Raw genomic sequence first — 144,179 nt, 5'->3', positions numbered from 1 at the left:
TCCTTACCCATAAAAGTAAAATAAAAATAGGTATAAAGAACGAACACGACATTTTAGCATATAAAAATTTGAAGAATTTCCAAAAGTATGAACTAACAAAAAACAAAGATCACAGAAAAACCCTGCGCTTTTTTTTTAATTAAAAAAAATAGTAGACACACACGCACACACACACACACACACAAAAAAAAAAAAAAAAAAGGAGCCATCTACTATGTTTCCCTAAGTGTGCAAAAAGTAGAGTTTCCGAATATTTAAATGACTTTAAATTCATGTTTGCTTCTGAGAAGCCTTGATTCAAAATTCACAATATGATTACTATTAACATCGCTGTTGTAAGGCAACGATTTTTACTTTCTTCTATATCTAATACATAGAAGAAAGTATTGGATTCGTGCAAATTTTCGAATTTCGAATTTTGACGGATTCGAACGTTTTGAGGTGTGCTGAGTCCATTTCGACTATTTTTGGAAAATGTCTGTCTGTCTGTGTGTGTGTATGTATGTGTGTGTGTATGTATGTGTGTGTGTATGTGTGTGTGTGTGTCACGTCTGTGTGTGACCAGTTTTTTGTGGCCGCTCTACAGCAAAAACTACCGCATGAAATCGAACGAAATTTGGTACACATATGTGCCCCTATGTGAACTTGTGCCTATTGGTTTTTGGCGCGAATTCCTCCAAGGGGGGGGGGGGGGGTGGAGCAATGGGACGTTTTTTGAGTTGCGCGTGCTTGCTATTCCTCAGGAAGTAACTGGCGGAATCAGACAAAATTTGGTCCATATGTTGCCATTAACAGGAACAGGTGCTGATTCAATTTTGGTGTCAATAACTCAAACGGGGGTTGAGCTATAGAACGTTTTTTGTCGTCAATTGTGACTGCTGTATCTCAAGAAATAATGAACAGAATGAAAGAAAAATTTATCGGCAAGTAGTCCTTAGTGGGTATAAGAGCTGATTTTATTTTGGTGTCAACAGCTAAAAAGGGGGTAGCGCAATCGCCCGTTCTTTTTTTCCATTGTGAGTGCCCTATCTCAAGAAGTAATGCTACGTTCTGGTTGAAATTTGGAATATATGTGAATCCATATGTAAACAGGCTTTGGTTCAATTTTGACGCCAATCGCTCCAAGAGGTGTTGATTTTTTTTTTTTTTTTTTTGAATAAAAATAGCTTTATTAATGCAACAATAAGAAAGATAAATCGTAATAGATTGTCGTCTGCGTATTTCTCGTGATTTTAATTGAATGGAAATGATCGGAATTATTATCTCAATGATTTAAAATTTTTAACTGTTGCCATCTTATGTTTGTTAACAAATAAAATATTTGTAATTAATTCAAGCAAGGCTTTTAAAATAACTTTCAATTTTCGCTCTTTGCTTTGCTTTTGCAATAATTCAGACATTGGGATGGTAGTCAAGTTTTTGCATGTGTAATTTTGTTTTTGTTGGGAATATTGCTTCCTCGTCAAGCATGGGGAGGGATCAGAAAAAAAAAAGAAAAATATAGAAGAAAGTTTCGTGATGGCCACAACATACTAGTTTGTATTACAATGGGTTTTATATTTGTTCATTTAATGGGGAAGTTATATGAAATTTACTGTTTTCCATTATAACTTCTTTGAACTGAGTTTTTTAGAAATAAATTATAGCCTATGTTGCTTCCTGCTAACGTAGCTATCTATGGTGAAAACATTGTTAATATCGGTCCAGTAATTTTGAAGCTTACCCTGGGACACACATACAGAAGTAGCCACCCTCATATAAATAATAGCCGATGATAAAGTAACCCGCGTGTTTCAACAATGAAACTCGCGCCACGGCATGATAATTTGATAATATGTTTTGGTAATGTTTAACATACAGGGAAATGCTTTAGTGTGACAAGACAACTCAATCCGGGTGACTAAACTGTTTTACTGGTAAGACTGTCATTTTAGGGGAATAAAGAAACGCAAACATGGTCAACAATGGTTAAACTGCCAAATTTAACTTAAACTACCAAAATATCACCAAAAGGCAATCGCTGCTTTCAAATGTACATAGAAGCAAATTTTCACCCGTCATACGATGACGGGCGACTTTCTAGTTTATGTATAACGATGAGGATACAATTTCTAAGAAAGCAATAAACGTCATGCTTGTCCAGAGAAGCTTTGATTAAAAATTTTTATTATGATTACTATTAACATTGCTGTTGTAAGGCAACGAATTTTCGTATAACAATGGGTTTTATATTTATTCATTTAATGGGGGAAATTAATGATATTTACTGTTTTCCATCATAACTTTTTTGAACTGAGTTTTTTAGAAATAAATTATATCCTATGTTGCTTCCTGATAATGTAGCTATCTATGGTGAAAAAATTGTTAATATTGATCCAGTAGTTTTGAAGCTTACCCCGGACATACATACATACATACAGAAGTAGCCATCTTAATATATAAAAATCTTCTGTGCGGACGTTTGTCACCATAAGGCTTTTAAACGGCTGGACCGATTTTGATGAAATTTTTTTGTGTGTAATTAAGTTGTGGCAAGCATGGTTTCGAAGCGCGATGGATCCAATCCGAAACGTTTTTGTTAATTAATTAATTAGTTAAAACATTGGATGGTTATCTCTCCAAATGATTAATATTTATTTTAACCTATTGCTGAGCGAGAACTGAAATAAATATTTAACCCGTTGCCGAAAGACAATAAGAAAGCCAGCTCTGCTTTTTGTAATGCAATTTCCTACTGTGACATGTCAATAGAGAATATATTAAAGGTAGAGAGGGAGAGTAAAGCCTTCATTTCTTGAAAGAAGCGGTTTTAGGTCCCGTGATATACTATTTTAAAGTTAAGTAGTGGAAGAAATCGGGTTTCTTTCGCTAACCAAATGATCAGAAAGTACCGTACCTAGCAACATTTGTTTCTCGGCTGAAATCCATCTGAGTTTTGGCACCAATGTCAAGAATACTTTAAGGATTATCAAACTAGGAACTACTTTGATATACCCCCCCAAATCGGAAATTTGGCGACTTTTTTCAATTTTCCAAAAATTGTTGCCACAAAACTTTTTTTAAAAAAACTCAAAAGTGGTACAAAATACAAGAAAATACTAAATTTGGCAACAGCAAAAACCTAAAAGCTGAAAAAACCTAAATTGGCAACACCAAAATAAGAAACAGCAACCCTAAAAAGTCCGTAGGGAGTGCTAGATTTGGCGCGTAATTTTTGGGGGGTATCAAAGTTATACCTCAAACTAATCAGTAGATTAGTCAGACCAAACAACGTAAGTAGAAGCACAAATTTGTAATTTACAAATTTGTGCTTCTACTTACGTTGTTTGGTCTGACTTTACTATTCAGCACAAAGGTATTTATTTATCTTATTAATCAGTAGATTATTAAAGGAAAAGATGATGGAATTTAAAGACGAAACAAATTTTATTTTCGTCCAGATAAATTACAACTGGGTAGTTCTGCACACAAAAGATCAGTGCAGTGGAAGATCTTTCTCTTGGGGATATTTCGATAATTGGGCGCGGTCGTCTTATTTTTGGCGTAAATAATTTTATTTTGGTAACCCTGCTGATTTATAGTAACCCTATGTGAATAGATGTTTCCGTTCTCTTTGTTTTGATTTGCAAAGAAAAATACCTCTCGCGCAGGGGCTGGAGCCAAAAATTGACGCCAATGAAGAAAGATCGCCAGATTCCCAATTATCGAAATATCCCCTCTATCTTTGGAGGAAAGAACAAATTAGGCAATATATGAGGTTTTAAAACTTTTCGTTCAAAAGATTGGACCGCTAATCGGTCGGAGTTAGTTTCGCTCACTGATCGGCTGGATTACTGTAACATAGTGGTTTGGCGACTTTGGCTATAAACAATAGAGTTGCGGGATCATTTGTTTACATTTTAAAGCTACTGTTAATGTAATTTATTGTTTTTTGAGCAATCACGATTGCTTATTGTTCTCATTTGACCGTTTTTGGTGTCCGTGCCTTTTTCAACTTGGACCAGAAGCCTTTGCAGCACCACCGCCCACCGTCCTCTGCTGGCGGCGCGGCTGCTCCGGTTTTGAGCTATCCGCTTCTCCTGGTCGGAGGCGTCCATGTCCTACACACACGCACGTTCACACACGCACGTTCACACACACACACACACACACACACACACACGACTTCACACACATACACACACACTTCACACACATACACTCACACACACCTACGTGCATACACATAGGTCTACCCACACACACAACTATGCACAAGTAACCGCCCAGGAGGAGAGGCAGACTTGGGGGGGGGGGGGGGACAGGAGCCGTTTCTAGAAACAATAACTCCAATGAGTAGGGTCCTGTCTCAGTTCGTGATTGCGAAAAACATAATTTGAATTCAAAATTTCAGAATTCAAATTATTATTATTATTATTATTATTATTATTATTATTTGTTTGTTCATTTGGCGAAACATTTGCAAAGAGTTATTTTTCTTTTTTAAAGAGTGTTTAGTCATTTTAGTTGAAGAATGTGTTTATTTTACATCGGAAGGGGGGGGGGGTGTATGAGTGATTTTCGCTTATTCAGAGAACTGTTTTTACGTTTATCATTTTTTAAAACAATATCCTTTTGATTGTTTTATTCTTTTTCATATAGGGGATGTTGCAGCGGGATTTCCCGTTTGTTCTAGATGAGTAGTTAGTTTTTTACATTTAATATCTGAGGACGCTTTTTATCCTTTGAGTATGGCTGAAGGAACAAACCATCAAGTACGAGAGAAAAAATAGTTAATAATACAACTGCTCAGTTGGCATTAGATAAATCAAGTTGTAATAAATAAACGCATTCTGACACCAAGCAGCTTAAAACGTTTTCTTTTTACTTTTTTTTTCAACAAAACGGTTCAAACACTTGAAAAGTTGGAAAAATTCAATAAACTATCAATTTACAAAGTTTAAACAAAACAACGTCTGTCGGGTCCTCTAGTTTATGTATAAAGATGAGGATACAATTCTTAAGAAAGTAATAAATGTTATGCTTGCTCCAGAGAAGCCTTGATTCAAAATTTTCATTATGATTACTATTAGCATTGCCGTTGTAAGGCAACGAATTTTTGTGACAATGGGTTTTATATTTATTTGTTTAATGGGGAAATTACATGAAATTAACTGTTTTCCAGCATAAAGTTTTTAAACTTAAGTTTTTTAGGGTATAACTTTGATATACCCCCCCCCCCCCAAATTACGCGCCAAATCTGGCACTCCCTACGGACTTTTTAGGGTTGCCGTTTCTTATTTTGGTGTTGCCAATTTAGATTTTTTTCAGCTTTTAGGTTTTTGCTGTTGCCAAATTTAGTATTTTCTTGTATTTTGTACCATTTTTTGAGTTTTTTTTTTTTGAAAGTTTTGTGGCAACAATTTTTGGATTTCATATATGTTTTGGATCATATTTACATTTAATTCATTCGCCATTTCTTTGTGAAGTGTGATCAAGCAGATTTCTGACTTCCTTTAGTAGTTCCTTTAGTTCCTGTCCTCCTCCTTTAGTTCCCCTTCCTAGTAGTTCCTTTTTTAGATGTGTTATGGCCTATGTTGCTTCCTGACAATGTAGCTATATATGGTGAAAAAATTGTTATTATCGGGCCAGTAGTTTTGGAGCTTACCCCGGTCATACATACAGAAGTAGCCATTTGTGTATAAAGGTGAGTAGCAATTTTGGAACTACTTTGATATACCACCCAAATAGGAAATTTGGCGACTCTTTTTCCTCGCCAAGCAAAATACCTGTTTTTGGCGTTGACGCAAAATACCTGGTTTTTAACAACACTATATACAGTAGGCATATTAAAAGCTAAAAGATAAAAATAATTAATAGAAAAAAAAAATATAATTGGAAAATACAACCAGATTTGCGGCAAAATACAGCAAGTCAGAAATCTGCTTAATCACTCCAAAGAAATGGCGAATGAATGAAATGACGCTAAAACAAATATGAAATCCAAAAATTGTTGCCACAAAACTTTAAAAAAAAAAAAAAAACTCAAAAAATGGTACGAAATTCAAGAAAATACTAAATTTGGCAACAGCAAAAACCTAAAAGCTGAAAAACCTAAATTGGCAACACCAAAATAAGAAACAGCAACCCTAAAAAGTCGGTAATGGGTGCCAGATTTGGCGCGTAATTTTTGGGGGGGTATATCAAAGTTATACCGCAATTTTTTGAAATTGCGTATATTACCAATTGCTTTAATCTTCGGCGGTGCTTTTTTCCTGAGTGGAATAGACTACATATGGTACTATATAGTCAAAATGATACCAGATACGGGGAGCTAAAAGCAGAGTAATTATTTCACCATTTCACTTTACCCCGCTATTCACTCTGCCACGTGTCCCCATGTCCCTCTACTTATATTTCTGGGGATGTACCGCCACATTGCTCATTACTTCTTGATATAGCATGAAGAATGTTAGCAGTGTATCCCAAGAAGTATAAATAAACATAAACGCTATATTGTGAGTATACTTAAGTTCATTTTTAATCTTAATTATATCTGTGAATGTAAGTCACATAATACAAGAAGGTTCTTTACTAAAGATCGGCTATGCAACCCTAACTAAGCAACGTGCGATTCCTCCAATATTTTTATAAAATGTTCTTTACAATGTGAAGTTTTTTTGGACATGGGATTTAAGAGTGAATTCGATACTCTGGTTTTACACCGGAAATAAGAAAAGAAAAAAAAAACTAGTTTCAATGATTGTTTCGAATATTTTTGGAGGCCAAATCCATGTTTCTCTCAACTTGCTCCAAATGCTCATTATTTTGAACTTTGCACCCCCTCTAGCCCCTCAGGAGAATAGGAGATTGTTAATGGTTAATATAAATGCAAATGGTTAATATAAAATAAAATAACTGCTATGAAACTGCCAAAAACTTAAATAAATTGGGGGGTTGTATTTGTAAAATAGTGAAAACAGTGGTTATATTTATAATCGGAGGGGCATTTTTCATAAGAATCAGTAAGAATGATATGAGAAGCATCTTGCAGAGTTTCTTTTTTTGGAAAGCAGTGTCGGAGTTGGGTAGATTTTGTGGCAAACGAGTCGGAGTTGGGAGTAGCGGGCCTTAAAATTCCAACAGCCGTAATCGGAGTCGGCTATTTTCCCTCAGAGTCCCAATATCACTCAGTGCTGCAGAGTCAGAGTCGGTGTCGGACTGGTTGTTGGGTAAAGAAGTCGGCGTCGATGAATCTAAAATGGTCGTAGTCGGAGCCCACGTGGATCATATTCCCACCTACTCCAACAGTCTTGCTAATGACAAGTAGCTCTTGGACATGGAGAAGAAGTCACAAGAATTAAAAATGTTTTCTAACCAGAGAAAAGCGAGTCACCCTAACGAGGTTCATTTGATATTCGTGTGTAATAACAACTTACTGTTTGACCACGGATTGTATGTAATTTGGCAATCGGCCAAGTTAAGTCGATTCCATCTAAATGAATCTTGCAGGGGAGAAAGAAAAATAGCAATGGGATTTTGATGCACGCGTTTCATAATTTCACTAGGACCTTATTTATTTATCCTCTTCATTGAGGCGAAAATAAGTGGAAACAAAATGAGTTTCTATGGAAACAACAAAAAGAAAATAAAATGTTTTCATTTCGTTTGGAAACTTAAAAAAAAAAATAGTGAACTCAAAATAATGTTGTAAACAAAATAAATCAATTAAGTTCTGAGTGAGACTATTGATCGCATATAGTTTTGATTTAAAATTATTGCAGTGAATTGATTGTCATTTTTAAAAAACTGAGTCGAAGTATTTAAGAGGCAAACGCGCACATCTGTATCACAAAAAACGGCTATTCCTCAAAGGCAATAAATATACTGTTGCGACGGTATCGAATAGACGCGTCCATTTCCGCTCGTAAACCGGATATTAACCTTTCCATACAATCGATGGTTAGACATTACCCGTATAACAATTAACCCTGGTCAACTCTAGGTATTCCAAATGACAAAACGACGTAAGGATTAATCAAAAGAAATAAAAAACAAAGCCTTGACTCATTCAATCTTTAAGTATTGACATACGAGGTTTTATTACTCTAGCTTTATTTTGTGAATTGTTATGATGATGTATTTGCTGCGTTGCATTCAAGCCATGTGGAACAGTGTGATTTTCACGATTTGGAGCTTGCATCATTGCCAAAATGGTGACACTCAAATAAATTCGATGCGCAATGATGAGAAAATGTGTGAGGGTAGTGAAAAGTATCCCCCATGCCTGGTGGTTACCTAAAATTACCAGTCTGGCCAGCGCATTATTTCATTCTGCTCATTTGTTTTTAAATTAAAAACTCCATCTATACCAGTTTTTCTTTCTAAAATTTTCAGGCAGTGGAACCAATTCGTAAACGTTTCTTCCTCAGATCACCTAAATTTCTTGAGCCATTGCGTTTGGTCAATCTTCACTTTCTGGCGTTCTCAAACTTTGTTTCAAATTCGAAGGAATTACAGCTTTGGAGATGTTAGCGTCTTAGTCCAGTCAAATTAGGTCGAAAAAAGGCCGAACCCGGACATTAAAAAAAAAAAAAGAATGTGCACCTATTCCAAGTTGTTTAGTATCATGAGGAGATAACGTACCAAAAGGTCCCAAGAGTTTGAGCGTCAGGTTTGTAGTCAGTGGAGTTTGTGCAAAAACATTTCACTTCCGGATACCAGTATGAAATTTTGTATAGAGCATATGTTCATAAAACAGAGCAAAAAAACGCCGGGAGGCAATTGGTTGGAGGTCAAGAACCCCTTGTGGTGACGTCATCAAAATGACCGCCATGTATCGGTTAGTACGTTGGTTTAACTGCTTAGAACTACATAATAGGTCATAATATTGTAAAATTCAAATACATTATCTGAAAGCCGTTTAAAAAACGCTCTTTAACAGTGCTTAGTTTTATTTTCTAAGCCAAATAGTTTAATAATTATTACAATATCAACGTGAAAATTGATAGGAAAACAATGACTTCACTGTATTCTCCGATATTAGAGTAAAAATTTCACTGTTTTCCTGCATTATACCGGGGTGCCCGCCCATCCCCTAAGTGCAAGGGCGCACCCCCTCAATATCGCAGAGACTTCCCCCCACAGCAAGAGCCCCCCCAAATGAAAAAATACCCCTAAAGACAACCCCCTAAAAATTTTAATGGCGCGCAGCCTGCGCCATGACCCCCCCCCCCCCCAGGTGGAAACCCCTGATTATAAAAGAACCTTTCCAGCTTCATTAAATTTAAATTTGTGCTTCATCTTTTAATACCTTTTGTCAGTATTTTACCTATATATTGAATGAAAGAGAGGTTAAAATGCAGAAATAATCAAAGTCACCGCCCCAAATGGATCGAGGACTTAACTATTAATACTATAATAAAATAATTTTGTGAGAAATGCTGACATTTTGAACATATAAGAGAAGTAAACGAAAATTACAAGTTTTAATACAAAGAAAAACTACCTGTTATAACGAAAACTGCGATAAGTTTTTTTAAGGAACGTTTTATGCATTACACTGACCCTCACAACTACGAAGAAGTGTACAATTCAGACCTGATCTGGCGCATCAACAGCGGATACACATCTCTTTGCACTTGCATGATATAAGTTCCTGTAATTTCTACATAGGTATTTCGGGAGTGCATACCAAAGAGGTTCATACTCTTCACCGATTTTTTTCCATTTCCACTGATAGCCCGGGAGCCAGGTACAAATTTGGTCAATCATTTCCTCTCGAACGATAATTGGCTTAAGGGAATGGTTTCAAAACGTCTCTGGTTCTGTCGGTGTGTGTTGCAATCCCATCTCCTCCGGACTGAAAAGGTCTACCAAGTCAATACTGGTAGTGTTGGATACAGAACATCCAGGGGAAGACGCTTTTTCCCTGTCTCAACCCTCTAAATCTTAAGAGGCTGGAAATCTAGTCCTGAGGATGTCCTAACACACCCATAAGTTAAAATATCGAATGTCACCCGCCGCAAGTGTCATCGAACCACCGCACTGTCAAAAATGAAACGCTCAATTTTGACGATTTGTAATTTTGGGTCACACGGCTGCGTGGGTGGATGAAAGGTCAAAAAAAAAAAAAAGAAAAAAAAAAGAAAAATATTAAGTGATGTGTTAAATGGCTAAAAATTATATAATAACATTAAATTAATAAGAAAAAACACGAAGCGAATTTCTCCCCCAGCTATGTTGGGGCGAACGTGGTGCCCCCCAGGGGTAAAGTATCGATATTTAAACTTTAAAAAAAATGATCACTTTCGTGGGGGAGAATTTTACAGGGTATTAGTTACATTATTTTGATTGCCAAAAAAAAATCCCCCCCCCCCACAATAACTATGAGTCAATTTGTAAAAAAAAAAAATTTCTTTTTGTTCCTCTTTATTTGGTCCAAGTCGAGTATTATTCAAACTTACGCATGACTGTTTAAGTTGCAAAAAAAAAACAAAAACCCAAAGTTTGAACGTTTATTCGTTAAAAAAAACTCGTAGCAATTCCCTCCCCCACCTATGGAGGGGGTTGCTACGCGGTGCGCGGTTTTACAACGTGGTGCTCCCCCCCAGGGGTAAATTATCGATTGATTAAATAAAAAATGATCACTTTCGTGGAGGAAATTTTACAGAGTATACATTTAATTGTTTTAATTGCAAAACAAAATCTCCCCTCCCCAGCAATTATGAGCCTACTAGCTGCATTGCCCGGCGTTGCACGGTCTACCTCAAAAATGTACGTGTATTCAGTGTTCCAAGCATTTTATACAGTTAAATAAATTTTCCCGTTTTCATTACATTTCTTATTGCTGCTCCACTCCTATTAGTCAAAGCGCAATGTTATATAGCCTATAGCCTTCTCAATAAATGGACTATTCAACACAAAATGAATTTTTCAGTTCGAACCCGTCGTCCCTGTAGACCAAGAGCTGAGTCCCCAAAACACAGTTTATCTGTTTTATGGCGGGTGGCCGGTTAAAATAATAAAAAAATGTAATTAAAAATTTTGGCTCTAATCCCCCCCTCTCCGCCCGCTATTTTTGGGTCACACGCTGCATGGGTGTATGGAAGGTCAAAATAAAAGAAAAATATTAACATAAGTGAAATGGCTAAAAATTATATAATAACATTAAATTAATAAAAAAACCACGTAGCAAATCCCCCCCTTTAGCTATGTTGGGGCGAATGTGGGAGCCCCCCCCCCCCAGAAGTGAACATCGATTGTTAAAATAAAAAAAATAATCACTTTCGTGGGGTTGGGGAACTTTACAGGGTATTTGTTTCATTATTTTGATTGCCAAAAAATCTCCCCCCCCCAGTAACTATGGCTCAATTTGTCAAAAAAATGTTTTTGTTTCTCTTTATTTGGTCCGAGTCGAGTACTATTCGAATTTTCCCATGACCTCCTGAATTGTAAAAAAAATTGCAATTATTTATTCGGTAACAAAAACACGTAGAATTCCTCCCCCCCCCCAGCTATGTTAGGACGAACTTGTTGCCCCCCAGGAGTGAATTATCGATTGATTAAATAAAAAAAAAAATACTTTCGTAGAGAAGGGGGACTTTCTCAGAGTTTACATTTCATTGTAGCAGGAAAAAAAATCCCCCTCAAAAAAAAAAAATGTTTTTAATTTAAATTAGAAATTTTGAAATATTTTTCAAAATGAAAGGAAGCAATTCAGCGTCCGAACATCTACTTCTACCATTGTGTGCTCAGTATGGAAAGAAGGAAGGGGAAACTACATGCCTGTGATGATTTCTTCTTGCTATTTCGAGGGCAGTTTCGTCAGTGATCAACTGTAGCCAACACAGTGAAGTCGTTATAGCTGTTGGTTTTTCTTTTCGGAGCACGCTGTACCGCATCCTTAAACTGAAAACGTAAAAAAATCCTTTTTTCAAAAATATATTTTGATGTTTTTATATTATGAGTGTTTTAAAGGGTAATTTTAAGTGTAGCCAGCCACCAGATAAAAGATTGAATGTTTTGACAGAAACTTTATTTGAAGGAATAAAAGTTTCAAAAATTCGAAAACACTGAAAACTGAAATTCCGTGATTTAGATTTTTCCGAGTTCTTAACAGAAGCAGATTTATATCATCGAGATTGCAGGAACATTTTTATCAAACTAGATAGACACTATCACAACCAATATGCTGAAGGTAAATAAATCTAGATGAATTACCAAATTATTATTTTAAAAATTCATTTAACACATCGGATTAAGGCATTAAAATTTACAAGTAAAAAAATCGTTATTGCAATTTTAACATAAAATCACTTTTGTTTGTGAAATAAATTCATAATTACTGGGGTAGGGGGAGATTTTTTTTTTTTTTTTTTGCAATTAAAACAATTAAATGTATACTCTGTAAAATTCCCTCACGGCAGTTATTTGTTTTTTATTTAATCAATCGATAGTTCACCCCTGGGGGGCACCACATTGTAAAACCGCGCACCGCGTAGCAACCCCCCCCCCCACACACACAAATAGATGGAGGGAATTTGCTACGAATTTTTTTAACGAATAAACATTCAAACTTTGTTTTTTGCAATTTAAGCGGTCAGGCTAAAGTTCGAATAGTACTCGACTCGGACCAAACAAAGAGGAACAAAAAAAAAAAATTTTTTTTGACAAATTGATCCATAGATACTGGAGGGGGAGGGGGGGGGGGAGATTTTTTTTTTTTGCAATTAAAACAATTAAATGTATGCTCTGTAAAATTTCCTCCACGAAAGTGATCATTCATTTTTAATTTAATCAATCGATAATTCACCCCTGGGGGGGGGGGACACCACAATGTAAAACCGCGCACCGCGTAGCAACCCCCTCCATAGGTGTGGGGACGGGGGAATTGCACGAGTTTTTTTTAACGAATAAACGTTCAAACTTTGGGGGGGGGGGGGGGTTTGCAAATTAAACAGTCATGCGTAAGTTCGAGTAATACTCGACTTGGACGAAATAAAGAGAAACAAAAAAAATTTTTTTTTTGACAAATTGACCCATAGTTACTGAGGGGGGGGGGGTTGGCAATCAAAATAATGAAACTAATACCCTGTAAAAATTCCCCCCCCCACGAAAGTGATCATTTTTTTTAGTTTAACAATCGATACTTTACCCCTGGGGGGCACCACGTTCGCCCCAACATAGCTGGGGGAGAAATTCGCTACGTGTTTTTTCTTATTAATCTTTATATATTAATAGGCAATCCGTTTTCTTTCGGTACCGATTTCTCCTCTGTTTGTGAACCGATTTACTTCATTCTTTTTTTGTTCGGTAGCTATTGCCGCGCTTTAGTGTCATCAATAAAAATTTTTGAAATCGAACGCTAATTAACGAAGATATTAATAAAAAACGCATTTTCGTCCTAAATGGCTCTTTCTACGCGAACGGATGATCCAATTTTTTGGAATTTGATGTGGTTGGAAAGGTCTTTAAAGAACACTTCTAACGAAAAAATTGTCAGGGCGCCCAAGGTCCAATAACCTAAATCCACTAGAAAAAAAGTTATAAACGTTTTTTAGTTAGCAAAACTCAAAAAATTTAATTTTATCTCTTTTCCATTGTTGAAATTCATTGTTGGAAGCGTAAAACATTAAGTTTTAATTCATTTTTTAAACCGCTTTTTCTACACGTAAAATGCATTTTAATGCTTCGAGCTTGATATCGTTGGAAAGCTCGCGAAAAATGCTTTAAAACACGTTTTACCCGCTTTACCGCGCGAAAATCGAAACCTGCTATTTTGGCAAGAAACAGCGCTAGAAGCAATTAAAAGTTAGTAAAAATTCATTTTTATTTGCTTTTTCACGCGACATAGCGTGAAGAAATTGCTGGATAATATTGTGGTGTTGCCAATTCTCGCTTGAGCATAAAGAAATGAAATACTTGCATTTGTTTTTATGATTGAGGCTTTTTGGGTAACTACGGGCATTTAAAATATTTTCATTTTGATTATGTTTTTGCGATTTAATATTTAAATAAATTATTTAACGGAGTGAGGGACGACTTTCAGTTCCGGCTCCCAATAATACCTGCATTTGCTATCACCACAAACAGTTCTCTAGGTGAAACGTTTGATAAAATTGGCGTATTATTACGACGTCCAGTGCTTTCGCATGGACAATTACATGTTGCCGTGAGTAGAGTTCGTTCATTTGACTGTTGGAAATTTTATATTTAATGACAAGATCATGCCTACTTATACAAAAAATATTGTTTGTACAGAAGTTTTACGTATTAAGGGAGTTTTGGGGCATCATTTCATTCAGAACAACTTCCATAATTGTGAAATTGGCGAACTTGATCCATTTTGGTAACGATGCCAAGACGAGAAATATTTTTCTTTTGCATTCGTAACAAGAAGTTCTGTCTAGAACTATACGAGCCTACTTTCCCGTATACCCATACTACTTTCTAGTACCTGATCAATATTCTCAAAAATAGCTAAAATCACAAATTTTTTCAAACATATTTTTTTAATATTTTAAGCTGATTTCTAGGAATAAAATATTCCTTACTTTTCTTTAAAAAAAACGAACAAATAAACTAGCAGCACCTTTTAAACAAAGCAGCTAATACCATAGACTAATAATAAGAGTAGACCGAGCTTTCCCAGACTTGCTGATAAAAAAATTGGTTCTTGGATACATCATGTGACTAGTGGGAGGCTTGGCGAAACCTTTGGCAGCATGGTTACTAGATGGCAGGATTATCTATAGTTTGTCACTCGACATGTATTTTAAGACGTAATGTGTTTTTATTGTAATTTTTTTTCCAGGTGCAGAGATTGAACTGTTTTTCTTTTAGTTATGCATTATTTTGACATAGTAATTAGTTTTTCATCACAGTTTTCAATAACTTTTATTTCATTCGGAACTGCTACGTCAACGTTGGCGTGAACGTAATGGCGCAAACGTTTTGTGTTAACGCAAAAATGTACTAATCGGTATCTTAAATTGAAATTATAGGTAAAAATCTTACCGTTTGCCGATTCTTTTTGGGCGCTTGCATCTTTAATTGCTGAGAGAGTTATTGAAATTGAATAAAGAAAATGCACAATACTATCTAAACGAAAAACTCACTATATTAACGAAATATTATTTACAACTTAGAATAACAAATTTACAAATCGGACTCCATTAAATATCATTCTTCCGTTTTTCATCAATTCTATTTATTTTATTTCTCGCTGGCGTTGATCGTCTGCTACGACCAACGCCCGCTGTTGCTAGGATATCCACCAGTCACATGGTTTGGTTTATGAGCAGCAAAAGGGTTGCCATAGCTCGGTCTATACTTATTATTAGTCTATGACTAATACACTTCTTTCCATTAAAAAAATTCTTTAACAGCTTTCAAAACGAAAAAATAATAATAATAAGTTCATTAAAATAAATACATCATATAAAAAAAATCGTTTCTTTTTCCCCTGTTGCCAAAAATAATTTTTTAAACGAATTAATGCACTTACCGAAATAAACAAAAAAATAAATAAATAAATAAATAAATAAATAAATAAATAAATAAAAACAATAAAATGTCAACTTAAAGAAATAATTTTTATTGTCAAAAAAAAAAAAAAACCGTCTGCGCATATCTTTAACATAAATGACTTCGAGTTTATTTGCCGAAAACTGAATACCTAAATTAAAACTTTAGCGTGAAAATAAAAACAAGTCATATCAACAATAATTATTTCACAGTTAAAACCACAGCAGCGGAGTCGGAGTCGGAGTCAGTCTCATTTTGGGATAAAAGAGTCGGAGTTGAATATCCAAGAATCGGAGTCAGTCATTTGTCCTCCATGTATAAATGTTTGCCAAAGCTACGAAGTCAGAGTCGAAGTCGGGGTCTGATTAATTGTCGGGAACAGGACTCAGAGTCGGAGTCAGGTGCCCCTAAATTCTCGGAGTTGGAGTCGGGAGTAGGTCGTCAAGAGCTATTTCCAACAAAGTTTGTTTGAAGTAAATCCGTCTATAAGTTCAGAATCTATATTGACTTTCAGTTTCCCCTTAGGCGCTAATGTTAAGAGATTTGAACTGTTCAAAATTGAACGAAAACTTGTTTAAATCAAAAAGATATTTTCGATACATGTTTTTCATCAAAAGCTTTTCCCTACAACGTTTGTTTGGAGCCACTTCGCTTCTAAGTTCAAGATTTATTTTTGATTTAAATTTCCACGTAGGCGCTAATGTTAAGTTTTTTTTGAACAGTTCAAAATTGAACGAAAAATTGTTCAAATCAAAAAATGAGTTATAGGAATGAGATGTCCTCGCCGAGATCTTTCTAACAAAAAAAAATTTGTTCGAATCGGACTATTCATTCAAACGTTATTAGGGGGGACAGACAGACAGACCGACAGACAGACCGACAGACCGACAGACAGACAGACCGATTTTTCCCCATCTCAATACCCTACTTTCCAATTTTTTATTTTTCAATATTTATCTAACTATTTTATTTATTTTTGACATTTTTTTGTTTTTCGCGATATTTTTAAGATGTATTAAGCCTTCTTTCATGCTTTTTTCTTCTTTCTCTGATTTTTACTGGGAAAGTAGGCTAAAAAACGAGTGCAGAAATGTCTATTTGCAAGGAACTGACTACGAATGAAGTCCCTCTTTAAGGTGGGGTTCATTAAATTGTAACCGTTCGTGACAAGGCGGAGGAAATAAATGACAAGAGGAACATACAATGGGGAGAGTGGGACATCAAGTTTTTTTTGATAAGAATGTTTGAAAAACAGTGATATGTAGCAAAGGGAAGAGGAGTTATAGTGAAGTGTGAAACTTTGCGACAAAAGGGAGACAGATAAAAAATTTTGAAAAGTGCATTTGTCAGTTTTCCCCTAAACCGTAAACAAATCACAAACACCATTTTTTAAAAAAATTACACTATTATTGCGACGTCCAGTGTTTTTGAATGGACAATATTTAATGTAGCAAGTAGGATTCGTTCATTTGACTGTTTGGAATTTAATAGTTCTAACAGCAGAGGTCAAGGCAACTTACACAATAATATTAAACATTAAAAGAATCATTGTTCATGCAGAAGTTTTACGTATAATCTGAGTTTTTCAGGATCATTTAATTCGGGAAGATTTTGATAATTGTTAAATTGGCGGGTGCTTTTCATCTATTGGCGTCAAATTTTTGGCTCCAATTGCAGCTCGAGAAATGTTTTTACTTTGCAACAAAGAGTAGAGAAATGTATATTTGCATACGGTTGCCACAAAATAGGGGCTGTCCACGAATGAAGTCCCGCTTTAAGGTGGGGTTCACGAAATAGTAACAGTTTGTGACAAGGGAGATGGAAGACATGACAAGAGGAGCATACAATAGGGAGAACGTGACAGCAAGCCTTTTTTTTTAATAGGAACGTTTATGAAAAACAGCGGGGCATGTTACAAAGGGAAGAGGGGGTATAGTGAAGTGCAAAATATTGTGACAAAGGGGGGGGGGGAGAGGGTCGAAAATGTTGGAAAGTTTGACATCAGTTATCCACCGCCCTTAACCGTAAACAAATCACAAAGTCGACCTTTTTAAAAAATTGTACTATTATTACGACGCCCAATGTTTTTGAATGAACAGTTATATGTTGCCACGAGTCGAGTTCTTTTCTTTGATACTTGGAAATTTATATTTCTAATGATGAAGAAGCAACTTACTCAATAATAGTAGACGTTTTATAAGTAACATTGCTCACACAGATGTGTTACGTATAAATTGAGTTTTGATGCTTTATTTCATACGGGAAGATTTTGAAAATTGGATAATTGGTGATTTTTATCCATTGGCGTCAATTTTTTTGTTTCCAATGCCAGCGTGAAAAGTGTTTTTCCTTTGCATATGTAAACAAAGAGTAGGGAAATATTTATTTGCATAGGGTTAGCACAAAGCAATATGATATCCAAAATAAAATTATTCAAGCCATCAATTCGTTGACCACGCCAATTTCTCAATGGGGTTGTTTCCTTCAATCAAAAGTACTACTTTTAGTCACTGAAATAGATAGAATAAGAAAAACAAATGTTGAGTCAGAAAAAACTTTTATTTTCTCAACAGTTGTTTATTTAAAAATTTTTAATGTCCGATTTTAGAAATAAGGCGTGGTCTTTATGACGTTATAAGAGATGTACTTTGGTGCGCGACTCTATTGCTGCGCTAAATATTTACGGTGTGCTCTCAACCGCGTTTTCGGGTTATGATCATTTGCGCTGTGCGCTAATGGCATCAATGAGTGGCATTTCATCGCTTTTAATGCCAAAAAATTAATTTCAATCTGCGCACCGATTAAAGTAGTTGTTAAAAATATTAAATTTTAAAAAATGGTTAAAACTTTTGTTTTTAAGCATCCTTTTTCAGTAAAAAATACTTTGAAAATTTCGTAAACGACCCCATTGCCGAAATGTCCCCTTTCATTCATTTATTTTGAGATTAACAGATAAAAAGCAAAATTGGAATAAATTATTACTGTGGTATTTTGTGTCCGTATAAAAGTTGCATGTTTTCAGATACGCAGTAAACATGCGTAAGAGTAGAAATAAAAATGTTGGAAATAATTAAATTCATACACGTTTTCTCAAATATTCATTTATGAATATGGTCGAATTTCGACCACTGGGCGAACACTAGTTTAATGTTATTATATAATTTTTAGCCATTTAACTCATCACTTTAATATATATATATATATATATATATATATATATATATTTATTTTTTTTTTTTATTTTTTTTTTTTGACCTTTCATCCTCCCACGCAGCCGTGTGACCCAAAATTAGTGGGGGGGGATTAGAGCCAAAGTTTTTTAATTGCATTTTTTTAATTATTTTAACCGGCCACAAGCCATAAAAGAGATAAATCGTGTTTTGGGTGCTCAGCTCTTGGTCTATTTGGTATCAAAACATTGAATTCAATGCTTATTCTTGGCCCAGATCCTCTCGATTGTCTCGTGTCGATTTTCAAACTTCCATTTAAATACCGGTAAAAACCAAATCTACCCTAGCAACGCTTTTTAGTCTCATTAAAATGTAAGGCTTCACAATCTGATTGCAATATGGACAGTTCGAGTAGACTGAGAAACAAGCATATGAATCAGGGCAGCCCCATCAATGATAAGAGAAGAAGCATTTGGTTCCGGAATATCCGTCAAATCCAGTTCAGTAGATTGGACGATACAAGAAACTACGTCGGAACTTAGTACTTGGTTTCCTAAGTTCGCCAAGGTATTAAAGGTAGGATATAGAAGGTGGACACGAGCTTTTTTCGAACTGTCAAAATTCTTTTACGTCTATTTGTCTTGCTTGGCAGGCAACATATAGCTGAGCAAAAGGAGTGCTGTCCCTCCTCAAATCAACAATTTTTTACATGTCTTTGGACTTAACAGATTTTTTTTTTTGCTCATCAAGAGGAGATTGTTTTTTTTAATAACATCATATATGGATAATTTTCTCAACACTAAGCGATCTTCTACAAATGTATTAAATTGGTTTGTTCCGATTGCTTGCGCTGACATCACAGAAAAGGCACTTTTTTTCGAGTGAATAATTGTGTTGCGGTTTACTGTAGTTAACTCGACATCTTCGAAAGGATTCCCTTGTTCAACTGCTTCAGCTAGGCTGGAAACATGAGTTTGATACCGAAAACAAAAGCTTCTAGTATCTTCATGGTGCTCTTCAGTAGTGACGTCAGACTTCAGGCTCTGATTTTCTTCACACTCCCCAAGCATGCGCACAACTTCGGGTCCAGCAAATATCCATTGTATTAATGACGCCTCATGACTTAAACGTGATAGATTTGTTGATGTTTTTTTAAATTAATTTCTTCTTTTGCTCATGCAAATGGTCGTGTACCATCCTGGAAAATTTCCTCTCAGTTTTGGAGTCAGTATATTTCCCTTTTGAAACTCCTGGAAAATAGCTGGATGCATCTCTAGTAACTGCTTCAAATTGGACAGAAATATTGAAAGCCATCGGGCATAATTTGTATGATCAAGAGCAAACATCCATGGACATATGAGATAGTGAGAAGCAAAGGGATGTAAGTGGAAAACTTAAAAATTTGGATATTACCAGTACAAATGGTAGGTGAACCTCTCCTCTGTCTTGGGGCAAGAGATAGTTCTAGTACCCCTGGTAGGTGCTACTGTACAGCATTATTTAGAAAAAAATTCAATGGACGTCTACCTAGGAAGTTTCTTTTTACGCGTTTTACTCAAAACTTGAAAATGTCCACTTACATCCCTTTGCTTCTCACTGCCTCATATGTTCTCAAGAGTGACGATAAAACCAGAGAAATTTCCTAGACGAATAGTGCGCACCAGATTTAAAAGTATACATTCTAGCTCCATGGTGATCTTCCAGTACTTAAATTGAGGCGATTATTCAGATCTTCGCTTAACCTAGTCTGTAAATGTTTCGTCTATATCTTTTCGATTTTGATACGCTTTCTCTAACAGAACGTGGAGAGTGGTTACTGAAATCTCGTGAGCGTATCGACTTCTCTTCACATGCGAAGCTTTTAATATTTCTTCTGCTCTTCCCGATGTTGTTACTGTTACATGAGCTTCTACTAGGAGCTGTAGTTTTTAATACGTTTTGCTTATTAAAAAGGACGTTAAGTAATGAATACAAGCTATATGATAATTTCAATGCTAGATGGAACAAACAATCAAAGTTATCGATTTCAAATCGTAATAAAATTATGTGACTCACCTTTATTTGATATTACTACAGCACTAACCAGTCAAATATTCAGTTATTGAAAATTATACCTGAACAATAAACATATCACCATAGAATTAATTATTGCTGAGAACAGCAGAACTGGAAAGAAACGAGCTAGGTTGATTGCAATCCAAAGTTACAGCTTGTTGATTCGAGTTGTCGTTCTGATTCTTGCCGCTAGACGGCAGACGTTCGCACTTGCGGGAGAAGTGAATTATTATGTAACAATACATATTAGTATTTAATTCGGTAAGAAATTTTTATTTAAAAGTTTCAGCGCGGGTTAAATGCGGCGGAACAGTGGGAACAGTTCAATGAGAATGCCCCCCCCCCGCCCCCTGTAGTTACGCTATTACAGTGAAATTTTTAAAACTATTTACGGGTGGGGGGGGACAAATTTTTATAGCTTATTTTAGAGCTTTTATATAGTGTACCTATATTTTACGGAAGTATGATTTCTAATGGCGTTTATGGTGTTTTGAGCAGTTAAACGAAACTTTTCTCCTCTTCACGACGGCCATTTTGATGCTGGACATTTTAATAACTCTAAAACTACTTGTCTTAGGAAGAAAAATCAATCTCTGTTAAATAGATCTTTTAAAGTTCTTTCAGATGATGCACATTAAAATTACAATATTAAGATCTTTAATGTAGTTCTAAGCAATTAAACGAGCGTACTTACCTTTCCAGGCGGCCATTTTGACGACGTTAATTGTAATAACTCTAAAACTATTTGTGATAGGGGAAAAAATCAATCACTATTAAATAGCTCTTTTAAAGCGCTTTTAAATGATATACTTTAATTTCACTATATTAAAATCTATAATGGAGTTCTAAGCAGTTAAACAAACGTACTTACCTTAATCAGGCGGCCGTTTTGATGACGTCATCACAGGGGGTTTATGACCTCTGATCAAATGCCTCCCGGTGGATTTTTGTTCTTAGATATGCACATAAGCACTGTGAAAAATTTCAGATTGGTATCCGGAAGTAAAATGTTTTGGGTATTTTTGTCACAAACTCCACGGACTATTGGGAGTTAAGGGGGGAAGGGCAAAAAGGGGGCTCAAAATGCAGATTATTGCTTTATTTCAGCTGTATTTCCAACACTATTCCTTTTCATGAAAGGTTAATTGAATAAAAGTTGAATATGGATCAAATTACAAACATTGCAAGTACTATTTTTACACACATCCGTCACTGGGGGGAGAGGGGAATTGCCCCCTCCCCCAATTGCACGAATTTCTGCACCCAAGTTGCACGAATGCAGATTTTTCATTCATGTGTAAAATATTTTTAACTTCCAGTTTAAAGATTAACGGAGCGTATTTATAAAGTATATCGTCTTCAGCTCCATTCCGGCTCGTCCATGCTAATTAAGCTCCCAAAGGGAGCGAATAAGTATGGACCACGTAGCTTTGCAATCATTGCAGACGCGTAAAATTCTCGTTACTTACTTGCAGTTCTGACTTAGCTTTGACCATGTTTGTAATTGTGTTCTTGGAACTTCCTTGATAAATCAGGAAGATCCCAAGCTACTATGTTATAACTTCCTAAGTTTAATCTAATTTTCCAGAGACACGACTGGCTTTTGTCGGGAAGATTTCTGAATTTTTCAGGAGGCTTCCAGGATAACTTCAGAAGGTTACTGAATTTTAGCGAAAACGGCCTTTGGTTTTGCAAGATATGTTACTGGCAGAAATTGGGCACATCAGCTGCCCATTATTTTCCAGGAACGTTTCTGAATCGTTTTAACAGTGTTCTATGTACAGAAGTAATCATTAGGAATCCTCAAAGTTTTAAAATATACAACCGAAAGCACACACACACACACACATCGGTTCTAAAAGTTTGAAGGACAAAAACAGAAAGAAAATTTGGTGTTCTAACGATTGCAGTTTTGCTTTGTACTGCTCTGTACGTCTGTTTTTGGGTCTTGGTGTGAATCGGATGTCGGGATGAATGCTGAATGTATAGACAAAGTGTAGTTTCCGAAATCCGAAAGATAAGACGTTGCGCCTTAAGCGCAGGGCTTGATTACCCAAAATGCTCGGGAAGCTAGAGCTCCCCCTCAAAATTATCAGGAAGCCCAAAAGTAACTGAAAAACCTGCTAAAAATTCCAGATTTAGCTTTTAAAGGTACTGCAAACATTAGAACTGGTTCGATCGAATTTGGCCGAACTATTACAATGCACTTTTATAACAATTTTGTGACAGGACAAGTCTGTTTCAGCAACTAACCACCCTTTATTGTTTAGAATTTCAGTGAAAACGTATGTAATGTGCAAAAATTCTATCTGTCGGGTAGGAGGAGAGGATAAACAGTGATCTGAATTTTGCTGTGTCACTTTTAAAAATAACACCTGTAGCAACAGTGAATTTTATTTAAATGTGCGTTGAATTTTTAGAAAAATTTCCAACACAGAATTTTTGAGGTCCTGAAATGAGAAGGAGCTTTTCCACTTCAGAGGTTAATCGGGGCCTGCTTAAAGTTTTCTATAAAAATAATTTGTGTTTTCGCTTCACTTTGAAAATTTGCTGCTTCTATTTCTATAACCTCTGTTGAGTGCAGAAAAAAAGTAAATGCACACTGTAAAAAATCTCGGAAAACTCTCTGAATATACAAAAAAGCTTTCCGTAATACACAGATTCGTACGCCCTCAGCAGTTTTCTGCTCTTATCAAATACATTTCCCGTTTAACAAGAAAGTAAGAGTCTACGCATGCGCAGCTCACACTTCAATTTTATAGTCCAGCACCAAATCCAAACTGAAACTCGTGAAAGCACGCAATGACTCATGTGCGAAGTAACACTCATCAAGGCCATTAGTAGAAGTTTTGTTCCTCGCATGAATTCACTGAAGATAATTTTAAAGTCTTATATTTTCTTGCTAATGTATCGTCATGAGATTGAATTTGAAGCTATGTCACTTATTTTTAAGTACGAAGTGCAACTTCTCGACGCATGCTCGCGGAAGGAATACAAACTGAAATTAAACCTGCCGAGAGGACGTCATGTAAATTCGTTGCGTCGCATAACTTGTGTAGGTAATTTACTTTTTTCTTGGATACTTTTCTTCTTTCTACCAAATGGGTAATTTTTGTAGGCAGAATTTTATTCTGTCATAAAAATCACCTTTTTGGTGACCAAAGCCTGCAAAAGACCACCACCGACGAATAGGTACGTCGCTTTGCAACTCTATTACTTTAAAGTGATTTAGTTCATATAAATATCGTTAAAAAAAACTATTTTCCTCAGTATCATTTTTTCGTTGTGAACTATTGCAATTTGAAAATATTTTACATTACATAGAACACATATTTAAAGTGCAAGTGTGTCTAGTTTTATTCTGTAAAATTTATGAATTGAAGATTATAAAAAACTTTAAATAAGTGTTATTGTGTACTTTGTTTTTATGTGTCAATCTCAGTTAATATTTGGCTGAACATTTATGTATCAAGCATTATGAATTAAATGTTATAATATGCATATTGTCAGGTTTGATAGTTCGTCTTTAAGGTTGCATGTTTTCATTCTCTTGTAAACAGTGTAGCTAGATTGTATGAAGTAAAAAAAAAACTATCTCTTGTAATTAGGAACATAGTGCTTCAGTATTATCTAAATGACGATATCTCTTTAAATATTTGCATTAGCGAAACGCTTTAAATTAGTTAAATGTGTATTAATTTCTTTAACAAATAGATTCATATATGTATTTAAAAGTGTCTGCATTTTTTTTCGTTTTACGAGCCTCAATTTTACCAAAAGCAAAAAAAAAGGACTTAATAAATAAATAATTTTGTATTTTTACACCATATTAAAGTATTTGACTTATAATTTATATGATACTTTGATTTATAATGTATATGATACTTTGATTTATAATTTATATTATACATGAAATATTATTTATCTCAGCAGAGCTTCATTAGTACGATTTATTTTAGTTGCAATGTACCTGCCCTTAAGGGAAAGAAGCTGCAAATATAACAAACAAGAATTATTTCTCAATAATATATTTTTGTATATATATGAAATACACAAGCAATGAATAGCAATGAGAAAAAGAAAATTAAAAGTAGCAATTATTAGAATAAAGTTGAAAGGTTGAATTCGGAGCTCATCAGCCGTGGAAGATCCGATAAATATGGTCAAAAGACCAAAAGATATTAAACTACTTACTAAATAGAGAGTGTTTAAGCTCTAATATATGCATTACATTGGGCCAAACGCACCATATGCTAAACTATATGCATTAAACAAGAGCTTAAACCTAAAATTAAAAGTAGGGTTTTTTTACCTCGGCTAAATTAAGAAACAAGTCCCTATAATTTGTCTTCCTCAGGACAGTACCTACTGCATGCATACTAGTTTAATAGTTAATGTAGGACAGTCAGGAGGAATGAGTCAGTGGCAAAAATAGAACAGCTGCATTTACATGCCAAAATAAAAAGTAATATTATTTCATGTCATTGTTTTAAAAGTGATCATTTTTAAAAAACTATGTTATTAATATACAATGTACATATGGGGAGAAGACAAGGGGCGTTCACCACGCAGACTGTGCCATTGACATTTTCAGGGGTTGCTTTTTTAAGGGGGGGGGGGCGCTTTATAGCATTTTATGGGTGCACCATCACTCTTATGGTGTGGGGGGGGGGATTATCGTATATATGAAATGGAATAATCATGTAATAGAGTTCAATGTTTTTTTATAAATAAAATATATATTGCATTTTGCACACACTGTAAACATAAAATCAGTAACCTATTTTGAATAAGTATTTATATTTGTGATGAGCTGGAAAACAGCAAGAACAGAAGAATCAACCCGAATGGTTCCAGCAGGGGGACTTGGTGTCATATTTAAATTCATCAAAATTTTTCTGTTGGTACTTTTCGGTACACTTTGTTCGTCAGAGAAATTGACTTGAGGTGAACGAATTCCGGAACGCGAAGGGTAGGTAAGTCCTGTCAAAATTTATCCGAAGATAAAAGCTATCAAGTTTGATTCAAGATATGTTTTTAAGTTCTGCATTAAAAATACAATATGTTGATAGTTTTGTCTTGAAAATATTGAGAGAAAAACTGAAGTTTAAGATTGTTTAACAAACAATCCCCACTTTTCAGAAGGTACCCCCCTCCAATTCCCCGACGATTTTGTGATTAGGAATGAAACTACTAGATTATTTCATAATTTTTCAAAAATTTATAACTGTGCATATGTTATGCTGTTAACCATGCTATTTGTCATTAGAAATTCAAAAAAAAAAAAAAAATCCACGAATGATTCTAAAATTGCTTGTATTATTGCTCTTATAGATATGAAAGAATTGAAACTGATATGGTATGTAATATTATAATAAAGAATTATATTTTAGAAAAAATCACGGAAAAAGGATTCCGAAATTCTCGGAAACGTTTTTGAAAATTGTTTGGAGAATTCCGAAATACTCGGAAACGTTTTCGAAACTTTCATGAACCACAGCTGCACAGAATACTCAGAAACATTTCTGGAAATTACGGAAAGAGGATTCCGAAATACTCAGAAACGTTTCTGAAAACTACAGAAAGAGGATTCCGAAATACTCAGAAACGTTTCTGAAAATTACAGAAAGAGGATCCCGAAATACTCAGACACGTTTCTGGACATAACAGAAAGAAGATTCCGAAATACTCAGAAACGTTTTTGAAACTTTCATGAACCACAGCTGCACGATATACTCAGAAACGTTTCCGGATTTTTTTTACAGTGCACCATCAGGAAGAACTCATTTAAGCGATGTTTGTTTTGATTTTCAAGCGTAATCTTTGGCATTTTTCAAGTTTAAATTGCTTTTTTCCTTGGAACATTTTCAAAAGTAAAAATTAAGACCTTTGCTTTCAAATGTATAATATGTTATGTTTCTGAAAAGGTTTAAGAAAAAATTGCAAACATTTTACTTTCATTTAAAAAAGGAAATGACAAAGAATTTCGTATTTTTTTAAACCTTTTTTTGGCAAGAGCAAAGGTTATACTTGCAAATCCCCCCCCCCTTCCTGTGGTTGAAATACTTACAAGTATGTCACTAGCGGTGCTGCTTCGGTTCTAAAGGAAGCCATCAATTTTTGACACTTAGATTCGATCATTTACGGAAATTCAGTGTACTATTTTCGCTCAACGGTTTTTAATTGAGATCGTTCATAACCTTTCAGTATTTCAGTGTAACAATCAATCGAATGCTGATGAATAATCAATTCTTGATCGCTTGTGTGTGTTTTTCACAGTCAAAATTCGACACAAAGTGTGTTTAACGTCTGTTCCTACCTTTTTACGTTTCAATCCGACCCGCTTCTGTTTTTCTTGAGGGCATAACATAAATATATTTTCTGTTTACTTCAAGAAAAATGTAGGTTTTCACTTTTGAACTTGCGTTTCCCTTAACGTATTATTTTAAAGAATGTAAAAACTTTTTGTCTCCAAATTAAGGTATTTCTGTGAAAGTTTTGATTACAAATGAAATTGAAGAACAAAATTAAATTGTTGAAAAAGTCGCATTGCGGTACATACCTCCGTGGTCCTAAAAAATTTGTCCCAAATGTATGACTATAATGCTATCAAAAGAAAAATGAGCTAAAGTGGCAGAAAATATAGAACGTGAAAGAAAATCGGGAAAAACGTGACACACTAAATGTGTTTTTGTCACAAGCATATAATTCCCATTATAGAAATCATGCAATTCTAACTAGGAAGTTAAACGTCATTCATACAAAATCCAGCGTCTTATAAACTCGGCCAATGAAGAGTTAAAGATGTGGTTTAATCAATTAATAACAAGGAAATTAAAACCTTTTCTGAAATTTTGAAGATTGAATAATAAGGAAGTAAAGTATTTAAATTATCAAAAATAAACATTTTTGAACAAATCGTTCAAATTACGGAAACACATGGTGAGGAACAAGACAAAGTTAAAAACCACATGACACCTAAATCAGGATCATGTTTTTAAAGAACTTTCCTGTATTCAGTTTAATCTGGTGTATTCAATTTAATTTGGCAGATATAGACATTGAAATGTCGCAGAAACACGTCAAAAGTTTGTATTTTGACTCGGTTAAGCCCGTAATTTCATTAACATGGGCGAGGGGTGAGGAGGAGGGGAAGCAAAGGGAATGTACTCAAAAAATGTTATTTTAAAAAGAATAAAATACGAGCAAGGAAACTTTTTCATTTGTACATTGTATGTCTCAAAGGTGGGGGGAGGGGATCCCCCCTCAAAAAAACAGATCTTTGCTAAAATATTACTTGCAATATTAGTTATATGTACCATATTCAACTTTTATTCAATTACCCTTTCATGAAAAGGAATAGTGTTGGAGATACAGTTGAAATAAATCAATAATCTACATTTTAGCCCCCTCTTTGCCCCCCTATAACTCCCAAACCCGACGCTCATACTCTTGGGACTTTTTGGTACGTTATCTCCTCATGATACTGAACAACTTGGTATAGGTGCACATTCTTTTTTTTTTTGAATGTCCAAGTCCTGACCTAATTTGATTATACTATCTAGCTTACATGAGTTATCCCCCCTATCTTCATCAGAATCTGTTACTTTTCTCGAATTATCATCACAAGTGAAATCAAAATATTTTGGGTCATATTCAACGGCTTCGCGATTGAACGTATTCGGAATTAAGAACCATCGCGTCAATAGAATAATACACATCCCTGCATTCTCTAGTTGCCTTGGTATTTCTTTAACCCTTTTAATTTCACTACATGGTATTTTATGATTTTCAGGATATTCTTCGATTTTTTTCTTTACTTCAGATTTACTCACTTGGTGAAATAAAACTGTATCCCTCTGTTTCCCGTTCCTGGGCTATTTTTTTTCTTTCGCCCAGAACTTATTTCATCGAATTTAACATTCAGCGTTTCTGTCACTTCGCGATTTTCAGACGGATTTACCTTTCGTATGAAACGCATATCCTACCATGACTCCCTGTTTAGCTCTCATATCCAATTTGTTTATTTTCTGTTTTGGAAGTCTAATGTACGAAATACAGCCAAAAACACGGAAGTGTTTAATAGAGGGCTTTCTTCCCCCAAATATCTCAAAAGAGGTTGTGGTTTTTCCTCTTAAAACCGCTTTATTCCGTAAGTAGTGGAAGCACATAGTAGCTGCGTCGGTTCAAAACTGCTGAGACAAACCAGATTCATTTAAAAGTATCCTAATTCCATTCTTAAATGTCGATTAATAGTGTTCTTTGATGCTACTTTGTTAAATGGAGGATTTGTTTTTTTTTTTTTTATTCTTATGAATTGGTCGTTTAGGTAAATTTCAAACCGGGAGTTCAGAAATTCCTTTCCGTTATCGGATCGGATTGCTTTTATTTTCTTTCCCGCAAATCTCTCTGTTCTAGAAGAAATAAACCGAAGACTTTCTTGAAAAATCGTCTATTATTATGAAAATAATCTCCCCCCGCCCCCCTAAGGACTCAAGAAACCGCCATAGGTACTTGCATTTTCTGTAAATATGACGATAGTTTTTCAAAACAATATTTTTGACAAAGTTGCAAAAGTCCAATTTAGGAATATATGTGCGTACACTGCAAATGATCGGTACACATTTGGAACACTATAAGTGTTCCAGCTGCCTGAATATGTGCTAAAATGTATTTCGAATGTATTCTGTAACGAAGAAAGTGTGCTGAAATGTTTTACCAATCAGTTCCGTTATGAAGAAAACGTTCCAAAAGTGCACCGAATTTGTTTTGCTCAGAATCTCGATTCAACCGAAGTTTGGGAATACACTTGATAACACATTGTGTGTATATTTGAGATTGCTTGTGAAATCACAGCTTTCTTTGCTACAACGATAATGGCTAGATATGAAGTTGTTAGGTTGTATGATACACTGTATGAATACCCTAGAAAAAATGCTTCACTTTTCACAGCAATTTTTGCTGTATTTTTGCAATCACTCCAGCTTTTAACTTATCTCAAAGTTTTTTGTGTAATTAAATCAGATTAATCGCAAAAACAGACCATTGGCTTGCTTGTAAACATTGTGGATCATTCTTTATTAGTTTCGTTTTGCTTTTGAATATTTAAAAGGTAAGTTTTTTACTTTTTTAATGTTCTTCACCTAATGAGAAATTTTGTATTTATACATTTACTGAGCTTCATATGTTTAATTTAAATAAACGGCTAAGTGTTAAAACTGTGGTACGTTAAGATTTGTTTGTAATGATTCTAATCCTGATGTTTTACGATTGATTTAGGACTCCTGTCCTAATCTTTGGATTTTAGAGTTTTTTAAGAACTTCGGATTTAGAGTTTTAATTAAGGGCTCCAGATTACTACTCAAAGACATTTCCTGTGAGGGTCGTAGAGCATTTCTTATGCTATTCAGAATCCATCTTAAAAAAAAAAAAATCAGTTTCATCTATATGCTTTTTATAAAGTCTGTCATATACTTTTTGTTTTTACAAATATTTTAGGTAATATTTTTCTGGTTAGCAATTTTTGATATTTTAGTACTTTTGCTTGTTAACGATCCAAGTTAACAACCATGTGGTGCATCAATGTTTGGCTAAACACACCGAAAAAGACTGAATTGCTGGAGGGCATATGGCTTAGATTTGGTTAAACTAGAATATGATCTATATTTAACACAATATCATGGAGGAGATTCGAATCTAGGTCCAGAGATCAAGATTCTTCTGAGAAATGATGTTTGTAAAAAAATATATTGTCTAAAGTTTTATATCAATTAATTTTAGCTCATTTTTGAAGAAAAAAATATTGCCTGCCTTTTAGTATCTTATTTATGGGCAATTTATTTTATTATCTGTTGCATTTCATACATTTAGGAAATTTAAGTTTCATGATATATATTTTACAGAAATGCACAGCAAAGTATTGTTCGAAAAAATAATCTGAGTTCAAAATATTAGCTAAAATTTTTATTATCTTAGTATAATTTCTGAAATCATTAAAGCAGTTGGTGCAAACGTGGTGTCTCATTTAAATGTGTGTTTTACTTACGTAAGTACATGTTTAGGTCTCGGGTTCTTAAAAAATGGGTCATGACACAAAATAATTAAAACCGCTAGTTCAAAAAATAATTCTGAATAGTTTTTTTTTTCTTTTTTTTTGTTTCATTTTAATTCCATTTTGTAATTTGCTGTACAACATGTGAATAAAATAATTTAGATTTTTTAAAAACCTTGATTTTTTCATGAAACATGTACAACACGGTAACGTAAAAACAAAAACAAAAATATTTATAAAAAAAAATTACGATGAAAGGTTTTGTAAAAATGGTTGAAGAAACTAAACGTTCTGTCTGTTGCAGTGTTAAAACTATTTCAATTGTATTTTGTATTTATATATTCCATCGCATTGAAAGATAGATAAGAGGGACCACAGGCTGAGGAAACGGGAATTATCAGGATGTTTTCTAAGAAAAATGCCAAATTTAATATTAGTAGTTTAGTTTAAGCCATTTTTAAAGTTCGGGAAAAAGCGTAGGGAGATCCCCCCCCCCCCGAGATTTATTGACTCTAGTCTTAAAAAGTAAGTTTAGGCTATCTTTGATGATGTAAAGGTGGGGAAAACGCTGGAGGGGGGGGGATACCTCTGACAAAAAAATTGAAACTGCAGTTTTAAAACTGTACATTTAGGGCATTTTTAAGGAACTTGGGGTTTCGGGTTAGGGAATCATTTCAGCTGAGAATATTTTGAAGCTAATGTGTTAAAAAATTTTTGTAAGAAAATTTTAAAAACTGATACGTTTTAAACGCTTCAGCTATCTTTGATGATAGAAAAGGAATAGGGGAGGGGTAGGGGCTCTTCCTGGAAAAGTTATTATTATAGAAAAAATTGTATTTATTGTTGCCTCAAAGCAACAGTAAGATAAATAAAAAGGTGTTATTTCTGGGATTAGATATCTTACTGTTGCTCTGAGGCGACGATATAAATGTATAAAGTACTGCTTGTGTTCCCGTAATAAAGCTTATATTTTTAAAACAAAAAACCCTTTCTTATTATTTTTTAAGTAATCTTTTATCTTGTTGCAGAAATTAAGATAGTTTCAAGCATTGTTATGTAATATATTTAATGTGTATGCATAAAGTTAAATAAAATAATTTAAAAATATTGTGTTTAATGACTAGATATGTTTGATAAACTCAGTTCAGTGTTATTATGTATGTAAGTTTAAAATATAAATACCATGCGTATTCTAAATTTAGCTGCATTAGTCAATGATCGTAGAACTTGATATTTTCTTGAGTTGGAATATGTTGGAAGCTAAAAAAAATACTCGACCGGTCACGTCTTAAAAACCAAACCGGCCACACAATGTTTGCACCAATGATTTTTCATACACAAATCATTTCTATTTTTAAGCAATTAGTTTGCAATGTGAAAACAATACTAAGTTCTCACCCCCCATAGTGTTGCCTGTCAATCAATAACAAAAGCCATTATTAATTTCACTATCCTAATCGTACCCCTCAAGAACTTCCAAGCACAAAGCTTATAAAAAAGGTTTGTACACACCTTTCGGGGGGGGGGGGGTAGAAAAAAGGCAAATGAATGGAACTGCAGTTAGATCTCATACATCAATACTAGTCCAGTTAATGAGTGCTCAAAACAGGGGTGTAGCGTGCATGGAATATGCGATAATTTTTGACTTCAGAATATTGTTAAGGATAGTTAGTAAGTAAACATACTAAAAGTCCCCGACCCTGGAGAGGGGGAGTGAGCTAAAGGTGGGAGGGAGGGGGGAAGAAAATTTTGGGTTTTTCGAGAAATGTCGGAAACAGTGGAAAAAAATGCGTTTAAAATAAAAATTCAAGCTAAATAAATTTACTATGAAACTGTTTTTACTCATATTTGTCAAATTTCCAATAATTTTCCGGGTATAGGCTATAAAAAATCGATGATTTTCGGAAAAATTCTCTCTTTTTGTCAAACATTTGCTCCTAGTGCCTCCCAGGATCCGTACTCACGAAAATTATCAACGACAAAGTTGTTGAGCTTTAAATTTCCTTCAATTTGATGTGCTACCTTGTTATATTTTATTCAACCAATCAAAAGTTACAGAATTTCAAACACGCACATTCATGGCAAAAAATGGAACACTTTCCATTCACAAATTTCAAACTGACTCGAAAGGATCGCGCACTTCCTCTTTCTTCAATGAATTCGACAATCCTGATAGACAATAAAGAAGTATTTGTGGATTACTACAGCACAAATGATGTTTAATGGTTGGGGGGGGGGTCAAAAAATTGTGACTTTGTGATAAGGGGGAGGGAAAGAGTAAGAAGTGTGATATCATTTTTTATATGAATATGTTTATATAAATTAGTTTCATTCATTTTTAACCTTCTACCCCCCCCCTCCCTTCCTTCTGTCACAAAATTCGTTTTACAAGCTACTTTTCATAAACATATTCGTATTAAAAAATGCTTGATGTCACACTTCTTACTTTTTCCTTCCCCCTTGTCACAAAGTCGCACCCCCCCCACCTTAAACATCATTTGTGTTGTAGTAATCCACAAATACTTCTTTATTGTTCATCAGGATTGTCGCATTCATTGAAGAAAGAGGAAGTGCGCGATCCTTTTGAGTCAGTTTGAAATTTGTGAATGGAAAGTGTTCCATTTTTTGCCATGAATGTGCGTGTTTGAAATTCTGTAACTTTTGATTGGTTGAATAAAATATAACAAAGTAGCATATCAAATTGAATGAAATTTAAAGCTCAACAACTTTGTCGTTGATAATTTTCGTGAGTACGGATCCTGGGAGGCACTAGGAGCAAATGTTTGACAAAAAGAGAGAATTTTTCCGAAAATCATCGATTTTTTATAGCCTATACCCGGAAAATTATTGGAAATTTGACAAATATGAGTAAAAACAGTTTCATAGTAAGTTTATTTAGCTTGAATTTTTATTTTAAACGCTTTTTTTTCCACTGTTTCCGACATTTCTCGAAAAACCCAAAATTTTCTTCCCCCCTCCCTCCACCTTTAGCTCACTCCCCCTCCCCAGGGTCGGGGACTTTTAGTATGTTTACTTACTAACTATCCCTAACAATATTCTGAAGTCAAAAATTATCGCATATTCCATGCACGCTACACCCCTGTTTTGAGCACTCATTAACTGGACTAGTGTTGATGTATGAGATTTAACTGCAGTTCCATTCATAAACGAAACATCAAAATCCTCACTGGTGGCTCCAAAATGGTTGAGCATGGCGGGCTACGTGACTTTTTTGAATTGTAGAGCCGCTTACTCTTCGTTGTGAATTCGCAATAAAATATACTTGCAATAACTATACTGAAACATTTATTACAACACACGAACGTAACATTTAACATAAATTTAGAAATAAATATGACTTAGAATGATCGAGATATTTCAGAATGAAAAGAATGTGATGCAGCAACGCTGCTTGACTCATCGCTCGTGTGAGTGGCAACGTTTAAATTTAATTTTCTTGATGGAACAAAAAGATTACTGAGTAGCGATAAGTCAAGCAGCGTTGCTGCATCACATTCTTTTCATTCTGAAATATCTCGATCATTCTAAGTCATATTTATTTCTAAATTTATGTTAAATGTTACGTTCGTGTGTTGTAATAAATGTTTCAGTATAGTTATTGCAAGTATATTTTATTGCGAATTCACAACGAAGAGTAAGCGGCTCTACAATTCAAAAAAGTCACGTAGCCCGCCATGCTCAACCATTTTGGAGCCACCAGTGAGGATCGAACTCACGACCCCTGGTTTACAACCGAAGATACACATTCTATTCTATTAGACTTTATTGCATGATATAGAGACATTCTATTCTATTTATTCTCATTCTATCTATCATTTTGTGATAAACCATGACTTCTAAAGCTGCATCTGCGTATGAAAAAGCAAAAAAGAAACGAGCTACTATTCGCGCGGTAACAACTAAGCTACTGAATAAAATTTCTGAGCAGTTAAATAATGAAGACGTTACTGTGGAAGATTTAAGCACATTCAAGCTGCAATTAAATAGTAAGCTAAATCAAATTCAAGTCGCTGATGCAGAAGTTGAAAACTTAATCGAAGATATGGATGAATTCGAAAATGAAATAGAAGCTAGCCAAGAATATTCAGATAAAATTCTAAATCTTCAGTTCGATATTGAAAGCAGAATTGAAAAAATTAAGCTTGACTTTGAGAAAGATAATCGGTCTACATTACCATCGCGAAGTGGACCTTTTCAAACAAGTACGAGCATAAATTTGCCTAAATTCGATCTTCCAGCATTTAACGGAAATATAAGTAATTGGATTAGCTTTAAACAAATTTTCATTTCGACTATTCATGATAATTCTAATTTAAGTCAACTACAAAAATTGCAATACTTGCATGCATCAGTTACAGAAGAAGCTGCTCGACTAATAAAGGGCTTTCCTATCACAGAAAATAATTATTCTCAAGCTTGGGAAACGTTAATTAGTCGTTATGACAACAAAAGAGAGTTATCATATGCTTTAGTTTCAAAAATATTTAGCATTAAACCAGTCAAATTGATGACTTCTAAATCTCTTCGGGATATTTTGGATTCTTGCAATGAAGCAATTCGTAATCTAAAAACGTTGGGATTTGAGTTAGACAAACTTTCAGAATTAATCATTATTCAATTTCTCGAAAAACGCTTAGATGATAATATCCGAAAACAGTGGGAGCTCACATTAGAAGATGAAGAAATTCCATCGTATAAGAAATTTATTGAATTTTTAGAAAAGCATGCCAGAAGCATGAAAACCTGCAAAGAAAACTATCCCAAAGAGGAACTTTTGAAATCCAAGAAGTCAGTTAGCTATAATTCCGTAACAAACGTAAATCGTAGAAGTTGTGTATTGTGCAATTTAGATCATGCATTGTTCAAATGTTCAGAATTCAAAAATTTGAGCCCTCAAGAACGGTGGAATCTAGCGAAGAAGAATAAACTTTGCTTTAACTGCTTGAGAGCTAATCACGATACTTCGAAGTGTAAAGTTACTTTTCACTGCAAAGATTGTTCTAAAAGACAACACACTCTCTTACATGATTCTTCATACAAATCGAACCTTTCAGTCGATAATTCTGCACAGAGGTCAAGTGAGTCTGTTCAAGTTAATAATTCTCAGTCCAGCAGTCTAGCTTTAACTGGTCTGAATAATTCGTGCAATATTCTGCTATCTACAGCTTTAGTCAAAGTCAAGGATTCTCAAGGACATTGGCAGTTGTGTAGAACTTTACTCGATTGTGGTTCTCAAACCTCATTGATGACTGAAGAATGCTGTAATAGACTTAATCTAAAAACATTTTCAACTAATCACTTAGTCATAGGAACTGGTAATCAAGTTGCTGGAAAGTCCAATTACTTAGTAAATTTAAACTTTACTCCACGGTTTAATTCAGAAACCTTTTCTACTAAAGCACTAATAGTTAAAGAACTTACTACGAAATTACCAAATTTCCTTATTTCTAGTCATAAATGGTCACACATTGAAAGTTTGCAGTTAGCAGATCCTGATTTCTACATCTCCAGAAACATAGACATAATATTAGGTGCAGATGTATTTTTTGACATAATTCAAGGTCGCAAGATAAGTGGTGGAAAAGACACACCTACAGCTATTCAATCAAAGTTAGGTTGGATTCTCTCAGGAAGGGTATCGTCCAAATTATATGAAGGTAAAGAAAATACCAAATTGAGTCACCATTCCAGTGTAAAAATTGATGAAGTTCTTCAGAAATTCTGGGAATTGGAATCTATTCCTCAGAAAGAAAAGTTAAGCATTCAAGACGCAAACTGTGAAAAGTTTTACTCAGAAACTACAACTAGAGATGACACTGGAAGATATGAAGTCAAACTGCCATTCAAGGAAGAACCAAGTCTTGGAAATTCGAGAGATCAAGCGGTTGCACGATTTCTGTCGTTGGAAAGGAAACTAATCCAAAATCCTAGCATGTATGATCAATACAAGAATTTCATGAGGGAATATTTATCCTTAAACCACATGGAATTAGTGCAAGCAGAAGAGATCATAGTAGAAGATCGCAAGTGTTTTTATATGCCACATCACGGAGTAATTAGAGAACATAGCAGCACCACAAAATTAAGAGTTGTGTTCGACGCATCAGCTAAATCATCAACAAACATCTCGCTAAATGATGTTTTGCATGCTGGACCCAAACTCCAGACTGATCTATTTTATATTCTATCAAATTTCAGAATACACTCCATAGCTCTTGCGGCTGATATCGAAAAAATGTTCCGACAAATTCTTGTCTCACATTCAGATTCTGATTTTCAGAGAATTATGTGGCGAGAAAATCCCGATCAAAAGATTGAAGACTATAGATTGAAGACAGTGACTTACGGAACTGCTTGCGCACCGTATTTAGCCATAAGAACTATTAAAAAACTTGCTGAAGATGAAGAGATGAATTTTCCTAAAGCCTCAAAAGTTATCGAGAAGGACTTTTACGTAGATGATCTATTAACAGGAGCCGATTCAATTCAGGAAGCTGAAAATCTCATGAGTGATTTAATTAATCTAATGAGAAGAGGTGGATTCACTCTTCGAAAATGGATATCAAATGAACAAAGTATTCTTTCAAAATTACCTCCTGAACTAAAAGGAACAGAACAGTCTATAAATATTGCTGAAGATCAGTCAGTGAAACTTCTTGGCATTCAGTGGGATCCAAATCAAGACACATTTGCGATTCATTTAAATCCAGCTCAAAAAGTCACCACAAAACGGCAATTATTGTCAAGCATTGCTAGAATTTATGATCCCCTCGGTTTCATTTCACCCTCTACAGTTTTAGCTAAAATTATGATGCAGAAATTATGGTTATGCAAGTCAAAATGTGATGATCCACTCCCAGACAGTATCCTTAAAGAATGGACAAGTTTTGCTTCACAGCTTCCGATACTTGAAAATATTCAAATGACACGACATTTCTTCATCCAAAATTCTGCAGTAAAATGTATTCAAATTCATGGCTTTTGCGATGCTTCCCAAAAGGCTTTTGCTGCTGTCCTTTACATGAGATCAGAGTTTGAAGACGAGAAAGTCAAGATTAGTTTAATCGCCGCGAAAACCAGAGTCGCACCACTAAAAACAATAACGCTTCCTCGTTTGGAGCTGTGTGCAGCTGTATTGTTAAGCCAACTCTACAAGAATGTAGTTGAAAATCTTGCCATTCAAGTAGATGAGTCATTCTTTTGGACGGATTCCCAAATAGTGCTTGATTGGATAAATTCCGAACCTCATAAATGGAAATCCTTCATTTCTAATAGGATATCGCAAATTCATACTAATACTCAAGTCGATGCCTGGCATCACGTTGTAAGCAAAGAGAACCCTTGTGATTGTGCCTCAAGAGGACTCATGCCTTCAAAACTTCTTAATCATTCACTATGGTGGAAAGGTCCTTCTTGGCTTTCAGATTCGCCAATAGTTATCCCTCCACAAAATCATTCAGCTTCGGAAAAAGAAAAAATCTCAGAAGTGTCAGTGAAAACGGCAAGTTATTCTAATCAAGTAGAAGGCGAGTTAAACTTCATTCATAACTATTCTTCGCTGAGTAAGCTTTCTAGAGTAGTTGCTTATAGCGTACGATTTATTCAAAATGCAAAATGTGACAAAAATAATCGGAAAGTAGGTTCTCTTAAGACATCAGAATTACTTCACGCCACAACTCGCATTGTAAAGTTGGTCCAAGATTCAGAATTCAAATCGGAAATTCATGCTATTCAAACTAAAGGGAGTTTGCCAGCTAAAAGTTCCTTAATATCATTGAATCCTTTTCTTGACAAAAACGGTATTTTAAGAGTTGGCGGCAGACTTAAACACTCTAATATGTCAAATGATCAAAAACATCCAATGCTACTTCCTAAAAATCATCATCTTTCGGATTTAATTATAGATTATTATCACAAACTCTCTCTTCATGGAGGAACACAAGTTGTACTCTCACTCATTAGACAGCGGTTTTGGCTGATATCAGGAAGAGATAAAGTCAGAAGAAATATTCAGCGTTGTCTGACATGCTTCAAGATGAAGAAGAAAATCATGTGCTAAATTATGGGAGATTTACCTAAAGATCGCGTTCTTCCTTCCAGACCATTTCTCAAAACGGGAATAGATTTTGCAGGGCCGATAATAACGAAGCCAAATCTCAAGAGAACAAGGGTTACCACAAAGTCATACATTGCTTTATTCATTTGCTTCACGACAAAAGCAGTTCATCTTGAAGTTGTGTCCGAACTAAGTACAGATTCCTTCTTAGCGTGCCTCAGAAGATTTATATCGAGAAGAGGGAAACCTTCAGACATATATACTGATAACGGCTCTAACTTTAAAGGTGCAAGAAACTATTTATACAGTCAAATGGAAATTCTTAAATCAGCATCAGTTCAGGACTTTGCTTCAGAATTGTTTATTAACTGGCATTTCATCCCACCCAGTGCACCTCATTTTGGAGGTATCTGGGAGTCTAACATCAAATCAATGAAGCAACGTTCTAGGCTCAGCTGCAGACGATAAGAACTACCAATTCATTTGCCTTTTTCCTACCCCCCCCCCCCGAAAGGTGTGTACAAACCTTTTGTATAAGCTTATAAGTTTGTGCTTGGAAGTTCTTGAGGGGTACGATTAGGATAGTGAAATTAATAATGGCTTTTGTTATTGATAGACAGGCAACATGTAATACTATGTGAGAACTTGGTATTGTTTTTACATTGCAAACTAATTGCTTCAAAATAGAAATGATTTGTGTATGAAAAATCATTGGTGCAAACATTGTGTGGCCGGTTTGGTTTTTAAGACGTGACCGGTCGAGTTTTTTTTTTAGCTTCCAACATATTCCAACTCTACGATCATTGACTAATGCAGCTAAATTCTGTAACTTTTGATTGGTTGAATAAAATATAACAAAGTAGCATATCAAATTGAAGGAAATTTAAAGCTCAAGGCACTAGGAGCAAATATTTGACAAAAAGAGAGAATTTTTCTGAAAATTATCGATTTTTTATAACATATACCCAGAAAATTATTGGAAATTTGACAAATATGTGTAGAAACAGTTTCATAGTAAGTTTATTTAGCTTGAATTTTTATTTTAAACGCCTTTTTCCCACCGTTTCTGACATTTTCTCGAAAAACCCACAATTTTCTTCCCCCCTCCCTCCCACCTTTAGCTCACCCCCACGGTCGGGGACTTTTAGTATGTTTACTTACTAACTACCCCTAACAATATTCTGAAGTCAAAAATTTATCGCATATCCATGCACGCTACAATGTGTTCATTGACTGGACTATACTTTCTTCCACAGCTCATGTTTCAATGTATTATCTTTTGTTTTCGTTTAAAAAATAAATAAATAAAATGTTTTGGATAAAGTCCCTACTAATGGTAAAAAGAGGGTTACTAAACTAAAAGTGTATGCCAGCCACTGACGACTAAGTAAAGTGTTTATTTATTTATTTTTTTCACGAACACGTTTGTTGCACAAGGACCTAAAAATAATTATTTATTGATAATTATCAGTGCTGGATCTATAATTTTTCTGAACCCGGGGCAAATCTTGAAACTGCTGCCCTTAATTATCTTCCTTCAAGTTTAATATTGAGTTTCAAAAAAAAAAAAAAACACGGAAATAGAGTGGATTTGTTGTCTCCCAAAAGTTGCCTCCCGGGAGCAAGGGTCTTGGCTCCCCCCATCGCCCCCAGATCCAGCACTGATCTCTGTAGTGAACTTACAAGGAAATGATTAGTCATTAAAGAATTGCACTGCATTTACATTATTTAAAAGAAAACTACTGATCAGAAACTAAGCAATAGATTGTACCGAATAGTTAAGTAGCATGAATTCAAACAAATAAGGCTTATAGATTTTGTTCTATTGAAATTAATTTTTTTGAAAATGAAAGTTATGAAGCAACGAATTAAAGTTATGATAAGCTTTTGTTTATACATTTTTGTTTACTTTTTACAGTATGGATTAGCTTTAAAAATGAAAATATGGAAATTAATATTTTAAATGTAAACTAGAGGACAGACGTTGTTTTGTTTTAACTTTGTAACTTGAACAGTTAAAAAAGTTCAATAAACTATCAAGTGTTTGAACTGTTCTGTTGAAAAAATAAGTAAAAAGAAAATGTTTTAAGCTGCTTGGTGTCAGAATGTGTACACTTATTACAACTTGATTTATCTAATACCCAATGAGCAGTTGTTTTATTAACTATTTTTTCTCGCGTACTTGATGGTTTGTTACTTCAGCCATACTGAAAGGATAAAAAGCGTCCTCAGATATTAAGTGTAAAAAACTAACTACCCCTCTAGAACAAACGGGAAATCCCGCTGCAACATCCCCCATATAAAAAAGAATAAAACAATCGAAAGGATATTGTTTAAAGATCAAGATAGAAACAGTTCTCTGAATAAGCAAAAATCACTCATATCTCCCTTCCCCCTTCCTCCCGGTGTAAAATAAACACATTCTTCAACTAAAATGACTAAAAATTCTTTAAAAACTAAAAGCAATTCTTTGCAATTTGAAATATTTCGCCAAATAAACAAAAAATATGATAAATTACATTAACAGTAGCTTTAAAATGTAAACAAATGATCACGCAACTCTATTGTTTACAGCCAAAGTCGCCAAGCCACCGTGTTACTGTAATCCAGCCGATCAGTGAGCGAAGCCAACTCCGACGGATTAGCAGTCCGATCTTTTGAACGGAAACTTTTAAAACTTCATATATTGCAAATTTGTTCTTCCCACCAAAGATAAAGATCTTCCACTGCACTCATCTTTTGTGTACAGAACTACCCTGTTGTAATTTATCTGGACGAAAATAAAATTTGTTTTGTCTTTTAATTCCATCATCTTTTCCTTTAATAATGTACTGCTTAGTTTCATAATCCTTAAAGTATTCTTAACATTGGTGCCAAAACTCAGATGGATTTGAGCCGAGATTTCTTCCAGTACTTTACTTTAAAATATATTACTGGACCTAAAATCGTTGTTTTCAAGAAATGAAGGCTTCACTCTCTACGTTTTATCTGTTCTCAATTGACATATCACAGTAAGAAATTTCATTACAAAAAGTAGAGCTGGCTTTCTTATTGTCCTTTGGCAACGGGTTAAATATTTATTTCAGTTCTCGCTCAACAATAGGCTAAAATAAATATTAATCATTTAGAAGATATAACCATCCAATGTTTAAATTAATTAATTAATTAACAAAAAGATTTCGGATTCGATCCATCGCTCTTCGAAGCTATGCTTGCCACAACTTAATTACACACAAAAAAATGTGATCAAAATCGATCCAACCGTTTAAAAGCCTTATGGTGACAAACGTTCGCGCAGAAGATTTTTATATATTAAGATGTAGCTTTTGTAGTAAGTAATATTGTATACTACATTTTTCTGCAAATTTTTTCATTAGTACACATTGTTCATGTGCAGTTCTGCTGTAAACTATTCAATTGTTTTGGAAATATCTCTGTATTTTAAATTTTCATAGTAGCTATGCTGATTAATAATTGGATTCATACAAAGCCTAAACCATCGTCAGCCTGCAGTTCCAAAATACGCGAATTTAGGATTTTAGTGCATATTTAATTTTTCTAAAAATTCTCTTATACTTGTGTAGTACAGGGGCGGATACATGCTACTATTTCAGGGGGGTCATGATGAATAATGACCCCCCCCCCCACCATGAATGAAACTATGGTTTTGGTTTCAAAAAATTTCTGAAACTGCTTGGGTATTAATAAAAAGCACCAAATCGACCTGGAATAAAGCACCTAATAGGGCATTAACGATATAAATTAATTTCATAGCAATGAAAAGTGTAGTAGGGGAAAGTGGGGCTGAAAGGGACAGGGGCTGAAAGGGACATTATATATTTCTTAAAACCTGATGTAAATAAAAGTTTTCATTTACTGCCAACAGAGGGAGCCAGATGTTTATAGTTGGTAGACTAAGTCAAGTTGTCAACATAACAATTATTTTTATCTGCAAATACTGAAGTTAATTTTCATCATCAAAAAGTAAGTTATACTTCTATTTATATTTTGTTTCAGAACCAAAGTGTATTTAGTTATAGAAAAAATCTTTGTGTGTTAATTAAAAGTACATTAAATACCTAAAAATCTGTGATAAGCGATTTTCACAGGACAGAAAGTTAGGCTTAGCAGCCATGTGGTGTATGTAATGTATGAATCTGGGGCTGAAAGCGACACTATCATCGGGGCTGAAAGGGACGCCTCAGAAAAATTATGCTTGTGTTTAAAATTTTCTTTTTTTTTAAAATTATTTCAATAATTAATATATTTTGCATTTATATTTTAATAATAAATTATGAAAAAATGCTTTGTTAATGTATAATTTAAATAACTTTAAACTGCTGGTATATTTTATTAATTTAATAAAATCAAATTAAGACATACAAATTTTACAACTTTTTTTTTTAGTTGCAAATATGGTACGTAACTACAAAAAGGAGGACAGATAGAGTCAGAAAGACTGGATCTGAGATGGAAGCAGCTGTAAATGAAGTTCTAGTTCATGGACAATCAGTTAGATCAGTTTCTAAACAATATGGGATTGCTAAATCATATTTAGCACGAAAAATCAAAATGTATAAAGACATGGGAGAAGTTAAAGAATTTACTCACAAGCCAAACATTGGCAATAGAAGAGTGTTTACTTCTGAACAAGAAACTGAATTAGCTTCTTATTTAGTTAAAGCTGCAAAAATTAGTCATGGATTAACTGCTGTGCAAACCAGGACACTTGCTTATGAATATGCTTTGCTTATAGAATCGCCACTGATTCCGGATGTTTGGAAAAGCACAAAGCAAGCTGGCTATGACTGGCTGAATGGATTTACGAAACGAAGTGGGGATCTCTCTCTCCGTACTCCTGAGCCAACTAGTCTGTCCTGAGCAACAAGTTTCAATGCTTCAAATGTCAGAATATTCTATGAGAAACTTGAAGAAGTAATGAATCGCTACAAATTTACAGCAGACAGGATTTATAATGCTGACGAAACCGGGATTGCAACTGTACATAAACCACCCAAAATTATTGCAAAACGTGGTCAAAAGCAGGTTTCACAAATAACATCAGGCGAAAGGGGTCAACTCGTTACTATGTTATGTATTATAAATGCCATAGGAAATACTTTGCCACCTGTATTTATTTTTCCAAGAACCAATTACAAGGAATTTATGCTTCATGGTGCACCTCCACAGAGCCTTGGATTGGTGTATAAGACTGGATGGATGACATGTGATAACTTTCTTGCAGCTCTTAAACACCTTGCCAAATATTCTTTCTGTACCCCAGATAATCCAATATTGTTACTAATAGACAATAGTGAAACACATATAAGTGTCGAAATCATAAAGTTTTCCAAGGAAAATGGGATAGTAATTTTGACATTTACTCCTCATTGTAGCCACAGAATGCAGCCACTCGATGTTTCTGTCTTTGGCCCATTTAAAGGTAGATACGATGCTGCTGCCAATAACTGGATGATAACAAACCCTGGCAAAACCATAGCCATTTATAATGTGGCCGAACTTGCAGGCATTGCATTTTCTTTGGCCTTCACAAGATCGAACATTCAGTCCGGTTTTCATAAAAGTGGCATTTATCCTTTTAATAAAGAAATCTTTACTGAGGAGGATTTTTTGAGTACCTACGTTACAAACAGACCAAACCCAATAATAGCCCCAGAAACTTCTCCCAGCCAAAATGATGTATCGCAACCTGGTACATCAAAATAAGTCGAGAAACCATTATTGGATTTAGCAGTGCCAGTCCCGTCTTCTAATGATACAAAGCATCTCTCTATAGAAGTGATCCGATCTTATCCTAAGGTTGCACCAAGAAAGGCATGTAGAGGTCGAAAAAAGGGTTCGTCCCGAATTTTGACAGACACACCTGAAAAAAAAAGAGTGGAACAAGAATGTTTAGCAAAAGTTGCTAGTAAAGGCAAAAGTAAATGTGCTTCTTACAATATTCAGAAAGACCGTCCGAAACGAATAAAACGGAAGCTTCTCACAATCTCATCTAGTGACAGTGATGATGACGACAGCTTTCAAGCATTGGATTCAACAAGTGATTATGATGAATTTATTGTGAACAAAACAAATATCCAGACAAATGACTTTGTATTAGTGAAATTTTTAGGAAAATCCTGTGTGCATCATTATGTAGGAAAGGTTGTTGATAATCCCGACACAGACGAACTGAAAGTAACTTTCCTTAGGAAAAGTCATACATGTTGGAAATTCGGTTTTCCTGACAATGAAGACACTAGCATCGTAGATATGAATGATGTTGTTTCAAAGTTGCCGCCGCCTTTGAAATTGGGTGGCACAGCAAGGATGAATGCACAATTTCAATTTCCAATCGATATTAGTTCATTTAGTGTTAAATAATTTTCATATTTGTTCATTAGAAATTAGAAATTTGTTCATTTAATAATTTTCATATTTGTTCTTTTATATGACATTGAATATGCTGTTGTTTGGGAAAGTATTTTCACACAAAGAAAATTGTGCTGCAACATTAAGTACTGTTATTTGTTGTGTCCCTTTCATCCCCAAAATATGTCCCTTTCAATCCCGATGATGGGGCAGAAAGGGACAGCGGATTACCCTACCGTAATTCATTGTACTGAACAAATTATAGGCGTTACATCTTTGTTACTATATTCTTATAATAGACAATGAAATGCTTTATAAACTGTTTTAGAAACAATAATTTCAATTTTGAAAGTTTTATAGAAAATAAAAGAAAACCTGAATTTGTCCCCTCCAGCCCCAGCCTCCCCTATTTCAAATTCAAATATTTACTTTCGAAAATAATTAATGAAATGAAAAGACTACTGAAACCGTTTACATTTTATTCATAAAAGGTCAGAACACAATGTGGACGGATACTATTGTCGACTGTTTAGGAGGCGTCATGACCCTCATGACCCTCCCCTTGTAACCGCCACCGGTGTAGTAGGTATTCTGAGAGGATATTATTGCTAAATAATTGTTCTAAAACGCATCCTATAGTATAACTGTGCCTAAACGTGTGCCACAAACAGTTTAGCATAAGTGTTCAAAAACGTGTCTTTAATGCTATCCTATAAGTGCTTAAAAAGTGTTCTAAAAAGAGGGCTGAACTATACATATATTCCAAACTGTTTCTAGAAGTGTTTTGGAAACTGACCCAAAAAAGTGTTCTAAAAAGGGGACTAGTGTACGTGTTCAAAAAATGTCCAATAAAAGAAAACACGCCATTTTTTATTCTTTTATTTCTTCCTTGTCAACAAGTTTCCCAGTCGTGCATGTAAATACGTTGCTGTAATCCCCATTAAATACTGTTTATAATACTATAAAAGCAATTTTCTCAGTTCAGAAATTTTAATATTATTCTACTAGATACAAGCTCTCAAAATAAGATCGAACACGTTTTCAACACAAATCACATCATAACTCAAGCTATGCAGATCGAAATGTGACGAAACTTCATCCTCAAAGGTTTCAGACACAAATCTTTTTTTTTTCACCGGCAGAGTGTAGCACAGAACTCTAATCTAGATTTCAAGCCCCCGGTCCAATTTAAGCCGTGTTCCAATAAAAGCGGTCTTCCCCTACATAATTATTCATTTTGAAAAGTGTAAATTTAATCTTCTTCATGCTATCCCGTTTTACATCGTATGAGTTTACAGACTGAATAATACCTATTATGCCTTAAATATAAGAACAGAATAACACGAGATTATATTTTTATGCATTGCAAGCTTATTTTTAACACAGGATCTCACTTATATTAAAAGGATCAAAATAACTAAACTGCAAAAGTGCGCCGGTAACCAAAATAATAAAAAAACAGCAAAAGTTCAAATCTGATGAAGAAAGAACACAAACAACAATGCTGACCATTGTAAAGTAAAATAGACGATAAGGTAACGTGACATGCAAGTGCCAGGCAGGAGAATAGCAAGAAAACAACAACAGCAAACTGAAACTGGAGGCGTAAAATAAAACCGAAGAGGTAATTAAAAACTGGAAAGCAATAATTACATTAGAACTTTTCAGGATGTATTCCAACAGATCTCATAGCTTAGGTGTCCTTTCCGCAACAATACAATTGCGCTATACTTCATTCTGAAGGGCAATTTCCTACTTTTCTAATGCAACTTAAATAAAATGATGGAGGTATTTTATTATAATCTGAAGCAATTTTCAGCGATCTAAAATTTTGAGAAACAAACTCATTTCTGTCGCAAATAGCTTTAATTCTTTTAATTTCATTTATCAAGGTATTACAAAAACCTTTCACGGAATGTATGAACTCCATGAAATCAAACGATTAACATGGAATGTTAAAGAAAGTCTTGAATCAGAAAGATTAATAACTTTGGAAAGTTTATATTATACATTTATAAAGATGATAACTCCCACTGGTTTTATAAATTTCTGAAGGATGAAGCTTTAAAATTTATGGACACAAAGCTGCTCTAGTGTGAAATATTTTAAAGGCGTGTAAGAATCTTGTTTAGAGGCTAGCATAAATGGCTTGAAGTTGAAGGATGATGTCATCCGGAAAGCAATCAGACCCAAAAGATTTAAAAATCCGGATAAGAGCCTGAATGACAACCAGTGTACCAGTGTTATATTACATTGGCACCTGCCTTTGGGTAAAAGGTTTGTTTAAGAAAGAAATGTGGTTTCCTTGTGTACAATGCGAATTTTTATTGAACATATTCATCTAAAAATATGAAGACCATCTTGCTAGAAAACACAACGTCAAAATGCCAACCTTATAGACGCTGAAATTAAGCTTTCAAAATGCATTACAGACGGCTACTATTATAAAGCATTTGATCAATGAGCCGAAAAACGTTTAAACTAGAAGCGAATTATTGAAAACAGTTGATGTTTTGAGGGTTTGATGTTTCCAGCTGGGTAAAGTACGCTTAGAGTGGAGTTGAAGCTGAAACAATAGCAAGTTGCATTCATCGCGTTGGATTCATATGAGATACATCAAATTAGAATTCGATGACAATGATGACTCCAAAAGTTTACAGCCGTTAGTGCATCAAACAGGAGCTCAGAAACGCCACTTGATGTAACTTAACCTGCTAAAATAGCTTTGATTCTTATACAGTGAAGCACCGTTTATACGTTTTTGAAGGGACTGTATGAAAAAAACGTACAAATGGAAAAAAGTATAATAGGTATAGGTTTAATGTGTATTAGACTCTGTAGGGAACAATTTAAAAAACGCATAATTGATTAAAGCGTATAAAGGAGAAACGTATGAACGGTGCTTCACTTTACAACCATTTAAAAAAATAGTATATATTGAAAAGTTATGCAGATACTAAAATAATGTAAAGATGCAGTAAAAATAAATATATAAAATAAGTAAACAAATAAGGTTATAAAAATCTTGTCTTAAGCACTCTTTGTCCCGTCAGTGCCCTCCCCAGATGTGTTTTACTGTATACACATAATATTTATAATCACTTCAACATTCCAAAATGGTAGTATTATTTTATTCCCAAGGCATTTTTTACTTCAGACAATATTATGTAGACGTATATAGGTCATGATAACTACAAATGAACATTTATGAGGAGTGATTGTGTATACTACTTCACATTAGGTGGCAAAAGATGACTTAAGGATACTTGTGTACTTTGTTGAATGTTTGGTTATATATATTTCAAATTTTACTTGGATTTTCACAAGAGACACTAGGATTTATCACTTGGACTTATCATGGACCATGGCCCCACTAAATACGCTGACGGGCCTTGACAATTTTTGACTTTTCTGTGTTAAACCGATGCTGCTCATGCAACCATCAATCAATGTCAGCGTTTCAATACAGCTCATGCATCCACCAATCATAATCAATGTTTCAAAGTTTGTTTATATTTTTGGTTGGACATCGCCCGTTTTGACCGCAAGAGGTGCCACTGGGAACCCCTGCATCCACCAATCATTAGCAAAGTGATGAAAACAGGGGTGCCCAGTAGCGCCCTCTTTGTTGCCATGGGTTTCAGCGATTGAAACGCCCTATAAGAATTAAGTGGGGCCATGCATGGACTTATTAAATTGGACTTATTAAATTATTTGACGTTGCGGTTTTTTCTAACAGGGCAGCGTAATAGGCTCTACGCCATCTGCAGACCTGGACCCAAGGACTGTCAGCCATTTTTTCAACTTTTATGTGGTACCAATAAAGACACTGATGAAAAATTGGTGAAGGATTAGAAATTCGATCAAAGATATTGGTACCGCCATCTGCGGATGCCATTTTTCCTTGAAAGTTTCGACTCTGGAAGCACCTCTTACGATTTATGGTGTACTATGAATTAAATTCAAAAGAAAACATTCAGTTCTAATAGAAACTCGAGGATTCTTTGATGTACGTCATAATCATATGACATGGATTTTAACGATTTTATTCATCTTGAATATTCATTGATTTAGCTGGAAATTCTGTGATGTTTAACGATACATTAGTGAGCATTGAACAATAGATGCAAGTGGAATGTATGAGCTGCACAAATAACTTTGAATTAGTTTGCAATCAATATTAATGACATATTAAAATGGCATTCTTTGAGATCACGTTTAGTTTTTGTTATTATTCCTTCTCAAGTCCATCTTTCCTTTCGAGCGGTAAGTTGACTTCTTTTCTCAGACTTTCTGGTAAATCTTTATTTGAATAATTGTAACTTTGCACTTCTGCTGATCCAAACAGAACAAAGAAAATCGAGGAGCTGAGGACAATTGCAATACAAATGATGAAGAATATTGTCCACTGCTGTACCGATTGCTGCAATAAAAAGATAACAATCAAGGCATGTTGGATTATATCATGAAAAATATTAATATGAAACATTTATGCTTATCATAAGTTGTGGGCTCTTCTCCTTAATTAAATCAGACAGAAAATCTCCCCGTCTCAAAACCCTATTTTCCAATTTTTAATTTGTCCATACTTATTTAATTATTTTAATTATTTGTGACTGTTTTTTTGTCTTTAGCGATATTTAAAAAATGCATTAAGCCTTTTTTATGCGTTTTCTTCTTTCCGTTACTTGTGCAGGAAATTTGACTAAAAACAGTCGCCCCGGTAAATCAGCATTAGATTAGTAGGAACAGTAATTTAATATGTACTAAATTTTAAAATGGTTTGCAAAACGTAGGCTATAAAGCTTCAAAATGAAATGGAAATCTATGGTGCAAGGCGCTCTCAGAGCAAATGTCTTTGACCTATCTGCCGCTGGGGACTCAAGTTTAGATTTATGCCCCTTTTTTGTTATTACATTTGCTCCTCTGCTGCATTCTCAACTGTATTTTTTTCACTTTAAATTCGAAAGATTTCTGCACAAAGTAGGAAAAAAAAAGACCTTTCTAGTTCTGAAATAGTCTACGGACTTACTTAGGAATCTTCGACGGGCGTCGCAGCGTTCTGCTGTGGGGGCTCTGCATACTGATCTTTAGCTTTTCTTTTTTTTTTTTGATTACAAGAAAATTTCCCTTTCCATCTTCCCTAGCTTTAGTTAAAGCAGTGCGCTTTGGTGCCTTTATATTTATTTCATCATTTAAAATGGGAAAATAAAATGGAGCATATGAAGTTGTTATTCGTACACACTAGCCTAGCGAGGTTTAGACTGGTGCAGTGTGGACACTACAGCCTTCAGAATGTGAAAAATATAAAAGTCCATTTACGAAGTCCGATACTTAAGCCTCACGTTTTGCTTCCGAAAAAGCTCGTGTTGTGAGCGGGAACTTTGCATTAAGTCTCAGGTACGTCACACGGGAAAAACTCGCGTTAATTCATTTAGCGTAGGTCAAAACGTTCCGTAGAGCGAGTCCAATGTACACCCATACACCATAAAAATATTGAAGTTTGAAAAAGTGCCTCCCCCAAGCCCATCAGTTTAAGATTTTCTAGGGGTGGGAGACAAAGGATAGGTACTTAATGTATATTTATAAGAAAAAACAACAAAATATATGCGCAAATACAGATTGTCTCAAAAGGTTGTTGACAAACTTAACATGCTGGTGTGTCATATCATGATGAACAAGATTTACACAGTAATATATGTTCGAAAACACAATGCTATCGCGCTACATGTAGACAAAGCCAGAAACTAACGGATGCACAACATGTCGCATATTTATTACACAAAGACGATTTTACACAACATTTTAGTTTTCAAGGAAGGCTTATAGCTGTTGTTGAAATTGGCTGCATTCAGCTGTCATACAAGCGTCGCAACGACAACGTACCGACCGTCGTAATAACGATCCATTCTGACAAGATTTCACCGATCGCTGCGTTATCATTGCGACGCGAATAGGAGAGCCTGAGGGACGCAAGTTTTTGCGACTGCTTTCAGCTTTCCTTAGAAACTAAAAAACTGCGTAAAACCGTCTTTGTGTAGTAAATATGTGACATGTTGTGCACTTGTGCATCCGTCAGTGTCCGATTGTGTGTGCATGTAGTGCGCCAGCAATGCGTTTGCGAACACATGTTTTTATGGAAATCTTGTTCATCATGATATGACACACCAACATGTTAAGTTTGTCAACAACCTTTTGAGACACCAAGTATATCTTTAAACTGCTTTCGAAATAGGGGGGGGGGGAGGCAATGTGCCCCATCAGACAGCCCTAATGACACGTCAGCCCCCCTTCCATTTTGAGCTGAATACACACTTTCTCTGACTGTTTTTTTGAAAGTGAGAGAACGCCACTTCTCGGTTAACTAACTAGCAATAATGGAAAGCAACTTTAAAACTGCACCACATGATTAAAATTTCAGAATGTTTCAATTTTTCCTTTCATTACATACTGCATACTAACTGAATTAGAAATTTTAAGGTTGTGTGACTGCTAGAAGTGTTTTAGAATTTGGATGATCTATCATTTGACAGTGAAAAAGTTTCAAAACATCTACTGGCGAAAATTCGTAAACCATTGGAATAAATAAAACGAAATTTTCAAATATAGCCTTCTATCGCATGTCCTCTTAGTCACTTAAATATCAGGTTTTTAGCTTTTTCCATAATGAAGTTACAGGGGGATAGGGGAGGTCAAAAGTGACCTGGGTTGATTTGAGAAAATATAGTAATGCTGGACGGCTGGGCTTTTCTTTGAACCGACTTGGCTTGCTTTTGCTCGACTTAAGAACCATGATCCCAGATAAAGCAAAGAATGTATCAATTCAGTCTATTGGTGCAAAGTTAAATATATCCTCAAGATGTTGGAGTGATAAGTTTAAAATGTTTGTTGTTGTTGTCTTGTGTCAGCAAGGCTTGTTATTTGGGGTGCGCTGCTTCACTTTTCCAACTGTACCGTAATTTGGTGTGTAAGTCCGACTTCCACAGTACACACATGCCATAGGGACACGTTTATAGGGTAGTCTAGGGTAGTCTCAGCACAAAAACACATTCACACTAAGAAAGGACAAAGAGAGGAGAGAGAAATTACATTCATGCCCCCGAGCCGGGATTCGAAAATGGAACCTCCCAATCCACAGTCAGACTTCTCTGACCACTAGACAAGGTGGCCGACGTTTTAAATGTTTATAAATTAGAAACGAATAAATTATAACCTATGACAGTATTAAAAAAAAATAAATACTACCCGCGGAAATTACGAAGAGTTAAATTCTCTGAAGTAACTACAACGAAATGAGTGCAGGGAAAAATAATAATATTAACATATCATAAAAACTTCAAACTTTTTCAAATATTCAGCTTTTGCGAACATTTCAAAAAAAAAAAAAAAACATAAGCAATTGGAGTTTTTTACCTCTTCGTTTATTAAAGCTCCACACACAATGGGAACCGAGAATCCAACAAAAGATGCAACTGCTGTAGCCACACCCATCAAAGATCCTAGAAAACAAGTTGAATATGAAAATGCTCCTGAAGTTCACTGAAGTATCACTAGGGATTGTAATACCGATATACCGGTATTTTGAACAATTTTGCAATTTCGAAATACCGGTATTTCCTGAGGTAAAATACCGGTATTTTCTGTATTATCTGGAGAAAAAAAAAACAATATTTTTAATTAAAGAGTTTTCAGTTTAACTTATGAAAATTTTACTTTTATTTTTTAATGTGTATTTCTTTTTCCATGCTACAGAACAAAATTCAACCTCCAGATGTAAAATGTTGGCTTCAAAAACACGAACTAATAGAATATCATCAAATAAAAGTAGCAAAAATATTGCAAAATGATATTTTCATTACTAGATGGTGAGATGAATCGAGTTTTTGTGCGCTTTTGTGCACCATCTTTTTATTTTTTTGCTTTTCCCTGATCACTCACTTTCCTTTTTGTGAAAGTTAATTTCAAGAGTAATTTCGAATCTTTCGAAGAGTAATTTTCTAATATTTGTCCTATAAATTATTTGTTCCAACCATCAATTACAGGAATACTTTATGCATATTTTTTGAATATTTGTCTCAACTGTACTGAATTTTGACAAAAAATTTTTTCTTGTTAGGATAACAAATGGTAATTTGTTGTCGCCGGTATTGGTTTGTTCTCCTTTCTCGCTATTTAGCACACATGGCAAGATAATATTTAAAAATTAAATAGTGCCACGAAAATTTGTAAAAATGTAAAGCATAATCTACTTAAACATATTTTCAGATACTGATGTAATTATAATCGAAAAGAATTTTGAAAAGAAAACGAAAACGATTAGAATAAACTAACAAGATCAAATTTAGTTAAGTTCATCGTAAATTTCAAACAAAAGGGCTAATAAAAAGCAAACCCAAGCCCACCCTGATCAAGAGAAAACGTTGAAGATGTTAAATTTTGGAAAAGTATCGTTCCTCGAAGAGAAGTTACAGTTAGCTATAAATTCAAAAAAAAAAAAAAAAAAAAAACAATAATAAAAAAATAAAATACGGACAAAACAAAAGAAACACACGCACACAAAAGGAATTATCCAAAAATACCACGCAAGAGACAAAATTATTTGAAGATGAAGGAATAAGATGATATATTTCTTGAAGATGAAGGAGGCAATGCGCATTTTTAACCGTACCAGCGACCTACGTGAATTCAGAAAGAGTATTTTCAACTGCTGGAAAGTTGTGCACTAAAATAAGTTTCAGGATTAGAGAAAGTTTAATAATGCATTATGATTCTTAACAATTTTGGTTTTCATAATGACACTTGCTCCTTCATTTTGTTTGTTCGCAATACGTTTTGTAAATAATACAATTTTTGCACAAAATTATGAAATGTAGCAACGAAACAATATGTTTTCGATCATTTTTTGGGAAATTTCTAATACCGGTATTAATACCGTTATCCCAGTATCACATTTTAAAAATACCAGATACCGGTATTGAATTTTTGGTTCGGTACTGCAATCCCTAAGTATCACGTATGTTGGATATCATGTTCTAATGAACTTTTTTAATAATAAGAAGGTCTAGTGTGATATTTTTTGCATAATAATTGACGTGAATGTTTATTAACCTCTTAATTAATACTGGTAGTCTAGTCAACGAATGCTTTAAATAAACAGAAAAAAAAAAGTAATTGCAGTTTTCAAAATTGGAACACGCATAGAAAGGGGATCGCGTCGCCATTTTGTATTATAGATGCGAGTTTTTTTTTTCAGTTTTAAATAAAAAACTAAAAAACTATTTTTTTCGGGAAAAATTGATCATTAAAAACTAACAAAATAAAATTTATGTTTTAATAGCTTTTTTAAATTTTATTGTAACTATAACAGGTGCTGAAATATTTAAATTCAAAGTTTGTGAATTTTTGAGAATTTGACCAGTTTTTCTATTTTTGAAGATTTTTTGAAGGTTTAAACGATTAAGTAAGAGTTAATCAACTTATTATGAGCAAATATTGTAACCATACTGAATTTTAACCCATGACAAGAGCGGTGAAAAAGTAGAATGTAACAAGGGACGTGAGGTCTTAGAGACCGCCCTACATTCAAATTTTTTAAAAATCATTTAATTAAGATACATTCCTGTACCTTCCCGTAAATTTCCTTTGCAATTTAATTATCACGGGAAAAACATAGTTTTGAATTTTTAATTGAAATATACCTTTTCCGAGGAAATTTAACTAGAGCCTTAAGATTTTTCGAGAGAAAGCATATGCTGCAGTAAATACTTTTCCACTCGTAATACAAAGGAATCTATTATCAATCAGTTATTTTATTTTAGTTGTTTAATATGTACACAACATTGTAGAACCAGAAAATTGATTAGATCACGTTACGGGAAAAATTTCACAGTCCTTTAACTATTAATATTTTGCGTTGCACATTAATTAATTGTTCAGCTTTCACTGTCCCTAGAACATCATTGCGTAACTTTTGTGAACATTTCAAACAACTCTCAATCTCATACAGAATATTTTACATCGCTTCCGCATAACGCGGATAAGATAAATGAACCTATCCACGGCTCTAACGTTAAGAGCCATGTCTACTACTGCAAAAAAATTATGACACTAAAGGGAAGATGCGGTCTTACAGACCGCTTCTAAAGAATTCAACGAAATTTAAACCACATGCACTTGCCTTAAGATACTGATAAGCAAGGAAGGGGTTCATGGACAGAAAAAAAAAGCTATTGGAAAAAAGCATTCAATCGGACTGAAAATGAAATAGGGGTGGTGGGATGAACTTTTGAGCGGTCTGTGAGACTGCACCTCCCTTGTTAAGGGCTAAAGCAAACTGTTAATCTTTAAGAAGTAAAAACTTTAAGTTACAAAGAGATAAGAAGAACTAAAATAGTAAGAACAATCAACCCAGGATTAATATTACAGATGCAATATTCGGAGTGACAAGAAACGCCTGTGTTAAAGCATGGAAGATTTTTGACCAAAATTTAGCAGAGAAAAGCTCATATCATTATTTGCCTTAGTTACGCTCTTTGTGCGTAACCTAGCGTAAAGTTAGCAAAAAAAAAAAAAAAAAAAGCAAGTCCCGTTCTAACAAATCCTAAAAGTCAAAACTTTCCGTTTACATTGAAGAAAGATTGTGTGAAAAAAGGAAAATGCGTAGGAAATCGGAAGAATATCAAAGGAGACATACGTAGTTAAATCTCTGCAACATGATCGGACTTGGGAAATTGATTTAAAAGATCAACTGCATCATATTAGTTAGAGAAGAGTTTTTCACAAGAAAGAAAGCTTATAACATACCAGCAAATGTTGGTGACATGTCGACAGGAACAATCATTGTAGCACTACAAGATACACATGAAAGTATTATACCTAAGAGGGAGCAAACTGTCCCAATTATTTTTTCGCATTTAGTTGTTACGATAACTATAAGACAGATAGAAAATCCAAGTGATCCTGAAAACAAAAGCAAAATTTTACAAATATGCATATACTGTAACTTTTGTTTTCTTTTTCTTTCTTTCTTTCTTTTTTTTTTTTTTTGTTATCTCATTAGACAAATCTAAAAACTTTTTTTGAAGGACTTACCAAGAAAGTTCCAGAGTTTTCTGACTTTGTTTACACTTAAATATTTCTTTTTATTTAGCCAGGAAGACAAATAGCTTACACCCAAAACAATAACTAATGCAATGATATACGGCATGGTCACAATAAGTCCATTCTGTGAAGAGAAAGAAAAATTGCCCATGTAGAATAATATGCTTTTTGAGAACTAAAAACACACTCAAAAAACATAATTCAGTTAAAAACGCATTCTCGCAGGAAATAACCTGAATAGGTTCAGATCCAACGACACGAGTCTCACTGCCAGGTCGCAAAGCAAGAATTTTTACCGCTCAGCCTCTTATGGCTGATTTTCGTTACTCTAGAAGGTCGTATGTCTCTTTTTCGAACATATATAATGTTTTTTGACTGTTCCTATACTATTTTGACTTGCTGATTCCAAATCCATTGAGTGCTAGACGCTAAGCCTTGAGCGTTTTTCTCAAAATGGCAAAATTCAAGATGGCGGCTATAAAAGGTAAAAAGCAAAAATAAGAAACATAAATGCTATGAAATATATTAGAAATTTTAAAAATTATAGTAATTTTTAGCCAGGACAAAATATGTAGTAAATTCTCATTCATCCGAACCCTTCTAAACCGGATTTCGCTTTATCCGGACTGCCATTTAGATGTACAGATTGTGTAAATAAAAGTAGAGTAAGAGCACTACTATCTTTTGTAGGCCTGTGTTATGCTCGTGGCACGGCGATAGAAGTTACTGTCGTGCCGGTGACGTCGAATGGCGTCAATAGCAATAAGTTGGGGTGCTCTTGAGAATTTTTACTGTTTACCATAGTTTGTGATACTTAGTACTCAATTTATAGGTTATTTTGTTTGATTCTTACTTTCATTAATTCGGACAACCTGGGTCATAAATCTGGATGAATGAGGTTCTACTGTTATTGGAAAGGAATATTTATGAAAGGGATACGGATAAAATTAGTCCGGCCACATACAGACTGTAATAGAACAATTTGTTGCTGAAACGAAGAATAGTTTGCAAAAGGATCCTTGCAATCAAATCCATAACAAAAGCAGAATCCTGGTCATGTCATAGAGAATTTTCGGCATGGAGCATAGTAGTACCTGCAGCAGTATACCTGCAACTGTTTAAGTTGAGCATTTCGCTTGGAGCTGACAAATGTCATGGACATAATTCATCTAGGTGCTCCAATGGTGACAATAGATTCTGTGATTCATTCAGCATCAAAATGTATTTCCCGTATGTATGGCCACAAGCAGGATGGACTGCCTCTAGAAAATTTGTGGTAAATTATGTTTCAAAGGGAGATCTGAGCGGACAGAAGCATCTATGTGTCCAAAACTTAGCGGCTTGCCTTTTACTGAAACTGGTTTTTATGCACACTGCCTACTTGCACACTACCAAAAAAGTTTATAGAAATCAGCTAGTTTACCTTTCTCATTGGCTTTCAATCCTCTTGATTATGGTTGGGAAAAATTAGCAGTGTATTACAGCATGCGCTACTAGGAGGTTTGGCATGCTTTTTTCCTAGTTTCCAGTGAGCTTCTCTTCATTATCAACTCTGTTCCTTAAAGCATTACTCCAGTTCTTATATAAAGATGATAAAACAAGATGCAAAGAACCTGTGTCATCAGAAATGACTCTTAGATGTGACTTTCCTTTTCTTTATTCGCAAATTATGTGGTTTGCTATAATCACATCAGCTTTTTCAGGACAACAGGAGTCTGCTAGCGGTCCCACACCAATATCAGTGGTAAAAATATCGGTACCAGTAACAATTACACTAACTTAAGGCTGAAAGATAAGAGGTGGGGTGCTGCGGAGAAGAATAACAATTATACTTTGACATAGAGGAACATTCATTAGATTCAGTTTGCTTACAACCAATCTTAATTACTTTCGTCTTATTGCTGCTACTTTCAAGCTGATTTCTCTTATTGAAAAAGTGATGATTCTTCGTTTAGTGGAAAATCACGACAGAAACATTTTTCTCGACATTGTGACTTGGTGCTAAAGTTATTGCAATTGTTAAAGTATGCCTCGGAATACTTTGTATGCGGTGCTCAGTATGGTTTTCTACAGCAGTAATACAATTACCCACCACTGCTAGCATTGCGGGCCAAGATACTGCATCTGCGTCAAGAATGATAACTTCTGGGGGACTCCTACATCCTACCTGTAATCTACTTTCAGTTTTGACTTCAATGCAGATTTATTTGCATCTCTCATATTTACATCATCATCACATTAAGCAGTAGGATGAGGAACCAGTTCTTGACTGAATAACTTCTGCAAGGAGACTGTTCCCTTCATGGTGCCCTTAAACGAATTATTTTAGTATATATAAATCCTACTGTATCCAGCGTATGATGTTAATCACCGATTTTTCTCTTCTTTTGGTGAATATAGCAATATAGCTTTTATTTTAACCGCCTTTCTTATATTTCTAGTGGAATTTTTGAGACTACTATTTCTTATATGTGATTTGCTCACTGTGATTTGCCAATTTTAAAAGTCTTTTACATTTAATGCCAAAGAGCGTCACCCTCGTATAGCTTCAGGCACAAATGGCAGACAAATAACTCATGAAAAACTTTCCACTTGCATTGATGCATTAAATAGCTCTAATCATGCATCATTGATAATCATGCCAGAGTAAATGTTAACCACTCCCATCACTGGGTGATTAGAGCTATTTAATGCATCAATGCAAGTGGAAAGTTTTTCATGAGTTATTTGTCTGCCATTTGTGCCTGAAGCTATACGAGGGTGACGCTCTTTGGCATGAAAAGTGACTGCATTTTTTACCTCACCGTCCTTTATTGATTCCAAATTGCTTTTAAATCCACTAAATATTCCTAGTAATAATGCCAAAGTAGCAGTTGTCGTTTTATTTAGTGTTTTCCCAACAATACCTGATGACCCATGACCATAGCTCATACAGATACTGCTTTAGTTTTCTGATATATTTTAAGCCTTTTTCCTCCTTTAGAGTTTATTGTTAAGCTAAATCAAAACTTTTATGCTCCCTATATATCATTGTAATGATTATCTTTGGTAAAACATTCTATTTTAATGCTCTTCATAGATTCAAAAAAATCGATTAACACCTAGAAATCGAACCTTACATTTTTGTTGGCAGATATCTTGAATTTTACCATTTTGGTAAAAATGCTCAAGGTTTAGCGTCTGGCACTCATGGGATTTAAAATCAGCAAGTTGAATTCTTATAGAAAACACCGAAAACCTTATATATATATATATATATACAGTCGAGCCTCCATATATCGAACTTCCACATATCGAAATTTTCTATATATCGAAATCGCAGGAAATTTCAATATTCATTACATAGAAAAACTGTTTCTATATATCGAAAAAATCTCGATATATCGAAATTATTTTTCGAGATAATCGAAGTTTTTTTCCGCTTTAGACTGTTTATCTGATGAAAAATGAAGGTTGCGGGAGAACATTATGTTCACTAAAGGTTGCTACGAAACTCATAAGGAATCTGAGGTTGAGGGGTGAGTATAGATAGGTCGTTGTTCCGTTCTGGAGTTCTTAAATTCCCTCGAGTTCAGTTCAAATCTTAGTTGTAACCAGTAACACTGTAAAATCAATTTAAAGTTATCCTTTTTGTCTGTTGATTATAATTCCTAGTCTTTTTAGCTTCAGTAAAAATCATTCAAGTTAAGTAGATTGATTTTTTACTTGCCTCTCGATTACATTGTCAGAACGAAAATCCCCTCATGTTGCGAATCAAGTTGAACTGCCGAAGAATAAAGATGTATGAAGGCACAAAAATTTAATTTCTGTTAATTTTTCAGTTATTAACTTTCGTTTAATCCGATGCTCGTATAAATTAGAAATTGGGTTTCATGCACGAAAATTAGCTTTAATTTTAATGTTTTAAGATATTTTTATGATAAAATACGATCGTTTCTATGTATCGAAATTTCTATATATCGAATTTTTTTCCGGCAATTTGCTACTTCGATATATGGAGGTCCGACTGTATATATATATATATATATATATATATATATATATATATATATATATATATATATATATATATATACACAAAAAAAAAGAGGTTTCGTGACATTTCAATGGACAATAGCCTGGACTATTAGAGTTCATCAGCTCTGCGCAGATGCCGATACTGATCTTTACGCATTCGCTTTGAATTTTACTAACTAGTAAAGTGTCTATGGTCGAAAATATAGCCGGAAACTGCACTTTGTGATAAAATCATGAAATTTGGCATGCATGTAGACAATGTACTAACAAAGATTTTTAGAAATGGAGACATTTCAATCCCCCTGGTGGGCATTTTTGGTCAAAAATCCAAAACAACTTTTCTTTTTTATTATTTTTAGAAAAAATACTAACTTTATCATCTTTTGAGAGTTCTATTGTGCGTACTAAAGCGTAAAAAGCCACCAAAGTATTTCTAAACCTACAAATTTTAATAATAATTTTAAAAAATTTGATTTTTGTTACATAAGTTTAACTAATCAAAGCCTTTAACATTTCTCGAGGTATCGTTTGAGAAATATTTTTTAATGTATTTTGAAGCACTATATTAAAGAAAATAAATTCATTTGCAGTAGAACCCAGTAATCCGAACCCCAGAAATCCGAAACATTTGACGATCCGAACATATGTTTTAACATTTATGGATAAAAATTGATTACAAAACTAAGAACAAAACTAGAAATTAAAAGTCAGAAACAAAGCTAGGTGTTTTTCAAAACTTGAAACAAATCGTTGAATTGGTTTTTAAGGATGAATACGACACTTTGATTTAACGAAATTAATATTCATTATCAGCAAAAATAAAAATAAAAATAAAAATAAATCAAACACTTTGAAATGAAAATCGCATTTCTTTGGAAGTTTCACTCACATTCTACAGCTTTCTAAGTCATATTTGCACTTGCAAAACGGAGGAGTGCGGAGAGGGGGGATATTATTCAACAAATTTCAAACAAAATTTAAAACAAATTTCAAGTTTTTCTCATCAGATGATTAGAGACGTTTGTTCTATGTTTTAAACGAGGAAGAAATAATCAATTACTGCAATATGAAGTTTAGTCCTATGTCAATAAAGCTAGTGAAATTACTTTTTTTTTGAAATATAACTCACTATTACAGAAGCTACAACCAAATTGAAATACAAATCTGAGAAGCGATACATACAATCATTTTGAATTATTTTCTATATCACGGGACGCAGGAGCGTCCCGGCCGCCAAGGAAACCAAACGTCAGCAGCCAGCAAAAGCAAATCCGCCGCCAAGAAAGACGAAAGAAAATAAACGCAACTAAGTACAGTTTACACGACAGAACAAGTTGGTGTTTTCTGGGTTTTTCACCCCTCTGTATCTCAACCCCATGAATATCCCCGAAGTTGGTTTTTGGTATACTCAATCTCTAGTGGCTCCTGACGACGTAAATCAAAATACGATCCCTTGGACCATCAGGGGGAGGAGGAATTTAAGTTAGAAAAACGCTGTTCAAAAAAGTTTTCGCTTTCTTTGACAGGGCTACAGCCTAGACGAAAAAAGGAATCAAGCTGAAATTTCGCACACACATTCCTTGTGCCCTACTGATGTGCTTTTTGTGGCATTTGACCCCCTTCCCCTCGTCCCCCCCCATATTGTACCTTCCCGGAGTTCTGTCACAGCTCCCCGGGGTGCTATGGTAATGATTTTTGGTGTCCATATTCTTGGGGAGCCATTGAGTACATATACGAAAATTCAACCCCCAGGAACATAATGGGCCAGAGTAATAAAAGTTTGAAAATCACTAATTTCCCCTAAATTTTTATGTACTTACTCTCAGCTCATAGGGTACTGTAATTGCAAGGGTAGAACAGATCTAACAGTTATTCAAAAGTTGTCTTAGGAAATGAAATTCAATCAAGACTAAAACAGATCCAACAGTTGCAACTAGACGTTAAATCGCGGATATCACAAATTTGCCACAGCGACTGCGCATGCGCGCGGACTTCGCTCATTGGGCTTTCTGTTTTAAGATTCCATGTTGTTTGTTTATATTTAAGCAGAGAAACAAATTAATGAATGAGATTAGAATGCTGCCCCCCCCCCCCAAGTTTTGCCGATACGGAATTTCCTTCCCCCTGTTTTTCAGTTTTTATATATTTAAGGGGGGGGGGATTTAAAATGTCGGCGCGAAACTGGGGTTAAACCATTAGAATATTTTGCGTGACATACTATATGAAACTATACGCATATGAATATGATACACCTAACTTTATAATTGAGAGCGAAAAATAGCCCTTTTTTTTATTGGGTTGCTAATTTTTCTAAATTAATGCATTTTTCACAAACATACCACATTATGAATTGAAAATATATGAAATACGTGTGTGGATATCCGTGTTTTGCAGTAATTTGTTAACAGACAAAATTTTTGCAATTAATTTAATCAAGACTTTTAATGAGCTAAGTCCGCGTGCATCATGCGCAGTCGCTGTGGCAAATTCGGGATATCCGCCATTTGACGTCGAGTACAGTTGTATAGATCTTCTGACACATTCAATTTTACTTGGTAATAACATGCGTTATTTCGTTTTTTAAATCAACTTTTAAACAAAACTAGGCATTAAACAAGACAAAGACCTCCAGCAAAAGAAAGATAAATCTCCAAAAAAATTTAAATTATCCCATAAAACGTAAAGTAATCCACGATTTTAGAAAAGAAGTCATTAAATAAAAACTGAAAAGCTAGATTAATATAGCCCGCAAGTTGTAAAATATTTTTAAAAAAAACTTCATGAAAATGTTGAATAATCCGTCAAATAAAGAAACTAATAGAATTTATTGCGAAGTTGTAAAATACTCGAAAACAATATAAGTTAAAATATAGTATTTTATTATCCAAGAAGTTTTCTTTGCAATAGAATACAATGATTGCAATAAAATTTAAACGGCCCAATTCTCGCAAAACGAACATAGAATCTAAACGGTCGGAAAATAACTTGACGTAAAATTAGGCTTGCTAATATTGTTCCTTAAAAACACAAAACAGCGTTGTTTCAATTGAACATTTTCTGATTTGAAGTTCTCAATTCTAAAAATACAGACAGAGTAATAATACCAACGCAAAAAAAATGTGATATCTCATCAAAAACAACCCTGTTGTAAAAATTTCCCCGCCAAGAAAACCTTCAACTTTTCCGCTCAAAAAAGAAGGACTTCATCCTGAACCCCAAAATCGTCAGCCTTAAAAAATTACGATATCTCGTTTGCCCGCCAAGTATCTGCCAAACTATCATCCTCCTTCTTCTCCCCTTTCATCACACCTACTTCCATTAGAACCTCCTCCCACCTTCAGCTCCTTAGAAATATGGATAGATCCTTTAAATTGTTTATCTTGTTTGGCGGAAAGCGTTTTTCTCACAAAGCAACCACTTCACTTTGAAAAGCTTCCCGCCAAACAGGATAAACCATTTAAAGGATCTATCCATATTTCGGAGGAGTTGAAGATGGGAGAAGGTTCTAATGGAAGTAGGTGTGATGAAAGGGGAGAAGAGGGAGGATGATAGTTTGGCAGATACTTGGCGGGCAAACGAGGTGTCATAACTTTTTAAGGCTGACGATTTTGAAGTTTAGGACGAAGTCCTTCTTTTTTGTGCGGAAAAGTTAAAGGTTTTCTTGGCGGGGAAGTTTTTACAACAGGGTTGTTTTTGATGATAATCATTCTACGTAATCTCATAGAGAAGGTAATTCAAAACGTTCGAATTTATAAGTAATTTACACAGATACATAGCAATTTCCATTGCAGCATTTACACATCGGTGTATAGATAAATCCATTTTTGAAGCACACACAAATTTATTTAAGAGCAGGTTTTTTATACTTGCATGACGTAAATTCGCTTTAAGTACTTGAAACTTCGGGAAAACTCAAACAAATAAGAATGTGCTTCTCATCAATTACTGTAATACCCTAATCATGAATTGAAGTTAAGGCTAAATTTTTAGACATACTGCTCCACTAATGTCCACCTTAATAAGCACTAAATAAGTTGCCTAAGTACAGCTCATGGAAGTACGATATGCCTAAAATGACAGCGCCATTGTCAACAGCTCTTATGCATATGCTTCTGTGTTCTCTTTCTGCAGCCTCTAAAACATGCACGAAGATCCTGCAATCAGCTTCTCCGTGATTTGATGGCGCTAGAGATGTCTTATTCAATGAAAATCGCCATCATATCATTAAAAACAAAACAAGATGATATAGTAGTGCAATCATGGAAAACAATTCTGTCTTCTTATTTGCATTCCGGAAGAAACAGAACCAGTTCTTAGGAAACAAACCATTTTCTCTAAAATGATATATTTCTCCTATTCCTCTTATATGTCTTGCATCCGTATCCTTAAAAGAATTCAGATACTCCACCAAAAATTTTCGGCCCTTGGTCGTTTTATGTGAACTATGAAAGAACCATCATACACAATGGCGTCACACTGTATCTCCATTGCACTTACTTTAAAATTAGCCTTCATAATTTTCATCTTCATCATCCCATCTCAACTCGTTTTCATCTACTCTCGAGTAGTCTTCATCAGTAGGATTACTTAATTCATTGAGCAGGATTGTTAATGACTAGACTTGTTTTCCGTTCAAAGAGCTCCATTTATTGAAATCGATGGAGAGTGAGATTGATTTAATAGAGGAGAAATTCATCTAGGTTTAAATTTATGGTATTGCAAATAAGGAAAAGCTTTGAAAACGAATCTGCTTTGGATTTTAATCTTTTACGTAAAAGAGCAGACTTACTCAGGGGCGGCATTTCAGCATTTCGTTAGGGGGGGGGGGGGGTCGAGTTTCTTAAATATGTATAATCCCAAAGCGAAACCAAACACAGATTAGCTAACAAGAAGTTGTCATAAAATCGGTTTAGTATGAATAAAATTAGTGTTTAGAAAAAATTAAAATTTTGATTCATTGACTAAAAAGTTATCGTACAAAACATGTCGCTACTAAAGTTTTTATACCTTTTGGAAAAGTTATAATGCATGATTTTTGGAATTCGGAAGAGCAGGGAATCGTGTTACTAATCTATCAGTGCCCAATGTCGTGCTGTTTTCCCAGTTCAGCTAAATAGAAAAGGTCCCCCCCCCCCCCCCCCTTGTGCTTCGAAAATATTTCTCTAACCTCCTGAGACATAAAAAAAATCTTTCTCTACTAGCTGAGCTGATTGTAATAGTTAAAAAAAAATTGAAGTAACACAAAGTTATGTATGAAAACACTTTTTATGTCTCTCTTTTCAAAATCACCAGGCTACTTCAAAAACTGTGAGGGGCTTAAAATTTTCATCATTGAATAATCTAGTCATGTCGGCGCTCTTAGCTTCAATGAGATATCATCTGCCTCCAGCTCTGTCATTCACTATTCCAGACTTATGAGTCCATAACAAGGACGAAACTGCAGTCTCTGGATGTGAAAACCATTCTGTCGGTATATTGCTTGTAATTTTTCTTGCCTCATGCTAAAAATTTTACTCACGGTTGAAACATTTTATTTTTCATTTTCAAAATCCAATCCAAATAACCATAATCCCAGCCAACCATACAGAAAATTAATTATCATCAAATCGTGTGTTAATTTCATTCGAAACTGAATCTATTACTTCATACAAAATATTCAAAAATCAATGTTTGACTTCACATCATCATGTGGAATTTTGTCACCCCCCCCCCCTCTTTTTTTGCGCCTTTTTAAAATTGGCTCGGAGGAAGAATTTTTTTGAAAAATTTCACGATTGATTGAAATATACATCTATACAAATTCTATTTTCAGTTTCAATTGTAGATTGAACTGTGGTAGTATGGTGCACAGATCAAATGTAGATTGAACTGTGGTTTGAACAGTCGAGTAGCGGATTGAAGATATAGATTTTGATAGAGCAAAGCATTTTTCAAAAACCTTTTCCCGATACAAACAAATTGGATAAAAATTCAAACTAAGTCATACTTGCTAAAGGGCTTGAGCTTTTTCACCATTGAAATAATCGTTTTGCAATAATTTTCCAGTCATCAAATCACTGCTTTAAAGTTATAGAGAAATGTTTTTATCGTTTTAACTCTTGAAGATTATCTTGCGTCACTCTGTGATTGCATAATTATAGAGCCCCATAAAAGGTATTTAGTTGATATGTCTTTTTTTATTCAATAATCACATGCATTTTTAAGAAGTTTCTATGAAAGCATTATAATGTATTGAGCAGCTGAAACGTGTTTCTAGCAGAAGAAAGCGATGAACACTCATTAAATAAATATACACTTAAAAAATGAGCGTAAAAGTGAATGTAAAATATCAAGGAATTTTCTTGGGAAAACCATGCTGCCACACCACTTTTCACGAGCCTCTCATATTGGACATACCATCGTTACACTGGGCACACAAGTGTGAAATATTTAGCCTATATGAGGCAATGTCTTCTTTAGTTAAAATTAATCATGGTTCTCTATCCGTTTTCTATGTTCTGAAAAATCCGAAAATACTTCATGAATTTCTAAGTCAAAATGACGAAAAACACTTTTTTGTCGAGTTTCATCAAATAGTTTCTGAGAACCAGCGAGATTTCCTTTAATGAACATTGATTTCCGACTTACATAAATTGAATTCACCCATTTTCCATTATTCTGCTCAAAACATTTGGGGGTGCGACCGCCCCCTCTTAACCCCCCTATTTGCCGCCCTTGGACTTACTGATTTTTATGGTAGATTGAAATACTAAAAAGATTTTTTTCTCTACCCGTGAATATAAAGTGACTTTTGGGTGACAATTCTTTTCTCTATAAATTTGTTGCAATGTTTTCTCCCCAACTTGAACAATCTTCATCTGTTGCTCCAAATATTCTTAATCTACTGTTACATTCGTCTCCAATGAGAACAATTCTTTCGATGTTTCTGAAAATTTATTTCCATGTTCAGCTATTTCTCTTCAAGGCCCGACTTCTCAAGATCCTTCTTGAAAACTTGCTTTGGAAACTTAACATTTCTTCATTGCGAATAAACAGCGTTTCTTTAAACTAGCTGAGGTAACTTTTTCAAATTGTGTAATTGAATTGGTAATTTCAAGACCAGTCAGTATCCATTTACTTAACGCAGTTGTATCTGTGATAGACGAATATCACTATCCTCTTCTTTCACCAAACCATAATTTTCTTGTTAGCATGGTCCAATCCAACTACAGAAAACACGTTCACTGTCTTTTTTGCAACAAGCATTCCTTCTTCGAAGACTTTGCGTGCGCCTAAAAAGTTAGTGGGTTAAAGAAGATCTTTTATAAAAACTGGTAACCATCGAGCATAGTTACTAAAGTTTATGTATATTGTTTTGTATAGCGATAAAATGGGGAAAAACACAGAATCAACTCCTTCAAAGTTTCAGTATAGATATTAAAGTTGGTTAAAAGCTGTGATCTATAAACATTAACATTAAAAGTCTCAGCTTTCATACGATGCTCCAATATTTGAATATTGGTAGGAGCTTTCTTTCTCGGAATTGTGCCCCGGTCTACCCTATAGTCAAAGCATTTGCAAAAGCTATGTAGTCTTCTGTTTAATTTATAAAAACCTTTTTTCGACTTTCTTCATTTAGGAATTGGGTTACATTCCTATGTGCCAATAGATTAGGTAAACTTAATAAAAACAACATATAAGTTCCAGTTAACAAGCAAATTCGACATTAAAACCTTAAATTCTTAACAAACACCTGGATAAATGTGCCGTCATATTTCTTCCTGCATTGTTGGCGCAATTTATCATTGAATACGCTGATTTTATACAAACTTAGAATTCATGCCATTAATGTGCATTATATTTTATGCTTAAATTACTCAGATTTGAAAGTTAGCCAGGTACGGCAAAACTAACCCAATTGGTATGTAAAGAACAATCTCATCTCCATGCATGAGTATGTCAGAAGCGCAGAATTACACAACCCTTCTCCCAAACTTCGTAACTCTACTATGTTTTAAAAACTAATAAATTCACTTCCGCAAGTGTTTCTCACCTTTCTTTACTTCAGAATAAGGCAGCTTGCACAAATAAATAAAATATTTGGAACACGTAGTATCTAAATGTGAATGACAATCCATTTATCCAGAAAGTTCCACCAGAGCTAACCGAGCCTAATTTCTCCTATACCAACAACGACTTTATAGCATCTAATAAATATTCTACAAAATAGATGAGACTGCAAATTATGTGAAATATGACTTTTAATATTTAAACTAGATTACTTGAAATGAAGTATGCCTCGTTCATCTAAAGAATTAGATGGGTATAAAAATGAATAAATATACTTGAAAAAAAAAAAAATGTAAACTTAAAGAAATAATTTTCATTATCAAAAAAAGGAGAAAAGTCGTCCGCGCAACTCTTTATGTTAAAACAGGAAGAACTTCGAATTTCGTTTCATTAGCAGCAGCCACAAACAGAGTATGTAAATTTAAATTACAGAGTAAAAATAGAAACTATAACAATGTCAACAATAATTATTTCACAGCATCTAAAACCAGACCTGCGGAGTGGGAGTCAATCTGATTTGGGGGCAAATGGGTCTGAATCGAAAGTTAAAAGTTTTAAATTCAAAGACTCGGAGTCAGATCCTGTCGTCTTCTTTCAAAGTCCGTAACTCTCCCAATGTTTTTGGAATCGGAGCCGGACTTATTTTGGGGTAAAGGAGCCGGAGTCAAAGACTTTGAAATTCCAAAAATCGGAGTCAGTCATTTTTCCTCCGTGTCTAAATTTTTTCCAAAGGTACGCAATCAAAGTAGGAGTCTGGGAGTCGGAGTCCGACTAACTTTTGGGTTACAGGAGTCGGAGTCGAGAATTTGCTCATTAACAGCCATTTCCAACATAGCTTGTTTAAAGCATATCCATTTGTAAGTTTGGAATCTATATTGGCTTTTCCTTTGCATAATATAATCCTTCAACTTCGCTGTCGTTTATTTGCACTGACTTTTACCTTATAGCAACTACTTTATTAAAAGGCTAGTACATTGAGTTAATTTTTAGCGTATTCACAAACAATTAGAACAAAAATAGATGTCTTTCATATAATCCAAAGAAAAAAGCTTTAATAAATTATTTTTACGCAGCCCGAGAATCAACAGTCACTTGTTCTTCAGTTAGATATTACTTATAGGCGTAAAAAAATCGCATGAGAAGTGTATCGATATCCAGTATTTTTCGTTATTTTTTAAAAATCAAATAATTAAAATATTCTTCTAAAATTTAAAAGGACAAAGGAATACACAAAAATGTGAAGACGAGAAAATTGTGATTCGTGAATATTTTGGGTTAATATAGTTTGACTGTGATAAATTGAGCTATAATCTTGACAGTGTTTACTTTTGTTGGGGTAATAGGGAAAGGTAACTGGTACTGAGTTGAGTTGCGTTACTTTTGTACCTTCAAAAGGATTCTAACCCAAATCCGTGATAAAAACAATATCTGTTTTGTCAGTGAACTCTCAAAAAAGAGGTTAACACTGTACAGTTCATAGCTCAACTGATCAGAGCCTGACTATAGCTGCATTTATCTGCATGCAAGTTTTAGAAAAGTACACTTAATAGAAAAATACCTGAGCAATCGGATACTTAAGGATATCCGCAACAAAAATTGAATGAGAAGAAATCAAGTAGATTCCTGCCCAGAATTGACCACAAAACGCAAACAGAAGAGCATAAGTTGGCACCGACGTGAAGATTTTTTTCCAAGGAACAGGTGGTCTCTATTAAAGAAACAGAGCTGTTTGTCACTATGTATTTTGTGGCTGTCGCGACTTAACTGAAATGAACATAAATTATAGTAGAGTGGGTACGGTGTGACACGAAAATTCAATCATATTTTTATTACTAAAAAACACAGAAATAATTATCTCTCAAATGCTACAATATTTGTCACTGTAATAGCAAAAACAAAAGTGGATCTAGAAAAAAACTAGAAATTTATGCAAACGAGAAAAAACAATGAAAACGAAATGCAATTTTGTCTCACTGTTCCTCAGTATGTGAGAACAGTAAAGCACATACTTTTTGAATCAGAAAACTTTGAAAGTTAAGAATCTTAATTAATCAGGAGAAATAAATGATTGTTGCCGTTTGATTTTGGTATAAGTTATTGCCTTTGGAAAAGTAAGTTTCATGTCGCCTTGACACACATCAGGCACGTAGCTAGAACTTTGTTCAGGGGGGGGTCCAAGGTTGCACGAACTTCAAAAGAGGAGGCATGCTAAAGCAGAATTAGTAGCTGACAGTTACACAAGATAAGATAAATCCAATTAAAACTGATTATTAAAATATGATAATTAACTAAAATTAATTAAATAATTGAAATTAATAGAGCCATTAGTTAAAATTAGTTAACAAAAATTTTATATTAAGTGGTAAATTCATTATTGAAAGTTTGTAAATTAACATTAAACTGAAAGTTATCACACACAAAGTTTCCAAACATGGGTGAACCTCTGTCCTCCTGAAAATGAGTGATATATTTTCTATTAATAAAAAGGGCACATTAAAAGAAAAACGGAAAGCTTTGTAATATATTTCAATAAAATATGTACATTTGTACTCATGCCATTTTATTTGAAAACTAGAAAGTAGCCCATCAAGGTATGACGGGTGAAAATTGCTTCAACTGTTCTACATTTGAACGAAGCAATTGCCTGTTTGGTAATATTTTGATAGTTGAAATTTTCACTCTAACACCAGTGGATTAACCCTAAACTCCGGTAGATAGTGTTCATTGTTTTCGTTTCTTCATTCCTCTGAGATGACACAGTCTTACCAGTAGAACTGTTAAGTTACCGGATCGAGTTCAGCCTTGTCACAATAAAGCCTTTCCCTGAATGCTAATCATTACCAAAACATATTATCAAATTACATATCATGCCGTGGCGCGAATTCACTGTTGAAACACGCGGGTTACTCGATCATCGGCATTATTTATATTCTTTTGATAATGCGAAATAGAATGATATTTCCAATCTTATCCGTTTCATAATTATCATTCCTTTTCATCAATTAAAAGCTTGAACAAACTATTAACTCTTTGAGAGACGGAGGCTTCCTTTGATGCAACCATTTTTTTATATATATAAATTTTTTTCTTCAGCCAACTGACACAATGATTCCAGTTTGCTGAAATAAAAAAAGAGAAGCAAGAAATAAATGGGGTTCTCAAGTGAAGTCATTATTCCTCAAAGGGTAAAAGCTGCTCGAAAAAAATTTTAATATTGGAAAAGGCGTATTGCCGTTCTTTATAAATTTTTTTTCCTAATGGGGCTGTGTTAGAGGCTTTAACCTTTTGCGGAACGAGTGAGAACCGACCATATGGCATCCAGTCATTCATATGCCACCATTAAGGCGTGGATGTGAATGTCAGAGAAAAATTTGATGCCCAGTTTCCACCAGATGGAGACACCTGAGCTCTTTTCGATGCGAAACTGCAAAAGGAATTTAATTTTGTCAAGAGCTCAAACGACCTAAGGTATCTTTTACATGCCAATTAATGGAATGTATACCTAATGAATTAAATTAAACATCTGTGTGATTTTATTTTAACAACGTGTTGTTAATTTTAACAACAATACATATCATATTTTACAACGCAGGCAATGATTTTTTTTCTTTAATACGATGTTAGCAAAACACTTTATTGCAAGAAATAGCAAATATCTTTAACTTGAAAAAAATAAGAGTCGAAAAAATTTAAAAAAAAAAAAGCGATATAGAAACGAAAAACTCAAAAAAATTTATCTCGTATTCACCTTTTTTGTTTCTTTGCTTGTAACGCAGTAAATAGCGGTAATTTTCACCCAGTAATTTATAGTTAAATGCATATGCCTGTTTTTTGTTACGTTTAATGCTACCTTCACAATTTACTAAAGATGGATGCATAGATGCTAATTAAATAACTTCTCAGTACAATTGGAATACAAATATGCTTTATGGGACAATATCGAATATAAGAGATGAGAGAGAGAGATAATTTTTCTTCAATTAAAAAACTAACTGTTTTTCTTTTGGGATCATAGAATCACAATTCGGTAAGATTTAAAAGTATTAATTCGTAATAAATTACTTATTACATGCTTCAATATGGCCGAACTTGTAATTTCATAAACTGATCACAGAAAAATATTCAAGTAATTTTCAATTATTTTTCTGTAAAATTTTGATTCCGCAAAAAATTCGTTACATCAACTTCAAGTTTTATTTATTCATTTATTTTATTTATTTTACCTTCAAACACGAATTCTTTTTGGGCATTTAATATGTTCAATGATCATGCTTAAATATTGGGGGGAAAACATCAGAAAAAAAAAATCTATGTAATTTGTTACTCAGAAAGGAGAGAAATGTTAAAAATAATCTAAAAGTTCAAATAAAATTGTTATCAAAATATAAAATGAATCTGAAATGAACCATGTCAAAAATATAAAGAGTTAAAATGAAAAAAAAAAAAAAAATCAATAATTTTTTCTCATCCTCAAGCACATGAAATGTGTAGAATTTCTTTTTTCGCTGCTGGCTTAGAATCTAAAATTAGTTTTTAATGCTTGTATTTTTAAGAAAACTTTAAAAGGGAGCACTGGCTCTTACCTAGTTTGGGTAAACTTAATTTTCTTTTGCATATATTTTTCTTCAAGATATGTTTCCTATAAGTATGATATAGATAAAAACTGCGTGTTAAAACAGAAAAGAATCGGAATTCAATTACTGATTCACCAGGAACGCACCTCACTCTGGCTGTCTTTCGTGCAACATGCGTCTATGTAATCCGCGAAAATCCAAAAAGAAAGGAGACAGAAATAAAGAAAACCACGCCAATGAGACTGAGATACAATGAGACTGGGGGGCAATAAATGCTTGTTTTTACTTTGCCGATGGCAATCTGATGGACCAGAGGAGAGGGGGCTGAATTTCAAGGTCACACGACCCAGCTGGTTTGAAAGACGATACGGACATTTCCCGGTTTCCGACGTAGTGCGCGACAGTAAAAGGCAGACGAAAGTTGGGAACCTGCAGTTGTTGCACGAGGTTCTCGTGTTCTGAATTGACTCAAGGACTGAGGAATTTTCCGATTAATGGGAATATTTAAGGGGAAAATGCAGGGTTTTAACAAAACATTCTCTTTCGGAAAAATTTTGTTGATGCGAGATGCAACAACTGAGAAAAAAGGACAGGGGTCTTTCAGGAAGGGGGGGGGGGTCCGGACCCCATGGACCCACCCCTTGGCTACGTCCTTGCCCACATTATCAACTTTCACTGCGTGTTTTTTTGTGATTGAGAAAGAATGATGTATATGATTCTGGATTAGTAAATTGACTTAAAGTGTTATCTTGAGAGGTAGCATTGATAGGATCGAATGCTTTCACTGTAGTACTTGTCTACTCTAGTGCAACAGTTTTCTTCTTATCTATTTCGTAAAATCTCAAAAAAAAAAAAAAAGCTTTTCTGAAATCGTTTTTACTAAGCCTGAAAAAATTTTGATATGTGGATAAATGTAATAAAATTTATCTTATTGCAATGAGAAAATAAAATAATAAATTAAATAGAATAAGTACGAAATGGAAATATTTATAGCATATTTAAGTAGCTTTTATTGTTGGTACTGGGCTTTAGATCTTATTTTATTGTTGTTTGAATTAACAGAATAGTTTTACTAAAAAAGTACTTCATTGTAGGATTCCTAAACTTTAATATAAAAGTGCCGTGGGAGCAGTGAGTTCTGAACTGTTCTTTCATCGCAAAATATAAGCTCAATAGCTGCCATTCTCAGACAAAGAAAATTAACAACATCATTCTCCTGCCAAAATTAACATTAGTTAATAGGCTAAAGTAAGATTAATAGCACAAGTCTTTAATAGTTATCCATCAGTTTTGAAATCGAGCAACAAACATTGGAGATATTTTACTTCGATGGGTTCAAACTGTGATGACATAGTTAAATTTCTTACATGATACTTGGAATCAACCTTTTTCCTAAACTATTGCTCACAGTTCGTTGACTTGACTTTTCAAAAATTTTACCAGGCAAGAAATATTTAAGCAGAAAAAAAGAATGCTCTTGTCTCACGGTTCTTCTTGTCGCATTGTACCCACTTCTTCCGTACTGCTGAAGAAAAGACAAGGCATGCAAACATTTTAGATTCAATTCTGAAATATATTACCTTCCGGGTTAAAACATTTTCTTGGTTCGCCAAAATGTACTTTAACTCTGCTCTTGAAATTCTTGGATCATCCTTTGGCATACCGTGTACGATGAAGATTTCGATGAAAGAAACAATTATTCCAAATCCACCTTAAAAAAAAATGTTTTTTTTCTTTCTTTTTTTTATAACCTTTATTCAGAGACAGGTTAAAGGAATAAATATATTTTCTTCTACTCAGAATGGTGGTCACAGGTTTGGATATCAGAAGTTTACTATCATTGTAATGAGAATGGCACGACCTGATATTTTGTTGTATTATGAGGTAAGCGTTAGTCGCTAAGAGAAGTTATAGTTACCTAGCTTAGAGAAGGATATAACCCGTTTTATACGATTCAATAATATATGAAGTAAATAGTTATGCATATTATTTTATTACCATCTACTGTGATACGTGGTGAATTCCAGCTAAAAAGGCGACATGACACTTGAATTTTAAAACTTAATATTCTGTCACTTGCCATCTTCAGAAATAAATGAACTTCTTGAATCTTAACCTTTTTTTTCCAAACAGTTTGATGACTTCCAGAAAATCAAGGGAAAAATCAAGTTTTCATTTTGTATTTTTACAGAGCAAAAAATATCTTTTTTGTTGCATACTGTGATTTCAATAAACTTGTTATCAGCATATAATATTTAGGTTAACTTTTATCTCTTGAATGTCTAGTTAAATTTTTTGGTAAGTAATTTATTTTTTTTTCAACCATGAAATAAGTCCATTACTAATGTGACAATTTGATGTACCGTTACCAAATACTACATCTCATTTAGTTCACCAAGAATCTATTGGGTATAGAAACTAATATTTTTTATGAAAAACAGAATTATGCTCCTCGTCAAGGAGACACAGTTATAGTTTTAAATGGATATTTAATTTATATGGTTTTTAATGATAACCGAAGTACAAAAAAATACGGTAACGGAAGGACACTTAACTATAAGCTGATACAGGGTAAAATTTTAGAATGCTAGTATAAAACAAACTATTGTTTAAAGTTAGTAGTCACATTTAAAACATATATAATAAATATTTGTACAAAAGTTATGTGCGCTTTTATTTAAAAAATTAACTTTTTTTTTTTAAATAAATGTTTCGTGATTTTATTTCTTCTATTGATGTGATGAAAATCATGAAAACTACACTTAAAAACTCCTAAACATGTGAAAATCATCTTGGTATGACATGTTTATGATATGACAAGCCAATTCAAGCAGAAAAATTTGCTAAAAACTTGACATTTATATTAACAAATACAATATTGAAACTGCTTTCAGATTTGTTGCCACAAGTAACAGGAAAGGACTGTTGCGAGCATTGATTTAACCGTTAAGTGCACTTCGAAGATATGAGTAAATTTATAGATCAACTTTCAAAAACAGGGAGAAAAAAGGCGCCAAAAAGATCCATTTTCATCCTGACAAACAAATTATGCACTATTGAATCCTATCACAAATCATGTTATTGAATATAGTAAATACTTAAACAAATCGAACGAGATTTCACTTCAAAGTCAACAGACTCTCAGTTATAAATAATTTTAAAAATGAAGATACTGCTGATTAAAAAACACCAAATCATAAGAATATGCTTAAAGATTCATTAACGTTTGGACAAGTTTTGTCAGTTGGATGGAAGGGGAAGGAATTAACAAAGAGCAATGTTGGACATCTACTTCATACAGAAGATGAAGGAATAGAAATAACTTGTTTGAGAATACATAATTATGTGGTAATGATCTTCGTGTTTGCTGAGAAAGAAGATAAATGTTCTATGGATTATCATAAAATTATTGAGCATTTAAAAAGTTCAGAAATTACGAGAATAAATGTTTGTAAGTTGAAATTTTCCAAGTTTAATTTTTTTGGACTTCTTGTCCTCCCGTTACTGTCCTTCCGTTACCCTTAACAAATACATAATTTATATGCTTAAAATAACTATTTTTTTAAACTAGAGGTGGTATTGCAATGATTGAACACTCCGTATGTGCTCTAATTGTTATAGAATTTTCCCTTTTATAGTTTAGACGAACGTTTGTGGAGAACACGATAGCGTGAAAATCATATCGCAAAAATGTCCTTCCGTTACCGTTTTATAAATTTGGTTTTTAAAAAAGTTTCTAACAACAAACCCTCGGCTTTGGCTTTTTTTAGCAACTTACTATGATGTGTTTAAAGGTCTGAAAAAAAGAAGTCTGAAGGTTTGAAAAAAAATATGTATTTTGATATGCTCACAGACAGAGATGCATCGATTTTTTTTTTTTTTTTTTTTGTAAAACTGTCCTTCCGTTACCGCTGGAATTCACCAAGTATAAGATCGACTTTTCAAAAAGTAAATCCAAACGCAAATATTTTGTATAAAAGCGAACAAACGATTAGTTGTTAGAATAGAAGTTAAGAAAAATATGTATGAACGAGCAAAAAATAATTAATTAAAAATAAACAAGGAATCATGATTGAAAGAACAAAAATATGAACGAAATTAGTAGCGCAATTTACATTTAGTTTCAAACTTAAACTTTTAATAACCCGTTTAACAATACGCTAACAAAGTAGTAAATTAAGTTTTGTTGGCAGATAAAGCAAAAAACAAAATTAAATAAATAACATGTCAACACAATTAATTCATTTTATTTATTTATTTATTTTGCTTATTATTTGTAGATTTGTTTTGCGCAAGAGAAGAAGGGACAAAGTGGGAGGTACAGTGAAGCAAATTGAATGTACCCTATTATGCAAACAATAACTGTAATGATGTGTCTATCACATAATCTTGAATGAAACTTATGACCGCTCGCGTAATCGCTACTACAAAATTCTGCTATTCACAAAAGCGGGAAGATTTATATAATTACATAATTGGGAAATTAGATATCTTAATTAAACAGTATTTAGTTTTTTGGCCCCAAAATCTGTGCGATGAATGACTTTCCTTTGCATGCGTAAACAAAGAGTAGGGAAATATCAATTTGTATAGGGTTACTATAAAGCAACAGGGTTGCCATATAAAAATAACGCACCAGAAATTTGGCGTTCGCACCATTTTCAATCATTGAAATTCCCTACATTCAGAATGGAATAGTGAAAATTGAAAATCATTTCTAAAGCCGTGCCCTAATTAATCACAAACTTTTTATTTGTTAGCAAATAGAAGATGGGAAAAGATAAAAATTGGTAAAAATAAATTCCATTCATCTTTGGTATTTGATTATATTCTCGAGCAAAATTATTTAGAATTGTTTCATTTGCTTAAGATGAGTCTTGGAATTCGATATCCTAAAAGCAATTCTCAGAACTGTCTTAATTCTCGTAGAACCTTGAACAAACTTCAAATTAAGCATAAAGTTCTAAACTTTCAAATAATCGAAAATTTAACGATGTGCATGAAATATTTCTCCTCAAAATTGTCAAACTTTTGTGAAAAATGAACTTCAAATTAGAATAAAATAAGGACAAAATTGAATTTCGAAAAAAAAGGAAAATAAATAAAGTTCGAAGTGCACATCCTCATGCTACAAACTAATTTTGTGCAAAATTTCATAAAAATCAACCCAACGACCTTGGCTCTACTTATGTAACAGACAGAAAGACAGAGAGACAAACGTTCAGAGATTTAGCATTACTACTAACAAAAGCTTTGCCTCTTAAAAACTGCTTTCATATTTTTAGTGAACCCTGTATACCAAACAACCTATATCACAGCTATAATATGTTCACAGGATAAAGACGATTATTATGAGCCTTTCTCTACGTCCAACTAATGCCTAGTCAAACTGAACCCCTAAATGAGGAGCGTAAGACAACTTAAGAACCTTTCAAACTAAATTTTCGTAAACGAATATGGTGAGGCAAAAATTATGAAACAAATTACTACGATAGCTAAAGAATTCTATAATGTGTGTTCCCCCCTGTGTAATCAAATAATCAACAACATAGTGGCACAGAATGAAAGAATTAAAAATTAAATTATAAGCAAATAAAATGTGCTTCATTAAAAAAATGAAACTAGGAAACTAGATTTCTAAAAGGCTGTTTTTCGTGGAAAAACTTAACGTATAAATTTTTATCAAATTTGCTTTCAGATACATCAGAATGAAAAAAATGTGCCATTAGTTTAAGTTTACTGCAATACTTAAATATGCTTATAACAGCAATAAAAGAAATGTTTAGTAAAGCATACATTTCACTATCATAACCTAGTTTTTTGTCTTTCTCTTTTGCAAACATTAAACACATTTTTTTAGCAATTTGATTAGAGCACAGCAAGTTGGATTGCAATTTGACTAAAGCTAATCGATTAAAATTATTGAGAAGAGATGAAATGGAGGGAGTGAAGACTTTCATTCATGAAACCAAGACACCAAGTCACGCGATAGATTTTAAAGCAAAGCTTTAGAAGAAATCAGGTTTCTTTCACTTGTTTTACGCAAAACGTGCCAAACATGCGTCGTTGTTGAGTCACGTGACTTGGGGTCTTTGGGTCAGCTTTTGCTAAGCAAATGATTAGACACTTGCTCTCTCCATTTTAATTCCTGCTCTAAGATCAAAACATGAAACTTAAACGGGCGATGAAGGTTGTCAGTGTTTTATATGCTCGTCAGTTTCCTGATATTGAAATGCTACAAACTATGTCTCTTACCAAAAATGTAAAACACTGAAGGCCACCCTCCTATAGAAATACTGTCACAAATTAAGCCCGAAAGACTTCCGGCTATCGAACGTCCTAAATGAACACCTGTATATCCAATTCCTCCTAAAAAACCTCTTTCGGCTTTGGGATACCAGTTTGCTGATAAGACAGTTATAGACGGCGTCATAAAACCCTGAAAAAAAAAAAAAAATAAAGATTATTTTGCATATCAGTCGGCTGAAAGGAAGGAACTATGGAAATTCATATACATTTCTATAAAAGTTACAACGGGTTTCTGAAAAAAAAATAATAATAACAATAAGTGAAATAAAATCATTATTAACACATACTACAACTAGATGGTCTTATGCCAAAGTAAACTATGATTTTTTTTTTCAATTTCTATTGTAGTATGTCAATATGTTGCAAATGTTGCTTTCTGTCTTGAACTAATTAAATATAAATATGTCCAGCCTTATATGGTTGTTCTCTCATAGTTTATAAAATACAGTAGAACCTCTCAATAAGGGACACTAATGGGACCGACATTATGTCCCTTAAATAGAGGTGTCCCTTATTTGGAGGTATTTTCGTTTATACATGCAGTGTGTTTACTCGGTATACTTTTGTTATGAACTTACAAACACTATTAACACTTAAAATTCAAGGTTTTTCATTTTTCATACACAACTAAATCAAATTCACAATTAATGATCTTTTTTAAATTATTTTATTAATTATAATTAAGCTAAAAATATGGTAAGTCCAAAGTTTTCCCCCATAAAGCAATTATTTTGGACTAATTCATTGCATGAATTTGCTTCATGTCATGTAATTTACAATGCAAGATATTGTGAATTGAAATTAGTATTCACATTTCAATTTTTATATAAAAACCAGTCAGTTTATGTGCCCTCTCCTTTGGCCCTGAGCCTACTTGAATAAATATCTGGGTGGGCAAATCATGCATGTAACTTTCAGCAAGATTTTTACAATGTACAATACTTGTTTCTTCAACATAAGTTAATGTTCAACTCTCCTAAATTTTTAAAGGAAAAATGAAACTTGAATTCCAGTAAATTCACTCTTTATTAGGCACTTGTACATAATTTTTTGTAATTTTGTTTCCGCTATGACTGTCCCTTAAATAGTGACCCTTATTTAGAGGCAAATACATGGAAGTCCCTATTCAAAGGGACTGGGACCAGAAAAAATCCCTTAAATAGAGGTGTCCCTTATTCGGAGGTGTCCCTTAAGGGAGGTTCTACTGTATAAATATGTTGTAAGTGTATTTTTCTATATTAATCAAACTTAAATCCTTCTCATTGAAAAATAAAGATTATGGATGGTGGTTCACTCTGTCATAGTGTAACTGACTGTAGTGAACTGTCACTTGCAAATAAAATGGTCGGGAAGACCTAGGATACTTGATTCCTCTGGAGACTTCTTCACCCGGTGCCCCTTTAGTTTCGCCGAAACGAATCCCCCCCCCCCCCCTGTTTTCTGGTTTCAATCTTACCTTTTGATATATGTAGAGAAGAAGGAAATTTTAAACGTCAGCGAGAAGCTGGGAGTAAACCGTTTTCCCTGTCAAATTTCGAAATTGTGACAATGCAAAGTTTTAATAATGATAACAATAACTAGCAGCCATGGTAGATTTACTTCCCCAAGTGTCAGATGATCTGTTTCGCACATTCGTTTGAGGTTATGTGTTAATGTCATATTTCAGTGTTGTGATTTTTTTTTAAATTTTTTTAATTGCATTGTGGATAAAGAAGTCGCTAGCGTTCTTAAATAAAGTGAGCAATACACACATTATTTTCATTGTGCGGTAGAAAAATTCAAACAATGTACAAGTATGAGAATTGAAAATTTTTGGCTTAAGTATATGCTATTTATTCTACATATTGTTTAACAGAAGTGCCTTGCCTTACAAAATATAGCCTGAGGCTAAAATAAATCCCATATTAATAGCGATGGAACAACTGTTGCCATAATATTTTTTTTTCAAAATGCCCACATCAACTGTTGAATCTCCTAGTAAGTTTATAAGATGCTTTAGTTTTAAAGTATTTTTTGAATTTCTAAAATTAATATATATATTTTTTCTAATAACCATGTCACAAAAATAAATAGTAACCGTATTGTATGAATAAATGTTTGACTTGTACTTGAAATACTTATGAGGACCTTTTCCCCCTAGGATCATGTCTCATGCAGAAAGAGATTAAGTCTTCTTGTACAAAAGGACTTGATCCTGTTGCCAACATTTGTTTTTTTAACACATAATTTATTTAAATATATATAGATTGAAAAAACGGCAGGCACGAATCACCGTAAGTTTCTAATCAAGCCACACTGGCGGAAAGTATTACATACTACCCGACACGACATTTTGGAAAAAAAAATTAACTGTGGACAAAGCATTGTCAGCAAAAAAGAATAATAAAATAAAAAAACACTTTATTTCAAACTGATTGCTGAACATTATGCTTAAAAATAATATCTAAATATAATTAAGTAATAACAGGGTCATTCCATACGAAATGAGCAAAATTCACAAAAAAGTGATGGCCGCATAGTAACAGATTTTTATGAAATTTGGTATACAGGTTCCTTTTATGGTTATATTAAAATATCTAAAATATTTTTGCTTAATATTTTTTTTTTGGATAGCTACATGCGATTGAAAATTGGTCAATTTGAACAGCTTTCTTAAAAATGTTGCATTTTTGAAGGCTTGTATCTTATTAACTATTTAATGAAAACATAAAAGTTATGTGGTGTTGCAATCTATGGAATAGGGTAATTAATCTGATATCAGTAAAATTTTCAATGTTATAAAAGTTATCTTTTAACTGAGTTTCAAAAACTGAAAATATTTCAGTTTTCTCATAATTAAGCATTTTATTTTTTGATCTCAATCCTTAAGGAATGCATTAGCTTTGCTGAAATTAATACCCAATAATGTGCTATGTATCATAAAAGAAATACCTTACTTTTGAAGTTATTTTAACTCCTTTGTCTTCAAAATCAGTTTTAAACTTAATGACATTTTGTAAAATGATGATTTTCCCCTTCACATAGACACGAAAATTCAAATGAGGTAAAATTCAGAGAACTTTTAAATTTTGCAAGAATATAGAGCTGTGTTTCAACTATTTGCTTGAGGAAACTCGACATTGATTATCCATTTCCAAACGTACAATAAAATTCAGAAAAATAGCATTTTCTTTGTGTTTCATGGGTCAATCCATACAGGTTCGACGGATGTGTGCGGTCGACCATTTTTAATTTTTTTTGAAATTCATATCCCTAAAAGCTGCATATCAAAGATGTTTAAAACCAATTTTATTTTCTCTCAACTGGACCTTTGATTTTTTTAGTGGTCATCAAAAGTGATTTCCGTAGTCAAAAATGGGACTTTTAGACCTTTGCATTTTGGCCAAAATCTATTTGAATTACATTTATGACAGTTAATTTAACGCTTTGATGTTAACGTGCATACGTTAATAGTCTTACATGCTGAGTTACATAGCTGTAAGTTAATAATTAAGATAATGGCAACAGGTTAAAGTTCAAGATCAAATATAAACATTTACTCATTTCAAAGGGGGATAACTCGCGTAGGGGACGGAAACACAAAATGAAATACGGCAAAAACTAATTACTAGAACCATGCTAAAAAAAATATGTAACTGTTGCTGTGTGTTTGTGTACCCTTTATAGATTATAACCCCTCAAAAATCGGAAAAATGACATTTTAAGACCCCCGTAAACCAAAAGGGGATGGAAATAAAAATAAAATTTCTTGGCCAATTGAGTATTCCATTCAAGTACTATACATGTTTACATTTTGTTTTTTTGTATTTGGTTTGTAAAAAAGATACAGGTCCTTGAAATTGAGCAATTTTGCTAGACAATTCACACACTAAAACAGAAATAAAAAGTGTGCAAACTTTGTTGCACCTTCTTTAAATTACGTATATTGTGCCCTATATAATACATTATACTGAAAAAACATATTGTAATTTTCAAATTAATTATTTTAATTTGGTAACTTAGAAATATTTGAACACGAATGAGTAGTTTATACTGTATGGAACCTGCATGGATTGACCGTTATGTGAAATTACGAGAATTCGAAGAACTAGATAAACGACTAAATGATGCAAAAGCAAGTATATCTAACATTTATTTCACTTTTTAAAAATGTACAGGCATAATGTGAATTTATTTAAAAAAATTGCGGATAAAAATTATATATCAAGTAATAATAATACATAATAATAACTTCAACAAATGCATCAAAAGAAATGTTTTTTTTTCTTTTTTTCTTTCTCTTTTTGCTCTCGACAAAAAATCTTTCAATCTGGCTAAAAATGTGTGACTCATTTTTTGTAGAAATATATTACTGAAGACATTGATAGTACTTTCATTAATATATTTCTAGTAGTTTCAGACAAATATAATCTTTAATCCGTCATGTGTACTACGGTGACGGTCCATGTGGATTTAGTAACTTAAGAAAATCACTTATCTGAAAAAATATCGATGCATAAAATCAATGAGTAGAAAAACATTACCTAGTCACAAATAGTTACTATACATATATCAAAAACACATGAAATTATTGATGTTGGATTTAGGCATAATCTCTAAATTCTTTTTCTTCAAACATATGCTCATTTCACTGATGACTGAAATAAATGTGAGACAAGGAGTTTAGGTGTTCAATCGTTGATTGAGATGAAATTACGATAATTTCATATCTCCAAGACAGCTATGGGTGCTTCAATAAATTGTTATTGAACCTTACTTTCAAGATAGATACGTTTTACTGATGAGACAAAAAAAAAAAAAAAAACTATTTGCGATAGTAGCAGGCAGAAGAAGAAAATATCTTGTAGTTATAAGTGGATTATTGTATGTCGTATGCATACTTGTTCTTATGGATAATAGTTTGATAGTTTATCAATGCCATAATAAGCACTTTTGCTATTGATAGTAGAAAGAAAAGTCAGCTGCTTTCCATTCAAAATTAGATTCATTGTGGCAAATGTTGTTTAACTAACAATTTTTATTCTGGAAGGAAAAGCTATAACTAAAATAGAGACGAGTTTCGCTATTGTGAATTAGACGAGATGGTCCTCTGCCCATATCTTTAAACTCAGTATGTTCTTTAACAGCTATTTTTTTCCCTATATCATGAATGGAGAGGAAAATTCAACAAAATAATTAAGGAAACATTTCAGCAAGTACTTCATAAACATGCTTTTGAGAAAATGAAACACGAAAGAAATGGTTAGTTTTGCTAAACTTACAATAAAAAGAAGTAACTAATGAAATTTTACCTTAGTTCAAGTTACTCTTAACAAAAATACGCTGATTCCAATGATTAAAATTTAGTAGCATCTAAAAGATACTTCAATATGTTACGTAAATAAAATTGAGTAAATTTAGAGCATTCCCTCATCTTCAAAAAAAAAAAAAAAAAAAAAAAACTGAAATAGAGGAAAAAATGAAATTTTGGGGAAATTTTTGATTTTTTAAAGTACGGTTTTGTCATCAAGAAATTTCTAAAAAATTACTAAAGTAGAGCAGATAGCTAGTTATAGAGAGTTTTTCAATCTGAATCATTTTTACTGTTAGTTTTTCATTAAAAGAGCTAGAAGAAGGATTTGAAATCTGAAGTAAATTGGCAAAATTTCATTCTTTGTTAATATATCAGATTCAAAAAAAGATCCGAATAAATTTTACTTTGTTCTTTCCCAATAGATATTTGTTTATAGAATGTGGAAATATTTATTTTTTGAGTGTACGTTTATAACTTACGGAGTTATTGAGTCACAAACTAGCTGCAATGAACTCTGAAAATTTAGGCTTAGCGTAAACATCAACTTCTAATTTCAATAACAAATCAACAAATAGTTTTTAAACTTCCATACTTTGCATTCCCTCATAGATATGCATGGTTTACCACAATAAAAATTTTCATTGAAATCTGTGACATGTCAGCCACAGCTGATGTGCACATTTCACATGCAATGGCCCAGCATTTCTAAGTAGTAAATTACTGCTCCTAAGGCTGAAGAAGAACTACATGCCATATACCGACAACTCGAGTATCATATCCAGAGACTGCAGTTTCGTCCTCGTTATAAAGTCGATTATAATAGCAGTATGTATTGTAACAGTGTCTCTTAATCTCCCCCAAAATTATCGATAGGTCTCTTGCTGCATAATTGAAGAAGGAACACTTCTGTAAGAAGCAAATGCTTTACGTATAACAGGACGCGAAGGGTGAGTTGCCCCTGCAAAAAGTCGTGACAGAAAAGCAGATGCTATTGGATGGAACCAAATTATATCTTTACAATTAGTTAAAAATTTTCAATGGTAATGTTTTCAAATGAATACGATACAACATCAAAGGTTTTATATGATAAATTATTGCTAAAAAATAAAAACATTATTCTACTAACCTGCGCAATTCCTCTAATGCACTGAATAATTATTAAAAAATAAACATGCACGGCAGGCGTTAAAGGTGTAATCAAAATGGTGAAAGATGAAAAAAATGTCCCACTGACAATCATAACCTTCGGTCCAAAAGTTTCTGCCAGTTTCCCACTGACAATCAATGATAAAACATAACCAAAGAATCCAGCACTCAAAATGTATCCTTGCATTTGTGGACTCCAGTCATATTTTACTTTGGACTAAAATGAAAAAAAAAAGTTAAATTTTAGCTTAGAGAATTCAACCTTGAAATTTACATGTTTTCACAATTCATATTATAAAACAGTTGCATAATATTTTGAAAAGAACTTAGTAAAATGTGAGTCGAAACTTTAATCATACCGATGCCTTTAAAGTAGTTTTTTTTTTTTTTTTCAAATCAAGTTATCAAATTAAGTCACAACAATGAACTTGGTAACCTTAGTTGTTATAGAAAAAGGTAATGAAGAATTGCAAAAATTGTTCAGAAAATAGCCGAAACTAGCAGGCATGCAAAAAAGGGAGCAATTGAGTTCAACAGAACTTTGATATATTGTTTGAAGACTCACTAACTAATGATTAATTTGATCCGTCTATTGTAAAAATTATTTCATTATATTTAACCGAATTTGATACCAATATTATTAATACAATTAACTTTTACTATTTTCTTGTAAAGGAAATTACTTTATTCCTAACAGAAAAAATAGCTTACGATACTGCCTTTAACTACAGTCCTTTGGAGCAACTTGGAAAAATGTTTGTTAACTTTACATCCCTTCATATCTCTTAGTGAAGAGGTTCTTAAACCTTTATGATACGCCACCAAATTAAATGACGTAATGAATATAAAATATACCAGGTGGCGGATGGCAACTCAAAATCAAAATACTTTTTAGGACACTTACTAAATATTTTTGAAAGAAAATATTTAGTAAGCTCTTTGCTCAAACTTTTTACAGAATTTTTGAGCATTTATGAGAGTGAGCAACCGTTATCTTTAATGACGTCATAGCTGGAAGATGAACCTGGTTACAAGCGTCCACCCAAGTCCAAAATACTTTCCAGGACATCAACTAAACATTTTTGAAAAAAAAAAAAATCTCCTTACTCAAAAACTCTTACAGAACTGCTGTCAAATCCACGAATAAAAACGATTCTCCCTGCTCTGGTTCATTTTATACTCGAATAGAACAACTAACCCCGGTCTCCCCTTACCAGTTCAAATCATAAGACGATATAAGGATTAATTTAAAAAATGATAAACAGAGCATTGACTCATTCAAGCTTAAAGCGTTATCACTGGAGATTTTGTTACCTGTGCTTCATTTTGTGAGTTATTATGATGCATTTGCTGCGTTGCATTCAAATCATGTGGAACAGAAAGATTTTCATGTTCTGGACTTTGCACCATTGCTACTATGGCAACACTCACATTTATTCGATGCACATTCATGAGAAAATATGTGAGGAATCCGACGAAGGAAATCAAATATCGGCGCTTGAAACAAGGTTCCTCATCTTCTGCAAGAGTAAAAAAGAATGGAATGGATGTCGTACTATAAAGAAACAAAGAATATGAGAAAAATTATTTTTGCCAAAAACTGCTGCTCAATTAGGAATGTACTTCGGGTCGAAAAAAGTTACTAACCAAGCCACAAACAGCTGCTGGTTCACAAGTCGCCTAAATTAAGATTACAAAAATATGTAGAGGACCATGGGGCAAAGTGAAATGGCGAAATATTTACTCTGCTTTTAGCTCCACCTATCTGGTATTATTTTATGTATATAGTACTATATGCAATCTATACCAGTCAGGAAAATATACAGCTGAAGATTAAAGCATGTGATAATACAGGCAACTTTCAAAAATTGATACTCATATTGTAACATTTTCTAGTAAGTCTAAAATTACTTTTGTTACTATAAACTGATAAAGTTCTAGTTATTAACATTTTAAATATTAGTAGAGGTCTCCTAATATTCAATGCAGTATTGATTTAGTTAATATAAAGCTTATTTGTATTTTAAATAAATTGTACAATTATTCAAACACATGCAGGGCAAAGTGGATGGTGTCAAAGTGAAGTAGTTTGTTTCATTTACTCACTCAATCATTGAATATAAATCACTTACATTTTCATTTAAAAATTAATTAATTTGCATTTCTTCATTTATTGATACACTTATTTATTCATTTATTCACTTATTTTCGTATTCATTCATTTTTTTTCTCGCTCATATATTAATTGATTTACTCATTTAATTATTCGTTTATTGTTTTATTATCATATCATTTATTCATTAACTTTTTTACTCATTATTTTGACCAAAAATATGTTTTATAGTACAATAGAAAACATTTCGTTACAAAAATATTTCATTTTTCCCTTTACCCCATAAAAAAATGAAAATGTTACATTTTTTTTTTTTGAAGACTCAAATTTATTGTCAAAAATAAACATATTGTTTCAACGCAAGTTTTATTGTAAAACATAACGTTCTTTCTTTATGTACTGTAATTTTCGAAACAAATTAACGATTTTTTGATTTTGAAAAACCTCAGACATATTAACCATTTTAATTTGCTCCACTTTCCCCTACCGCATAAATTACCTTAATATTACAAATTCAGTTTTCAAAGTTTAGTTTTTTTAATTTTTATTTATTTATTTTTTATTTATTTATTTTTTTATTGAATTATTTATTTATTTTTTATTTATTTATTTATTTATTTTAACTTTTTCATCAGTAACACGAATTAACGAATTAATCTTTGGAATATTTAGAAATGCATGTCCATCAACACGTTCTTAGGACTTTTCATTAAAAAAGAAGGATACCAGATGTCATTGAATCTGGGAGAATGGCAGAAAAGGTAAGAGTATGATTGATGTTTTGAAAACAAAAAAGCTGCTGTGCAACACTACGATCACTTAAGGGCAGTCCATAACCACTCTTTTTCATCATATTTGACTCCACTCCAAACTCCCCTCTGTCCCGATGAGCCCCACACTTCAGCTTGTAAACTTTTCCCTCTTCTTGCCATTTTGCGAGTAAATTGTGTCAGTAAAATTATATTTTTTAAATAAAATTTGCTAACTGTAAATGATAATTTCATTGTTGAAGTAAATTTCGAACATTCTGCAAAGCGAATCAAATAATAGTAGTATTTTAAAAGATCAATGATAAAAATTTGCTCCCCCCCCCAAAAAAAAAAAAATCTGGGTACAAACAACAGAACAATTACAAAATATCGAACAAGGTTCTTAGTTTTGGATAAACAAACTAACAACTTTACCAAAAAAATAGAAATGCAATGCATATTTGAACAACCTTATCGAAAGTAGGCAAAAAAAAAAGTATAATACAGGACAAATAACATACTTAAGTACTGTAAAATAAACGGAACTAAGGACTAACTAAGCATATTACGTTGTTTACATAACAATTCATCAATATCATTAATGAATTATTTTCTTATTCCCAATTTTTAAGTTTTTAATAAGCATTTTTCAATGGAATGACATTCATTTAAAATGTTTACAGACTTGTTGTGGTTTAATTTTTCTTACTATCTTCCTCCTTCATAATTTCTTTTAGAAAATAGGAAACTAAAAGTTAAATCATGTAAAAATAAACTCTAGTATCTTAAAATGTTATATACTTATACTATTCCAGTTTTGAGTGAGAGATTATTCCTTTTTGATCGTAAAAACGTTAAATGCAAACTAATTTGTGATTTATCTAACCTAGATCTGATCTCACTCTTGCTTAGTTCATCTCAACGATATTGAAAGTGTTTATTACCACTTGACAACGTTCTTTAAATTTGACGTTTCAGCAATTTAATAACAGTCTCATCTTATTCATTTGCTCAGGATTTTAAATAATTTTAAAAATAGTAGTTACTTGGTCTTGGTTTTTATAGACTTTTTTTCATTTTAATATATATATATATATATATATGTAAAACTATTAAAAAACTATTTGAAATGTTTTAAATCATCTGTAGAATTTATTCACTTCTCTTCTAAAAAACCAAAAAATTATCAAAAATATTAACGCAATTTAAGGTAAATAGAACATTGTACTTATTATCTTTAAGTATTTTGATTGCGAATACTTAGTTTAAATTGCTCTTTGGGTATGAAATAAACAAGTCTTATTTATTTATTTATTTATTTATTTATTTATTTATTATTGTTATTAATTGTTTTTTAACTCTCATTGGACTCTTGATTTCAGTGCCTGCAGACAATATTTTTAGTTGAATAACTTAAAGTACTTTTTTCCGTAAAAATGGTTTTATAATGAAAACTATTCAGGATTGTTACGTGTGTGACATCTTTCATAAAGCCTCGTTAAAAATTTTCTGCCGAATGTTTGAAGATGAAAGTACGGTTACAGGTATTATATATCAAGTTAATTTATGATAGGAGATATTTTTCTTCTAGTCCCCCAATTTGACCTTGGGGGAAAACTTTTCTTCCTTTTGCGTTACGTGTGTGACCAATAAAAAGTGACCTGCATATTTTCGGGGGTTAAAAACTTATCAAAAGTCTTTATTAAAAAAATGAGGCATAATTATAGTAAAACATCTGTGTTCATGATATTTGATAGTTTTTCCAAAAAAAAAAAAAAAAATGAATGATTAACAGTATGAAATTGGCTGTTATATTTATTTCACAAACAATGCGGTTTTTTTTACTTCGTATAAATGTTATCAAATAAGGCAAAAATCTGATATAAAAATGTTTTAAACTCAAATTGATGCTAAAATTGAAAAGTATAGATATTTTTTTGTAAAAAAAATAAGGTTTGTTTCTATATTTTGTGAAAAAAAATTTTGGTGAACCAGGACCATTTTTTGTGGAATTGTATCTGTAAGTTTTTAACCAGATATGACACTTTTACCAGAATTCTAATTTTTAATACAGTGAACGCCGGTTAATTGAATCAACCGATTTAATCATGAACTAAATCGTCAAAAACAGAATGGAATCCAGCTTTATTATACAGGTTGTTAACTTGCAAGACCTTTATTTTCGCAACCGTTAGTCCTAGATGTATACTTCCAGTTGCAAAAATGTTCAACATCATATACAGGGTTAAGATATTGAAGGTTTGAAGTAAAAATTAAAATAAGTCAAAAAATACAAAATTTAATTTTTTATACGGGCCCTAGGTCCCCTAACTTATATTTAGGGAAATAATTTCCATCAAAAAATAATTCCAACACAAAAAGTTTGAAATTAGTACAACCAATATTCACCGACTAGCGTTTGAGACTTACACCACTTTTCATTCGTTGTCAATAGCACCTTTTGGGGGGAAATATAGCGGTTAACAAGTGTTTAAAATTATATGTGTGTATGAATGTGGTTTTTAAAAGTGTTCGAGGTTTTGTATTGTGTTTTGCGTATCACGGCATAACATTTGAATTTGCTTTTGAAGAGCAATGAAAAATATAACTATCTAGTTTTTCTTACTTTGACGACCTGTCTTTCTTCTGAAAGGATGACAAGTTCCAATCTCGTCTTCTGTATGGTCCCTTAAAACTTTGAAATGGAATATCTTCTTGAGATTTAATCGCACAAATGTCAAAGTTTTTCTGTCAGTAATAGTTTTTAATGGAGATTATTTCTCAAAATATTAGTTTGGGTACCTAAACCCCGTATAAAAAGTTAAATTTTGTATTTTTTGACTTATTTTTATTTTCGCTTCAAACTTTCAATATCTTAACTCTGCATCTGATTTTGAACATTTTTGCAATTGGAAGTATACATCTAGGAGTAACGTTTGCGAAAATAAAGGTTTTGCAGGTTAAAACGGAACACCCTGTATAAGCCACTTTATTGAATCAGCCGCTTTATAAAATAAAAAATCTATTTAGAACAAACGTTATTTATTTAAGTGGTGGTCACTGTATTCGCTTTTTTTTTCATAATCACGTTAGTTGTAGGTGGCAAAAAAAAAAGAGGGTACTCCATATTTGGTGATTTCATCCTGTTGGAATATTACAGAGGGGAAAAAACAAATACTGTTCAATACTGGACAAGTAATTTTCTTAAGGATTTTATTGTGAACGAAAATGAGTGGGTGTCAGCTGGTGTATAATTTTATCTCAGCAAAAACAACCCTGTTGTAAAAATTTCCCCGTCAAGAAAACCTTTAACTCTTCCCCAAAAAAAAGAAAGCCTTCATCCTAAACCAAAAAACCCTCAGCCTTAAAAAGTCATGATATCGAGTTTGCCCGCCAAATATCTGCCAAACTATCATCCTCCCTGTTCTCCTCTTTTATCACACCTACTTCCGTTAGAACCTCCTCCCACCTTCAACTCCTCAGAAATATGAATAGATATGAAGAGGAGAACAGGGAGGATGATAGTTTCGCAGATACTTGGCGGGCAAACTCGATATCATGACTTTTTAAGGCTGAGGTTTTTTTGGTTTAGGATGAAGGCTTTCTTTTTTGTAGGGAAGAGTTAAAGGTTTTCTTGGCGGGGAAATTTTTACAACAGGGTTGTTTTTGCTGAGATATCACATCTTTTTGCACTGAAATTATTACTTTGTCTGTATTTTCAAGTTCTAAATATTCAATTGAAACAACGTTGTTTTGTGTTTTTAAGGAACAATAATGGCAAGCTTAATTTTACGTCATGTTATTTTCTGACCAGTAAGATTCTATGTTCGTTTGGTGAGAATTGGGCAGTTTAAATTTTATTGCAATCCTTGTAACCTCTCTGTTGCAAAGAAAACTGCTTGGATAATAAAATACAATATTTTAAATCATATTGTTTTCAAGTATTTTACAACTTCGCTAGAAATTCTATTACAGCTTCTTTACTTGACGGATTATTCAACATTTTCATGAATTTATTTTTTTAATGTTTTACAACTTGAGGGCCATTCATTAATTACGTAAGGGTCCCGAGGGGGAGGGGGGGTTGGAAAAATCTCTACATACCCTTACTTTGGGGGGGGGGTCAACCCTATTCTTACGTAATATTTTCCAAGTCGATATTCTGCATTAGAAATCGTGCGGTCTAGTGGTTTCGCAGGGACCATATTTCATTTGCGTCTGAAAGGTAAAAAACGTATTAAGATGAGCTGATTTTCTTTGCTTTACAGATAATGATTAGTGTAAAATATAATAAAAGAATCGCGCTGGCATGTTTTATTCTTAATTAGTATCGAATCATAAACAAGAAATGTCGAAAAAACATTCAGTCTAGATTCCAACGTCTTAGTAAATATTTCATTACGCGAAAAGGTTTAGTTTAAAAATAGTGAATTTAATAACGATTCCAGTGATGTAAGATTCGTTATTTTATTATTTTGAAAAACGAAATGGAATCTTACGTAAGAAGGGGGGGGGGTGAAAAATCTTACGTACCCTTACATGAGGGGAAAGGGGTAAAAAATTGCCAAAATCATCCTTACGTAATTAATGAATGGCCCCTTGCGGGCTATATTAATCTAGCTTTTCAGTTTTTATTTAATGACTTCTTTTCTTAAATTGTGGATTATTTTACGTTTTATGGGATAATTTAAATTGTTGGGTGATTTACCCTTCTTTTGATAGAACTCTTTGTCTTGTTTAATCACGGGACGCGGGAGCGTTTCGCACCGCCAAGGAAACCAAACGTCAGCAGCCAACAGAAGCAAATCCACCGCCAAAGACGAAAGAAAATAAAAGCGACCAAGAACAAGATTACACGACAGAACAAGTTGGGTTTTTTTGGGTTTTTCACCCCTCTGTATCTCAGCCTCATGAAGACCCCCGGAGTTGATTTTTGGTACACTCAATCTCTAGTGGCCCCTGACGCCGTAAACCAAAATACAATGCCCCGTACCATCAGGGGAAGGAGGTATTAAAGTTATAAAATCGCTGTTCGAAAAAGTTTTCGCTTTCTTTGACAGGGCTACAGCCCAGACGAAAACCCTCAACCATAAAAAGTTATGATATCTAGTTTGCCCGCCAAGTATCTGCCAAACTATTATCTTCCCTCTTCTCCTTTTTCATCACAGCTACTTCCATTAGAACCTCCTCCCACCTTCAACTCCTCAGAAATAGTGATAGATCTTTTAAATTGTTTATCTTGTTTGGCGGGAAGCTTTTTGCTCACCAAGCAACCACTTCACTTTGAAAAGCTTCCCGCCAAACAAGATAAACAATTTAAAAGATCTATCCATATTTCTGAGGAGTTGAAGGTGGGAGGAGGTTCTAATGGAAGTAGCTGTGATGAAAAAGGAGAAGAGGGAGGATGATAGTTTGGCAGATACTTGGCGGGCAAACTAGATATCATAACTTTTTATGGCTGAGGGTTTTTGGGTTTAGGATGCAGGTTTTCTTTTTTGTGCGGAAAAGTTAAAGGTTTTCTTGGCGGGGAAATTTTTACAACAGGGTTGTTTTTGATGAGATACCTAGTTTTGTTTCAAAGTTCTCTAAAAAGACAAACTAACGTATGCTATGACCAAGCTAAAAAAAAAAAACCAAGTCTTTAAATATTTTTATTTTGAATGTGTCAGAAGATGTATGCAACTGTACTCTGCGTCAAATCGAGGATATTACAAATTTGCCACAGCAACTGCGTATGAGCGTGGACTTAGCTCATTTCAAAAGTCTTGCTTAAATTAATTGGAAAAATGTTGTCTGTTAACAAATTACTGCAAAACACGGATATCCACACACACATTTCATATATTTCAATTCATAATGTGTTATGTTTGAAAAATGCATTGATTTAGAAAATAAGCAAACCAATAAATAAGTGGTATTTTTCTCTTTCAATTATAATGTTAGATATATCATATTCAAATACGTACAGTTACATATAATATGTCACGCAAAATATTTTCATGGTTTAACCCCAGTTTCGCCGACACATTTAAAATTTCTTCCCCCTTAAATGTATCCAAACTGAAAAACAGGGGGAAAGAAAATTCGTATCGGTGAAACTGGGGGGAGGGGACTGACTATATTCTAACCTCATTCATTAATGTTTCTCTTCTTAAATATAAACAAACAACATAGAATCTTAAAACAGAAAGCCCGATGAAACTGGGGGGGGGGGACTGTATTTTAACCTCATTTATTAATGTTTCTCTACTTAAATATAAACAACAACATAGAATCTTAAAACAGAAATCCGCATGCGCAGTCGCTGTTCCAAATTTGTGATATCCGCGATAGTTGCAACTGTTGGATCTGTTTTATTAGTCTTGATTGAATTTCATTTCCAAAGACAACTTTTAAATAATTGTTAGAACTTAGATCTGCTCTAGCCTTGCAGTTGCAGTCAGAGATTAACAAACCCTATAAGCAGAGAGTAAGTACACATGAATTTAGGGGAAATTAGTGACTTTCAAACTTTAATTACTCCGGCCCATGATGTCCCTGGAGTTTGAATTTTTGTATATGTCCTCAATGGCCCCCCAAGAATATGTATACAAAAAATCATTACCATAGCCGCCCGGGGAGCTGCTGCAGAACCCCGGGAAGGTACGATTTGGGGGGTAAAAACAAGGGAAGAGGGGGTCAAATGGCACAAAAGGCACATCAGTAGGACACAAGGAATGCGTGCGCGAAATTTTAGCTTGATTCGTCTTTTGGTCTGGGCTGTAGCCCTGTCAAAGAAAGCGAAAACTTTTTTGAACAGCGATTTTATAACTTAAATTCGTCCTGCCCCTGACGGTCCAGGGTATTGTATTTTGGTTTACGTCGTCAGGGGCCACTAGAGATTGAGTATACCAAAAATGAACACCGGGGGTCTTCATGGGGCTTAGATACAGAGGGGTGAAAAACCGAGAAAACCCCCTACTTGTTCTGTCGTGTAAACTGTTCTTGGTCGCTTTTATTTTCTTTCGTCTTTCTTGGGGTGGATTTGCTTTTGTTGTCTGCTGACGTTTGGTTTTCTTTGCGGCGGGACGCTCCCGCGTCCCGTGATTAGTGTTCAGTTTTTTAAATAACAATTTCTTTATAGAAAATTAAACTGAAATGGGCACTGTAGGTATTGGTTGCGTCACTAAATTTTATTTTTATAGAAAAATATAATAATCGTTTTAAGTCTTGTTTTTTTTTTTTTTTTTTTTTTTAATTTTTTTTAAGTAAAAAAAATAAACATTTAGTGAAATACCTTTAAAATATTAACAAAAGTGCTAGAATTCAAAGTTACTTACCATGTTTTTTTATCATGATGCCTTCATAAAGCAAAAAATATTGTAAATGAAATTCAGCAAAAATACATCATTATTTTGTACAATAAAATCATAAATTCACCGCTTTAGAGTAGGAAAGGATTCAACTCTGATGATGTGCGTGAAAACATTTGCATTCATTGTAAATAATTTATCGAAGCTAAATCTACCCTTCCTACTGCCAGCTGACTTCGGTGTGTAATCGGAATTAGATAACTGCCTTGAAGCTTGATGATTGAAAAAGTTATCGCTTGATAACAATTTGTGTCGAAAAGTCTCTACGTTTTCATCTCTGAGAATACAGTTACTTTTTGCAAAATTTTAAGATATTCTAAATATAGTTGAGGCTGGGACTTCGTTGATACACTTTTATATGTTATTTTCACCCAGTTTTTTTGTTATAAATTTACTGCACGGAGTGAACATTTTTGATGATTGAAAGTGAATACATAAATTCACTTTTATAATTGTGGACGCATTTTAACCAGAGCCGAGGAGAGACCACATGAGCCTAGTTAGGAACTAGGGGCCCGGCACTTGGGAAGATCAAGCTCGGAATTGGAGTAGTACTAGCTTTCGAAGTTTTATGATATTTTTTTTTTCTTTTGACATGACCTAGACAAAAGTTCCACGAAGACCCAATACATGCAGGATCAATCACCGTGATGAAATATGACATAATTGGGGTAAAAGAGTATAGAAGTCATAGGCATATTACAGTTTTAGAAGAGTGACCCACCTACCCCAGAGGCCCACTTCCCCCAACCAAAACTATAAGCATTTTCAATCATAAGTAAGGGATTGCTTGTTAAAAGCAAATTAGAACTGAAAGTTTGCAATTAGGTTCCATAGTTGAAAGAACGTTTCAATGTTAAACTTTTAATCCCCATTCGGAAGTGTTGCCAATACCAAATGGAAAATTCTTACACTGGAAGTATTACGGGTAAGGTAGAGTCCACTAAAAACATGTTACGTAATTTAATCATTTAATTGAATTATTAGCTGCTGCTCCAAGTTCATGTCCGGTATACTGGAGACTAGGGTTATTGGATTACAGGAAAAAAAAACATTTAAAAACATTTTTCCAAAACTGCAGTCTTTGAGTGCAAAAACTTGACATTAAAGGGAAAAAGAACTTTTCTTTAAGCTGTATTTAACTGTGTTATGCAACTTTATTCGACGCATTTTTGCAATTATTCATAAACATTGCATAGATATTTCATTCTTTTATTAAGCTCATATTGAATCATTACCTCCCTCTATTAATATTTTGGGGAATTTCGAATTCGTACGATTTTTTTTTTAGTTCGGAATTAGGTTTTTTTTTTTGGTACTGCATTCTTATATCTCATTTTTCTTTTTGAGTATTATTCAGTTCAAGTTTGAACAGTGCAAAATAAATAAATAAAATAAAATAATAATATTAATAAAATAAAAAATATCGCCATGTAAAAAAAATTTAAGATTTTTTTTATCTGCATAAATATGGTACAGATAAAACTCAAACTTTTGAAAAAACTTTTAAACTTTGCGATTTTTTCTGAAGACTTAAATATATTTTCTTTAATTTGACATTTTTTTTTCGTCCTGTGTGGATTCCTAAAGGGGTCTCTTTTTATTAGCTTAAAACTTTGAATTTCCAAAAAACGTATTTTTTGATATACCCTGCATTCGACGAGTATATTTATCTCTTAATAAGTGCAAACATTTACGTAGTAAAATAATCATTTACTACGTTGTAAATGTTTATTTTTTAATTGTAAATGCATTACTTACCAAACGGGTCTTTCATGGACTTTTTGTTTTCATCTTCTTTTGTATCTTTTACGTCATAACTTCGTTTCCAACACCCGCAATTGAAATACATCATAATTTTCCTCAAGGGCAGCAGATTTTTAACTATTAAATTACAATGATTTTAGTAGCTTTTGTACATCTATTGATTAGGATGCTGAAACAGGAAAAAATCCCATATTTATGGATCATTTTAAAAATTTGACAGAAAATTACAAGGCTATAAATTAGCAGTAATAGGGGGTTAATGTAGACTTAAACTTATTATAAGAATTTAGACTGAATGTAATTTCGACTTATGCTCTGCACTGTGTGAGGTTAATCAGACTAATGAAACACACTCGAGCCTCATAGTTTCGGCTTCTATAATCTTTGCGGCATTTGTTTAACAAGAAAAAATATTTAAAGGGATATAAGAGGCAGATTGAAAATGAAAAGAGACTTACTGCTTCGGCACTAGTGTGTACATGGCATTTTATTTAACAAGAAAAACATAGTTATATTATTTATGGGTCATTCTCCAGAAAACGTAACTTTTGAACGCAAATATTTTTCAATTTCGAAACCTTTTGTTTTCTTATATATATATATATATATATATATATATATATATATATATATATATATATATATATATATATATATATTTTCATTCTTAAATGAAAGTGTTACCTACTAGACGTAAGCAAAAACAATGGTCCAGCTAAGTTCTAATTGTTTTACCCATAAATGAAAATAAATAAATAAATAAAAGCCTTGTTCACGGAAATAAAAAAAAAGAAAAACACTTTTAATATTTAAAAATCGAGACCAATTTAATATAAAAGTAGTAATTTTGTTAATTGTGCAAACAATCAGTTATTTTAATGATTAGTGGGAATATAATATTAAGCTCTCTTAAAGTACGGCTTAATTAGTAGTTTCAAATGTATGTTAAAATTAATATTTAGTAAATTTGAGAACATACTGGCAATTTATACTTCTAGTAGAATGTCTAAGATTGACGTATTTAACCTCCATCATTTACTTTCACCTCACAAATAATGACATTGATATGGTCTGTCATGGAGGTAAGATTCACGGAGGTGAGGAATTTTCCATTAATATAGGCCTAATGGATACATTTTTCAGGGAAATAGATTTTTTCTTCGTTGCTACAATATGAACGTATCAAGCATATGAAAACATGTTCACTTCTTTTTTTACATTAATTTACATCCCAGAAATTTGAGTTCACGGAAGTGAGAAGTCAGAATAACCACTCAAAGTTTTTACAGCAAAATCTATCTCCTTGTTTTCCGACAAAAATCTCACAACTTCAATTATGGCTAAAAATAAACAAGGGGACTCCCAATGAGGAATGGCATTTTGTGTTTAGGTAACGGAGGTGAGAATTTATTGTGTGACATGACTCCTTGTCCTACTAAAACGAACTAAAACACAATATTAAAAAAATTAAATATGCTTAAACAATTAGTACTTGAGACACTTGTGAAAGGAATAATAAATAAATAAGTATATACTTTTAATTAAACAAGTTATTAAGCAACATAAACAGTCACACCAGGTGTGTGACATACCACGGAAGTGAGAATTCCCATGTTGTGAACCAAAAATATACTTAAATAAAAATTATTATTAAAAAAAATGTTGTCAGTTTTAAATAGATATATTTTTGATGAAATTAAAAACCATTGTTGAAAGAATTGTTCCTTAAAAATTTTACTGTTTAAGGCGTGTGACAGAAAAGTTACATTTTTTGAAGAATGACCCTTATATATTACAGTTTTAATACAGCAGTGAATTGCAATTATTCTCACTTTAAAAAAGTAGCCATAGAAAGAAAAATTAAATTTCAGAATTTGTGTTAAAATAAGTTATTCATACAAAAAAAGTGTAAACACATTTTATAAAATCTATAAATGCAAGCTTTTTCCTTTCATATACTTATTAACTAAAAATAATATCAGTAGTAAACATATAACAAATCAATTTAAGATAAAACTATACGAGAAATTATTTTGAAAACGTACAAAAAAAAATAAACTTATTTACCAGGGTTTAGATTAGGTGTCATATAGCAAAAAATAAAGGGTGTTTAAAGAATCACTGAAACACAAATGCAAATTCGCTTTTCTTTTGACAATTTTTTTTTCTCAGTCGTTTACTACTTTCTTATGAAAGTATAAGAAAAAAACCAAAAGCTTTTTGTTGCGCGAAATTTTTGTACTTTTGATATCATTGTATTTTTTCTGTTAAAATAAGATTTTGAGGCGACAATGTGCTTTGCTTGTTTGCCTAACATTGACAGATGAAAAGGGGAATAGATGGATGACCAATTGTAGTAGTATTTGGGAAGATATTCCCAAGAAGAGGCCCTGAGAGGCCACCCACAGGATACTATTAGTACCCTGTGGTACTAATACCCTGTGGTACCAGGGTACTATTAGTACCCTGTGGTACCACAATCGAGACCTATCTTAAGTAGTTAAACTACTTAAGACAGGTCTCGATTTATGACTCTCCTTTGCAAACAGGTACGATCCAGGATCTGGGACGAGCACTGAATAGCTTAAAGTCGTTTTCTATGTTATTATTGAAGTATCTTATCTTTACATACAATAGTAAAAAGGACGGCTTAAATGTTTTCACTTTCAGAAAGTCAAGATTACACGATTACAAATCTAAATTACGATTTCTTTTACTTAGATTACAGTTACGATTAGGCAAGAAAATCCCGATTATTATTTCGATTACGATTACAGTAGTATCCCATTGACAGATTACGATTATAGTTATGATTACACAAAACATAATCGATTACTCAGATTACGATTACGTAATCGACGATTACTCCAAGCCTTATTGACACAATTACTGTACACTTTAAACTGATGCAGTATAGATTACAAAACATTCAATGTAATTAGTATATTCGTGTATGTTTCAAATTGAAGAGTTTTTCTTCAAAATATGACGCCTGTCCTGCATTGTTAAATTGTGCTCATATGTGCCCCAGGAAAGACTTCATTCGTGCCTCCCCTGAACTCATAGGGGCACATATGAACAATTGAAGACATTTTTTTTTCAAACCATATATAGTGGAGAAGTAATTTTTTAAAAAAATCTCAAAATATTCCATGACACAAAGAAAAAACAATTCAATCATAAGAGCATTTTTGCGCTGAGAAATTGATACTATTTTTTGAAATGTAAACAAATGAAATGAAAAGAAAAGAGGACCACTAAACGATTATTTTGTTACGAACAAATATTTTGTTAATTCTGTTTTTGCTTTTTAGTTACATTAAAAACTTTGCTAAAAATACGCGCATAAAAGTGAAAGTCTCGACTAAAACCAACAATTTCTGATACCTTCACTGAAAACATTTGTAATTGAATACTAGTAAATAGTACAGCAATTAAGTATATAAGGAATTGGTTTTTCAGGGTTCAAACCTCCTCCGAAATTTTCTAAAACTATTCCAAAAAATGCTTTTAATTACCTTTTTTTGCTAAAAAAAATGGTTATTACTGTTATATTTTTTCCATTTATTTATTTTCGCACTTCACTTGAAAAATAAAAGACATAATTGTTATTGAAAAATTGTAAAAACTCAGGACTTTATTTTCAGTATTTATTATTTATATTGTAATTATTGCGAACATCCTTTTTTACGAAACGATACAGCGAAGCAAATTTTCCTTCAAATTTTATAAATACCCGACTCACGCTATCAAAAATATTAAAATTCTTTAAATTTGAAAGTGCAACTCTAAATTTAGCTCACTTCGAATGCGAGTAAAAAAGTACGCGCATCTAATCTATTCTTTTGAGCTGTTGTAAAGACATTGAATACTTTATCAGAAAAGAAGAATAGTCGGATTTCTTTCCATCATTTAATATAGATACGTCATTTTTTACATTTGCATGTTAATGTCCTTAAAGCAGCATCATTCCTCTAAATAACCAATTGTAATAAAAATCAATAAATAAACAAATGAAATCAAACTTCATTGACCATATAAATTTCACGAGAAATCGGTTTGGTAACCCTCCCCCATACGCCTGGTTAAAGTCCTAAAGTACACTGGTGGACAAAATTAAGAGATGGAAGGCATTTTCACACATTTTTCGGAAAATATCACATAAAACCAGGACAGTTGGTTGCCATATAATGGCACTATGGTGCTGGTGTCGCTGAGATGAGTTAACGTAATCTTGTGGGCGTTACTAAAGCCAGAAAGAGATTTAAAGGTCTGCAGCCAGCTGCTTAGCTCATTCCACTCTGCAACACAGTAGCGATTTGTATTGTGTTTCTTTAATATTTTTTTTTATTTTTTTTATTTTTAGGTGAAATGAGTGAACATTACGTTTAGACGAATGTATGAGGTTGAGAATTGTATTTAGAATTGAAGCAGAACAGGGCCAAGCTCAGGTTGCTAGGGAATTCAGTGTAACTCCAAGCGTTGGTTAGAATTTGTGGAGTCAGTTTAAAAACAACGGGACTATGTCCAGAAGACACGGACAAGGTCGTCCAAGAGCAGCAACGTCCAATAAAGACCAGTATTTGTTACTTACAGACAAGCACCAGAGGACGTCTACAGCGACTCGACTGTCTAGAGACCTCGCTGCTGCTCGGAATTGGAGTAGTACTAGCTTTCGAAGTTTTATGATACATTTTTTTATTTTTTTTATTTTTAGGTGAAATGAGTGAACATTACGTTTAGACGAATGTATGAGGTTGAGAATTGTATTTAGAATTGAAGCAGAACAGGGCCAAACTCAGGTTGCTAGGGAATTCAGTGTAACTCCAAGCGTTGGTTAGAGTTTGTGGAGTCAGTTTAAAAACAACGGGACTATGTCCAGAAGACACGGACAAGATCGTCCGAGAGCAGCAACGTCCAATAAAGACCAGTATTTGTTACTTACAGACAAGCACCAGAGGACGTCTACAGCGACTCGACTGTCTAGGGACCTCGCTGCTGCTCGGAATTGGAGTAGTACTAGCTTTCGAAGTTTTATGATATTTTTTTTTTCTTTTGACATGACCTAGACATGACCTAGAGAATTGTATTTAGAATTGAAGCAGAACAGGGCCAAGCTCAGGTTGCTAGGGAATTCAGTGTAACTCCAAGCGTTGGTTAGAATTTGTGGAGTCAGTTTAAAAACAACGGGACTATGTCCAGAAGACACGGACAAGGTCGTCCGAGAGCAGCAACGTCCAATAAAGACCAGTATTTGTTACTTACAGACAAGCACCAGAGGACGTCTACAGCGACTCGACTAGTCTAGGGACCTCGCTGCTGCCAAAGGAACATTCGTTTCTAGGATTACAGTTGCCAGGAGGTTCGGTGAAAGAGGGTTGTATGCCAGGAAGTTCACCATTTGCATCCCACTTACTCCCTCCCACAAAAGAGAGCGTGTACAATGGTGCAGACAGCACTAACTCTGGACACAGCTCCAATGGGCTAATGTTCTTATCACAGATAAATCCAGATTCAGTCTACAACCTGATTCTCGGCGAATGTTCATATGGAGGCAACCTGGGACTCGATACCATCCCAGTAATATATGGAAAGGGGCCATTATGTTGGTGGAGGAGTGCAAGATACCCGCATACCACTCCATGTGTTTGACACTGGTTCCAGGAAATCCCAGAGGTACAGGCAAGAGATCCTACAACTCTATGTGCGTCTTTCCAGGAGTGCTGTTGGCCCTGAATTCATTTTTATGGACAACATTGCCCACATGGGGCTATCCTGGTTAAGGAGCATGTGGAAAGCAAAGATATTCGTCGAATGAATTGGTCACCCGAATATCCTGACCTTAACCCCTTCGAACACGCTTGCGATGCTCGTGGTAGAGATATTGCGATACGCCAACTCCCATCCAGAACCATTCCGAGATTAAAAACTGCTCTGGTGTGAGAGTGGGAGGGTCTTCCACAAGCACGCCTTAATTCTCTTATTAACAGAATAAATACTCGTTGTGCATGCTGTCTATCTGTCAAAGGTGACCATTCACCACACTAGAGGCGGCCACACACCATACAAACCTCACTTTCACTGCCATTTTCCATCATGAAATTCAGTCCACATAGGACTTTTGGCAACAACTCTTGCCAATGAACGGCACTTTAGCTTTTGCTTTGCACACATTATTGTCATACCATAAGTTATATCCATACCAAATTTCATTAATTTTTATCCGGTATTTCTCGAGATATTTGGGAAAAGGTCTTCCATCTCTTAATTTTGTCCACCAATGTATATATTAGAAGTACGTATCAAAATTTTGAAAAAATAACTTACAACTTTAACTATAAAATCTTTATTTTAGAACTTTCTCACTAAATTATTTTCTCAATGTCTTTTTAGGAATTTTTTTTTATCCCCCCTCCCCCTCCCCCATCGTCTGCCGTGTTTGACATCAAATATTTATCATCTTGTTATTGTCTGTAATGTTTATATTTCTTTGTGTTAATTTAACTATCGTCAGCGCTATCTACTGTTTTTTTTTTTTTTTTGATGGAATGTGAAAATGTGAACGATGTTTTTCTCGCCTTTTGTTGGCGGAAAATATAAATTTATATTTTTAAGTAAATAACTGTTCTTTCTTAAGTTATCTTTTATTTGTTCAAAACTTTTCTCGGAAAAAATATTTGCCAAACTGACCAATATTATTCGTTTATACTGGGGAAATAACTGTATTAAGTGGGGATCTTTAACATTGCGTCTATGGGGAAATATTTGATTCTGCAAAGCTTTATTCGTACAAGCGGTGAAAATTTAATAGTTTCTAAACGGAAAAATATACCGTAATTCACAAAAATAATGTCAACAAAAAAATTTATTACTACTATTATTATTAATACTTTTCAAAATTGGCTATATTTTCTGATCTCAAATAATTTATTTTGGAGAATGTTTAATAATCCCAAAACACCTTTTCTTCATTGCAATTAAATACATCTATAAATGAAATCTCCACAACTCCACGTGACTCTAATGACGCGTAAACGGAAAGGAATGTGGGTGGAACTGAAACTTCACTTGTCATGGTAAACAAGGGAATATCTCCTTTAGACTCAACCTTGTTTCGTCTTGTTTGGGGGAAGGGATTCCACAGGTGGAAATACGTGGCCATTTGAATAACATTGTAAACGGGAATGCCCTGGGCGTAAAAAAGCTTTTATTGGAATTTAACATTATCATGAGCGGGCTAGTGAGTATATGTTCTGTATATTCAAATATTGACCGGAGATAACTGTCTGGACAAAGCAAACTGAATATGATCTGTATTCTGGGACAGAATAATTAAAGTAACCATTCTGAGCAAAATGATTGGACATTTTCTTATTATTGAAATAAATATAAAAAAAAAAGATATTTTTGGGATTTTTTTGTGTTATAGAAATTTTGTTCTGTTGTTCGTTATTGTTTTTCTTTTGAATTTTCTGTTTCAGCAGAAGATGTTTGTTTCTGGGAATTAAGGGAAAAGGACTGTCGTCCTCTGGCGTCCCGTTGACTTTTTGTTTCATGGTTGCGGTGAGAAACACAGTATTTTTCTATTCCAAAAAGGGACTGTAGAGTCTACCGCAGTTTGTCGAACCATATGGGTTATTTTCTATGCTAAAACAAAAAAAAAAGCTGCAGCTTAAGTTCTCCCCCTAAATCTAAATTCAAAATCTTTGTTACACTCTTCATTTTCCTGACAGCAATTTTAAACCTTTGTTGGGATACTTGGAGTAAAATCTCCGTACTTGACATTCTTCTTACTCTACGCTTTTGAAATCACAAACTTATCTAAATGAAAAATGACTTCATATTCTATTAAATGTTCTTCATGACCTCTTTGACTCCATCCAACGCCGCATGCAATCTTTAATTAAGTCAAAAGGTGTTATTTATAAATTTTGTGTCATATTTCAATAAATTTGCATATTATTTTGTCACTCATCTACTTGCATCAGAAAAATCGATGTGAGCACAGCTGCTTTGCTAGCTGAAAGGACAGCAAAGTGGTGCTCCTGTTCTCGCTATGAATTAACTAACTCTTGGCTGTTTTTTACCTGATATTATTGCATGAATTGTTCTATTGAAGGTACATAAAGTGCAAAGTGTCTGCAATGTGATTTGAAGACGTTGAAATTTATAAAGGTCTATATAAAAGTTGCTGTGTCTTGTATAAAGCCCCAAATATTGAACAATATGTAACGAAAATTGAAACAGCATTGAGATTATTCATGTTCCCTAGGTCGCTCACATGACATTTAACTATCGTAAGTAATTTTACTAAGAAATTGTAAATGCTTTTATGGGACATTCAAACGTAAGGATGAGTTTGGCAATTTTCGACCTCTTTACCCACATGTAAGGGTATGTAAGATTTTACAATTCCATCCCTCCTACTCTTACGTAAGATTCCATTTCGTTATTTTTTTAAATCATTTTTGTGTGAAGAAGTATTTACTAAACATTTTGAAACTAGACTAAATGTTTTTTCGCTTTTTTTTTTTTGTATATGAATGCAATACTAATTAAAAATCAAACAGGCGATTGATAGTGCGATTCTGTTACTCTATTTTACACTATTCATTCCTTGCAAAACAAGTTAAAATAAAAGCTCATGCTAATACGTTTTTTACCTTCCGGACGCAAATGAAATAAGATCCCTGCTACTTGACTGCGTAATTCCTAATATTAAATATCGACTTGAAAAATATTACATAAGAATGGGATGGACCCCCCCCCCTCCTCAAAGGAAGGCTGTGTAGAGATTTTTTCACCCCCTCACTCCTTGGGACCCTTACGCAATTAATGAATGGCCCCTTACGACATATCGAAACAAACATTTTGCCTAATCATATTGATATAGTTAGGCAATATGTTTAGCTTCTTAAGCAATAAAATATTATAAAATGAGAAAACTATGTGAGCACTCTGTATAAGTTTTAGCCAGCAGGCGGGTCAAAAAGTATCCATTATGGCCATTACCAAATTGTGGGCATTCTGTTGTGACCGACACGTCTTCAACATCTTTATTATTATTTATTCTGGTATCTTTTGCTACAATTGCAACTACAAAATATTGCCTCCTTCGCGAAATTTCAAATTTGAGTGTTACGTCTAACAGATCAGGAATTGATTTGCTGTCAAGTTTTGAGTTTGTAATTTATGTATGAATGTACACTGGTGTGCAAAAATTAAGGACGAGACGGTTTTTTCAAGATAACTTTGTACAAAAGCTTTCCAAATCAACACATTTAATACCGTAAGATCCCCAATACGTAAGGACACGTGTAATGTAAGCAACACTTACTAAAAGAGAAATCAGAGGGATAAAAAGAAGCTTTATTGAAAAAGTAGCATGGAGCGCAAGGTGACTGAAGGCCGAAACATCCCTGTGATGGGTGTCCAGCAAGAAACATCCGGTCTTTAGTAGGGGATATGATCTCCCCCGACTGCTAGACAGGTTTCACAGCGTCTGCCCATGCTGAGAATGAGGGTGTCAATGAGTTGTTGAGGCATTGCTGCCCATTCGTCTTGCACCGCCAATCGAAGCTCCCGAATCGTTACTGGTGGTAAGGTACGAGCTGCCAAGCCTCTGCCTAGAAAATCCCATACATGCTCGATGGGATTGAGGTCCGCAGATCGTGCCGGCCATTCCATTAGTTCAATATCCTCACTCTCTAAGAGCTGTTCGGCAGCTACTGTGCGATGACATGGTGCATTGTCGTCCATGAAAAGGAACTGCGGACCCATAGCGCCTCTAAAAAGACGCACATATGGAAGAAGAATCTCGTTACAATAACGGGTACCGTTGACTGAACCTGCGTCGAAGATGTGAAGGTCTGTACGACTACCAAGCATGATGCCTCCCCAAACGAGAACACCGCGACCTCCATACCTGTCCCTTTCAATGATGTTCGAGGGATGATTGCGGCTTCCCCGCTCTCTCCAGATGAGTATGCGATGAGAATCGCTACTCAGACTGAATCTGCTCTCATCTGTAAAGAGTACTCGTCCCCATTCATTGTCTCTCCAATTCCGGTGTTCCCGGCACCACAGAAAACGCCTTCTCTGATGGGCAGGCGTTAGAGGTACACACCGTATAGGGCGTCGTGCAAAAAGACCACCACCGTGCAGTCTTCTGGCCACGGTAAAACGCGATATCGGTCGTCCAGTCGCCTGTGTCGTGTGTCTAGCGATTTCTCCCGCTGTCTGCCGCCTGTTTCTTCTGGCCTGTAAGACAATATACCGGTCATCTGCGGGTGTGGTTCCTCGTGGACGACCACTACAGAACCCCCGGATAGCTGTTCCTGTAGTTTGAAATTGTCTCCAAAGTCGTGAAACGATGCTGTGAGCAATTCCGAACTCTGCAGCCACACTTGTCACACTGCGGCCTAACTCCAACTATCCAATGATTCGACCTCGGATAAAAGCATCCAGATGTCGTCTAACAGATTGATTATTCGCCATTTCTCGCAGAGGCAGCAACTCGGTGTGATTTTAACTGCTATACGGCGTGCAATCTCTTTGCCAGAATTACTGATCTTACACTGACAACATGCTTTATACTTTTCAGACACTCCCCCCATTACTTCTGCCTGCATATCTGCGCATGTGCTACCATACATCACCTTACTTAATCTCCTGATTGGTCTTTCTGTCCGCTCTGCCTTTTCGTTCAGCTGATATGCTAATTTTTCGACTTCGTCCTTAATTTTTGCACACCAGTGTATATTAGAATAATAACAACATTGTACAGAATTCTGTCGTAAATTCAAATCAAGTAGTATGCTTATCATCTCTGCAGAAAATAAATATTTTGACTCAAAAACAGAATTAAAAAGGAAAATTGAGCATCCTCTTAAATCCTTCTTAAAATCAACTGCAATTAATTTGTCAACAAAGAACCTAGGAACAAACTACATTTTAAATCATTGATCTCCTATCGTCTGCAACAAATTATTTTATGCAATGAATTAATATTAGGAATTTCTTAGAGACTAATAGTCTGTTGACTAGCTTGCAGCATGGGTTCAGAAAAGGTAAATCGTGTGCTACTAATTTACTGCATTTCTACGACAAGGTTACCTTGGCTTTAGATAACAAAAAGTGTGTGGATGTTGTTTATGGTGAATTCCACGAAAAAAGGGACATGACACTTGAATTTTAAAAATTTATATTCTGTCACTTGCCACATACCATTCTCTTTAGAAATAATTGAATTTCTTGGATCTTAACCTGTTTTTCCCCAATAGTTTGATCACTTTCAGAAAATCAAGTGCAAAATCAAGTTTTCTCTTTGTGTTTTTACAGAGCAAAAAATATCTTTTTTGTTACATACTGTAATTTCAATATACTTTCTATTAGCATATAACATTTAGGTTAATTTTTATCTTTTGAATGTCTAGTTAAACTTTTCGGTAAGTAATTTAAAATTTCTTTTTTTTTTCAACCGTGAAATAGGTTTATTACTAAGGTGACAGTTTGATGTCCTTCCGTTACCAAAATATTACATCTCAGTTAGTTCACCAAGAACCTGTGGGGACCCCAGGTCACTGGGATTCCGGGACTCCTCTTCAGTCTTTTGCAACTCCAGATAACCAGCGGTAATCCACAGAGAACACGCACGCGCTACTCAATTCGGCTCTGTGAAAATGGGAGCGGAGATAACACACGTGCACTGAGTCGGAAGGGGAGTTCTCTTGGAGCGTGTGCAGTGTGTTTGCTCGACAGTGAACTTTTCTAAATGTTAATTTTTAACCTTTTAGTAGCCCTTTGCTCGTTTTAATGTTTAATGTTTATGTAGTTTTAGCACCAATAAATGTTATTTTGAAGGATAAGCATCTCTCGTCCTTAGTGGTGACCCGGTGAATTGTGAAAATGCAACCATATCAAGGGAGTTAGAGTTGGTGCTGCTATGTTACTGATTCTAGTTACGCCTGCTGTTATTTTGGAGCTACCTCAACGACTGTTTTCCGTTTTCTGGTACAAATGGATACTTTCAAGACTGACGCGTAAATGTTGGATTACTATTTCTCAGCTGGAATTGAGGTGAGTTATCTATTTCTGTGACCGAGAGAGATACCCCCTCCCCCCCCCACACACAACTTTTTGTCCTGCATTTTCATTCTGTAATACGTCTGAAAACGAACAAGCAGTTCTTAACAGCTTGCAACAGCAAATTACGCAGTTGACATTGCAGGTTGGGAAATTAACGCATGAGAGGGGTCGCTCGGCTTTAGAGAAAGCGGTCTAACTCCCGCTATAGAAATGACATCAGAAACGGGCAACATACTCGGGGCAATTCAGATTTTTGTTTCTACCACAATCGTTTGGTCAAAAAGCAAACAAATGCAAGCAACCTTGTGCATTCGCTCAACAAAACTAGTGAGTGCTACCATTCGCGATGGGGGGGTGGTGGCGATGTGTTTTGTAAAAACCACAAATCGACTCTGTGTTTATGATCATAGTTCGAACTCTAAGTTCCTCATAGGTACGGGTAGTGATGTTTCGTGCATTCCCGTCAAGGGTAATCAGCAAAATTGTCCAAATTCTTTTGAATTATTTGCTGCAAATCATTCAAAGATAAAACATATGGTAGAAAACTGCTGCAGTTAAGTTTAGGTCTCAGACGTGCATTCAAATGGCACTTAATTATAGCAGATGTCTCTATGCCCATCATTGGAGCAGATGTTTTGACACATTTTAATTTATTAGTCGATCTAAAGTGTAAACGACTAATTGACGGTATAACCAAATTGGGTTCTCGCGGAAATCCTGACTTTAGGGAACAGACTGCAGTCAAAGTAATAGTAGAAAATTCTATTTATCATGCTGTTTTAGGTAAATATTCAGATATAACTATGCCTAACCCAAAATTTAAATGTGTTAAATATTCCACAGTGCATCATATAGAAACAGTTGGTCCACCCGTGCATAGTCGACCTAGGCGAATGCACCCTAAGCTGTTAGATACTGTTAAAAAAAGAGTTCGAATTTATGATTGAAAAAGGTATTTGTTGACCTTCGAAAAGTCCTTGGTCTTCTCCATTGCATGTTGTCAACAAAACATCAAGAGGAATACGTCCCGGTGGGGATTATCGAAGGCTAAATTCAGAAACTGTCCCGGACAGGTATCCTATTCCACATTTACAGGATTTTTCTTCTTCATTGTATGAAAAGAGAATATTTTCTAAACTTGATATTTTTTGTGCTTATCATGCAATTCCAGTTCATGAAAAGGACATTGAAAAAACTGCAATAACTACTCCGTCTAGTCTTTTTGAATTCCCTTTCTTAAACTTCGGGCTTTGTAACATGGCTCAGTCTTTTCAACGCTTTATTAACGAGCTTTTGAGAGATTTGGATTTTTGTTTTGCATACCTTGATGACATTCTGGTATTTTCAAAAACACAAGACGAACATGTTCGACACCTGGATCAAATTTTTCAAAGACTTAACGAGTACGAAATTCAGTCAAACACGTCAAAATGTGTCCTAGGAGTATCTGAGCTGTCATTTTTGGGTCATTTAATTTCATGCAAAGGAATAAAACCTTTACCAGAGAAAGTGCAAGAAGTTTTGGATTGTAAGGAACCAAAAACTGTAAAGGAACTGTGAGCATTTTTGGGTCTTATAAATTTTTATCGTATATTAATTCCCAAGACAGCAAAAAAGCAAGCTATTTTAAATGAATACCTTAAGAATACTCACAGACCAACACATAAAGAAATACACCTATCCGACGAAGCCAGGATTTAAAAAAAAGTTAGCTGAAGTAACCTCGTTGGCTCATCCATCAAACAATGCTCAACTTGTTTTATGTATGGATGCCTCTGATTTCGCGATAGGAGGTTCTCTTAGCTAAGTAATTGATGGCGGTCTTCAGCCTCTTGGTTTCTTTGCTCGAAAACTTACCGACACAGAAAACCGCTATAGCACATACGCTCGGGAATTGTTGGCCATTTTTGCGGGTACAAAAAATTTTCAGTACATGTTAGAGGGAAGAGAGTTTTGTGTATATGCTGATCATAAGCCTCTCTCTTTTGCATTTCGCCAGAAATATGAAAAATCCTCACCTAGGCAAAATAGGAAATTAGATAACATTGCACAGTTGATAACAGATATCCGTTTTGTTAAGGGGTCTGCAAATATTGCTGCTGATACTCTCTCTCGGTTATTAGTTTTAGATACTCCCTCTAATGTCGAGTTCTCTAATAAGCTCGAAAAGGCATACATGTTTCCTGCCTTAAGAGTCAGTCAGATAAATCTTTCTTCGTCGACGGACTTTGTCGATATCGCAGCAGAACACACTCTCAAAAATGGACTTTCAAATTTGACGAAATTTTCTTCGTTTTTGACGAAACCACTTCCAGGGATATGCTCCGAGCGAACATTTCGTCAAATTGAAGAAACTGCTTTTGTTAGTGGTTTGAGGATGCGAATTTCGTCAAATGTAACAAAATATTTCTTCATTCTAGTTTCGTCAAATTAACAATCATTTTCGTAGTTTTGAGAGCATTAGTTTCGTCAAATTAATTTCGTCATATATAAGGACATTAATTTCATAAATTTTTGAGAAAATTTATTTCCTTTTTTTTATTTTGGAGCACATTAGTTTTTTTTTATTTTTCAGAATACAGTCGAACCTCGTTAATTCGAACACGCTTAAAATAAATAACTGCTGAAATGAACTTTTTTGCAATCCTTGTCTTATTGTTTATTGGTTTTCGGAAAAAGCGAACCACGTTTTTAATCGATTTTAATGGTCCCTTTAAGTTCGTTATAACGAGGTTCGACTGTATTCTATAAGATTCGTGTGCGTGTGATCAAATTGTAACTTCAGAAGCTTACCACCGTAGTTTCCCATTTTAATGCGTATAGTCACTTTCACAGGCCCGTCATTTATGGGGTCAGGGGGTCAATTGACGCCCCCCCTCCCGTCTTGATTTTTGAACATTCATGTTTTTACACATAACTGGCCGTCGTTTTACTTGGTTTTCTGTAAAAATTTTATTGAGTACAGACTCTTTGCCATATTTGGGAAAAAATTGAAACAACGGGCCTGCAGTCCCCCCCCCATCAAAAAAAATACAAGTAATTGTTGAAAAAAGAGGCACATAAAATATGTCAAGCAAATTTTTATTTATGTAAAAATGCAAGCAAACAACTTCTTAAAAAAGGTAAAACAAATCATTGCAGATTAAACTCCCCATGGTATCTAATTAAACCCCCATAATGGAGTTTTCTTTTTTTGTCGGATATTTTCCAAATTTGGCACAGAGGTTCGTTATTGGAGGCTCGGGAATTCACACAAGGTCGTTTATGTCTCTCTATGTGGGGGGGGGGAGGAAAGACAATCCCGCATTGAGGGTTCTTCGTATTAAAAAAAAGTTTTTGTCGGATCTTTTTTAAATTTGCCACAGAGGTTTTTAGATGCTCAAGAATCACGCACGGTAGTTTTCATCACTTTATAAGGAGGGGGGGGGGGGGTCCTTGAAAAAAATCTAGTTTTTGTCGGATTTTTCCAAAATTTGGCACAGAGGTTCTTTGATGCCTGGGGATTCACGCAGGGTAGTTTTCGTCCCTCTTTGGGGGGAGGGGCAACCCCTATGGTAGTTTTCCTACAAAAAATCCAGTTTTTGTTGGATCTTTCCGAATTCGGCACAGTTTCGTTATTTGATGCTCAGGAATTCTCATAGGGTGGTTTTCGTTCCACTAGGGGGGGTAACCCCCATACGGGGGGGGGGGGGTTCTTATGAAAAAACAGTTTTTATCATATCTTTTCCAAATTTGGAACAGAGGTCCTCTGATGCTCGGAAATTCACACATGGTAGTTTTTAACCCTCCATGATGGGGGGGGGGAGCAACCCCGCATCGGGGGTTCTCCTTATATAAAAAAAAGTTTTTGTCCGATCTTTTCTAAATTTACCATAGAGGTTCTTTGATGCTCAGGAATTCACGAAGGTTAGCTTTCGTCACTCTATGGGGGGGGGGGGGCAAGCCCCGATGGGGGTTTTCCTTGAAAAAAATTCATTTTTTGTCGGATCTTTCCAAAATTTGGCATAGAGGTTCGTTTATTGATGCTCAGGAGTTCTCATAAAGTAGTTTTCGCGCCGCTATGGGAGACAACCACAAAATGGGGGGTTTTCTTATAAAAAACCAGTTTTATCAGGACTTTTCCAAAATTGTCACAGATGTCCTTTGACGCTCGGGAATTCCCGTTTTCGTCCCGCTATGGAGTGGGAAACCATGTGTGTGTCGGGGGGGGGGGGGATCTTATAAGAACCCAGTTTTCGTCTGATCTGTTCCAAATTTGGTACATTTGTCATTGGATGCTTGGGAATTCCCATATTGTAGTTTTCGTCCCGCTATGTGTGCCAAATCCCACGGGAGTTTTCCTTATAAAAATCCAGTTTTCGTCGAATCTTTTCCAGATTTGGCCCAGATGTCTTTGATGCTGGAAATCCACATAGGATAGTTTCCCATGGGGTAGTATTCATATGGGTTACTACATTGTGATTAAAGGACCTATATGCCAAATTAGAAAAAGATCTGACAAAAGCCTGGATTTTTGTACGGAAAACTCCCCTAATGAGAGAGGGGGGGGATGCCCCTAAAGCGGGAAGAATATTTCAAACTGTTTGGACTACATCGCGATGCATCGCTACATCGCGATGTAAGGCTGGCGATGCATCACGATGTAGAAATTCCTACATCGCCCTGTCCTACTGGGAATATAAAAGTGCTACTTCCTCAGCAGACATTGGGTTCTGAAAAATAAATCATGTGCCACTTTTATGCACAGTTACATCGATATATGCTCGGGAGAAATTTGCTGGGGATTTTCTTCTTCATTGCATTGCATGAAAAAATTCTAGAAAAAAAAAAAAGATTTTTATCCAACTTATACCACAAATTTCAAAGAAAAAGTACAATAAAATGGACAGCTTTAAGTTAGCATATCTTTGTTCTAAAATTAGATACAGAAAGTAAAATTAGATTATCTTAAAAGAAAAAGCTTACCTTTTTCTTTTTCCAATCAATTATTTGTTTTATTAATTTTGCTTGTATGTAGAATGATTATTTGGCCAAATTTATGTTTAATACAGGAACTTTATTATTGCATGCATTTCATACTTCATACTTTGAAAACAATTCTCTGCCAAAATTACAAAAGGTATTTGAAAATATGAATCTTTAAAAAATGCAGATGTGAAATAAATCTTTTTGTTAAAATTATTTTAGTGTAATGCTTGTTAAATAATTATAAAATATACCTTTGCTTTTTACCTCTAAGTTTTTATTATTATTTCCAAACATATGTAACATGAAATCAATGTATAATATACGAACACTCTGAATATTGTTATAATTATGGAAAAAATCTTCGTCTGTCTTGGTTCTGATTATGTCCATGGTGTTGAATCCATCCTAAAGAGTTTTAAAAAGAAAATATATGTATAATAAGTAAATGTGTAAGTCCATGGGTGTACGCTCTCATGCACATTGATCTTTTTTCTATTTCGAGGCAAGTTTTACGATTAAATGCAGCAGCTTATTTCTGAAATAAAGCATTTTCCCACAATTCCTTTCAAAAGTGTTCCCCTTTAGTTAAAAAGCTACGATTCTCTTGTGACTTTAAGGAGCATCTGATTTCATTTTCATATTTTTCAAAATATGATTATTTCGACGGTGACAGCTATTTTCCCAAGCAGATTGCAAGAGTGAGTTATTTTTACAGCGGATGGGCAAAATTTTTATTTAGGCAGACACACAATGATTTCTCTCAGTTGGTATATGAAATTAATTTTTGAAATAGCGTTCTGGAATTAGTTTCTTCAATTTATCGACAATCAGCATTACTTAGCCATTAAACTAGTTAATTCCTTTGCATATCAAGTCGTAAATTTTCATTTTTTTTTTCGAGTTATAAAAAAAAAAAAAAAAAAAATCAAGGGTGCGACAATTGTTGATCTGTGATTTTTTTAAAATTTATTTTTTATTTCAGCCGACAGCCAAAATACACCGTTTTCTCCCGACTTTCGTTTTCAGATTTGTAGTTTTCTTGACGAATGTTTTCTGAAGTACTCCCTCCACCACAAATTAGTTCTATTAAGATACTAACAAATTAAGTAGTACTGAATTTGATGATTACGATTTATTTTTACTTTTTTCAGAAATTTTATTGTGTTATGTTATCAATAAGCAGCATTTACTTACCGAGCCTTACCTCCTTAAACCACTACCAAATTAGAGTTAAAAACCAAGGGCTCCAACACTCGATTAATTGATAGTATAGTACCTTGAAATCTTTAAAAAATATTCAAACAAAATCATAAAAGCGTCAGAATTAATCAATCACTGGTACAAAAATATTCAAACGTCGCTCTACTAGTTTGAGACGGAGGGAGTATTACCAAGGAAGTATTACCTTTTCCCCAAGCATATTTGATTTCTAAAATATGTAATTTTCACGCAGTAAATAAAAAACACGCCAAGGGAGAAGAGTTGCCAAAGACAGGGGAAACCCAATAACATAGTGCTTTTCTTTGTTTGTGTCTTGAGAACGAATTAACAAATATCGATGGATTTTCTTTTTTTTTTTTCTTTTTGATTATCCTTTCAATTTTTCAATTAAAGTATAGCTGTTCGGTTAAAATTTCAGATATTTTACTTTGCATCCAGCAAAAATCACAACCGTAATTTACATTTGGATTGATTGGTAGTTCATCTATAAAATGCTTCTTAGTCTGGTTTCATGTAGACCCGGATTTCTCATTTTTTGTTGACAATACCTTGAAACGTGAAATATGGCAATAAAATTAATGCTCATTAATTTTAGCCGTAGAAACTATGTATAATAGAAAAACTCATAATTATCAAAAATCATGTAACACAAATTGACTTAGAAAAACTTATAAATTTAGTGTATTAAGTGTGGAAATAAACAACAAAAAATGCTTATCATTATTATTTTCAAAACATGCTACTATATATGTATTTTTTTTTTTTAAATCGAGGTTAAACATTAAAACTCTATTTTCATTAATTTATTTAATTTGCGGAAAAATTGAAAAATATTGAAAATATTCTGCTGAAAGATCAAGCACTAAGATAGAGTTCTTTACGGAAATTAATATCTTCTCTAATTAAAAATGATTTCTATTAAATTGATATTTACTTTACTTCATGTTTTACGCAAGTAAAAAAAAGGCTCCACAAATAATGAACATAAGCACTTATTGCTAGAAACATCTGCCGTAGGGAAAGAGATTATATAAACAACATGGGGTAAGCATTTATAAGTCCTGTCTACGAGCATAAAAAAAAGAGGGTATCATTTCGGATCCAAAAGCTGATATAAGCGATTTGCATTTATTTTTTATTGCATCAAGCGCTTTTTTTCCTCGAGTTTCATCGGTTTTATTCAAAGATTGCTAAACAATTATTTTAACATATTTTCTACGAACACTTTTGTGTTATAAAGTTCTTGATACTTTTTGATTATTAATTTCTTCAAAATCATATTTTATTTTGCTATTAAAATATTTCATGTAGTTTTTTAATATTGTTTACCCATTCCAAAATATTAATTTTTACTAATGGGTAGAGCAATATTTCATTGAAAATGATAAGTGTACGAACACTTTTGGGAGCAACTGTATAAATTATAACATTGAATAAAACATTACATGTAGAGTGGCAGAAGAAAAAATATCAATACTTATTGGGGAATGGTTACATATTTGTTTAAGAAAATAAAAATGCACAGTGAAAAAAATTTGAACTATTAAACTAAAAAATATACTTTGTTTTACAGAATTATTTTTGTAAAATTCATAGAGAAGAATGAAAACACATAACCATGGAATATATTCAACGTTGAAATTAAAAGCTTCAAAGTTCTATGCCTTTTATAAAAGCGCTATATTTATCATCTGCGTTAGTTTAGCTACGGTGGAATTTTTTTTGTAAGTTTAAATTTGTACAAATTCTGTGGTCATGTTTGACATTTTTTAACGAAATAAAGTAAGTACGTTTTTGGAAAATAATGTCAATAAACCAACATTTTCTTTTGCAAATAAAAAAACAACGCTAGTTAAGCCTAACGTGGAGGTGACTCAAAGTTAGTTCAAAAAACACACAGAGTTCTAAACCTAATCGAACGGTTCGTTTTCAATTTTAATGTGTTTCAAACACAACTATAAACACAACACTAAACAAAAATGTAACAATAAATAAAAGGAAAAGCACATTGCACATGCAAATTTTAATAAATACTAACCTGTTTTATGAATCCTTTAGGATAATTTAACGAGCAAGTACAAGACTGAAACGAAAACTCCCAGAATGCACTGCAATACGACGAAATCGGGACGAAATAATTTCGTCAAAAAGTTGAGATTTCTGGTTTTGTCAAATATCACGTGATTTGGTGACGAAAGGATCGTTGAAAATAACGAAATAGTGCTCGAGGATTGCCAAATCGTCAAAATTGAGCGTTTCATTTTTGACAGTGCAGAAGTTTGATACAGAGCTACAGAAACTTTTTGCTTGTACGGCGCCAGAAAACAGCCTTAACCTGCAGCCCATGCAGCTTAGTCAGAGCAGAACTTTATATTGTGATTTGCAAGATGCAAGTATTCGTCTATACGTCCCAGTGAAGTTTCGCAGGGAAGTTTTCCTGAACTTTAATCGCTTGTCACACCCAGGCATTAGAGTTTCGCGTAGACTCCTGCAGAAGCGTTTTGTTTGGCTCGGGATGCACAAGGACATAGCGGAATGGACTCGCGCTTGTATTCAGTGCCAGAGGTCTAAGTTGCAACGACATACAGTTAGCCCTCTGAAAAGCTTCAATCTGCCTTCACAACAGTTTAGCCACGTCCATGTCGACCTCGTTGGACCACTCACTCTTTCGAATGGATACCGTTACTTGTTAACATGTGTTGACCGCTATACTCGTTGGCCAGAAGCCGTGCCTTTGGTTGATATCTCTGCAGACACAGTAGCACGACAGTTCTACAGAACATGGATCTGTCGGTTTGGAGTTCCGGAATTCATCACTGTGGACCAAGGTAGACAGTTTGAATCCGAACTCTTTACGTTTCTTACAAAGTTCCTGGGAATCTACAAGATTCGGACATCACCTTACATTCCGTCTTCCAATGGATTGGTGGAAAGGTTCCACCGTTCCCTCAAGCAGTCGTTACGCTGTCACACATTGACTCATTGGGATGAGATGCTGCCTACAGTGCTTTTGGGACTGCGAGCAGCTTACAAAGCTGACCTTGGTGCAACCGCTGCCGAAATGATGTACGGCTCATCTTTGCGTCTTCCAGGAGAGTTTTTCCAGCCCACGGACACCAGCATAGCCCTCGACCTTACCCAGTTTTACACAAGCCGAGAGATTACTACCGAGAGTCTACTCATGTGTTTCTTCGGATCGACTCCCTACGAAAGTCTTTGGAGCCAACTTATTCCGGTCCTCATGAAGTGGTGTCTAGACAGGAAAAGAATTTTCGCATTAAAATTAACAACAAAGAGGCAGTTGTGAATATCGATCGGCTAAAACCTGCTTTTCTTTGGGTTCCAGATACTATATGTCAACCCCATCATCTCCAGTATAACCGGAAAATTTGTCTCCGGCATCCTTGGAACAATCTGCTAGATGCTAAAAATCAGAAAATTTCCGAAAAAAGGAAAAAAAAAAACGTTTTTTTTCCTAAGGGGTTTATTTTCCCTCCTGAAAAACTGAAAAAATGAATTTTTTTAACTTTTCAGGAAGCTTTAATTGAAATTTTTAGCAAAAAGTGATTAGAAATTTCTCATACTTAAATTCTGATGCAATTTTCCTCTCCCACCCCCCTTCTTGTATGTTAAAATACGATCTAACTTTAATAATGCAAGTTGTTGTATGATAATATAATTTGCATTTAGAGTCAAAAAATATTTAATTCTTTTTGCAAAAAAAAAAAAAAAAGTTAACCCAATATCCTTAGTGAAGAATTTATTTTCCTTCTTCATAAAATAAACAATCATAACTTTAATCACAAAACTACGTTTCTGCTGATTGTGAGGAAAAAAAAAAGAAAAATAAAACCCAGCAAGCAATTTTCCACGTAACTTTTATAAAAAAATAAATTAAAAAACAAAAAAATAATAATATGAGCAGACTTTTAGTAATAAATAAAAATTATTGGTTTGAAACTAGCCGCCTTTTGAAGTAATACAGAGGAACAGAGGTGCAACTGCTTATTGAAATTTTCATTCAAGGGACGCAAGTCATTTAGTCAATCCTATTCCCTATAAAAGCTATTGGTTTAGAGAGTTCAAACTTATGTGTAGTTTAGGGTAGACCTTTGACTCTAAAATAGGTCATACAGTGTAATAAATGGGATTGAGGTCTAGCGAGTAGAGCGTCCACTCTAAAGAGGATATCATGTCAAAAACACTGCGCCGTGCACCACTCTTGTCTTTTTGGTCGTATGAACTGGTGTGAACTCAAAGTGAAATGTCTTGTCTACATCGCTGTGCTGAAGTGCTCTTAGGTCCACAGAAGTACAACAGCTTTCAAACTGTCCTTCTGGTACACTTTTTGATTCATTTTATGGCCCTCATCCACAAAAACCAGACATTTTTTTTTTGTCTTGTGCTGATATTACAGACAAATCCTGACTTCGGATTTTGGCGATGATTAACATTTTCTAAGGTGTTTGGAGTGTCTACCGACTAAATCCTATTGTTCTGGGGGTTATGAGCTGGTTGAACGGCAAATCCGTGAAAGGTATCTTTTCCAGCGTGGACGCGTCCCGTCTGAAATATTTCTGCCATTTTTTGAGTCATACGAATGCCTGAACTTTTGGAACTCGTAAAACTTCTGCTTGAGCTGTTTTTGCCCTTAGTCGCACTTATCGGTCACAAATTCCCATCTTACGAACGACTTCTCTCGTGGAAACCCATGGATTTCATTGAACTCACTTTTGGATGACCTGCCGATTAACTGAAATATTCACTGTTCGTTTTTGTACACTTCCCGGGCATCGACTATCATTTCCAAACCACTTGAAGCGGCATACCACATCAAATATTCTTTGCCGATGCACAACAAACAATCCAACTGTCGTTCTACTTGGTTAAACAACTTTAAAATAGCAGATCTTTTGCTTAAAATTGTTAAAAAAAAAAAAAAAAACTGGGAGATATCTAGTAAATTATTTTCTAATAAAGTGAGAAACGAAAATAATTAAGACACTCATTAAAATGAAATTACTTTACTTCCATTTGATGATTCTTTTTTTTTTGCCGCACCCTGTATACTGCCATGCTAAGCACAAAAGTGGAATCTGCAGTTGAGCTGAAGCTGAGACATTGTGTTTTAAAGTTTGGCTCGTCCATATATTTGATTCCGTTGTCTTTTTTTTCAGAATTTTTTTAAATAATAGTTCCTGATCAGCTGACCCTAAAACATTTTATTTATTAAGTGAAATACGAAACAGAGAAAAACTTGGTTATAATAACTCAGTTTTGTTTAAAAGTGCAGGTATGGCTATTTTTACTACTGTGCTTAGCACGGCCTTATGAATAAATTGAAACTCCAGCTTCAGTTTTGGTTCACCTTTAGAAATCATTACGCAGTTTTTGTTTGGGGTTTCTGTTGGAAAGAAAGAAAAACAATTTAGTTTTGCTTTAGACTTAGACTGGATTGGAAAAAATCAAAACTCAATAACTTTCATTTCCAGACAGTAAAGTTACATTCTATGGAAGGGAAATCATACTTATTTTTCTTTCAAACAATATTATTCATAAGATAAATAAATACCTTTATGCTGAACAGTAAAGTAAAGCAAAACAACGTAAGAAGAAGCACAAATTTGTAAATAACAGCAGACACGTGTTTCGGCGTTACAGGGAACGCCTTTTTCAATGCAAAAAATAATGAGCTTATGGATGAAAAGACATCCGACAAAAGCCAAGAGCAGATAAGCATGCAGCTTAAAAGATAAAAACAGCGGATTAGCCAAACACCAATGACAAAGTTATAAACCAAAGTTAATAAACCAAAGTCAGGAACCAATAGGAATGCAAGCAAAGGCCAAGAGCTTTCTCTTAGGTACGAACCCAGAGAGAAAGGATTCAATTGGATAAAGATTAAGCCGAAGCTTAAACAAAAACAAAAGAAATTGTCAGTAACCGTGAACCGCAAGAAAGGAAAAGCTGAATGGAAAACCATGAAATAAAATAAACAGAAACAAAAAATATTCGAAAAAAGGAAAAATAAAGATAAATAGAAGAAAATGGGGGGGAGGGGTCAATCAAGACAAAAAGGTAAAAATAAACAAAGGAAGATAGATAAAAATGAATGGGAAAAAAGGGGGGGGGGAATGGGGAAAGGACAGTATTAAAGATATGGGAGCCAAATGTTAGAAAAATATGGAACTGCACTAAGATCGTTAACTAAGTTAGAACTGTTCCTCAAAATATGAAAGGATTCCCAAAAGTCAAGATCTGATGAATTGGGGCATTTTTGGATAATCTGATAAGAGTTAAAATCAAAAGAGTGATTCGAATCCCAACAGTGTTGAGCAATACTAGACTTATTTAACTGTTGTTTTTTCACATAATTTTGATGCTCTTTCAAGCGAATTTTTAAAGCACGCCGAGTCTGTCCAATATAGGCAAGTTTACAACTACAATTAATTCTATAAATTCCACAACAGTTAAGAGGGTGAATAGGATCTTTAAGAGAAGAGAATGAAAGTTTATTAGTAGGAGAGAACACCACCTGGAATTGGAAACGTTTTAGAATCTTAGCAACCTGATAGCTTACAGATGGAAAGAATGGCAAAACAACCAAATTCTTTCTGATGAAGGTTCGGTTAAGAACATTAGTTTGGGATTTATTTGAAAGTTTTTTATAAATGGAATCAATCAAAGTTGGCGGATAGTCTCTATCAATTGCCACAGCTTTAAGATAATTAAGTTCCACTTTAAGAAGTTCCGACGAAGAACAAATATTAATTGCGCGATAAACGAAAGAATTGAAAGCAGAATATTTTTGATTTGGAGGATGAGACGATAGTCTATGAGGAGGTAAAAAAACAGCAAAAGGTTTGCGATAAACAGTAGTTTCAAAACCAATTTCAGTACGAGAAACAAGTACATCAAGAAATGAAATGCAATTATTCCGTTCTTTCTCACAAGAAAACTAAATATGAGGAGCAATGAAGTTTAAAATAGATAAAAACTCATCACTCTCAAACTGATTCTGGTTCATTAGAACAAAACAATCATCAACATACCGAACATAAAATTGAAACTGCAGTTTTTGGAATAGCTTAACCTCAAAATAATGCATGTAAATATCACTAAGAATGGAGCTAAGTGGGTTTCCCATAGCCAGACCATCTAATATAATATAAAATTTCCCATTAAAAACAGAAGAACATTGCTTAAGACAAGTACGGGTAAGGAAAATTAAATCCTCAATTTCCGTATTGGTGAAATGAAATTCAGAAAGTCTTCTACGAAGGCATAACAATGAACCCTCGACGGGAACGTTCGTAAATAAAGAGTTAACATCAAAAGAAGTCATAAAAGAATTATTTGGAACGAAACTATGAATTTTTTTAACAAACTCAACAGAATTTTTAATAGTAAATAAATTGTGACTCCTAAGGGGAGAAAACACAGAGACTAAATATTTTGCAAGTTTGTACGAAGCCGTACCAATATTGGAAACAATCGGCCTGAAAGGAATACCAGCTTTATGCACCTTAGGTAAAGCATAAAATCTAGCACAATTAGCAATAGATGGAACAACAGAGCGTTTTTAACATTTGAAGGAATAGACTTAACAGACTTGACAGCAGATGAAATAGTTTTTAACTCTTTATCACTAGGATCTTTAGAAATTTCAGCATATGGCCCAGAAGAAATCAAATCATTAGTTTTATCAACATAAGATGATTTGTCAAGAACAACAATTTGGCTACCCTTGTCAGCTTTGGTAACAACCAGATCAGAATTCGAAACTAAGTCTTTAACAGAACGGCTAACAGTATTAGCAAATACAGGTTCAGAAATTTTCGAGTTAAAGTCAATATTAGAAGCTATAAGATGCCGAATCGAATCTTTTTGAGAGGAAGTTAAGGCACTAAATTTAAAAGCTTTCTCAACAGGAGCAATAAGCTTTGAAAAAGAAGGATTAACACTCACAGCAAAATTATCATTACATTTTAGAGCCTCAATTTGAGAATTACTTAATGGAACGCTAGAAAGATTAACAACAACATTCTTATTAACAACAGGTAAATTATCAAGAGGAACGACATGAGAAGATTTACAAAGCATAGCTAATTTCTATTTCAAAACAATTTGATGTTTATCAGAGGAACGAAGGGTTCTAGACCAAGAATTTCTGTCAATAATGTTAAAGTTGGGAATGGTATTAGAAACCGAAAGATGTAAACCATAAAGTTCACGTTCAATAAACGATAAATGTTTCCTAGTTTCCTTGATCGAAGCTCTGAGTAAAGCCAATTTCGACCGAAAGATTACTTTGTCAATTTTGACAGAACGTGGTAAATTACATTTCAAAGAAATAAACTTCGGAATAATTTTCTTGCGCCTACACTCTTGAAGAAATTTTAAATGGTTCAAAAAACGAAATTTCTTAATCCGAAGATTGGCAAACCTATTGATTTGAGACATAATCAAAAGCAGAAACAAAACCAAAAGAGAATAAACAAAATCAAACAATAACAGAATGAATAAGAAACAAGAAGTGAAAAGTCAAGATCAAAATACAACAATAAACAAAAATTCCGAAAACAAAAACAAAAACACAAATTGCATAAAAGGCGGAAAATGTAAACGTAAGGCCCGTTTAAGCCACAAATAAGATAAATAAATACCTTTGTAACGAACAGTAAAGTAAAACAAAACAACGTAGGAAGAAGCACAAATTTGTAAATTACAGCAGACACGTGTTTCGGCGTTACAGGGAACGCCTTTTTCAATGCAAAAAATAATGAGCATATGGATGAAAAGACATCCGACAAAAGCCAAGAGCAGATAAGCATGCAGCTTAAAAGATAAAAACAACGGATTAGCCAAACACCAATGACAAAGTTATAAACCGATCAGGAACCAGTAGGAATGCAAGCAAAGGCCAAGTGCTTTCTCTTTTGGTTTTGAAACTACTGTTTATCGCAAACCTTTTGCTGTTTCTTTACCTCCTCATAGACTATCGTCTCATCCTCCAAATCAAAAATATTCTGCTTTCAATTCTTTTGTTTATCGCGCAATTAATATTTGTTCTTCGTCGGAACTTCTTAAAGTGGAACTTAATTATCTTAAAGCTGTGGCAATTGATAGAGACTATCCGCCAACTGTGCTTCTTCTTACGTTGTTTTGTTTTACTTTAATATTATTCATGTTTGAAAGTCAAAAATTGCAATTATTATTTCAAGTTTCAAGGCAATCTAAAAATGTAATAGTTTTGATTAGACACACCATACCCAATATTATTGGTTAAACAGCGACTTGACTTATTTCTTGTGTTTGACCAAGAACGCTCTCAGTTATAAAACAATTTTTTTTCCTAATTAAACTTACCTTTATGTGGATTTCTGTCAAGCAGAAATAGAAGATGTGTGGATTCCATACATTTTTTAAAGCTGAACTCTTTATGTGTTCCAAGAAACACAGAGCTATTAAAAAACTTTATTTTTATTCATGAAAAATCAAAGTTTGCATTTTTTCCAATTTTTCCCGAAAAACCCCGGTAAAAAACCGTTTTTTTTAAAGCACTTCGAAATTTCCGGAAATTTTACATCTCTAGTTCTGTTGCATTGTTCCACATCTTCCTGTACTACCTAATCAGGAATGTTATCCAATATGATTTTTTTTTCAACATTGTTCTTATATTTTTTGAGTGGAGAAAATTTTCCTCGCTTAATAAAAAAAAAATTGAAAAATTTTTAAAACTTGCTACAAATATTTTCACAGTATCTGAATCTGGATAAGTCAGTTAACCTATATCTACATCAAACAAATAGTCTTTTGTCATAGAATTTGGTATTTCAAATAATAACTCTTTTACCCCTGGGGTCAGAGTTTGTCGCTTGCCAGTTAAAACATAACTATCAGATAATGTCAGTTGATGAATTATTATTTCTCTGATAGTTTTTGTGGTATGTTCAAATGAGGAAAACGTTTCCGATGTCAGTTTCCCAAGTTTCATTTTCAGGCCTGGAATCGTAACCATTTTCTATTCACTGACCCATTCTATACCTTTTTCTAAAAAAAATCAATCTCTCATCTGAAAAAGGCGTAAAAGGTTTCTATTGTCGTCCAATTGTCCATAGCCTTTGTGAGAATTTTTTGCTTTCATAATGCTCCACCGTTTGCTAATTATTTGGATGAAGCTTGGGCATTTGTCACGTCAAAAACTTTTTGACAAACCTAAATTTTGACGCTCAACATTGCTTGGGTGAAATGATATTACTGTCAACTTTCAAGAACACTTAATCACAGATGTTTGTCTAGTTTCCTCAGATGAACTAAGGAAGCACAATTAACCCCGCTAGGTACTCACATGAATATCAATATCCCGGGACTTAATTCTGTATTCTTAACCCAAGAGAAAAAATATTTAAAATAAAATTTCACAATTCGAAATGTCGAAACACGTGCGATGAGTAATCAACACAACGCTTAAAGAGTGAAGAAACAAATCCCAAATTTTCCCCCATCGCTTAGCTCAGGGGTCGAATGGCGGCGGTGGCACTTGTTCCAGGCCCACTCAAAGAGAAACCATTGTGGAGGACCCAGGAGAACATGATAGCGTGAAAATCATGTCGCAAAAATGTCCTTCTTTTACTGCTTTTTAAATTTCATTTAAAAAAAAGTGATTGGCAAAAAATTTTGACTTTGGCTTTTTTATCAACTTACTATGATGTGTATAAAATTATATGCATCAATTTTTGAAAAAATGTATATTTTGATATGCTGACAGACAGAAATACAACGATTTTTTTTGTTCAAACTGTCCTTCCGTTACCACTGGAATTCACCTTACATTGATTTTCAAAAAGCTTTTGATAAGGTACCGCATGTTGCTTTTCTCAGCAAATTAGCTGATATTGGAATAGGAGGAAAAACTTTACTTTTGGTTAGAAATTGACTGACTGGAACAAACAAAGAGTAATTGTGAGGGGAATCATTCTAAATGGAGTGATGTTTTAAGAGGGGTTCCTCAGGGTTCAGTTTTAGGGCCTCTCTTGTTTATTTATATAAAAGACATCAATGAGAATATTTCTGGAAACATGAATTGTTTTGCTGATGATGTAAAAGTTATGGGGATTGTAGAAAATGAAGAACAGGTAAAACTGATTCAAGAGGATTTAGATTATGTTACTAAGTTGGCGGATAAGTGGGACATGGCAGTTAATGTAGGGAAATGTCAAGTGCTATACTTAGGTCATGGATATAAGCGTACGAGTTATCGTTTACAGGGTTCAATCATTAGTCAGGCAGAAAATGTTATTGATCTGGGTATCTTAATAAATCAGGACTTCAAGTTTAGTCAACAGTGCAGCATTGCAAGTAACAAAGCCAACAGAATGCTTGGGTTTTTCAATAGATCTATTTCAAACTAATCTAAGAAGGTTCTTCTGCCTTTATATAGGAGTTTAGTAAGACCCCATTTGGAGAATGCTGCGCAGTTTTGGTCGCCTTATCTGATTAAAGATATGTGTGTATTGCAAAGGGTTCAAAGAAGAGTAACTAGAATATTAAGGGGACTTTCAGATTTAGATTATGATACCAGACTTAATAGGCTTGATATGTATAGCCTGGAACAAAAGGGGATCAGAGGGGACATGATTCAGTTGCTTAAATTTATCAAAATGAATGATGTAAATGGGTTAAGTTTTTGCACCGAAAGCAGGACGAGGGGTCATTGTTTTAAGCTATTCAAATCTCAGGCTAACCTGGAAATAAGGAAAAACTACTACTTTAGTAGGGTTGTGGGAACTTGGAACAGCTTACCGAAAGAGGTGATAATGAGCAAGGGTGTGGATAGCTTTAAAAGGGCCATTGATCTTCATTTAGGACTAGTAAAATGACTAGGACCAACCTAGCTGGGCCAAGAGCCTGTTGCTGGTCATCACATTTGTATTGTATTGTATTTGTATTTGAATTCGCGCTTAAAATTAACTTAAAATACGCTACAATAAATAAAAAATTCAGTTATATTTAACTTGATAGTTCCAAGCAAATTCCTCAATAGGAAAAAAAATGCTTTCGTATAGGCGCCAATATTTTTAATGAGCAAGAAAGTTTTCCCTACCAAAATAGTGAAAGAATGCTAAATAAGGTTTCAATTAAAATCCCTGGTTATTAAAGTCCTGCTAAAACTAGAATGAAAATCGTAGACAATTTCCAAATTTTGTGATATGTTGTTCGATCAATAACGATTAACCTGTCTTGAGATATTCTTAAGTTTAAACATTTAAATGTAATTCAGCTGTCACATATTCTAAATAATAATATACAGTCGAAACTCGATAACTCGAAGCTTATAGCTCGAATATTCCTTTATGTCAAAGTTTTCTTTGGGACCCAAACATTTGAAACTCTTGTAGAAACTTCCCATAACTCGAACTACTAATAACTCGAACGTTTTAGCCAGTCCCTTGGGACTTCGAGTTATTGAAAGTTGAAGTTAATTGATTTAATTAAGCTGATTTTATTCATTTAAACCGTGGAAAAAATCAGCCGTTATTGAAGTGTTTGGCGGAAAAATTATGTTAGAGCGTGTTTCCGTAAAAGTGTACTTACCAAAGTAATACCAAATTTCAACTGAGATGAAAGCATCTCAGAATGGACGAGAAAGAACAATGTATTACAACTCCTCCCCCCCCCCTGAACACATAATCCACAAAAAATGAAATCCGATCCTCTTCTTTCCGAGGCCTTCCTGCACATCATATTTTCCACCAATCCTTGCTATACTTCTTGAAGTTTAGCAATAGCAAATTATGAGAAAAAAACGCACGATTGCTCCACCCCCTAAAGCAGAGTTTTCCAAATTGTGGTCCGCGGACCCCCGGGGTCCGTAGTGCTATCCAGTTAAAACGTTTCATATAATTGAGATTGTAAGACGAATAACGATATTTTAATTCAAAAAGAAAGCACATCTATGATAAATAAAAATGCTTCAGTACATGCAGGACACAGCCGCCACCTAACCCCCCCCCTTGAAGCTCTCGGATGTAAACACACTACATATTAATTAATTTTGTGTACATTAAGAAGTTCATACTGTTTCAAAACTGTCAGAGAAGCGTCTGCCTGAACCATAATTAATTTCCTAGTTCATTTTATTAGTATACTTGTTGGAGAAATTTGGTGTTAATTTTTTTATTCTTAATTGAATTTCACATGAAATTTTACTTCCCTGACTCAAAATAATAATGTAAGAAATGAAAAACAGACAAGAGCTCTGAAAAATATACAGAATAATGAATAAATAAAATTTAAAGGAAAAAAAGAGTGAAAATAGATTAAAAAAAATAGATTTAACTGTGTCAAATCTTTTTTTTTTCTTTTGCGCGCCGGGGGGGGGGGGGAGGGCGTTGTAACTTTTCCGGAGGGAGTCCACGGAGGTCTGAAGTTTGAGAATCTCTGCCTTACGGCATTTGGCGTCAAAACTGAATCAGCACTACTTATACTCATTGAGGTTGGCTAATAGAATAATATTAATTTGGCTTCGTCCATTAAGTTTTACAGCAGTCAGCAGACATAGCAGTCATGCATATGAATAAAATATTCGATTGCTCTACACCCCTTGGAGGGATTGACGCCAAAAAGTAATCAGCATCAATTCACGTGAGAATATGTACATGTACCAAACTTTGCTTGAGGCTTTCATGATGTGAATTTCGAGGTAGAGCTGCCACAAAAAAAAAAAAAAAAAAAAAAAAAAAAAAAAAAAAAACTAGTCACACAGACACATAGACATTTTCCAAAAGTGGTGGAAATGGATCCAGCCGCAGATTCGCGTCGGTCCCGATCCAGCACACCCCTAAAATGGGTAAATCCGACGATATTTGAATACTTTCACAAATCTGATACTATATGTTAGAAAAATAGAAAGTAATTATGTTTTTTTTTTTTTTTCATTTTAAAGGAAACATTTTCAAAATCTTAAAAGAGGAAAAGAGAAACATGTACCTTATGACAGATCTTGCTTTTAGAAGACTAACCGACCAGCATCCATCGAAGAAAGCTGCGCAAATAAAACTGATAAAGACGAAATTGCGAAAATTCAAGTGCTCTCATTTTCTAAAGATTGCGTTGTATGTGACACCACATGATTTTTTAAAAATAAGAGTGAAACTCGTCGAACTATTTTGTCCCAAATGACTGCCTGAGTTATTAAAAGGTTAAATTCCGATGAGTATGGTGTTCTTGACATTTTCTATTTCACTATGAACATATTCATTTTTATTGTTGTTTTTTATATGATAAAACGTTCTAATACGTTAGAAAAAAGCTTACGTCTATTTTAGTGCAGACACACATAAATATACAATTCGAATTCAACGTTGTGCATCATACATTTCATATTTTTTGCAAGCAAGAGTACCAGGTAGGGTGCGTCATATTTTTAAGTGTTATTTTTTCATGGGGCACCTTCTCGTTTTTTTCCTTTGAATGAAAAAAAAATGACTCTTAAAAATAAAAACTCAATAATATTAAAAGTTGCTACCATTGCCTCCAAATTTATGAAATCTTCCTTCTTTTTTTTTTTTTTGCGTCGACTATTATAATTTTCATTTATGTCATTAATTTTAAATAGTGATAAATTAGAGTATTTAGTGACTTTGTATTTATTTAATCATGTTAATTATCTCTAGCTCCAACCAATTATTAACTTCTTAGAAACACAAATTGTTAGTTAACAACGCAGAAAGAAAGAAATGTAAAAACGTTCTACTTGAGAAATCATTAAAAAAAAAAAAGGAAACAATTATGAGATAATTTTCCTGTCATTGCTCTTATAGGCCAGTGCCAATCATGTTTGTGACCAAAAAAATTTAGAACAGGATAAAACCAGTTCGAAAGGTAAGAAAATCTAATAACATTAATAGGAAAAATAAAGTACGGACGAACTGAGTTCGGGAAGGGGGGTGTAGGGGGGGGGGGTTGGGGGGGGAAACGGTTTATCACGATTTCCGGAAAAACTAAGAGTCCTATCAAAAAAAACTAAATTACAAAGTTGTTGGTAATAAAGATCTACAACTTTTGCATTTGCACTTTTTTTCTATAACCTCAAAATATATGCGAAAAATTCAAAAAACCGACTTTTTGGTTTTTTATTTTTATCTCCCACAAAAAAATTTTTTTTTCACTAAATTTAATGAAAAGTTACCTTATTATGTCCCAAATACACTGTAATTTTTTTGGTTTAAAATATTTATTTTTTCTCCTTATTTTGATTCAGTAGTAAAAAAGCATCAGAATTTTCAATTAAAAATCTCACGTCAAAATATCTGATTTTTTAAAAAAATCGGAGCAAGTTTTTTTCGTTGGAATCTCTACTTTTCGATGGTATAAAAAACAATATACAATACTATGGAAACTTTTCGCAAAAAATGAAGAAAAAAAAAAAAAAACACGAATTTGAAAAAAGAATCATCACTATGTAAAATTTTAAGCTATTTATTAAATTAACAGCAAACACAATAATTAACCGCAAACACAATTGGAAAACTAATTATTTTTCATAATATTCAAGGTAACACAGTTCAAAATTGCTGAAGTAGCTCATTTATCCAATCCTACAGTGTAGCTTGCTATTCGTGACTCCAAAAAACTATAGGGGGCACTGCAGTCACCGTCTAATGGTGGATGAGAAGGGTAAAACAAACGCATGCTGTAGCTTGATTTTTCATTATTGTAGTATATTTTTATTTTCAGTTTGTGTCAATGTAACATGGAAAATTTCATTTTTCGAGTAATTAAAGTGTACATTTTAATAAAGAGCTTAAAATTTTACATAGTTATTTTTTTTTTTTTTTTCAAATTCGAGTTTTTTGATTTTTTTCATTTTTTGCGAAAAGCTTCCATAGTATTGTATATTGTTTTTCATACCATCAAAAAGTAGAGATTCCAACAAAAAAAACTTGCTCCGATTTTTTAAAAAAATTAGATATTTTGACGTGAGATTTTTTGATTGAAAATTCTGATGCTTTTTTAATACTGAATCAAAATAAGAAGAAAAAATAAATATTTTAAATCCAAAAAATTACAATGTATTTGGGACATAATAAGGTAACTTTTCATTAAATTCAGTATTTTTTTTTTTTTTTTTTTTTTTTTTTTTTTTTTTTTTTTTTTTTTTTTTTTTTTTTTTTTTTTTTGTGTGGGAGATAAAAATAAAAAACCGAAACGTCGGTTTTTTGAATTTTTCGCTTATATTTTGAGGATATAGGAAAAAAGTGCAAATACAAAAGTTGTAGATCTTTTTTATTACCAACAACTTTGTAGTTTAGTTTTTTTCGATAGGACTCATAGTTTTTCCGGAAATCGTGATAAACCGTTCCCCCCCCCCCCCTTAAACCCACCTACACTCCCTTTCCCGAACTCAGCTCGCCCGTAATTTATTTTTCCTATTAATGTTATTAGATTTTCTTACCTTTCTAACTTGTTTTATCCTGTTCTAAATTTTTTCGACATTTTACCATTTTCAAAGCTATTGGCACTGGCCTATTACTGGTGATACTTGACGCAAGATTTCAATTCCAGACGAGAAAATATTTCTAACTGAACGCGTAAACAAGGATGACAAAGCAAAATCAGTAACTAATCAATCTCTATTGAAAAAAAAAAAAAGAGAGAAACAGTACTTACGCGAAAAGAAGAAATTTTCGAAAGAATGAAAATTATGAAGAATCTGAATCAACGTTCATGAAAGAGTAGTTTTAGCATATGCTGTTACTATATACTTCGAATGATCTTGAAGAACAAGAGTTACCACTAAAATTTTTATTTGGATTTGGTCTTATGTTTTTGAAGAGCATTTTCACTTACAAGAAGGAAAATGCCATCATTTCAACTGTTGCTTCAAGTAGTTTTACTTCACATCTTCTTGTCAGAAGAAGATGTTGTTCTTTTTTGCTTTTAAGGCTACATTTCTGAAGATACAAACTCCAAAATGGTCTCTTTCTTTAAGAAACCTAAAAGAACAACTCCAATAAAGCACTGGGCAGATGTTGTAAAACTAAAACCAAAAAAAAAAAAAAGTTAAAGCATTTTATTACTGACATTCGGATTTTTCTTCATATGAGAATTTTCATCAAGTTTCAGAGGAAATATTTTTAAATAATTTGTATGATGAGTAGCAATTAGAAAAAGTCTCACATACTAGTAATTAAGGGAGCAAAATTGCAATATTGGTGACTGTAAGAGACTGAAATTGTAAACATAAGATATGAATGGCGTAATTGAACTTTTGCATGGTTTTTGATTGACATTTTTACCTAACATAGCAACCATGAAATGCTTATTATTTTATTGTATGAATAGGAAATAAGTATTTGGGTTATGTTTCTAACTTAACCAGTTCAATTTCATATTTATTTGAAATATTATAATAGAAAACTTAGAATTTTTTTACACATCTTTTTCACAATGAATGTAATTTTGATCGCTGGTAGCAACCTCTAAATTTCGTCCAAATTCTACAAAACTTTTATTTTTGCGTTTTTTCATCAAAAGGAAGCAATTAAGGGGAAACCCCATATGAAGTTCAAAAAAATAAATAAATAAATAAATAAATAGTGCATCATAAGACGCACATAGTTGCATTCTTGGGAAGTGCAGAAAAAGCAGCAATGTAACAGAAAGTAAAATATGCTTAGAGTCTGTTCTCATATGATATTACGCTTTAAGGGGGCAGAAAGGTTTTTGAAATTGTGACAGTTTATGGCAAAGGAGAGGAAGGGGTGTGATACGACGATTTTTTATGTAAGGATAGGCTTATGAAAAAATACATGACATGTGACAAATGAGGGGGAGGGTCAAAATGGTGAAAAAAAGGTGTAACATCGTGTATGGAAAACCCTTAGCGTTCAGAAGCTCAAAGCTGCTCTGCCTTAAAAATTAAAATAAAATTAAAAAAAAAAAAAAACAGAGGTTCCTTGGGCTAGAGTATTTTGGGAGGAAGCGAGTAATTTCTTCTGACTACAGTGATATTTTGAGATGACTCAAAATAACAATATTAAAAGTAATTACTAATATTTGAAATGAAAATGAAATGTTTTTCACAACCTCAGATTTAATTTCACCCTTGTGGCACCAAAACGCCTGTTGCAAATTTTTTACCAAATTTTAAAAAAAAATAAATACTGCAACTATTGCCGTTGAACCTAATATTTATTCCAGGAAGTAGAAATGTGTCGGACGAATATCTTTAATAACAATACTAAAAAAAAAAAAAAAATGCATACATTTGTGTGTTTCTTATTTCACGTCAACGTTCAACTTCCAAATTCATTTTTAAGTGCCTACATAATAAATACATATTTTCGAAAGTGTATACAAAAGTTTAAACACAAGATTAATACACTATAGTTTAATTTTAAGGCTTTATTTTTTCATGAATCTTTGTTTGAATGTATTAGTTGTATGACTCTCTATTATTGAATCATAATAACATTTCAGAGTTGATGGTGTGTAAATGAAACAGATTTCAACTGAAAAAAGCATCAGTTGCATTTAATGACATCTTTCTTTATAAAACCAGGAGTTCCACCTCCTACTCTCTACCGTTCGTCATTCCCGAAAATTGCTTCGCAATCTTATTAGGTTTTCGAAGAGTTAATTCGTCTGCTAGGAAGAATCAGAATGGTACCCGTTGCGGTTTGACTAAAATGAATATTCTCTTTCCCATAGAAAATATAATTTAAGTAAAAAGCTGATTATAATTAATGACATACTAGTCGACCCGTGCGGAACTCCGCACTGTGCTTCAAATTGTTTCATAAGGCATTTCGCTCTTTACAAAATTCAAAGAAAGAACATTATGAAGAAGAACCGAAAAAAGTAAACAAAAAAGTAAGCGCACAACAGTAGGCATGTAATTTGAAGACATCAGTAACAAAACCTCGTTAAATACAACGTTGTGATAATTTGATCATCGCTCACTTTTTGTTTGTACGTATTTACAATGCAAACATAAATATTATTAAAAGTGCGGCTGAATGACTCATGAAAAAGCAGTAATTTTGCATGTGAAAAAACAGGTTGTGGCAAATACAGTCCTGTCCATATGAGCATCTGACGGAAAAAAAGAAATATTTAAGAGATGTTTATTGGCAAGGATTCGAACTGTCGCCATTCTGATTAACAGCACACACTCCAAGAAACCTAGCAATGACGCCTTCCTTTACGAATGCTATTCATTGAAGGAATGCGTAATAAAAAAAAGCAAAAAAGCTGTTTGCCCAAAAAAAAAATAAGATCATGCGTCTATGTTTTGTCATTAGCTAGCATGATACGATTTAAAACTATTCGTAAAACATGGAATTTGATTAAAGAATCGGGAAGATCTCACGTAGAGATTGAAAAAAACATTCTAGAGAAGTAATAAATTCGATTGAAAATAAGGGTTTTTGTTTTTGAATATTGAACAATTTCCCATAACAGGCTGCTTTAACTATTACGGCTTAAATGTTAGCACATGTTTTTCTTTTAATCGAACACTCAAAATTCAAAACCAAAACCAGTTGAACTGAGTTCGTTTTTTAAGTGTAATTTTTCGGACGTAGAAAAATGTTATTTTTTTCAGCCGAAAGCAAAGGAGTAGAAAATGATTTCTTACTAATGAAGTTGATAATAATTTTAATGTTTTATATCGTATTCGAATAAATAATTAAAGGTTTACTGGGTGAAACTCGTAGTTTCAATTTGGCGTATTACTTTTTCATTTGTACAAAAGGTCGAACACTACTATTGGAAAAGTGTACATTTCAGTATACAATGAACATGTTTTTCTGCACAAAAAGGATTCCCTTGAGGTAAATCTAATACTGTTATTAAGCTTACATTATGCTTAGTGGTCTGGACGGAGTCAAAGCTTTGAAAAAAGGAAGAACACCCTTCGATTAAGAGTCAAATTATCTGAATGATAATTGTAGCCTGCATAAAGGAGTCGAAACACCTAGTAGCATTCCCACTGCATTTATTTTATTACGTGTGTTATCTGTTGTACGTTATGAGTACATGTAATGCGTAATATTAATGTAAATTTGTTATTATGTCGGACAGTCCGAGCTTGCCCGAAGTTCAGATAGTTTATAGCCGAACGCTCTACCGAAAAAACTTTTCAATTTAACCGAACAACCAAGTCCAGTGCTTTCAAGCTTTATTAAAAAAAAAAAAAAAAAAAAAAAAAAACACACACACACACACACACACGCGCAGGTTAATTTTTTTTTTCTTGCCGAAAGCTACGCAAAAAATTGGAAAATTGTATTAGAACTTTGCTTTTAAAAAAATTTGCATAAGAACTACAGGCTGCATCAAGGTTTTGCAACAGCAAGGGTCGTTTCCGAAAACTTGATTTTTAGACCGTAAGTCTATTTTTCGTCATTAGCCGGCCTGATAAGTTTCAAAATGAGGGGGAATTTCTTCAAGAGATAAGAAAGATCTCGCATACTGACAGAAAAATAATCCACAGAAATAATATATAAGATAAGATATTGAAGAGAAGTGTTTTTATTTTTGAATTTTTTTACAATTTGTTATCGCAGGCTGCTTGAACCGTTAAGGCTTGGATGGCAGCACGTGTTCATCATTTAACAGCACTGTTAAAATACAAAATAATTTGAACTAAGTTTTTTTTAAGCGTAGCTTTTCGAATGTAGTAAAAATGTGATAGGCTATTTGTTTTTTTGCAAAAAAAGATAAAATATATATTTTACCTTTCAAATTGAGGTAGTAATAATTTTTTTTATTTGTACAATGAGTCAAAAACTCATCTATATTTCAAGAAGAATCAATATTTCAATATACGATTTATTATTTTTTTCTGAACAAAAAACAATTCCATTGTAGTCTGAAATCTTAAACCTGATACTTGTATTTTCGCTTACATTATGCTTTAATTTTCTTACCGGAGGCAAAGCTTTAAAAAAAAAAAAAAAAAAAAACCCTTACACTTAAGCTCCATGTTGCATCAAGTTTTCATAACATCAAGGAGCGTTCCTTCATATTTGTTATTCATTGTTATTAAGGGGTTCATTTAATGCGTGATATTTCTCTATTTTTTGATGCAGATTGTCCGGACATGGGACCAAACACTCATTCTCCTGGTTACCAGTCGAACGCTTTGCCGATCAAACTATTCAGTTCTGTCCTTCACAGTGCAAGTTAAAGTTATAAATTTAACCGAAAACCTCATTCTGGTTCTTTTAAAACAGCTTTTTTAAGAGAAAAAAATATTTTTAGACCGTGGGTCTATTTTTCGTCAGTAGCTTGCACGATAAGCTTAAAAATAAGGTGTAAATCATAGAAATCGGTCAAGAATTGCTTACTTAAAACAAGAAGTTTCGTCTAGAACTATACGAGCCTATTTTCCCGTATACCCATACTACTTTCTAGTAACCTGATCAATATTCTCAAAAATAGCTAAAATCGCAAATTGTTTCAAACATATTTTTTCTAATTTCTAGGAATAAAGTATTCCTCACACATCTAAAAAAATTAGATGCGTAAAAAAAAAGCAGCACCTTTTAAACAAAGCAGCTAATACACTTTTTTCCCTTAAAAAAATTCTTTAACAGCTTTCAAAACGAAAAAATAATAATTAAAATTAATAAGTTTATTAAAATAAATACATATAAAAAAAAAAATCGTTTCTTTTTCCCCTGTTGCCAAAAAATAATTTTTTAAATGAATTAATGCACTTACCAAAATAAATAAAAACAATAAAATGTCAACTTAAAGAATAACTTTTCATTGTCAAAAAAAAAACAAAAAAAAAAAAAAAAAAAAACAAATCGTCTGCGCAAATCGTTATATAGAAACATAAATGACTTCGAGTTTATTCGCCGAAAACTGAATACCTAAATTAAAACTTTAGCGTGAAAATAAAAACAAATCATATCAACAATAATTATTTCACAGTTAAAACCATAGCTGCGGAGTCGGAGACGAATATCCAAGAATCGGAGTCAGTCATTTGTCCTCCGTGTATAAATTTTTGCCAAAGCTACGAAGTCGGAGTCGAAGTCGGGGAGTCGGAGTCCGTTTAATTGTCGGGCACAGGATTCGGAGTCGGAGTCAGGTGCCTCTAAATTCTCGGAGTCGGAGTCTGGAGTTTGGGCGTCAAGAGCTATTTCCAACAAAATTTGTTTGAAATAAATCTGCCTTCAAGTACGGAATCTACATTGACTTTCAGTTTCCCCGTAGGCGCTAATGTTAAGTTTTTTTGAACTGCTCAAAATTGAACAAAAAATAGTTCAAATCAAAAAGTGAAATATGGGAATAAGGTGTTCTCGTCGAGATCTTTTGAACAAAAAAAAGTTTGTTCGAATCGGACTATTTATTCAAAAGTTATTAGGGGGGGGACAGACCGACAGACCGACAGACCGACCGACAGACATTTTTCCCCATCTCAATACCCTACTTTCCAATTTTTAATTTTTCGATATTTATTTATTTTATTTATTTTTGATTTTTTTTTGTTTTTCGCGACATTTTTAAGATGCATTAAGCCTTCTTTCATGCTTTTTTCTCCTTTTTCTGACTTTTACCGGGAAAAGAGGCTAAAAAAAGGCTAGAGAAATAATATATAAGGATAAGATATTGAAGAGAAGTGTTTTTTTTCTTTTGAAATTTTTTACAATTTGTTATCGCAGGCTGCTTCAACCGTTATGGCTTAGATGGCAGCACGTGCTCATCATTTAACAGCACTGTTAAAATACAAAATAATTTGAACTAAGTTTTTTTTAAAGCGTAGCTTTTCGAATGTAGTAAAAATGTGATAGGCTATTTGTTTTTTTGCAAAAAAAGATAAAATATATATTTTACCCTTCAAATTGAGATAGTAATAATTTTTTTTATTTGTACAATGAGTCAAAAACTCATCTATATTTCAAGAAGAATCTATATTTCAATATACGATTTATTATTTTTTCTGAACAAAAAACAATTCCATTGTAGTCTGAAATCTTAAACCTGATACTTATATTTTCGCTTTCATTATGCTTTAATTTTCTTACCGGAGCCAAAGCTTAAAAAAAAAAAAAAAAAACCCTTACAATTAAGTATCAGTTTAGCGCCATGTTGCATCAAGTTTTCATATCATCAAGGAGCGTTCCTTCATATTTATTATTCATTGTTATTAAGTGTTCATGTAATACGCAATATTTCTCTCTATTTTTTTTTTGGTGCAGATTGTTCGGACACGGGCCCGAACACTCATTCTCCTGGTTACCAGTCGAACGCTCTGCCGATCAAGCTATTCAGCTCTGTCAGTCACAGTGCAAGTTAAAGTTATAAATTTAACCGAAAACCTCATTTTGGTTCTTTAAAACAGCTTTTTTAACAGAAAAAACTATTTTTAGACCGTGGGTCTATTTTTCGTCAGTAGCCTGCATGATAAACTTTAAAATAAGGTGTAAATCAAAGAAATCGATCAAGAATTGAGGAAGATCTCGCGTAGAAACAAAAAACAGGCTAGAGAAATAATATATAAGGATAAAAATACCACAAATTACCCTGGGTTTTTTTAAAATAAGAATTACTTATATGAGACTATGCTTGCAACAAGGGTGAACTCGACAATGCTATCAAAGTCTAGTTTACCCTTATTGCACGCATAGTCTCATATCTTCAGTTCTAATTAATTGAAAAAACTGGAACTAACTTTATCTTACGCCGTAAAGAAACGAGGTGATGTGTGCATCACATGACTTCCTTTTACGCTAATTTAATGATAATAGTGCCTTGGACTTGGAGTTAGCAAAGAGATTCTTTAAATACGTTCACCCCAAGTTTGCTGCTAACCCCCGAAGCAAAAAAAAAGTTTCATACTGATAAATTTTTCCCAATATTCGCAATTATAATGTGATTTAAAGGAAATTTCTAAACATCGCCAATAGTGGTCAAATTGAAACCAGATTAAAAAAAAATAAATAAATAAATAAAGAATTTGTCGCCAAATTGGCGACAAAACGGCGAATAAAAGCTTGGCGAACTATCGCCAAGTGTTTGCCAAATTACAACACCACTTGAGTTAGCATTGAAATTAACAATGATTTCCACCCAAAAAAGTGTAAAAGACCCCCTTTGGAACATCCGAATGCAACCAAAAAGAGAAGTGCACAACTAGACCCCACTAGGAGTCTAGAAGCAAAATTTCAACTTTCTCGGACATACCGTTCTTGAATTATGTGACATACATACGAAAATACGTACATCTGCACACACACACATACGAACAGACATACACACGTACATACGAACGTCACGAGAAAACTCGTTGTAATTAACTCGGGAACCGTCAAAATGGATATTTCGGGTACTTATACGTTCTTAGGCATATATCCAAGTGTAGTCGGGTTGAAAAAAAACCTCAATATTCGTTCGGGGGCTAGCAAAATGGAAATTCAGGTCGATTTTTAACTGACTTCAAAAAAGGAGGTTATGATTTCGTCATGCGGCTTTTTATGTATGTTTTTGGATTATTCCAAGCCTACTGGACCGATTTGAAAAAATCTTTTTTTTTTTTTTTTTTGTTTGGAAGGGTATACTTCCCAGATGGTCCCATAATAATTTGGTCTGCATCTGGTAAGGGTCCCGGAGAAATCCAAGAAACTTTGAGTTTCACACGTTGTGGATACGTAATCCAGCGTATGTCAGCGGGCGGAATACGTCACAGGTCAAGTGGATTTTCCTTGACCGATGTATTTTCACAGCAAAAGTTTTGCCTTCGTCTTGAACAAGATTTCTCGCGGCATATGGATGATTAATTTTTGCCGCCTGTTAATTTTTACTTATAGGTGTTACCAATGTTTTACTACGTAGCAAAGCAGTAAATTAAATAAATTTTGCTACTTTAATAGCTGAATCAATTACCTTAATATTATTTTTAACTAAAATAACTTAGTTTATTCACTATTTTTTTTTTTTTTTTTTTTTTTTTGATAGTTCAATTTTTAAACATATTTAGTGTTCAGTCCAAGGGAAATTGAATACAGAACACCCCTCCCCCGATGATTTAACTTATATAATAATATGTTGTGACTGGTGTCTGATTTCTCAAGTTCGACCAGTATTCTAGACTTACTATTTCACAATGGCCGCCAGTTTAATTTGAAATTAGGTTCATACTTATTAGCATTGTTCAAAAAAAGGAGGAGGTTCTGAACTCGCCGGAGTATTTTCTTCTTTGTACAATGTTTTACAAATACTCGAAAACACCTGTATCCAGGGGCGTGCACGGGAGGGGGGAGAACACATGTTGGTTCTGGGACTGAGAATGAAGGGGGCCCAATATGTTTAAAACTATGGTGAACTATAGTGGTAAACAATATGGAGAGGAGCCCGGAAAAATCATTTGTGACGAGCCCCAGAAGTTCTGTGCACGCCCCTGTCTGTACCGATTAGGAAAATTCTTTTTTTTTTGAAACGGTTTACTTCCCCGGCGGTCTAATGGTAATCAAGTTCGGATTTGATGAAACTGAGGGAATTTTTCAAATATCATACTCAGATTTAAAGCGATTTGTACTTTATTAACTTATTTGCATATCGTCTCACTTAGTGAAGCGGTTTTTATGATTTTTTTTTGTTTATTGGATAGGGAGTGGTCTAACTTTACTCTAAGGTTCCAAATCTTTGATTTACCCTATTTTTCCTTAAGAAAAAAGTTATAGGTAAAAAACAATAAATTTTATGTAATTTCCCTCACGAACGATTAAATATAGAACCCATTGTTAAAAAATGCCATAAAACAAAGGTATGTGTTTTCTTTACCCACAGTTAAAGAAAGTAGTAAAAAGCATTATTATTAAGAGTAATAATAATTAAAATTTTGAATTAAGGGGATTCTCTGAAGCAAACATAAAATTCATTCTAGTAGAATTTTTTTATCTTTATCTATAATGGGGGCATTTGAAAAACCATGCGACTTTCATCACGAGTTACATGACACGTATTCTTGTGAAACATAAATTGCAATTTAAAATTTAACAATTTTCAATGTTACAATTATTAATTTACAATTTTACGACTTGCAATTTACAATTTATTTGTAGTTTGAGAAATCGTAAACATTTACATGGTTCTAACTAAATACTGAATCCACACAGTCTATACTTTTCATCAGAAATGAGATGTATCAATTGCTGCATTTCTACTAATACTCGTTGATCGTGAGGTTAAGTTAAAAGTTAAATGGTTCTAAATCAGATCGAGCTATTACTTCAAGTCTTGACTATGCTGAGAGCTACGTATACTCGTCCTTTCGCAAAGTTCTATTTTCCTAAATCTATGACAGCTTTATAGAGGGTTGTGTGATACGTATTGTTGTGAAATATAATTTACAATTTACAATTTTAAACTTAAAAAGAGATTTTTGTTGTTTTTTTAGTGACTCATGCATTGGCTTTCGAAAAGCAAACTTTCATAAAGTCTAAATAATAATAAAGACAAAAAATTTTTGTTCATAGTTGCGCATTTGAAAAAGCCTTTCTTCACAGTCGTCGGAAGTCTCCGAGAGCTGTGGTCTATTTCTTTTTCTATCGTGCTCATCTTAGTTGGTTTCAGACTCAAGTGTTCGACGTTTTCATCTCGACATGCGTGTAAGAAAGACCTCAACGTCATGTACCACTTACTCTATCCTACGAACTTATTTTATATTTACACCACTAAAAAGCAAAAAATAAATTACTTTTAAATAAAAAAAAGCCGCCTTCAAAAAACACCAAGGAACTAAAAAGCAAAAAGATAACCAATTACTCTTACATACTATTCCTACCCAAAATTAGAAATGAAATTTATTTTACAATTCCAGTACAAAAATCAACTAAACTAAACATCCAATTATAAAACAAACACTGATTTTAATTACTATACGATGAATTATTTTAAATACCTAACTAATTATATACGATCTCTTAATTTTTAATAACCGTTTGAAGTCGGAGTCTCCTATAAACTACTACCTAACGTAACTGAGTAGGTTTGGTTTTAAAGACTGATTTCGTGTTTAGTTAAATTAGTGCTTAATTCAGGATTCGGTGGGCTGTCAGTTACGTTAGATAGTAGTTTATAGGAGGCCCCGACTTCAAAAGGTTATTAAAAATTAAGAGATCGAATATAATTTGGTATTTAAAATAATACATCGTATAGTAATTAAAATACGTGTTTGTTTTATAATTGGGTGTTTGGTTGATTTTTGTACTGGAATTGTAAAATAAATTTCATTTCTAATTTTGGGTAGGAAATAGTATGTAAGTGCAATTGGTTATTTTTTGCTTTTTAGTTCCTTTTTGTTTTTTGAATGCGGTTTTTTCTTTATTGAGTGAAATTTTTTTCGTGAATGCAATACTCCCTTTACCATGTAAAAGGAATTAAAAAGCTCTGCCGAATGACATAGACCTCTTCTGTTCCATAAAACAGCCACAGACAAAATTTCGCAATTTTATTTGACATTTTTTATTTCCTTTTACAAAGTAAAAAAAGTATTGTTTTCGCGGAAAATTTTTCACCCAAAAATCGGCCTTAATTTCCGTTTTGCTCGCCCCCCAATGAACATTGATTTTTTTTTTCAACTCGACCATGCGTGGATATATGCCTAAGAATTTATACACACCCGAAATTTCCATTTTGACGATCCCTAAATTAATTACAACGAGTTTTCTCATGACGTATGAATGTACGTATGTACGTATGTGCGTATGTGTGTATGTGCGTATGTATCTCGCATAACTCAAAAACGGTATGTCCTAGAAAGTTGAAATTTGGTACATAGACTCCTGGTGCGGTCTAGTTGTGCACCTCCCCTTTTGGTTGAGTTCGGGTGTTTCAAAGGGGGTCTTTTACACTTTTGTGGGGGGAAATCATTGTTAAATTCGATGCAAACTCTAGTGGTGTTATAATTTGGCAAACACTTGGCAATACATCGCCAAGCTTTTAGTCGGCCAAGTTTTTTCGCCAACTTGGCGATAAATTTGGCAGGTTTTTTAAATTTTATTCCTAGTTTTATTTTGGCCACTTATTGGCGATATTTAGAGAGTTAACCATTGAATCACATTAAAATGTCCAATATTGGGAAAATTAATCTGTATAAAACGTTTTTTTGTTTCAGTTCGCAACAAACTTGGGGTAAAAATATTTAAAGTTTCTTTCCTTACTCCACGGCACTATTATCA

General features: G+C 33.7%; 2 protein-coding genes across 3 annotated transcripts; one reads left to right on the top strand and one right to left on the bottom strand.

The window, feature by feature from the left end:
• The first annotated feature begins 34,633 nt into the window (after positions 1-34,633).
• On the top strand, positions 34,634-49,087 carry LOC129220576 (uncharacterized). Its single transcript, XM_054855008.1, has 3 exons — positions 34,634-35,006; positions 36,462-37,667; positions 48,972-49,087. Exons 1-3 carry the CDS (start codon positions 34,634-34,636, stop codon positions 49,085-49,087), a joined length of 1,695 nt encoding a protein of 564 aa, XP_054710983.1.
• Positions 49,088-49,137: 50 nt separating this feature from the next.
• LOC129220065 (putative inorganic phosphate cotransporter) lies at positions 49,138-130,020 on the bottom strand. 2 transcript variants are annotated; one of them, XM_054854404.1, is made up of 11 exons: positions 129,970-130,020; positions 97,696-97,870; positions 87,035-87,240; positions 85,701-85,937; positions 79,228-79,411; positions 74,553-74,683; positions 69,957-70,106; positions 56,324-56,456; positions 56,036-56,191; positions 52,646-52,731; positions 49,138-49,655 (listed from the first exon to the last, which is right to left on the bottom strand). In XM_054854404.1, the coding sequence occupies exons 2-11, from the start codon at positions 97,787-97,789 to the stop codon at positions 49,464-49,466; spliced, it is 1,569 nt and encodes a 522-aa protein (XP_054710379.1). In that variant the 5' UTR covers positions 97,790-97,870; positions 129,970-130,020; the 3' UTR covers positions 49,138-49,463. The 2 variants fall into 2 exon arrangements, with proteins under 2 accessions (XP_054710379.1, XP_054710380.1); XM_054854405.1 differs by lacking the exons at positions 87,035-87,240; positions 97,696-97,870; positions 129,970-130,020 and adding an exon at positions 95,902-95,995.
• Between the last annotated feature and the right edge of the window lie 14,159 nt (positions 130,021-144,179).

The sequence above is a fragment of the Uloborus diversus genome, chromosome 4, assembly GCF_026930045.1.
Source record: "Uloborus diversus isolate 005 chromosome 4, Udiv.v.3.1, whole genome shotgun sequence".
Lineage (NCBI taxonomy): Eukaryota > Metazoa > Arthropoda > Arachnida > Araneae > Uloboridae > Uloborus > Uloborus diversus.
The sequence above is the reverse complement of the archived record's forward strand: the minus strand, read 5'-3'. Positions and strand labels throughout refer to the sequence as shown.

Bases quoted from the DNA above. Each gene is read 5' to 3' on its own strand.
- LOC129220576 (XM_054855008.1), top strand. From the start codon at position 34,634: ATGACTTCTAAAGCTGCATCTGCGTATGAAAAAGCAAAAAAGAAACGA. The intron at 35,007-36,461 runs GTACGAGCATAA...AATTATATGAAG, and splicing joins AAGTGGACCTTTTCAAACAA to GTAAAGAAAATACCAAATTG. The intron at 37,668-48,971 runs GTATCCTTAAAG...TTTTTCTAACAG, and splicing joins TGATGATCCACTCCCAGACA to GGCAGCGTAATAGGCTCTAC.
- LOC129220065 (XM_054854404.1), bottom strand. From the start codon at position 97,789: ATGATGTATTTCAATTGCGGGTGTTGGAAACGAAGTTATGACGTAAAA. The intron at 74,684-79,227 runs GTAAGAGACATA...TTTTTTTTTAAG, and splicing joins TTCAGTGTTTTACATTTTTG to GTGGATTTGGAATAATTGTT. The intron at 56,192-56,323 runs GTAAGTCCTTCA...TTTTGTTTTCAG, and splicing joins AAAACTCTGGAACTTTCTTG to GATCACTTGGATTTTCTATC.